Below are 140859 nucleotides of genomic sequence, written 5' to 3'. Positions count from 1 at the left end.
CATCCTCTTAAAAACAAAGCTCTTACTAATTTAACAGCATTGTGCTCTAACAACTTCCAGCACCCTCCGAATGAGAACAAAATCAGCCAGTATTTTTTTTGACAGAATGCGGGGGTTCCCTTCTGACACCTCTAACAGGGTGGGTGGCGGAGAAGCCCTTCCACAGGTTTGGATCCTTTCAGAGGAAACATCTTCATCTTCCTACGCTGCAAAGTGGAGCTCGTCAAACCCCGTTTTCCCTGCCAAAGACTTTCTCTTACGTGCAGTAACATCCCCCTCTGCTGGAACTGGTAGATTTTGCTACAGTGCACCTTGCAAGTACATGGGTGGCTCTGAAACTTTCTGTGTGTGTCACAATCTTCCCAGGTGCTGGGTTTATTTTTTTATGGAGGTTTTCGTACCCCCATTTCCATGCCCTAAGATGAAGAATAAGTCTGGAGTGGAACCCAAATCTACATTTAAACCCCCTCAGCCCCTGTGCCCACCTCTGCCTGTCCCTGTGAGTCACCAGGACATTCCAGGAGAATTCCACTGATTCTAGATGAAGGAGGATAGTGTGGCAGATAAATGCAGGCATCGAAGTTCTCCCTCTCCGAAGATTCAGCAGGAAAAGGGGGAGATTTTCAAGTTCAAGAAATCTCTATAATATGAGAAAAAGAATGTATATATATATATATATATATGACCAGGTCACTTGGCTGTACAGCAGAAATTGACAGAACATTGTAAATCAGCTATAATAGAAAAAAAATTTTTTAAATAAAAAATGCTTATACAACTCAACAGCAAAAAAGCCAATTGAAAAATGGGCAAAAGACCTGAGGTAGACATTTCTCCAAAGACGATATACAGATAGCCAACAAGCACATGAAAAAATGCTCAACATCACTGATTATTAGAGAAATGCAAATCAAAACTGCTAGGAGGTGTCAGAATGGCCATCATTAATAAGTCCACAAATAAATGCTGGAGCGGGTGTGGAGAAAAGGGAACCCTCCTGCACTGTTGGTGGAAATGTAAATTGGTACAACCATTACGGAAATCAGTATGGAGGTACTTTAGAAATCTATACATATAACTACCATATGACCGAGCAATCCCACTCTTGGGCATATATGCGGACAAAACTTTCCTTGAAAAAGACATATGCACCCGCATGTTCATTGCAGCACTATTCACAATAGCCAAGACTTGGAAACAACCTAAATGTCCATCGACAGATGATTGGATTAAGAAGATGTGTTATATGTACACAATGGAATACTACTCAGCCATAAAAAGAACAAAATAATGCCATTTGCAGCAACATGGATGGAACTAGAGACCCTCATACTAAGTGAAGTCTGTCAGAAAGAGAAAGACAAGGAGTTCCCGTCGTGGCGCAGTGGTTAACGAATCCGACTAGGAACCATGAGGTTGCGGGTTCGGTCCCTGCCCTTGCTCAGTGGGTTAACGATCCGGCGTTGCCATGAGCTGTGGTGTAGGTTGCAGACGTGGCTCGGATCCCGCGTTGCTGTGGCTCCGGCGTAGGCTGGTGGCTACAGCTCCGATTGGACCCCTAGCCTGGGAACCTCCATATGCCGCGGGAGCGGCCCAAGAAATAACAACAAAAGACAAAAAGACAAAAAAAAAAAAAGAAAGAAAGAAAGAGAAAGACAAATACTATATGATATCACTTACATCTGGAATCTAATATACGGCACAAATGAACCTTTCCACAGAAAAGAAACTCATGACATGGAGACTTGTGGTTGCCAAGGGGAGGGAGTGGGATGGCTTGGAAATTTGGGGTTAATAGATGCAAACTATTGCTTTGGAATGGATAAGCAATGAGATCCCGCTGTATAGCAGTAGGAACTATAGTCACTTATGATGGAGCGTGATAATGTGAGAAAAAGGAATGTGTGTGTGTGACTGGGTCACCTTGCTGTACCGTAGAAAACTGATAGCATATTGAAACCAGCTCTAATGGGAAAAACGTAAAAATCATTAAATAGAAAAGAATTTAAAAAATAAAATCTACTTATTTAAGTATCAAAAATCTCTAAGTTCAGCTTTGCTGGGGTGTGATTGATATAAAAACTGCACCTATGTAGTGTGTACACTTCTGTGAATTTGCATGGACACATACACCCATGAAACCGTCTCCGCAGTCAAGGTCGTGGACATAGCCATCACCTCCAGCTGCTTCCTTGGGTTCCGTTTGCTTTGTTTCCCATTGTTTTTTGCAGTAACAGCACCTAACATGAGATGGACCCCCTGCACATTTTTAAGTGCACAATGAAGTATTGTTAGCCACAGGCACAGTGTCCTACTGCAGAGTGCTAAACCTTAATCGTCTGACATAACCGAGAATCATATCATACCTTGCCTTTTCCTTCACCCCTCAGCCCCGGGGCCACCATCAGTGTCCTTCTCTGCTTCTGTGAGTTTGATTCTTTTAGATGCCTCCTGTAAATGGAGTTGTGAACTACTTGCCTTTCGCTGTCTGACTTGATGTCATGTACCATTCTCCAGGTCCACTCGTGTCGGGGCAAGTGGCAGAATCTCCTTCCTCTTTCATGTTGAGTGATACGCCACTGTATGTGTACAGCTCATTTTCTTTATCCATTCATCTGTCAGTGGATTTCTGGGATGTTCCCAGACCTTGGCTGTTGTGACTCGTGCTGCAGTGCTCATAGGATTGCAGATGTCAAGATTCTGCTTTCAGATCTTCTGGAAGGATACCCAGAGGTGAGACTGCTGGATCATATGGTAATTCTCTTTTTAACTTTTTTAGGATCTTGCACACTATTTTCCAAAGCAGCTGCATGGCTACCAACAGTCAGAAGAGCTTCAGTTTCTCCACATCCTCACCAGCACTGGTTACCTCTTACCTTTTTAATGAAGGCCATCCTTAGCCTTAGTGGCATGAGATGGTTTCATTGTGGCTTTGCTTTGCATTTCCCTGAGATTAGTGAGGTTAAGGACCTTTTCCTGAATCTGCTGGCCACGTTACTTTGGAGAAATGTCTCTTCGTGTCCTTTGACCAATTTTTACATCAAGGTATTTGGGGTTTTGCCGTCGAATTGTAGGAATTTCTTATGTTTTTGATACTGACTCCTTTTTGGATATTTGGTTGGCACGTATTTTCTTCTGTTCCATAGGTTGGCTTTTCAGTCTGTGGGTTGTTTGCTGTGCAGAAGTTTTTTATTTTTGTTTTAATTTTTTAAAGTTTTTTTTGATCTTTCTGGCTTTTTAGGGCCTCACCCGCAGCACGTGGAGTTTCCCAGGCTAGGGGTCTAATCAGAGCTGTAGCCACCATCCTACACCACAGCCACAGCTACACCAGACCTAAGCTGCGTCTGCAACCTACGCCACAGTTCATGGCAGCGCCTGATCCTTAACCCACTGAACGAGGCCAGGGATTGAACCCAGAACCTCATGGTTCCTAGTCAGATTTATTTCTGCTGCACCACGACAGGAACTCCAGAAGTTTTTTAGTTTGGTGTTGTCCTACTTGGCTGTTTTTGCTTTCGTTGCCTGTCCTTTTGGTATCATATCTAAGAAATCATTGCCAACACCAATGTCAAGAAGGTTTTCCCTGTTTTCTTAACAGTTTCAGGTCTTATATTCAGGTCTTTAATCCACTTTGTGTTGATTTTTGTGTATGGACATCTTCCTGAAAGAAAACCAAAAAAAAAAGAGTGTGGTGGGGGAGAGACGAGATACAGAAAATAATAATATCAGCAATAATCATAATAACTACATCAGTTTCCTGTGGCTGCTGTAACAACCTACCACAAATTTCACGGTGTAAAGCAGCAGAAATGTGTCCCCCTGTAGTTCTGGAAGTCGCAAACCACAGGGAGTGCTCAGGAAGCTGAGAGTGACAGAGCCATGGGGTAAGAAGGGACCAGATCCCAAAGGGCTTTATGAAGAGCCATGATTTTCTCTAGGTCCACGGGTTCCACGTGTTCTACAGAGGGGTGGATATTATTCCCAGAGGCGTGCAGCCTGGGTGGGCACTCTGCATTCATGCAGTTCCAGGTGCACTGACTCTGGCTTCATCCTTTCTCCTCTTCCCCCAGGAAGCTTCTCAGAATGCAAGTGAGGGTGATGCAATGATTAACATGTGAATAACTTTAAGCCCCTTGTTTCTGTGGGCTACAGTGCATAAATCTTAGGGATGTATTTCTATAGTTTTTACATGCATGTCTGTGGAATCCACTCAAATACAAATACAGAACTTTTCCCACACCTCGGAAGACTTCCTTTGCAGGGGACACAAGACACCCCTCACTGATCGAACCCCTGTTCTGACTTGTGTTGCTTAGTTTCTCTTGGTCTTTCATTTGCTGTAAATGGAGCATTCAACACATGGTCACTGTATCTGGTTTGTTCTGCTCATTATTACATTTAGACAAGTCATCCATGCTCTTATTAGACGTGTAATGTGTTCTTTTTCAGTGCTGAGTAGTATTCCATTGTTTGAATAGACTACAGTCTTTTTCTCATTCCCTTATTGATGGACACCTGAGCCATTTACAGTTTGTGATGTTATAAACACTCTTATATATACCTTTCAGAAATTTATAATTTTAAAAAATGTTTTAAGGCATCTGAAAACAGCCATATTTTAACTTTTAGCAGTTACAAGTTATTTAGAACATAACTTGCAACTGCTCCAAACCCAAGTGTTAGAACTTTGAACCAGTGCCAAAAAATCTATTTTGAGTGACAGGCTTTGAACAAGAGAGCGATGAAGCTGTTTAGAATTTCGGAATGATCCCTCTGGCAGCTGAATACTGGCTTTTCTGGGACTGAACTGATGCCCTCGTTTAGGGCAGCCCTGTGCTTGGCAGTTGAACACATAGACGGTGTAATCAAGAAAAGAGAATGCCCACTCTTGTTCGTTGGCTTGTTGTGCCTTTTCACTCCTGCCATTTCTCATGCTATTTTAGAAAAGCCTACAGCTGGAATTAAACTTTCAGCTCAAGGAGCAGATCTGTTTCTCTTTACCCTGCCTCTGTCAGAAATGATATGAATGCAGCAGACTCGTGTCCCGTCCCCTGGTGACAGCCTTTCTTCTGCACAGCCAGGCACTAGGGAATGCAAGAAGCACAGTTCTTGTCCCCTGCAGCCTGTGCCAATGCGTGGGGGCCTGGCCCCCTGTCACTGCCCCCTGGGGAGAAGAGACATAGAGGCTAATCTTGGTTTGGCCAAAGAAATCCAACCTGAAAAGATAGGGATGGAGTCAGCGTGGGCTCCAGGGATGAAGAAGTGTGTGATGGCAGCTTGGGGGGGATGTTGTCCGAGCTTTCAGGGAGTTTACATCCTCTGCCTTCAGAGAACCACCTCGTAGCCCAGCTCCTCTGGCCACCACTGGTGTGTTCAGGGCCGTCCACCAGCTTCAGAATCTGGCAGTGGTTCAGAGATGCTTCTCAGCCTCTCCTGGTCTGTCTCAGGGGCCACATGAACTGGGAGACGGGAGAGGACTGTGTGTGGCTATTGCCCCAGCAGATGCCATGGGCCAGGCGCTGCTGTAGACCCTGGGACCCAGCAGAGAGCAAGACGCGTGTGGTCCCTGCTTTCAAGGAGCTTACATCCTGATGGAAAGGAGAGAGATACAAATGAAATTAAAAATCAATCCATTAAATAGCCCCATATGTGTGAGAGGTGCGTTGTGGTGGAAACAGAAGGCTCCCCCCACAGCAGAGCAGTAAGGGTGAAGGTGAGGGTTCTGACAAGGATGGGCCTTGGGGAGAGCCGATGCTGTGAAAGCACCTGCCAGCTGACAAGGGAGCAGACATGGTCCAGGCAGAGGAGTGAACCCAGCACGATGAGTTTTCAGGAGGTGGGCACATCCCTGGAACCAGCGTGCAGGTCGGGAAGCAACATTGCCACCCCTCAAAGTCCGCGTCACGGCTCTCCCCACCTCTCACCCCCAAGTAGCCACCATCCTGGCTTCTGACAGCAGAGGTTGGTTTTGACAGGGATTGAACTCGATATAATGGACTCATTCTGGTGTCTGGCTCCTTTCGCTCTGTACTGTGTTTGGAGCATTGTCCATATTGTCGTATGAGGTAGAATTTGCTGTTGAGGATTTTGTGGTGGGACGTTCCATGCCTTATGTCTCCATTCTACTGCTGATGGCTGTGGTGGACAGATGCTAAGGTGGCCCTCCCTTTGATAGTGGGTACGGTGTGTGACTCAGTTATAGCCACTAGAATATGGCAAGGGTGATGGAGTTCACTTCTGTGATTGGGTTATATAGGATGGCAACCTCCATCTCGCACAAGACTCTCTCCCTTGCTGGCTTTGTGGAGACCCGGGTGGCAAGGAACTGAGGACAGCCTCCAGCTGAGAGCCAGCAAGAAACTGAAGCCTCAGGGTACAAAGATCTAAATCCTGCCAACAATCACCTGAGCTTGAAAGTGGACCCTTCCCCAGTCAAGCCTTGGAATGAGACCACTGCCCAGCAGATACCCGATGGCAGCTTTGCGAGATTCTGAAGCAAAGCCCATGTGCTGAAATTTCTGACTTACTGAAGCTGTGGGATAAATCCTGTGTGTTGTTTTAAGCCACTCATTTTGTGGCAATAAAAAATGAATACAGCGGACATTTGGCTAGCATCCAGGTCTGAGCTTTTAAACTGCCGGGCTGCTATGCACATTCTAGGACATGCCTTTTGGTGAAAACCGAGGTATGTTTGGTGCATACCTAGGGGAAACTTCTGGGTCATGTAGAATGCATCGGTTCACCTGTAGTAGATTTTGCCAACAGTTTTATCAACCAAGTTACGTGTACACTGGTGAAGATGGGATTCAACCCAGGTACACCCAGCCCAAAAATCTTCATGTTTTCAGCTGCAGTATTTGCTTCCTACACTCTATGATGAGTGGTGTTTACCACAAGAAAACACATACTTCTTCCTAGTAGTTTTATTTTTTATTATTTTTATAATGTTTTTATTGAAGTAGTTGATTTACAGTGTTGCGCCCATTTCTGGCAACAGCCATACACACACACACACACACACACACACACACACACACACACATTCTTTTTTTATATTCTTTTCATCGCAGTCTATCCCAGGAGATTGGATATAGTTCCTTGTGTCATACAGTAGGATCTTGTTATTTATCCACTCTAAATGTAGTAGTTTGCATCTACTAACCAGTCCATCCAATCACACCCTCCTTAGTAACCACAAGTCTGTTCTCTATGTCTCAGAGTCTGTTTCTGTTTTGTAGATTGGTTCATTTGCACCATATTTTTAGATTCCATATATAAGTGATAACATACGGTGTTTGTCCTCTTTCTGATTTAATTCACATAGTGTGATAATTTCTTGTTGCATCTATGTTGCTGCAAATGGTATTATTTCATTCTTTTTTATGGCTGAGTAGTATTCCATTGTATCTATGTACTACATCTCCACAATCCATTCATCTGTTGATGGACATTTAGGTCATTTCCATGTCTTGGCTATGGTGAATAGTGCTGCTATGAACATGGGCCGGGGGGGGGGCGGTGCGTATATCTTTTGGAATTCTGGTTTTGTCCAGATATATGCCCAGGAGTGGGAATGCTGGATCATATGGTAGGTCTATTTTTATTTTTCTGAGGTACCTCCATACTGATTTCCATAGTGGTTGTACCAATTTACATTCCCACCAACAGTGCAGGAGGGTTCCCTTTTCTCCACACCCTCTCCAGCATTTGTTATTGGTAGACTTATTAATGATGGCCATTCTGACCTTTTGAGGAGGTACCTGATTATAGTTTTGATCTGTATTTCTCTAATAATTAGCTATGTTGAGCATCTTTTCATGTGCCTACTAGATACTGTCTTTCTTCTTTGTTTTTTTTTGGGGGGGGGGAGTTGTCTTTTTTTTTTTTTCCATCTTTTCTAGGGCTGCACCCATGGCACATGGAGGTTCCCAGGCTACGGGTTCAATCAGAGCTGTAGCCACTGGCCTATGCCAGAGCCATAGCACCACAGGATCCAAGCTGAGTCTGTGGCCTACACCACAGCTCATGGCCACGCCGGATCCTTAATCCACTGAGAGAGGCCAGGGATCGAACCCAAAACCTCATGGTTCCTAGTCGGATCCATTAACCACTGAGCCACAACGGGAACTCCTACTGTCTTTCTTCTTTGGAGAAAAGTCAATTTAGGTCTTCTGCCCATTTTTCAGTTGGGTAGTTTGGTTTTTTTCATTGAGTTGCATGAGTTGTTTCTATATTTTGGAGATTAAACCCTGGTTGGTTGCATCATTTGCAAATATTTTCTCCCATTCCATAGGTTATTATGTCTTATTGGTTTTTGTTTATGGTTCCCTTTGCTGTGCAAAAGCTTGTTAAGTTTGATTAGGTCATATTTGTTTCCCAGACTTCAGACAATACTACAAATCTACAGTAATCAAAATAGTGTGGTATTGGCACAGAAACAGGCCTATGGATCCATGACACAGAACAGAGAGCCCAGAAATAAGCCTATACAACTGTGGTCAATTAATCTTCAACAGGAGAGGCAAGAATATAAAATGAGAAAAAGTCTCTTCAGCAAGTGGTGCTGGGAAAGCCGGACAGCTGCACATAAATCAATGAAACTAGAACACACCCTTACACCATGCCCAGAAATAAACTCAAAATAGCTTAAAGACTTAACCATGATACCGTAAAACTCCTAGAAGAGAACATGGGCAAAATATTCTCTGACATAAACTGTACAAATGTTTTCTTAGGTCAGCCCCCCAAGGCAATAGAAATAAAAACAAAAATAAGCAAACGGGACCTAATCGAACGTATTACTTTTTAGTAGTTTTAAATGAGCAAAGATTTCACATGCTAAGTACTTGAAAGCCATAAAACTCTTCCCATGAATATTTCATTGAATTCCCACAGCACTCCATTAAGGGAGGTGCTACTATGAATCTTCCCTATTTGCAGATGAGAAAACTGAGCCCAGCAAAGGTTAAGGATTTCCGCAAGATCAGATAACCCACAAGTGTCTGAAACCACACACTCCTGGGCCCAGAATTTTCCACTATATCATGCCTCTTCCTTTCTTTTTCCCTCTTTTTGTCTCTGCTTTTTTCAAGGCATCACAGCCTGTGTCAGGATTTGGGTTGGGCCAGGGGGACTCAAGAACCGTTTGTCTTTGCTTGGTATCCGTTGCATTTGTCTTTATGTCGATATTGGTCAGGAGGCATACCTCCTCTCACTTGTTGCTCCTTGTTTGACTTGAGGGATTTCCTAATTTTGAGTCTCATTGTCTCATAAATTCCACCCCGCTTCTCAGAAGCACCTTCTGTTTCTCTAATTAACACGTGTGTGGAGGGTGTCTGAGAATAGATCCTCCTCACAGTTTAATTAGAAAGGAAATTTTCTCAGCTGCTACGCATGTATTTCCAGGCAGCTGAGATCCAGTCCATACTTACAATCGTACGGAACATGCAAAGCAATACTAAATGTATATTGAACACCTGTGAAGTGGCGAGCTCTCAGACAGCAGCAAAGATGCTTAATATTATGGAAAAGGACAAGCCTCAACCTCCCACCCCTCTGTCCCCAGGGGGCTGGTTCCAGTCATCTCTTGCTGCCTAACAGATGAGTCAAAACTTTGTGACTTGAAACAACCAATAATGCTTTGTCTCTCACAGTCTCCACGTGTCAGGAATTTGGAAGGGCTCAGCTGGGCCATTGTGGCTCAGGGTCTCCCATGTGGTTTCAGTCCAGTGATGTCTGGAACTAGAATAGGAGGGGATTGGAGTAAGTGGTGACTGACCAGGCACACCCATCCATCCATCCATCTCTCCCTCCATCTGTCCCCTCCCCCATCCTCTCTGCCCCTCTCACTTTCTTCCCCCCCACCCTCCCCCCACCCCTTTGGTGTCATCTCAGGGCTTCTCCATGAGTCTCTCTGCATGGGTTGGTTTGGGCTTCCTCACAGCATGGCGGCCTCATGGCAGCTGAAGGCGTCAAGAGCAAGTGAAAAGTGAACGGTGTGGAGGCCTTCCAGCCTTGGAAGTCACCTGGCCCCACTTCCACAGCATTCTCTTGGTTACAAGATAGCAGTAGGCTGTGTCAGAGGAGGCTTCTGGGATACAGACACTGATGGAGTTGGGGATACAAGAGGTTTGTTGGGGGAAGAGGCAGGATGGGGCAGGGAAAGCCATCCAGCCACAGTGTGACTCTGATTCCCGAGGAGGGGAAGGAGTGGGACGTGCAGGACAGCAGGGGGCACCCCAGAGGGCGGGATAGATTGGACAGTTGTGGCCAACCCAACCTCACTCTCTGGACCAAGTTGGCTGCTAGAAGACACCTTCATTGGACAGAAACGGCCAGGCCTGGGCCCCCCACCCTGCTGAGCTGTTGTCAGGACTGCCCAGGAAGAGCGTGGCCTTGGCCTGAAAGCTGAGGGGCGAACTGCCTTCCTTGGCCCTGGACACTGAGTTCCTTCCTGAAGGCGGATCTGGGCAGCTACCTGTGTGGCTGCCACATATGCCCACTCAGATTCGGGAGGAGAATAGGAATTACTACCTCTGTCTTTGGAACAGAAGGTCTGCTGCAGCCCGTAAAAATTCTCTGCCTGTAGGAAAGTGGTAGAGCCCAGAGACGAACATTTTAGGCCTTAGAATCAGCCTGACCTGCGTTCAGATCTTGGCACTTGCCTAACCGTGTGACTTTGGGCACACTACTTAACCTGTCTCAGCCTCAGTTTTCTCCTTGGTAAAGAGGGGGAATAACAAAGCCCCTCTTTCAGGAGGTATCTGAGAGTTAAATGAGGTGAAACGTGAGTGGCTTTGCACTTTTCTTCGCATGCAGTCAGTGCCCCGAAGATAGGACTATTCCTCACCCTTGGAACTGAAGAGCAAGAAATCAAGAGAGTCTGGGACCACTCCCTCAAAAGACGTGAGTCCGTGTGTTGCAGAAGCTGCTCGGCGTGGGCTGAAGTCCATGTCCCAACACAGGAATGGAAGCCCAACAGAATATCTCCCCCTCACCTTGGGCCTCGGGGCGAACACTGAGTTACTAAGAAGAGACTGAATTGTGTTTAAGCCAGTTATTAAAGCAGAACGTGAGAGACGTTACAAACACAGGCAGTGATGACCGGGGTCCCCCAAGCTGTTTGGACGCAGCAGATGCCCTGCAAGTGTCCGTGAAGTCAAATTGCAGCTAAGAGAGCATCAAACTAGCTTCCTGGAAGATGCACAGATTATGACGCTAGATAGATGTGAGTTCTTTTGCCTCCATCCAAAATGCAAATGAAGAAAATAGGGCTTTTTCTTTTTTTCTTTCTTCCTTTTTTTTTTTTTTTTTTTGTCTTTTCTAGGGCTACACCTGTGGCATATGGAGGTTCCCAGGCTAGGGGTCGAATCGGAGCTGTAGCTACCGGCGTACACCACAGCCACAGCAACACCAGATCCAAGCCGCGTCTGTGACCTACACCACAGCTCACAGCAACGCCAGATCCTTAACCCACTGAGCGAGGCCAGGGCTCAAACCCTCAACCTCATGGTTCCTAGTCGGATTTGTTAACCACTGAGCCATGATAGGAACTCCAGGGCTTTTTCTTATTATTAAAAGTCATGCATACCCATGGTAATTTCAAAAAGAAGAAATCAGGCAACAGAAAGATATATTTTTTAAAATATTGTAGGAGTTCCCTGGTGGCTTAATGGGTTAAGGTTCTGTTAAGCATTGTCACTGCTGTGGTGATCCCCAGCCTGGGAACTTCTGCATCCAGCAAGTGCAGCCAATATATATTTTATATATATGTGTGTGTGTGTATTATATATATATATATATATATATTATATATATATATATAAAGTTCTTTTTTAAAAGAAAAGCTATCACCCAGAAATAACTACAATTACCATTTTGGAGAACTTTTTTCAGAATGTCTTTTTTTCCTTTTTTTTTTTTTTCTCATAATGTGAGTGCCTTTTTTTTTTTTTTCTTTTTTAGTAAAAATAGAATCATGCTAGACTAGAGTTTTGTAACTGGATCTTTTTCACGTGGCAACATGTGATGCCTGTGATTAGGCTGCCAGTGTGCCGGCGGGGCAGGGAAGCAGAGGGGAACCCTGAGCAGCCCCTCTTCTTTCACCCTCTGCGCAACCACTGCTTGTACACCCTGGAAGGTTCCTGCAGGCTTGGCCGAAGCTCCAGCCACCACACTCTGTCCTTGGAAACGCCTGGTCCTCCAGCCCCCTCGCCGCCCCTGACCTGCTCAGCGTCCCCCTCTGAGTGCCCATCAGCCATGGCTTCTCACAGGGCCCTTCTTGCTCCTCCACACCCACCCACATCCAGACTCTCGTCCCCCTCCTCAGCGGAAGGATGCGATCGGCTATGCTCCTCCCAACCCAGGCGGGCAGAAGGATCACTGCCCACCGAGCCCCTGAGTCCACAGAACTGTGCCAAGTACCCTGCCTGTAATATCCTGATCAGTTTCCACAGTTGCTCTGGAAAGGGATACTAGCTCCACTGCACCCATTTTACAGATGAGGAGGTTGAGGCTAGAGGGGTGAGTAACTTGCCTCTGCTTATGGTAAGCAAGTGGCGACTCGAGGATTTGAGCGCAGGAACTAAGACGCAGTATCGCACTCTCAACCACTTACCTACCCGCTATGTTACACAACCAGGTCGGGCAAGAAATGGAAATCCACTTTATGTCTGCTAATACCGTGCTTATGTCACTGATAGGGCAGCCCTTTAAGACAGAGTTATGTTGTCTTTGTTGCTGGCGAGGAAGCGAAAGCTCAGAGAGGTTAACTAACTTGCCTGGAGTCTCACAGCTAAGAAGCCACAGAACCATCATTTCAGCCTCATCTGCAAGTGCAGAAGCTTGCTTGCTCCACAGGGACACAGGCTTGCTCCTCTCACACGCCCCCCACGGTCGTGCCCACCATGTATGTAGAAAGGCAGAGATCGTAGCAGAGAGACTCTGATCTTTTGTGTAACCAGCCGCAAGCTTGGCAACATCTTGTGTGGACTCAGAGCCAGACTGCCTGGACCTCTGTTTACACGATCAGGACAAACGCACATTAAAAACAGAACCTGGAGTTCCCGTCGTGGCGCAGTGGTTAACTAATCCGACTAGGGACCATGAGGTTATGGGTTCGGTCCCTGCCCTTGCTCAGTGGGTTGATGATCCGGCGTTGCCGTGAGCTGTGGTGTAGGTTGCAGACGTGGCTTGGATCCCGAGTTGCTGTGGCTCTGGTGTAGGCCGGTGGCTACAGCTCCGATTCGACCCCTAGCCTGGGAACCTCCATATGCTGCGGGAGCAGCCCAAGAAATAGCAAAAAGACAAAAAAAAAAAAAAAAAAAAAAAACAGAACCTACCTCTCAGGGTTGTGGTGAGGTTCAGTGAACGAGTTTATGTGGAGCATAGGACAGTGGCGGGCTCCTTGTTCATTCACTACCAAACAGTAGCTGTTCTTACTATTAACATAGGCCAGAGTTTGATACAAAACATACTTTTCTGGTCAAATTTCCTTTTGAAACAAAGCAAACCATAGATCGTGTTGAAATGTCCTGTTGTTGCTGTAACAAATAACTGCAAGCTTAGTGGCTTAAAACAACACGGATCCAAGTTCCCGTCGTGGTGCAGTGGTTAACGAATCCAACTAGGAACCATGAGGTTTCGGGTTCGATCCCTGCCCTTGCTCAGTGGGTTAATGGTCCTGCGTTGCCGTGAGCTGTGGTGTAGGTCACAGACGCAGCTCGGATCCCGCGTTGCTGTGGCTCTGGCGTAGGCTGGTGGCTACAGCTCCGATTAGACCCTTAGCCTGGGAACCTCCATAGGCTGAGGGAGCAGCCCAAGAAATGACAAAAAGACAAAAAAAAAAAAAAAAGACAAAAAACAAAAACAAAAAAACACAGATCCTGGAGTCAAAACTCCAGCACGAGGCTCACTGGGGCTAAAACCAAGGTGCTGCAAGGCTGGGTTCCTCCTGGAGGCTGCTGGAGGAGTTCCCCATTGTGGCTCAGTGATAATGAACCCGACGAGCATCCATGAGGATGTGGGTTCGATCCCTGGCCTCGCTCAGTGGGTTAAAGGATCCAGCGGCACTTTGAGCTGTGGTGTAGGTCGAAGATGCTATGTGGCTGCGGCTGTGGTGTAGGCCAGCAGCTACAGCTCCAATTGGACCCCTAGCCTGGGAATCTCCATATGCCGCAGGTGCAGCCCTAACAAGAAAACAAGACAAAACAAAGGGTTGCTGGAGTTCCTTGGTCTCTGGCCCTTCCTCTTTTCTCCCTCGGCAGCACAGCAGCTTCGGATCTGTCTCCAATTCTGACTCCCTCCCTCTTGCACCCAGATCATCTTCCATCTTGGGGGCAGCTGATCAGCAGCCTCCGGCCACTGGCATTCCCCTGAACTTGCAATTTAATGTCACACAGTCCCAGGTTCCCTCGCTGAGGACGAGGTCATAGTTGGGGGACATCATTCCCCGGCCACACAGTGGCACCTGGGAGTCCCTCTGCTCAGCCTCCTCACAGCCCCAACTCCTCCCTTGCAGCAGGGAGGGTCTGGTGGCCATTTACAGTGACGCATCCACCACCCTCACTCTGGCTGATCCCATCCACCTTCCGTAGCCTGACTCAGGGCGTGTCAAGGACTCTGTGGGGCTGCTGACGCCCACCTCCCATCACTACAGTTCTGCTGCTTTCTCTGCTAGCTCTAACATTGAGGTGTTTATTAAAAATTTTATAATAACTTCATTTTTTTATTGAAGTAGAGTTAACGCACATTATTGTGTTAGGGGAATTCCCATCATGGTGCAGTGAAAATGAACCCGACCAGTTTCCACGAGGATGCAGGTTCGATCCCTGGCCTTGCACAGTGGGTCAGGGATCCGGCATTGCTGTGAGCGGTGGTGTAGGTCGCAGGCGTGGCTTGGATCCCACATTGCTGTGACTGCGGCGTAGGCCGGCAGGTGTAACGCTGATTCAACCCCTAGCCTGGGAACTTCCATATGACTCAGGTGTGGCCCTAAAAAAACCAAACAAACAAAATATATATAAATAATATATATATATATATATATGTTAGTTTCAAGTGTACAGCAAAGCCCTTCAGTTTTATATATGTATTTTTTTTCAGATTCTTTTCCCTTAAAGGTTATTACAAGATGTTGAATATAGTTCCCTGTGCTCTACTGTAGGTATATCTTGTTGTATATCTTATATAGTGTGTATATGTTAGCCCCAAGCTCCTAATTTCTCTCTCCCCTCTCCTGCCCACCCCTACGCTATCTCCTTTGGTAACCTTGAGTTTGTTTTCTATGTCTGTGAATCTCTTTCTGTTTTTTTAAAACAGTTCTTTTGTATCATTTTTTAGATTCCACATATAAGCGATAGCATATGATGTTTGTCTTTGTCTTACCTCGCTTAATATGGTCATCTCAGACCTCACTGTGCTCACCTCTAGGTCCATCCATGGTTGCTTCAAGTGGCATCACTTGACTCTTTTTTATGGCTGAGTAATAATCCATTTGTGTACATGAAACACATCTTTTTTATCCACTCCTCTGTCGATGGACTGTTAGGCTGCTTCCATGTCTTGGCTCTTGTGAATAGCGCTGCTGCGAACACTGGGGACATGTATCTTTTCAAATTCGAGTTTTTCCAGGTAGATACCCAGCAGTGGCATTGCAGGATCCTGTGGCGACTCCGTTTTTCATTTTTTAAGGAAACTCCATATGGTTCTCCATAGTGGTTGCACCAGTTGACATTCCCACCAACAGTGTAGGAGGGTTCCCTTTTCTCCACACCCTCTCTAGCATTTAAAGGACAGCAAAATGATACCCCACTTCCAGTCATTCAATGACAAGTATACGTAAGGCAGCTACTGTGTGCTGGATTGGGCAACAGAAATTGAACGTTAAATGAGACACAGACCCTACCTGCCCTGAGCTCAGTGATGGAGCCCTGGACGGGGGGAAGGAAGGCAGACTCGTATAGAGAAGTTATGGGAAAGCAGTTTTCCCTGACTTCGTTAAATGGAGCCCTGCCGCTGCCCAGCAATTCTGCTCAAAGGCCTTTGCCCCAGTGGATTCAAATGTTACTGTGTATCATCTAAGGCTTTACTTTTAAAAATCCCAGTGCCCAGGCCCCACTCCAGATCAATTAAATCAGAACCTCTGGATGTGCAGCTGGAACATCAGCATTTTTTAAAGCACCTAGATGATTCCACTGTACATTCAATGTGAGAACCGGTGTCCCACAGTGTTCCCCAGAGGTTCAGGGATACAGTCTGGGCATGGGATATTTCCAAAGCTCCCCTCTCTGATTCTAAAGTGCAGCGAAGTTTGAGGACCACTAGTCTAGAGCAGTGGTCCCCAATGGTGGGAGCACAGCTGTGTCCTCTGGGGGATATTTGACCACATCCAGAGACATTTTTGGTTGTTGCAACTGGAAGCTGCTCTCAGTATCTGGTGGGTAGACGCCAGGAATGCTGCTCAGCATCCTGCAGCGCACAGAACAGCCCCTCGACCCACCCTATCACTTCACAAAGAATGATCCATCCCAACATGTCTGTCATGTCAAGGGTGAGAAACCCAACAAAGACCCTTATGTGTGCTCCAGGACCGGGAGACGTGTCCAAGGATGCGCACGGTCGCACTGTAACAGCAAAAACAAAGCAACCTAGATGCAGCACAGATGATGAGATAAATCTGCATTCATGTGTTCACAGCACAGACAACTGACTGAACTACTGGCGGTGGGGAGAGACATATAAAACACACCAGAGATGATGGAACAGAGCTGCCCTGTGGGGTTGGGGGGTCCCCAGGAGCTGTAGCCACCTTGGCAGCCAGCCCTGGTGAGTTTGCAAGTCTATCTCCATGCTAGGTTTCTTGGTTAGTTAGACATATCATGGGAAATTTTATCCTGTTCGGTCTTCTTAAGGCAATTTGGGCAACTCCAGCAAAAAAAAAAAAAAAAAAAAAAAAAAATCAGTATGCATGAAAGTATTTCCTGCAGCATGATATATATATTAGCAGGGAAAAAAATTAGAAGCCATGTAAATATCCAGAAATGGCAGTGATTAAGAGATTATGGTACATCAACCCAATTGAATGTTATGCAGCCATTAAAAAGGATGATTATGAAGGTGATTTAGAAACATGGGAAATGTTGGTAATATGATGGGGAGTGAAAAGAACAGGAAATAAACAGCACAAACACAGTGATTACATCTCAGAAAAATATGTTGGCCTGTGGACAAATACTGGAAGGATTTGAAGAAATAAAAACTGCCGTAATTAAGATGCTGGAATTACGGTGGTTTTATTTTTTTCCAAGATTTTCTTTAACTCCTTTTTTTTTTTTTTAATACTTAGTAGACATCTTTTGAGACAACTGCCCAGCCCATACTCCTGTCTTCTGAACACTGTGTCCTCACACAAAAAGGTGCATCCTCCCCAGTCCCATTTGGTCCATGTGACCCTGTCTGCCAGCCTGGTGACCTAACCCAAGCTGGACCAATCAGATTCTCTCAGCTGAAATTGGCTAGAGAGATGCACATCCTTCCGAGATAGCCTTTTTTTTTTAATTTTGAGATTAAATTTACATGGTGTAAAATTCACTTCTATTTTAATCATTTTGGTTTTTTTCTTCCAGTTTGAGTTATAATTGACAGAAGTTTAAGGCGTACCAAGGTGTACAGCATAATGATTTAGCTACATCACGAGTGATTGTCACAGTATGTTTAGCGAACATCCGTCCTCTCATAGATACAAAGTAAAAGAAATAGAAACAATTTCCATTATGATGAGAACTCTTAAGATTTACTCTCCTAACAGCTTTCATACATAACATCCAGCAGAGTCAATTATATTAATCGTATTGTACATTACATCTCTAGTATGTATCGATCTCAAAGGTGGAATTTTGTTCCTTTTGACTCCCTTCATCCAGTGCCCCCTCCCCCCACCCCACCTCTGGTAGCCACAAATCTGATTTCGTTCTGTGACTTGGTTTGTTTTTTAAGTGTAATTGACCTACAACACATGTTAGTTCCTATCCCACAACATAGCAATTCAGTATTTCTCTGTATTTCAAAATGATCACCATGGTAAGTCAAGTTACCATCTGTCCCTATACAAAGATTCTACATAATTATCGTCTATATTCCCTGCTGTGTACATTTCTTACTGTTACCACAATTTGGCCTCTGTCTGCTGGTGCCAAATACAAACGCGGAGACAGAGTTTGGGGTGAAGGAGAAAAAGATCACTTTATTGCTTTGCCAGGCAAAGAGGGACCACAGCAGACGAATGTCTTAAAGATTGTGGCCCACACTGGAAAAAAGTGCAAGGAGTGTTAGAGTAAAAATGACTCGTTTAGTCATCAGAGCTGGAGTGAGAAGATCTCGGCATGACCATGGTGGTGGCCTTCTGGCTCATTGCCTGGGACAACAGCCCTTGGAAACAGGCATATAGATCAGAGATTAGAACAGACTAGCAAAGTTCCTGAAAAACATCATGTGCAATAATCTCTAACCCACAGGCAGTTGTGCTCAGGGTGCCTAATCTTTAGCTTGCAGGCAATTGTGTTCAGGCTTCCACTAAGCATAAGGAAGGGCTCCAGGCTGTTCAGTTTTAATGTATTCATTGCTAAAAGAAGCATAAGGAATATGCCTTTTCTCTTAGGTGTATGAGATGCCTCTCTGATTGTGTGTCTCTCTTGAGAGGGCACCAGGGTCCTGCCCTAGGCTGTACTGTTGTTTCTTGCCTCTCATCTTTGCATCCCCTTCCTTCCCTGATCAGCAACTGCCTGACCCTATCCCTGGGAACTCAGGGAAGGTCATGCAGGGAGGCTGGATGAGGCCCGTGTCCTAAGAACAAGCAATGGGGGACACCAAAAGGCTTTTGTGCCCAGGAGCCCCCCAGAGCCCTGGTTACATTTCCCCCTTTCTTTGAGGCTCCTCAGTCTTGGGAGAACAGGGTGATGGGAAAGAAAGGGAATAACCGTTTTTGATAGAGGTGTTAATCATGAACTTGGCCAAGGAACTCGGTTTCAGGGGCACCTAGTTTTAAATCCCCTTCTGTTTTATCTTCCCCAAGTCTTCCGGGGAGCGGAGCGACGACCGCTCTGGCTACTTCCAGCTGAAATGGGCAGAGTCCTGCCTCCATTTGGGGAATGGACACAAATAAGAAATATTCCTGGAGTTCCCATCATGGCGCAGTGGAAATGAATCCGACTAGAACCATGCAGGTTCGGTCCCTGGCCTCGCTCAGGGGTTAAGGATCCAGTGTTGCCGTGAGCTGTGGTGTAGGTTGCAGACGCGGCTCAGATCTGGCGTTGCTGTGGCTGTGGTGTAGGCCGGCAGCAACAGCTCTGATTAGACCCCTAGCCTGGGAACCTCCATATGCTGCTGGTACAGCCCTAAAAGGACAAAAAAGACAAACAAAACAAAACAAAACAAAAAAGACATATTCCTGAGATCCAAGTCCTGGATTGGAGTTTTGTATGATTATGATTCAGTGCCTTGAACATTCTGGCACAACAGGCCCAGTTAGAGTAGGAAGAGTGACAACTGGAACTTTAATAGACAAAATAGATCTCCTTCCCCAAGATTTCAGGAGCATTAGCCCCAAACCAGGTTTGGAATTGTCACTTAGGGGAGACGTCTTGTAGCCAGGTGGTCAGTTGTCTACTTTTGTCTAAGTAGGGTTTTAATTCCCAGTGTAGTATTGACATATATACAGCAAGAGCTATTGGCCATTACGTATTTCCTTTTTCCCTACTAATGACTGATCTAAAGCAGTCTTACTGTCTAAAAATTAAATAGTTAGAAGAAAGTATCTTGAAACCGTGAGGTTGCAGCCACTAGCTGCCAGCAGACATTACTTTTAAGAATGGGCTCGTGGCATCCCAGGTCTGACGGAGCTCAGAAAACTCAAGATCCCAGCAATACAAGGACTCATCTGAAGTCACGATCCTAATGCCACCTGGTATTACTGTGGATGTCTGAACCACAGCTACTCCATTTTGACTCTGACTAGTATTTTCCTTAATGGCCAAGGCAGATATCACTGTTAATGATTTAGTGCTTTTCTAGATATGAGGAGATGCAAGCATTGGGCTCATAAAATATTCTCTGAAAATATCTGTCTAAAGACCTGTTCTACTAGTTTTTCCACAGAGCACAGAGTGCCTCACTCCTTCTCTGAGAAGCCTCAGAGCATCCGATCCAGCTGAGAGCCCTGCAGGGCCGCCTGCCCATAAATTCGGTCTCTGTCTGCCAGTGACAAATACAAACGCAGAGGCAGAGTTTGGGGTGAAGGAGAAGAAGATCGCCTTATTGCTTTGCCAGGCAAAGATCTCCACCCTGCCCTCTTTCTGGGGGTGTTGAAGTGCAGCAGTTATGGTGGTTCATGACTTAATCCATGTCGAGGCAGATGGCAGGTGCTGATCTCCAGTTCTCGGGCTCCCTCACGGTCATACATTCGACCACAGTGTGGGGGAGGGGGCATTGCATGACCTTTCCATCCCGCGGTGCTAGGAATGCTCATTCCCAGGTCTGGCAACGATTTCCCTGAGAGGCCACTCAGTGTGATATTATTGGACTAGGCCAGAAGTCTCCAGACCCCCCCTGTCTTACTAGTCTGTGATGGTCCAGGAATATACTCCCTCTTGTTGCATCTTCTCATATCTAGAGTTACGCTATTACAATCACTGATCTGGTAAAGAACTGTATACTCAATTAGCTGCTTCAAGTCACCTAATCGTTATTCTTCTTGGAGGTTCAGTCATGCATTTGGTAATATAAGGAGCACAATCTCATAAGACAAGCAAAATGCAAGCAGTACAGCTAATAGAGTCTTGAGTTCCTGTTTAAGCCAATAGCTTCCTACACCAAACTAGTTGGAGAAGATGTTGTCAGGACGAGGGAGTTGGGTCACTTCAAGCAGCCTAGGACTTCAGAATTCGGCACTCATCGCACTGGTTACGATCATTTAAAATCCGTCTAGCGAATTTGCGGAAGACTTTGATGTGGCTGATGAGAGGCACCAATCCCATTGACAGGACAAAGATAGCTGCTGAGTGTCATCCCAGTGGAATACAGAACTCTTGACCCATTGGGTTTGTACTAATGGTGGATTGGTTGGGGTCATCTTTAAATTGTCACACATAGGACCTTGCGTCCAAGGGAGTCCTAGAGTATATCTTCCTATCCATCCTGGTGGAAAGCAAGGCCATAAATTAGTGCTGCAGATTCACTGAATTCCATTACATGCAACCCAGTGAATCTCAAGTGATCTGACCCTGTCTGCTTCACACCAGCCACGATCTCTGAGGGTAATAAAATCTAGGCATTGTCCATAAGGCACCCAGCCTAATTTCCTACTATGGCTAGGCTAGGCTGATCACTCTTAGTGTGAATTAATTGTTCCCAACTCAGAGGAGCCTTTAAACCTAAATGGCCATAGCCTGGGGTTAACCCTTTCTAATAAACAGGAGGTGACAGGTTTGATTGAGACTTAGCTCATTGCTCTGAGTTTGAGTGACCCTAAATGAAAATTCATATTTATGGTCAGGGTCAGAGCAGGTAAAATTTTTAATTGGCCAGGTGAGAAAAATCCCACCCAGGAATCAAATACATTTCCTCGAGGAGATTTAGTCAGAGCCAAGGAAACCCAGAAGTACCAGACACAAGTAACTGGCCCCAAGCCCAACAATCAGACTGGTTAAAAGTAGCATAGGCTAGTGCTCCTGATGGAAGAACATTCGATTTTTGCACAAAAGTTCAAGGTGTCAGGAAAACATTATAACCATCGTGGTTGTCAGCAGGTCCAGCATCCTGGGCCAGCTATGTACTCCTTATGTCATTGGCTTCTCGTCCTGGTGTCATTTTCCTCATGTGAGCATGGTTTTCTGTGCAGTCCTCTCTATAGACCCAGACCCCCCAGTCTCTTCTAACTAAGCCAGCCGCGATATCTTAGTCATCCGTTTATAGCTGAAGTTGACTAGTCGCCTGCGATCGCCCCCTGGGAACTACCCGATGGAATTTCAGAGATGTTTCCCAGATTGGCTTTGTTTTCCTTAGTGCAGAAAACTAGGGCCTAGGCTCGACCCTCTGTCAAGATCTTTCCTAGGCTACCGTCAGATGGAATTAAACACTCACACACAACACTGAAAGCAAAATCAGAATCCTCGCCATACAGAAGGCAGCCACAGATCCCAGATGGGCTTCCTAGTCCACACGGTGCCTTATAGACAGGACCTTCCAAAGGAAAATCCCCAACCGGGAACCAGAGTTTCCCCAGACGGACAAGGTCCAAGGGGCCTCAGCATGCATGCCTGGGAACTTACCCAGATGCCGGCGAGGTGTCAGGATGTCCCGGATGCTACTTGGCTCCTTCCCAAAAAGGTTTCTTGCAGTGGGACGTCTGGGTCAGCAGGAGCAGAGGGAAAAAAAGGAGTTTCCCAGAGACCAGCGGACCCCTGACAGGTGCTGGGGTGGTGCTTGCCTTCCGAACACCTCCCCACCCCAGAGTTCCAGCCTCTGAGATGACCAGTTGGGTCTGCTCAGGCCTGGCCCTGTGGCAGGAAACTCTCAGCGATCTGGCCTCTGAAAGAGTCCCTCAACCTTCTGCTCCCCCAAGGGGAGACTGGGCTGGAGAGAAGCCTCAGAGCCTCTGGTCCAGCCGAGAGCCGTGCGGGGCCACCTGCCCACGCTTGTTGCCGAAATTTGGTCTCTGTCTGCCGTGCCAAATACAAACGCAGCGACAGAGTTTGGGGTGAAGGAGAAAAAGATCGCTTGATTGCTCTGCCAGGCAAAGGGGCACCTCAGCAGGCTAGTGCCCTAAAGACTGTGCCCCCCATTGGAAAGCATTTCGAGGAGTGTTAGAGTGAAAAGGAGAAAAAAGAGGTTTTCAGATACGAATCTGGATTGGGACAAACATGCATTCTTCTTTGTTTGGGGGCATTTTAGCCAACAAAGCTGGTGTCCAAAGATCTCGGCATGACAGTGGTGGTGGCTTTTGGGTTATTGCCTGGGATAACAGCCCTTGGAAACAGGGCATATAGATCAGAGATTAGAACAAACTAGCAAAGTTCCTGAAAAACATGATGTGCAATAATCTCTAACCCACAGGCAATTGTGCTCAGGGTGCCTAATCTTTAGTTTGCGGGTGATTGTGTTTAGAGTTCTGTTAAGCCAGGGAGAAGCACAAGGAAGGACTCTAAGCTGTTCAGTATTCATTGCTAAAAAGAAGCATAAGGAATACATGTTCTCTTAGGTGTATGATGAGACCTGCTTGTCAACTCAGGTCCCAAAGTCAGCAGTGCCGCAGATTTAAAAAAAGAAGAGACAAAGAAACAGAGTGGGGATCAGGGGCTACCGCCTTCCAGAGGCAAGAGCCACCCTCTGAGCCAACTCATGATTTTGTTTACTATTTTCTACTCCCTTGTACTTACAGAATCACAAGTGTCATTTACATTGTTACTGATCAAGGCTACAGATATGCAAGGCACAGACCCTTTGTATTCATAGATGCTACAAAGGACTCGCCTTCCAGAGAAAGATTATATTGCTTATGCTTAAGGCTGTTATGCCCTTTCCTCCAACTCCCTTAGGGTTCTGGTCTTGAGAACAAGAATGTCAATGGCTTTCTGCCGACATCTGGAGTATTTGGCAACTTGCTTTCAAGCAGCCACTCGTAAGGATGTACATTTCCTGTCTCACTCCCTTTCCCCCAGGGTCTAGGAAAGTCTTAGATATTTTGCAAGCCTAGATTAGCGTCAAGCGCCATCTAGTTTCTTTGATGCACTGTGGCCTGTAGACATGCATATCTGGCAAGCCTCCAACAGGTATATAAGATGCCTATATGACTATGTGTGTCCCCAAGCGGTACTATTGTTTCTTGACTGTTCCGCCCTTGTCTTTGCATCCTGTTCCTTCCCTGATCAGCAACTGTCTGAACCTGCCCCTAGGAACTCAGGGAAGGTCACCGGAGGCTGAAGGAAGGCCATTTAGAACAAGAAAGGAGGCTCATTCCCTAAGAACAGAAAGGCTTTTGTGCCCAGGAGCCCCACAGGGCCCTGCTCAGTTATAACACCTGTCTGTGACTCATTTATTTTGAAGCTGGAGCTCTGTGCCTCTTTTAGCCATTTTAAAGTGTGCAGTTTGGTGGTTTTTAGTAAATTCACAGTGTTGTGTAGACATCACCACTAATTCCAGAATCATTTCATCCCCTGAAAAGAAAGGCCATGCCCCTTAGCTCTCCCTCCCAACCCCCACCCCCCACCACTAGGCAACCATTAATTTTCTTTCCGTCTCTCTCACTTTGCCTATGTGGGCATTCATACAGCACATCGTCTTTTGTGTCTGGCTTCTTGAAACGTGGCAAACTCTTTTCAAAATTCATCCGTCTCGTAACATGTATCGGTCTTTCATTCTTTGTTATGTCTGTTAATATTCCATTGTGTCGATACATGATGTCTGGTTTATTTCATCCATTTGTGAGTGTGGGTTGCTTCCACTTCTTGACTATTTTTATGAATAATATTGCTGTGGACATTCGTGTACAAGTTTTTCTGTGAACATGTGTTTACAGTTCTCTTGAATACCTAGGAGTTGGGGTTGCTGAGCTGTATGATAATGTTGCATCTAACTCTTTGAGGTGCTACCAAGACAGTTTCCACGATGGCAGCACTATTTTACATTCGCACCAACAGTGGGAGAGTTCCAGTTTGTCAATATCCTTATCAGCATTTATTTCATCTTCATCACGATTATTGCCATAGCCGTGGTTTTGAAGTGGTACCTCTTTGTGGCTTTGATTTGCATTTCCCCAGTGACTATTGATGTGAACAGATCTTTCCATGTGCTTATTGGTCATTTGCATATCCTCCGTTCAAATTCCTTTGCCCATTGTTTAATTGGGTTGTTTTTGTTTGCTTTTTTGGTGTCGACTTGGAGGAATTCATTATATATTCTGGACGCTCGATCCTTATCGGATGTATGATTTGCAAATATTTCTCCCATGCTTTGGGCTGTCTTTTCACTTTCTTGACAGGGTCCTTTGATGTATGAGAGTGTTTATCTGGTTTTCTTTTGTTGCTGATGCTTTTGGTGTCATGTTTAAGAAATCCTTGCCAAGTCCAGCATCTTGAAGTTTTATACCTGCTTTCCAGTCTGAGAGTTTTATAGCATTTGCTTTTACATTGAGCTCAGTGAAACATTTTGAGTTTTTATGTGTGGTGCGAGGTAGACATGCACATTCCTTGTTTTGAATATAGCTAGCTAGTTGTTCTGGCATCATTTGTTGAAAAAACTATTCTTTCCTCCATTCAGTGTGGTCTTATAACCCTTGTGAAAGACCAGTTGACCATAGTTGTGTGGGTTTATTTCTGGACTTTCAGTTTTGTCCCATTGATCTATACATCTGCTTTTTTTCCATGACCACAGTGTTTTGATTAACGTAACTCTGTGGTAAGTTTAGAAATCGGGAAGTGCTCATTTTCCAAGTGTTCCTTCTTTTTGTTGTGGCTTTTCAGGGCCCCTTGCATTTCCATATAAATTTTATTTTATTTTTTGGTCTTTTTTTTTTTTTTTTTTTTGCCTTTTCTAGGGCCACAGCCATGGCATATGGAGGTTCCCAGGCTAGGGGTCGAATCGGAGCTGTAGCCACCAGCCTATGCCAGAGCCACAGCAACGTGGGATCTGAGCCGTGTCTGCATGCTGTTACGGCAGATACCCAGCAGCCCTGTGCTGCAGCGTATCAGCTCTGGCGACAGCCCCATGGCTGTAGTGTACCAGCTTCGGCAGCTTTGCGGCTGCAGTGGATCAGCTCTTTGACCCGGCGAGAAACCAAGCGAGCACTCGGAGAGTTGGGAGAACTCAGTTTTATTACGTCAGCGGGCTCAGAGGAGATTGCTCTCCAGAGTCTGAGCCCAGAAGAAGGGTTTCACAAGGCTTTTATGGGCTACGTCTTCTGGGTCCATGCTTGGCTGGTTGGACTGGAGTGACGTCAGGCAAGGTAGTAGATGCGGAAGCAGATGCATGGGGGAGGACTGGTTGGGGCAGTTGGCTAGACTTTGCTTAGTCATCATGGCTGGGGTCTCTCCTTTCTACATTTTATTGGGACATTTTCTCCTACATTCCCCCCTCTTGATGCTTTTTCACATTTTTGGAGCAAGCATCAACCTTCCTGGTCTTCTTGGCCCAGAGGCTGATATAAGTGTGGCCGGGACATCACCACCGTTTGTAGCTTTATAGATTCTAGGCCTGAGGAGACAAACTTGACAAGACAGTTCAGGATACAGGGGCCAAATGTGAGGGCCATGAAGAGCCTGAGGAGGGGCCCAGCCAAAGGCATGAGCCATGCCACCCAACTCCAGTAGTTGCTCCAATTTAACCAGGAGTTTTCTAAGTCTTCCCTTCTCTTTGCTATGCGTTCTTTTATTGGTTGGGCCATGTTTCTGACTATTCCAGATCTGCTGGCATAAAGACAGCATTCTTCATCAGGCAAAGTTCCCCTTTTTCAGCAGTGAATAAGTCCAGTGCTCTCCTGTTCTGAAGGGCCACTTCTGCCAGAGAGTCTACCTAATCCTATAAGGCTACTAGGGAAGGGGCTACTTGTTCTACGTCATCTGTGAATTCTTTAGATAATTGATGATAATGAGCAGTGGAGGATGCTATTCCTCCCACTCCTGCTCCTATCCCTGCTGAAATTCCCAAACCAACTAAATAAGGGGATAATTTGCATTGCTGTCTTGTTCTGCCATGTGCCTCTATGGGCACCATAAGAGACTGATTCCCAGGGACAATATCTATTTGAGGAGTGACAAAGGCTAGAGGGCAGGTCCCTGTCCAATTAGCAGGGAGGCACTGGTAAGCATCTGTTAATCCCATCCCATCCCATAGATCATCGTCCCAGTCTCTTGCCCCTGGAGTGAGCAGCAGGGTGAGTGTTAACAGAACTATGATTCCCTTAATCCTTTTCACTGACCCGTTATGAACAGGGATTCTAGTACACTGACAGTCAGGAGATACATCACACAGATGAGTAGCTGGGTTCCCTGTCCCCATTGTGAAGGGGATACTGCATATAGCCCCATTCCAAATGTGAGGAGTATGGCAATTTCAATTACCAATATTCCCCACCAGAGCATGAGTTCAGTTTAAGTTTGCATGGAGATCCTCTGGCCTCCACTTGTACAAACCAACCAACTTCCAGTATGTGGCTGGGGCAGGGCTGTAGATTCCTCAAGCTTCTGCCATGCGTAGACTGGCCAGCTTCTGGGTGTGACCAGAGCAGGGCCTGCTGTCCTCCGGTGCCAAATGTCTCTGGAACTTGATCCTGAGGCAGGTTCTCAGGGTGCCGGACAGCTTCCCAGGTGTCTGTGTCAGTGGTGGGAGCAGCCTTCTTTATTCTGGTGTGATGGATCCATGGGGTAATACCTGTAACCTTTATAGCAGTTGGGGTTGCTATGCGACCCTTAATTTACAAATGTTAACCAATAGCCACATCAAAGAATGTATCGAAGCCCATGTTCCTACCCTGACTACCTGAGTTAATATTCTGCCTCAATCCCCCCTGCGAGTTGGAGACTCTAACTGTGGGGAAAAGGGGTGATGACTGCTCTGACTTCTTCCTGCTGAAAAGGGGCGTCGTTAGGGAAAGCAGTTAGGGCTCCACTCATGGGATGGTCAAATGGGCTTTGATACATTGCTTTGGGTACCCCTTCTATCAACATTTGAAGGCTGATGGCTTTTAATCAGGATGTAATGAAGCAAGAAATAAAGTTAATTATACAGAGTCTGAATAAAAAGATATGGTGAAGAAATATTTTCACCAGGAGGGAGGAGGTCAGCTGGTTCCACAGGGCAGCTCCAAAAGCTGGAGCTGGATAGGACCGCTCATGAATCTACTGTTGAAGATCTAGCAGGGAATTAGACACATCCTGTGAGCAATCAGGAATACAACATTTAGATTTTATAATAGCACAGGCAACTTGTATGATTTTTCTGATTTCTCTGGCTGGTTATGAAACACTTGTATGCCTTGGTCAACATGTAATTGAAAGCTACCTTATGTCCTTGTGAGCAGTCTGATTTATGGCGCCACATTACTTTTAAAGTTAACTTACTCAAATATAGACAGTCTCCACCCTGCACAAAATTCTCTTCTCAGTGTCCACGTCCCACACACCTTGTATCACTTTCTGTATCCATATTAGTCTGTCCCTTATTTTCCAACCAGAGCAATCAGCTGAAGACCGACTATCTTTCTTTTGCCTTAATAAAATGCAGTTCCATCCCTCATTCCTTCTATATTGAAAGCACACACATTCTACTTTTCTAAAGCAAACATGGACTGTCCTTTATAATTTCTAAAAACACATGTTTTTCTTATGGAGACCATTCAGGGTGGCACCAATCATATGGATTAATTATTCTAAATACCTTTAGTTTCTCTTTAGTAACTGACGTCTCAGTGTCTCATTTGACTTCTGTTAAACCTAGGTACCATAAAATATTATACCTAATGTTGACAGCTGTAACGACATGTGTGTATTAGATCAGCAAACTTCAATTCGAATTTAAGATATTAATTTAATACTGAATATTTCCCAGTTTACTGGAACCTAAAATTAATTCTGGTCAGTTAGTTACCTTCCATATTTTGAGAATTTATATATGCAAAGCCTTAGTCAAGGAAATGCAGAATAAAGGCATCTTTTAAATCTGATACAGTAACCCATGCTGCTGTTTCTGGAATTTGTGAAAGAAGAGTGTAGAGATTGGGCACCAATGGCTGTAATGAGACCAGTGTCTCACTTATTAGATGAAGGTCTTGTACTAGGAACCAATCCCTGTTAAGTTTTTGCACTCCCAATGTAGGAGTGTTACAAGGGCTGATACATTCAATTAATAATCTGTTCTCTTATGCTTCCTATAATTGAGATAAGTCCCTGTCATGCCTTGGGTCTCAGAGGATACTGCTTTTGGCAAAGAAATAAATTCCGGTCTTTAAGACTTATTTCCACCAGTTGAGTATTCTTTGCTCTTCCTATGTTTCCTCCTATGGCCCAGACTTCTGGGTCAATATATACTTCCCTCCAAGGCAGGCATAAACCTTGATTAGGCTCCATTGCCATGTGAATTGAGGCTTTAACCTCTTACAAAATATCTCTTTCTAAAAGAGGAGTTGGACTCTCTGGAACAATCAGAAAGGCCTGAGAGAAGAAAATGGATTCCCAGTCACAACTCAAAGGTTGTGTAAGAAATTTTGTAACCGGCTTGCCAGAAATATAAATGTGGCAGATTCATGAGGGAGGGGCCCAGGATTGGAGAGGAGGACTGAAAAGTGGCTCCCGTATTCAGGAGGAAGTCAATAGGCTGTCTTCCTACATTTAGAGTCACCCAGGGCTCCTGAGTGGTGAGAAGGACAGGAGCCATTATGGAAATGTCCTGTCAGCCTTGATCCTGGGCCTGAGGGGTCAACCCCAGAGACCTTCGTCTTCAGGGGCAGTGCCTCTTCCAGTGATCTCCCCAACATATGGGGCACGGCCTAGGTGCTGTGGTCTGAGTCTTGGGGCATTCCCATTTAAAGGGTCCCTCTTCTCCACAGAGGAAACAGGCTCCGGGCATAGCGCTCTGCCCTGGTCCTCTCACCTTGGAAACTCCCAGGTTGACTCCCTGTAGTGCCATAACTAGAGCCTCAGCCTTTTCTCTGTCTCTCCTCTTGTTCTCCTTTTATTCTTCCTGGCCCGGATTATAACATACTTGAGCTGCTACTCTGAGGAGGTGCTCCAGGTCCTGATCAGGGCCAAAAGCCAATTTTTGGAGCTTTCTCCATACATCTGGCACCGATTGAGCTGTGAATTTATCCTTAAGAATTATTCGGCCCTCCATTGTTTCTGGGTTCACTGAGTTTTCTCAATGCCTTTCTGAGTCTTTTTAAGAAAGCTGATGGACTCTTGTTCCCCTAGTAAACCTCCGATAGTTTTTAACAGGCTTTACTCATGAGGCTTTTAATCCCTCAACTACACAAGTAATAAAATGATTTCTGTGCCAATTGTTACCTCCCTCATCAGCAGACCAATTGGGATTGCTCATAGGAACTGCCTCACACCCTGTGGGGAATCTTGATCATTCCTCTTCTAATCTGCCTCTGGCATTTATAGCATCATTCCATTCATCTTCCCCAGCTTTGGGCAGTTTTGGAGACTTTATGTAATTTTCCACTTATAGTCAATGTCTGTTTCCGTAATAACATGACGTCCTTGAAGGCTAACTCAAAGGACTGCATGAGACCCTGAAAGACCTCAATATATCTGGGTCATCAGCAAATTTTCCCAAATCTGTTTTTATTTGCCTTAAGTCCTGAAGTGAAATAGGTGTATGGACCTGTATTTGGCCCCCATTCTCTGTTCGCTCCTTCTTGTAAAGGGGGTAGAGAGAGATATAACTTTGGCACTGGCTTGGGGGAAGGAGGAGCCTTGAGCAGTATTGGAGAAGGCTGATTAACTTCTGGCTAATTGGAGAATGGTATTATAAGCTAGTGAGCCTTCAGATGGCTGTCACTCTCCATCTGACATTATATAATGGCCAGGCTTTTGTTCAAAAGAAAATTAAATGTTTCCTTTTCAGAATCTCAGGGTCAAACTTTTTCCAGTTCTTCAAGGCACATGTCAGAGGGGTTGCTATTGAGTCATGCACCAGGCTTGAGGGTGTGGCTCCCATCCGAAAAAGACAAAAAACAGCATCCAGCGCCTATTGTCCTTCTTGGCTACGTGAGGGCGTCCCCTCTCTCAAATGGAGCAGCTAGATACTAGTGGCCAAATGTCCCATCCGACCTCAGGCTGACTGGAATTAACCACTCTTTACCAGCGTAGCCTCTCTTCCCATCATCCCTGCCCATTATCTGTCTCTGGACAGAGGTGAAGAAAACCCAGGCATACAGGCCCTGCCCTGGGTTTTCGAATCCTAAGATGCTCACTCTGACATGCCCTGTATTAACATTAGGAAAGTTTCTAAACCACAGTTAGCAGGTAAATTGGATGAACCAGCCATCAATTACTCCGACCAGGGTGAAAGTAAACAGCAAAAAGCAAAACTGACTATGCTGAGGCTCTGAGGCTAAACACTTGACCTAAGTTGGATGAATAATATTAACTATTAACTCCTTTTCCCCCACAGACCTGGTAACAACTCAGGATGGTCTTATCATCTACAGGTCTGTTTCCTTTGCCCCCACAGCTCTATTTGAGGTAATGGCAAAGGAAACGATGAAAGATCAGGTTCGTTTTATACCATAATCTTCAGAAAATCCCTTTTTGAAATCTTTGATCACACAGTCTACAACCACAGGTTTAGACTTGGGTGAACCCATGGTGTCTTTATGTGGATATTTTCTATGGCCTGATATTATGAGACCTTTTCTGGCCTCGTGGGTGGTATCCCCATTAGCTTTGCCTCCACCGCTCTTGATAGCAAGACAGATCCCACTCAGCTTGCTCTATGACTGGGAAGAGCACCTGCTTTGTTGCAAGTATCTCCTATCCATCTGGGCTCCCAGTCTCAGGAAGGCACTCTCAGACAAGTTCTAATGTTTTGGGCAAAGGACAGGGGACCTTGTACCCAATCCTCCCTATACTCTGAACTGAGCCAGGGGTGATAGGCTTGTCTCCCTGACTCAGATCCTGGGCCTCCGTGAACTGAGAAAATGGGCAGTCCCATGGCTGGTTTAGAATCTGGGCCGGGAGTTCCTGGAGGCCCAGGGGCAAGGTCAAGTTAGATCATCTCCTCAGAGGAATTTATGGCCCAAAATGGCGGAAGCACAGGGGTCTCTGGCTCGTGGGCTTCTGGGTTAGGTCCCACACCACGTGGCCGCCCTGTGCCGGTGTTGCAGACAAAACAAGGGAGGGTGCCCCCTTCTCAGAAGGTGGCCATTCAAATGTCCGCCTGACCGCCCCCCTCTCAGGAGTTTAGGTGCCTCTTAGCAATTGGCTGGTTCGTATAAGCCCCGAACTTGGATTGGACTCGCAGGGAGGGAAGAGAACCCTCAGAGTCCGCTACAGCCATAAGCCGTGTGAGGTCACCGCGGAACTGCAGGTTAGGACCCACTCGGACTCCATAGCCACTAAGACCGTGGAGCCACAAACTCGAACCTGAAGCGCAAGCGAATCAGGCCGCTCATTCACTCACACACACTCTCACACTCTCATTCACTATCACAATGCCTCCCACTCCCTGGGAGTCCCTAACTAGTAGCACAACTTTCAGTCGGCTATACCCAACAGTTGCTCCACCCAAGCAAGAGGTTCCTCTGCTTCCAATCTGGAGCACTAGGACTGCTGCTCCGGTCAGGCACAGCTTCCGACCGACCGGGAGTGTCTCCCTCAGGGGGTGATCAGTCCCCTCTTCTGCCCACTGGGGCAGGACCTGACTGGGGTTGGCCCCGGGGCCTTACCTTGTCCCGATGCCTTTCTGGTGAGTTGGCCCGTCTCTCCACTGAGTCTGGTCAGGGTTCGGTCACCCGGGAGTCAGGAATGCTGCTCACGAAGGAGGACCCGGAATACCGTCGGGTGGCGCGCCGCCTCGTTCGGTTTGAGGCTCCCCGGCTCCCGGGCGGCCTTACCTCTGTTCCGGTGGCTCAAGGGGCCAGAACGGTTGGAATCTCGCTGGGGCCTCCAGAAATGTTACAATGGATACCCAGCAGCCCTGCGCTGCAGCGTATCAGCTCTGGCGACAGCCCCGTGGCTGTAGCGTACCAGCTCCGGCAGCTTTGCGGCTGCAATGGATCAGCTCTTTTACCCGGCGAGAAACCAAGCAAGCACTCGGAGAGTTGGGAGAACTCAGTTTTATTACGCCGGCGGGCTCAGAGGAGATCGCTCTGCAGAGTCTGAGCCCAGAAGAAGGGTTTCACAAGGCTTTTATGGGCTACGTCTTCCAGGTCCAAGCTTGGCTGGTTGGACTGGAGTGACGTCAGGCAAGGTAGTAGATGCGGAAGCAGAGGCATGGGGGAGGACTGGTTGGGGCAGCTGGCTAGACTTTGCTTAGTCTTCATGGCTGGGGTCTCTCTACATTTTATTGGGACATTTTCTCCTACAATGCTACAGCTTACAGCAACGCCAGATCCTTAACCCACTGAGCAAGGCCAGGGATCGAACCTGCAACCTTACGGTTCCTAGTCAGATTCATTAACCACTGCACCACGACGGGAACTCCTCCGTATAAATTTTAGCATCAGCTTTTCCATGTCTACAAACTGGAATTTTGATGGGGAGTACATTGAATCTGCACATTCATTTGGGGAGTTTTACCATCATAACAATATGAACATGGGGTGTCTTTCCATTGATGTAAATCTTTCATTTCAGTGCTCTGTAATTTTCAGGGTCCGTGTCCTAAATGTCCTGGGTTAAATTTGTTCTTAACTGTTTTTTTTTTTCTTTTTGATACTCTTGTAGATGGAATTATTCTCTCAAATTCCGTCTTGGCTTAGGGCAGTGTTTTGTAGCAAAAACAGAGAGAAGCAGAGAATGGCCATTGACACCTAGAGAAAAACAAGCATCAACACAGAGAAAGCAGAATCAAGAAAGGATGTGAGAAGCGGGGGAGCTGAGGGAGACAGAGTGAGATCTGTACTTGAGGCAAATACTTAAAATGGACAAGGCTTTTGCAGAAGGGCTGGAGGGCCTGGGATAAATGAGAACACGTGGGACGAGCAAAGTGCACACACACGCCAGAGGCACCTGTCTGGACCACGCAGGGTCTTTCATCAGCTGGTGATGAGTTCTCACCACTTCCTGAGCGAGGAGCAACTGGCATGGCCCCAGTGCTTCCACAAGCCCACAGGAGACTCTGTGCGTCTCTGTCTCTGCAGGAGCCAGAGTTTCCTGAAGCTCCCTGAGATCAGATGTGCCTTACAAAGCCCGGCCCTGTAAAGTGCCCCCTCTCCGTGTGTTTGTACTGTAACGCTTGGACCAGAGGGATCTACCTATGGAACTTCTGGCACCTAGAGATGATAGTCAGCCAGGTACCTGGCTCCCCTACCCCTGAACCAAAGATGCGCCACAGCCAGGTACCTGGCTCCCCTACCCCTGAACCAAAGATGCGCCATATTTCTGTCTGAGCAGCTGGCAAGTCCCACCTAGTCCTAGAGCCTCCTGCAGCTCTGCTTTGTGGGAGGCCTCATCAGTGGGATATTCTCCTCCATAAATGTGGCGGGGGGAAGGCAAAGAGGAGGAAGTGGAGGGGAGTTCAGAGCCCCACTCCCGAGAGGGCGGAAGAACCTTTCTTGCTGACTGTGACTATTTGAAAGTTGTTTCCAAAGAAACATCTTGTGTTATCCTGGCCGCTGTTCATGGAGATGCCGGCCTCTCTCTCGGTCTTGGTGGCTCTCAGACTCACTCTGTCCCTCTTTTCTCCCACCCAGCTGCCTCTTGCCTCACTTACTCCGGAATTCCAGGAAGAAGCTGCACGGGAGTCAGGGCATCTCCGGGTTAGAGAGAAATACCCTGCCAGGGATCAGCGTGGTGCCGCATGTTGGCCATACGCAAATACCTGCCCCCCCCATACTGCCTTTTTATTACTGATGATAATTTCCCTAGAATGTTATGGAGTGTTTACCATTTCATTTGCCTTGCGCTTAACAGGAATTGTTTCATTCCATCCTCTCACCTCCATTAGTTACTAACTACAAATTACCTAATTACTCTCAGCTACATCTCCCAGTCGTGGAGACTGCCTTTAAAAGCCGATGAAACCTGCTCAAGGTCACTGAACTAGAGAGCGGCGGGGCCGGGATGCACTTTAGAGCCAATGGTCTTTCTTAAGGTGCTGTCCTGCCTCCTTGCACCTGCGCTGGTCTGCGACGATGTGGCGGCTCCAACCGAGCCCCTCTCCCACCTTCATTTTTCTGTTTCTTGTTCATTGAGACAACTGAAGGTTGTTTTTTGAATTTTATTGTTACTATTAGCATCTCATTTAGCATTTCTCTTCATGTTCCTTCATTCTTTTTTCTCTTTATTTATTTAGCTGCACCCACAGCATGACGAAGTTCCCAGGCCAGGGATCAAACCTGAGCCACAGCAGTGACCGGAGCCTCAGCAGTGACAATGCTGGACTCCCCCAACTGGTGGGTCATTAGGGAACTCAGAGTCCTTATTAGCCCCAGAGATGGCTGTTTCAGCCCCTCCTGCATCTCCTTGTAGGGACCCTGTTGTCATCTTGGGCGCCCCACCTGAATCCTGGTCCTGCTGATTGAGAGCCCAGGTCTGTCTGATCAGCCTGGCACTCAGCAGCTTCAGGACGTATCCGTGCCAGTTGCTGGGGCCATTTTCAATGCTGGTAGATATTGCAGAATGCACCCCCCGAAGGGGCGGTACCCACCCACAGGGGCAGAGCGTGATTGCTTCCCCACAAGCTCACAAGCATAGGCTGTCATTACAGTGCAGTAAATCAAAACCGATAGCTCACTGGGGTTTTAATTTGCATTTTCTTATTAGGAGTGACGTTGAGCACTTTTCACAGTTTTAAGATCCATTTGAATTTCCTCTTCAAAGACCTCTCTGCATTTCTTTTCTGCATTTTTCTGTTGGATCGACAGTCTTCACCCAGGGTGCTTTGTAGTTCTTTATATGTTACAGAGATGAGCCATTTTTATGTGATATAACTTGCAAATATTTCTCCAAGGTAGTGTCTGTCTTTTGATTTTAAGCAGAAAGAACTTTCAAAAAATTTATACACTGAAAGTTAACCATCTTTTATGGAGTCTGGGTTTGTGTCAGGCTTCAAACGGTTTGTCTTGCTTTGAGATTATTTTCTTCTCATGCTTTTATTTCACTTTGTAAAAAAAACCCTTTAAAGATCTGCCATTTCTCTTGAACAATGTGAGGCTGGGACCTACCTTTGCTCTTCTTCCTGGGAACCTTCGTTTTTCCCCTCAGTCACTGGCGATGCTCCTGTGATCACACACCTGGTACCTGAGCACCTCAAGGCCCTCTCAGAACCATCTGCTATGTCCATAGATGTTTGTTCATTCTGTTTTCATTACTGGGGCTTCATAAACTTTAGTATCTCTTAAGACTGGCCCCCCTTCGAGCCTTCCCTCATTATAAAATAAGTAGCCTCAGCCTCATCTGTGGTTGGGGACAGTTACCTGCCAGAGTCAATGTCAGGAGTACATGAGTCAACCACTGGCCACGGTGGAGGGATTTGGTATTTAGCAGATTCCTGTCCTTTCTCTGTTTCCCTCCACATTTCAGCCTAGAAAACAAACTCAGTCCTGCATAAGGCAGGAATCTTCATTTTAGCACAGGCAGGATCCTGGGGTGGAAAGAGCACAGGCTTTGGAGTGATCTCAGAGAGACAGCCGTAAGCCATGGCTTGACGCGAGATCCTAAGTCCTTGCTCAGGAGTTGAACCTGGGCAGCCTGGGTGAGGACCAGGAATCCTAGAATTGCCCTGATTCTTGCCCTCTGTTTCAAGGAAGCAAAGACGGTAAAAACAGGTCCTGGCTTATCGTCAGAAACACTGCCCCGCAGAGACGTAGTCTGTTTGTCTAGGGCAGAAGGAAAGCAGTAGCGGCACCCTAAGGGGAAATACGGTGTGAGTGTCCCCCTCGGAGGAGAGCGCCACGGCGCCGAGGTCATCACTTAGGCAGAACAGGTCTTTCGGGTCCTCGTTTATCTTTGGCCCGTTATCCTGTTTCTTTCTCACACCTGACTGCAGCTGCACGCCCATCTTCTTTTGGCGCAGATGATTCCAGAGCAAAGGGGTTTGGAGCAGCATCAGGACTTGCTGTGGTCTGGCACGCCCTCCCTTGCTGACTCCTAGGAGTCTTTCTACCCAGGTGTCACGGGGGAGGTCTCCTTGAGCCCAGGAGCGATTGAACTGGTCGTCTTTTTCTTCCAGCAGAGCTCAGCTCCTGCCATGAACTTTCTCCCGGATGTGTCAAAGAGAAGCCAGGCCGAGTTTCTTCGGCCTAACAAGTCCCAGCTGTTCTCAGCCCAGAGGCACCTGCACCCCCTAGCTCAAGACCAGCCTGGTCCAGATGGTCCTTCCACATGCCACTCGGGAAGAGACTCAGGGACCACTGCTGCATGTGCTCCTGTGAGCCCTTGGGCAGGTCCCTGTATCTCTCTGTGCCTCTGTTTCCACCTCCATCAAATGGGAGTAATAGTTCTGGCCCCAGAGGGTCATGGGGAGGCCTCACTAAGATAACACACTGAAGTGCTAAGAACAGGGATGGCATTTAGTCAGTGCTAAGAGAAGTGGTGGTACTCTTAGTGTACAGAGGACAGTGACGGGCTCAGCCAGCGCCTGTCCACGTGTCTCCCCTCACAGGCACGGGGGGCATCAGTTACTGACGGCTGTGTGACTAAGGAAGGGAAGGGTCCCCTCCCCACCGGTCCCTGGGTGCCCTGTGGGTTCCCAAACAAGAAAGCCCTGCCCCAGAGCCTCCTTGCCCCGCCACGCTGCCCACCATCTCTTCTCAACAGACTCTTTGATGCTGCCCTCATCCTTTGTCCTAGATCGATGCTTTTTCTCTGAAAGCACAGAGACATCCTGGCTGGGTTTTCCTCTTGACTCCCCTGCATTTGGTATCAAGCCCTACAAATTCCCTCTAGCCTCTCCCTAACCATGGCAGAAAGCTCACTCCCAGAAGGTGGGCCTATCTGAAGCGGGGGTGTGTGTAGAGGCTGTAGACAGAGGGTGATGCCAGCCACTGCCAACAATAGTGCCACCAAAGACAACCTCCCCCTACCCTTCCTGTGTGTGTCTTCCCAGAGTTTAAAAATGGGAGTTCCCATCGTGGTTCAGTGGTTAATGAATCCGACTCGAAACCATGAGGTTGCGGGTTTGATCCCCGGCCTCAGTCAGTGGGTTAAGGATCCGGTGTTGCCGTGAGCTGTGGTGTAGGTCACAGATGTGGCTCGAATCTGGCATTGCTGGGGCTGTGGCATAGGCCAGCAGCTACAGCTCTGATTAGGCCCCGAGCCTGGGAACCTCCCTATGCCACAGGTGCGGCCCTAGAAAAGACCAGACAACAACAACAACAAAAAACTAAATAAATAAAAACGGATCCCTGGGAGCTCCATGGTGGCTCAGCAGGTGAAAGACTGAACATTGTCACTGCTGTGGCTCAGGTCACTGCTGCGGCATGGGTTCAATTCCCGCTCTGGAACTTCCACAGGCTGCAGCAGCAAAAAAAAATAAAAACAAAACCAAGCGTATTCCTTACTCTGGGCGCCTCCAGGACACAGAGGAAGTAATATTGTTATCAAACGCAAGTCTATGTGCCTGATACACTTTGAGTCCAAACAATACCTAAGCACTGGAGCTTGGAGCAGAGAAAGGTTATTGCAGGGCCATGCAAGGAGACAGGTGGCTCATGCCTTGAAAAGCCCAAGCTTTCTGAAGGCTTTCAGCAAAGCCTTTTACAGGCAAGGTGAGGTAAGGTGTTCTTTGTGTTCCTCCTTTGTTCTGGTAGCTGTCCATGTAGGTCAGGTCATGTGATCAGGTCGTGGTTTGGCTCTTCTGTATCTTTCAAGCGATGGGCAATATTCTTTTATGAAAGATGCGGAGCATGACTAAGCACAGCCAACAGAGCACAAAGGTGAAAGTAACAGGAAGAGCTCTATTATGGAGTCATGCTGTTCTTCCCTATTCCAATATGAGGTAGGGAGAGAGAGAAGACAGGACTGGTGAGGGGAGCAGGGGCCGTAGGTGCCAGCTTCTGCCAGTTATGCTAAAGCATTTGCTTGTTGAATAAGTGAGGAACACAGAAGACGGATCGTTTAGAAAGATCACCCAGTGGCTGAGGCAGAGAATGGACCGGAGCAGTCAGACCTAGAAGCAGAGAGGATACCTCTGTGGTCCTGGTGAGAAGTGACACAGGCTACAGAATCAGTGGGCCAGAGAGAAAATTAATGCAGTGTTTTGGGGTGGGTTTTTTTTTGTTTGTTTTTGTTTTTTCTTTGTTTGTTTGTTTGTTTTTGACTGCCCCGCAGCCTCTGGAATTCCTGGGCCAGGGATCAGATCCAAGCTGCAGTCAAGACCTAAGCTGAAGCTGCAGCAACACTGGTTCCTTAACCCATTGTGCCGGGCTGGGGATCGAACCTGCATCCCAGCCCTCTCAAGACACTGCTAATAGCACGTTGTGCCACAGCAGGAACACAGGAGTCTTTTTAAAGTAGGATCAATAAAACTTAGATGGCGGGACAAAGAGCAGGCAGAGGTTACAAAAATGGTTCTTTGGGGACTTCCCTGATGGTCTGGTGGTTAGGATTTGCCACTGCTACCACTGTGGCCTGGGTTCAGTCTTAGTTCTGGGAGCTGAGATCCCACATCAAGCTGCCGAAGGCTGTGGGAAAAAAACAAACAAAAAAAACCACCCCACCCCCCAAAAAAAACCCACAACACACACACACACACACACACACACGAACAACGCTCATCATGAACTTGGAAGAATGGATAGGACAGCTTCTCCCCATCTCCCCTGCTTCTCTACACGTAACTAGCCTGTGGTCTCAGTTTACGGTCACGTTCTCAGAGAGGCCTTCCCTAATGCCCCTGTCCACAGTAGGAAGTCCATGCCAGCCCGGCTACCTCACGGCACCCTGTTTTTCCCTTAGAGCATTTGTCACCATTTGTAGTTATGTATCCTCTGTCTCCATTGTAAAACTGTAACTCCGTGGAGCAGCTTCGGGTCTGTCTGGTTCATTTTTATCCCCGTGCCCAGTGTGGGACGTGGCACATACCAGGTGGTTAATAAATACTCTGTCGAATGAATGAATGAGGACCAAGGGAGGAGGGGCAGGTTGGGGAACAAGAGGCTTAGGAGAGCCCTGTACACCGCTTTCTGTAGAAGTGAGAACCCGCCCTTCATTAGGCAGGGGTCAAGACAAAGCCTCCCTCGCCAGGGAAATACACCATGAATACTTGCTAGGCAGATTTCTCGGCTTCCCCCCAGGCAAACTGGATCAGAATCTCCGCAGTGGGGCCAGCAATCTGTGTCCGTTAATACGTTCCCTAGGCGGCTGTGCTGTTCCCTGGGGTTGGAGAGCTTGGCCCTAGAGGAGAGGGAATGAGGCGGTGACTTCCTATGGCCAAGTGACAGGGCGAGGGGCCAACGCCGCCGCCGCTCCGCCCTCGGATTGGTCCCCTCCAGGCTTACCTTTGGCCACACTTGGCCCGGAGCACCGCGCTCCGCCTCATCCCCGCCGCTCGGCCCTCCGATTGGCCGCCGCCCCGCCCGTCCCCCGGGCTCGGCCAATGGGACGGGCGCGTGCCGGAAGCCGGAAGCCCCAAAAAAGTGGTGGTGTATCCCTAGCAGCTGTCGCCCCGTGCCATGCGAGTCCTCGGGACCGGCCTGTCAGCTGGGCGCCTCCTCGGGTTGTGGCTACCCCCAAGGCCGCCGCGGCCACCCGGACCCAGGCTGTCGAACGGGCGGGCAGCGGCAGCCGGCGCCCTGAAGCGGGCCATGGACGAGCTGCTGCACCGCTCTGTGCCAGCGATGCCAGCCTACGAGCTGCGCGAGAAGACGCCGGCGCCGGCTGAAAACCAGTGCGCGGACTTTATGAGCTTCTACGGCAGCCTGGCCGAGGCATCCGAGCGCGCCGAGCTGTTGAGCCGCCTGGCGCGGGGCTTCGGCGTGGACCACAGCCAGGTGGCCGAGCAGAGCGCCGGCGTACTCCAGCTTCGCCAGCAGCCGCGGGAGGCTGCCGTGCTGCTGCAGGCCGAGGACCGGCTGCGCTACGCGCTGGTGCCGCGCTACCGCAGCCTCTTCCATCACATCAGCAAGCTGGACGGCGGCGTGCGCTTCCTGGTGCAGCTGCGGGCCGACCTGCTCGAGGCGCAGGCTCTCAAGCTGGTGGAGGGGCCTCATGTCCGGGTAAGGCCCCGCCCGGACCGCCCCTGGGACCGCCCATCTCGGTGGTCCGTCCCCACCCCACCCCCACCTCCGGGTGTGGTTCAAAGCTGCCCCTCGAGCCTCAAACACTCCATCTTCCCATGCCTGGAGCCTTGCACACCTAGCCCTAAGTCGCAGTCTCTGAACCCTGACCCCTGTCTTCCCAGGCTTTCTGAATCCTTGCCTTCTGCTAGTCTGGCCTCCCTTCAGTCTATAGAAACTCGCTTACTCTTAAGGTGACTGTCACGCCTCTTGGCTGGTGAGCGTGCTCCATAGTCTCTTTTCTACTTTACCTGAGAGGTTTCACCTCTTTGGTACCCTTGATGTGTCAGGCAGCTTTTCTGAAAGCCTGGATAGGGAGTTTCCTTGTGGCTGAATGGGTTAAGGATCCCGCATTGTCACTGCTGTGGTTCCATCCTCTGCCTGAGAACTTCTCATCTGCACACATGGTGCAAAACAAACAAAAACAACCTGGATGTGGTTAGCAAAAGTTCATTGCAGCACCCACTATGTGTAAGCCCTTGTCCTGAGCAGTCCTGTGAAATGCACAGAAGTGCCTAGAAGTTGAGGTCTAGGAGTCCGATGGCCTTCTGTCTTGTCTCTGCCAGTCACTTTGGGCAGGGTGTTTTACCTTCCTGAGTTCAGCCCAGAAATGGGACTCGAACTTGTCTTCTGGAGATAATCAGGCTCTTCGCACAGTGAGGTCTTGTTAGATGTGAATAAATACTTAAAGATTTCAATAATGATGGCTTGAAAGGTGGCTGGTAGTTGAAGATAGTCCTTTTGTGCTATTGATATGAAATACGATGGGACCACTCACCGGCTCGTTTAGTGAACCAGAACTTACATGAAGGGTTGGGGATGTTCTGACATGCAGACCTCTTGTTAGGTGCAATTGGCTGTTTAAAAAAATCAAGCATTTGAACGATTACGTCCTAATTCTTTTAAGCACTCTTAACACTGGCAGAGCGTTTTCATGTTCACCGCTGCACTCTTGGGTCCGTGATGAGCGTGTTGTCTTTTCCAGTAAAGGAACCGGGTCCTGTGAACTCTCATGACTTTGCCCAGAACTCAGGGCAAAGAAGTTATGTCTTTGATCATCCGTCTGAATGCAAATTTCTGGTTCTTTGGGGTACACTTTATATCCTCATCCTGCCCTGTGAGCTGCGTTCATGAGAAACTTTGTCATCTGTCTTGGCTCTGTAGCCTTAGATGCATAAAAATTGGGTGTGATTAGAAGAGGACTGATTGATCTCAGGATGATAATAGTGGCTCTGATTTGATTCTCCTCATAATAGCTGGCTAATCTGCAATGCTTCAGTGTTACCTAGGGCCAGAGAGCCTTGAGCTGTGAGGTTCACTGGATGAGAACCTCGGCTGTTTATTGCAGTGGCACCAGATCAGGGCTGGAGTCTGTGTGTGTCGAATTGACCACATTCCCCGCTGAATCCTCCTGGCTGAGACCTTAGCTTCTGTACACTGCATGCACAGCCACCTGGTGCCTCTCAAGAGAGGCCTACATTTAGCCATCCAAGTAGACTTTTTTGGTTTTCTTGAGCCAGAGACCAGTGCTCCTGAAACCCTTTTGAGACTGGATGCTTATTGCAGAGGAGGCTCGAAGATTAGGTAGGGTGCTTGTCACCTGTCCCAAAATGAAACTCTTCCTCCATCCGTCTATCCATCCAGTCAATCCGCAGCAATTGGGTGTTCCTTTTGTACCAGGCATGCTCCGGGCTCCAAGGTCGCTTGGTCCAGAAGCTTCCCTGCAAGTGTGGGAAGAGCTAGGAGCAGGTACAATAGGTGTCAATGCCTTTCATGCACCCGCTCGTTTCATTCTCAGCAAGACCTACGGCCTGGCATGCAGGTGAGGGCCAGTGCGGTGCCCAGAGCAGGGAGCTGTGAGAGCGCCTCAGGCCAGGCCCGGTTTCCATGACCTGTGTGTTGCTCACAGCACACTGACACAGAATCAACAGCCTCACCGGATCAAAAGTGGGTTTATCCTCCTAGAATTGGCTTTTTTCTCTAAAACTGAGGGAGAGGTCAAACAACCCACTTGATTAATAGCGTTGTTTTATTTGGATTCACGAGCAACCTCAACGCCCACCTTTCTCTGAAGCCAAAGGTCAGTCTCTCTCCTCTTGTTGAAAAATCGTCACACCCACTCTCTTCCCTCTGGCATTTTTGCTGCACTCCAGGCATCCTGGATGTCCCAGCTCACCCAGCATCACCAGCTCCCCTCCACTGAGCTCCTCTTCAGCCAAGCTGGCACCTGGATGGAAAGTTCCTGAACCTGCCTCCCTGTGTGAGTCCTGTGAGAGCAAGAGCCACCTCTACTCCGGCTCATTTGCTGGGCTTTTCCATCCACTCCAGCCCCGGGCAGCTTCCCTCACTTCTTCACAGGTGTTCAGGTGTCTGTGCTTCTCGCTTGGGTTTTAGACATGAACCCCAGAATTTAGCATCTGAAATGTATTGTTTCCCCGCCCCCCCACCACCAGATGAAAACTAAGACCTTGAAAACGGAGACCTTGGCTTGTGTAGCAAAATGGTGAATGAAGCCCGAGGTAGATTTCCAGGTGCCCCGCCACCCAGCGAAGTGGGCCGCTAACCGCTCCCTTATGTCCTGAGGCCACACTGCTCCACTCAGATTTCTGAACCTAGGATGGGGCCCAGAGGCCATGACGGTTTCTGTGCAGCCTCGAGGCATCCTATCAGGCACTGGGGCTGCCCTCGACCTGGGGGGTCCCTGACGTCCATCCAGAGCCGGGTCCTCCGAGTCCGCGCGACGTTACTGAGCTCATTTCCTTGCTTGTCCTGAGAAACGTCTGGGCTATTCTGTGGTCGAGATGGGACGTCGTAGCAGCTGAGAGCTGTGACATCGAGACTTGACTAGGGGGAGAGGGCCTGGCCCCAGGGAAATCCAGGGCTGCCAGCCACCCCAGGTCCTCAGATGGACGCGGTTCCCTTGTTCTTTAACCAAGGCCGTCTACACCCATAAGGGAAAAAATAGTATGTACCCACAGGCCAGAAGTCACGTGGCATAACGATACTTCTTGAGCAGAGAGTGAGCGACAATAGCCTGACCTTGGCCTCTGTACACGGTCTCAAACTGCTGGGTGCAGGAGGCTTTCCAGATGGCTCCATCACAGCCCTCCTGTTTCTCGACCTAGAAACCCTGCCTGGCCTTGTCCTCACTGCCTATAAGCAAGGGTAGCTAAATCTAGTGGGTCCCTTTCCCTTTGCTCTACATGGCTAAGTGAGGTTTGGTTGTTGTTTTGGTGTTTTGTTTTTTTGTTTTTTTTTTTTTTCAATCCCTATCATGCAGAGAATTGGTTTTTTAATCCTTAGAAACTGTTCCTGGGCCCTGGTAGTGTCATTCATCAGCAGCATGGCTGTGTGCAGTCTGTTGCTTCTATTTCATTCTGGATTTTGCATCTCACTTAAAGCAGTGACACAGCTAGAACTTTGTGCCTTTAAGAAATCAGTGTTGGTATAACTGGAATCTAATATCCAGCACAAATGAACATCTCCTCAGAAAAGAAAATCATGGACTTGGAAAAGAGACTTGTGGCTGCCTGATGGGAGGGGGAGGGAGTGGGAGGGATCGGGAGCTTGGGCTTATCAGACACAATTTAGAATAGATTTACAAGGAGATCCTGCTGAATAGCATTGAGAACTTTGTCTAGATACTCATGTTGCAACAGAAGAAAGGGTGGGGAAAAAATGTAATGTATACATGTAAGGATAACCTGACCCCCTTGCTGTACAGTGGGAAAATAAAAAAATAAATAAAAAAATTTAAAAAAAAGAAATCAGTGTTGGAAGCCATCAGAAGGTTGGCCCTTGAAGCTTTAGATCAGGAGCCCCGGATCCCCAGGGGCCCATGTTGCCCCAAGATGCTAGGGGAGCAGGGAGCCCCCGATCTCAGCACCCCTGACTGTGCACACAGCACCCCATCACACAGGTGTGCTCCCCGGCCCCTGCTGACCGTGGAGCTGCCCAGTGACGTCAGGTGAAGGAGGATGCTGTGGACTCGTCGGCCGTGGGCTTCGCTGCGGATGGGATTCAGTCCACTGGGTTCCCTGTATGGGTTCTCGTTTACTGAATCTGTGAGAGCAGAGGCGTTTTTAGGGTGATGGGCAAGGGTGAGGCCCCAAAGGATGCTGATCAGGTGTCTTAGACCAGCTCGCACACAGCGGAAGATGCACCTGCTGGGGAAGGAGGGCCCGTTCGCAGTGCTCTCTCCTTTGTCTGCTGGTCAGAGGCACGACTTGAGGTTCCCTAATGGTCCTGGGCCAGCGGGCCCTGCCGCCAAGGCCAGCGGCTCAACTGGTGGTCAGTCTGCCCAAGGTCAGCCTGCTTCTCTTCTAAGAAATGCCCTGGGGGACGGTGTGGAGCTTTGCTAAAAATACAGATAGGAATGAAGGCGCTTTGTCAGGTACTTGGTCTCTGACCCAGGGCTGTGCTTATTGCAAATAGGGCAATAACGAAGCCCCACATTCCATGTGAGTGTGAAGCCCAAGGCAGGAGGCCAGGCAGGGCAGAATCTCTCTCCTTGGACATTTTTTTTTCTTTTCAGGGCCACACCTGCATCATATGGAGGTTTCCAGGCTAGAGGTCGAATCAGAGCTGCGGCTGCCAGCCTACACCACAGCCACAGCCGCGCAGGATCCGAGCCACATCTGTGACCTACCCCACAGCTCATGGCAATGCCAGATCCTTAACCCACTGAGCGAGGCCAGGGATTGAACTCTCATCATCATGGGTTCCTTACCACTGGCCACAACGGGAACTCCTGTCTTTGGGTATTTTTTGTTTGTTTGTTTGTCTTTTTGCCTTTTCTAGGGCTGCTCTCACGGCATATGGAGGTTCCCAGGCTAGGGGTCTAATCGGAGCTGTAGCTGCCAGCCTACGCCAGTGCCACAGCAACACGAGATCCAAGCTGCATCTGCGACCTATAGCACAGTTCATGGCAACGCCGGATCCTTAACCCACTGAGCAAGGCCAGGGATCAAACCTGCAACCTCATGGTTCCTAGTCGGATTTGTTTCCACTGCACCACGACAGGAACTCCACTCCTCCTGGTTTTCAGCTAACCTAGTGGTCCTTGTGGACCTACTAAATTCTGCGCTTAGCTCAGCTAAAAAATGGACCTCTTCCTAGGTAGGAAAGTTGACCCAGCCATTGCATTTCTGAGTCCTGCATTGCTGACAGGTGATTTCTGAGTGAGCGTGAAGCGTGCACGATCTCTCGACCCCCTGCCACCTGAGATCCAGGAACCTTGCTGCCCTCTGTGCTTGATTCCAGCCTGAAGCCCAGCAGTCCTGCTAGCGTGGAGCCCGGAGATGTGTAACCTTTACCCTGGATTCCAAGTTCTCGTGTCCAGGGTCACACTTCATAGCTGTCAGTAGCCCAAAATAGAACGAAGCGACCTCGAGAGCAGGCACCTGCCTCCGCTAAGCCATCTCGCCCACTGTGAGTGCTGAATTCAGGCGGCAGCGAGGGTTCCCCACCACCTCCTCTAAGGCCTGTCCTGGAGATGCCAGTCGATGCATGGAACTGGGCTCCCCCTCTGCGAACCTTGCAGCACAGAGCTTCCCCAGCCCCGCGGTCCCTGAACCCCAGGAAGCTGTGCACAGCATTTTAGGATCATGTTGGCATGTTTCTGGGGACAGGGTGCCTGGGTTTTGGCAACACTCGAGGGTGGGAGGGGCCAGGAAGATCGGGAGCCACTGAGGTCAAGGCCGGAAATAGAGTTTTCCGAGGAGCTGTTCTGTACCACCCAGCAAGTGCCGTCTCCTCCCTTCCTGCTGCTTCCTGGCCACCGTGGTCCAATATTTCTCCTCTTGTTTATTTGACAGCCGTCTATCAGTCATCTTCCACGTGGAAGACCCCCCTGAGTGCTTTGGGCACGTGAATGGATCAGAAATGATCTCTGCCCTTAGGGAGCAGAGCACCCAGTAAAGGCTGAAGAGTGAAAGGGAACTGGGCGGGAGTTCAGTTCAGCCGCCTGTGAATGCGTAAATCCTTTTAACAAACCTCTCTGCCGTCTTCTTACTCAGCCTGTGCTCCATCCTGCCCCCCGGGGAGGGCCACCATCCCCAGATGACCTCTGGGCGGCCCTGGCTACTCAGAGATCTTCTGTACGTTAGGTCTGACTGTGCCTTCCCCAGTTGGCCATAGATTCACCCCCTCTCCTTGCCCCCAGGAGCCTCACAGCACAGATTCGTGGCCCCTTCCGTGCTCCGGGCCTTGAGTGTTTAAGGATGAACCACGCTTCACACTAAAGCCCTTTCTGAGCCACCAAGCCAGTGCCTGCAGCATATCCTCAAGTGACAAAGTTCTGAGTCCTTTGACCTTTCACCAGCGATTAAATTGCAAAATGGCCCTGTAACAGCTTTATGGCTTTCATACAATTTTACAGGTGTTATCCATTGTGGTCTTTGTGATTCCTATACAGAGATTCATAAGGTCAGTTCTGCACTCACATGTTTACTGTTATTCAATAATAGTATTCAGCGTATCTGTTAGTATGTGGTTCATTTGTGAGTAACAGACTGAAGCCTTAGTAGTTTGAATAAAAAGAGAAGTCTGGAGGTGGCCAGCCCAGGGCTCACCCTGCTCTGCAGTGTCCTCATTTGACCCAGACTCTCCTTTGTTGCTGTTCCCTGAAAAGCCTTCATCCCCCAAAGTTACCTCATGGCCCAAGATGGCTGCTCCAGCTCTAGCCATCATGCCACCTTCCATCCTGCTCTGGGAAAGACAGAGAAAGATGGGCAAAGGGCTGCTCTTGCCGTCTTTCAAGGTTCCCCAAAGCTGCTTCAGGACCCCTCTGCTTACATCCGATGAGCCAGAACTTGGTCCCACAGTTGCCCTGTAGCTACAGTGCAAGCTTTACTCTGAACAGCCATGCACCCAACTAAAAAGTGAGACTTCTGTTCATTTGGAAGAAAGGTAGACAGCTATTGAGAAACAGCAAGCCATGCCTCATGCCCTGGGCATCCCCAGAGCTTAGCACTGTTACCTGGCCAGCAGGCGCTGCAGGTAAACTGGGGTGGTTCTGCCCCTGTCTCCTCTGCTCCCCTCATGCACCTCTTGTTGTGGTCTTGCTTGAGAAGTTTCAGTGCCGCTGTATTTCTGATGGTGAAGCTGACTCAAATTAGCTTAGATTAGATTTCAGTAACTGAAGCGAAATTAGAATAATCTCATCATCTGGAGTTCACGTCGAGGCTCAGTGGTTAAGGAACTCCACTAGCATCCATGAGGACATGGGTTCGATCTCTGGCCTTGCTCAGTGGGTTAAGGATCTGGCGTTGCCGTGAGATGCAGTGTGGGTCGCAGACGCAGCTTGGATCAGGCGTGACTGTGGCTGTGGCATAGTCCGGCGGCTACAGCTCCAATTAGACCCCGAGCCTGGGAACCTCCATATGCCGCAGGTGTGGCCCTAAAAGACAAAAAGACCAAAAATAATAATAATAATAATAATCTCATCAAATCTAAATCCACGGATTTCCAGGGATACTGTTACCTGTGGCCCACTAAGCGAGAAAGAGAGCTGCCCATCAAACCATCAAACCATCAAACCGTGACTCACCATCATTCAAAAGACGCGTCCTGGCTTCCGAGACATTAAAACAGGAGGACGTGTTGTTGAAAGGCAGTGCCTGGACCCAGTACTAGTTTCTCTTGGGAAACAAAGGACATTCTGACGCATCAGAGAATGTTCCTGAGCGGGCCTTGGCGTTTCCTCCCCAAGACCGCATCGAGCATCAGGCCGATGTCATGTGTTGTCATGTCCACTGTGGCCCGTGAGTGGAAGCAAGTTCGTTGGTCAGGTCAACTTCGTGCCGACCCGAACACTTCTGCTCCTCGTCTCACAGGTGGGGGGAGAAAGGCCACGGCTGCATTCGGTCCAGCGGGAGGACAGGAGGGTTCGGGGGCGCTGTCACAGCACAAGCTCTTTGCAGACGCTCTCTCCCCCCCACTTCGGTGTTCCTTCCTGGCGCTGGCGGTGACACAGGGTGGGCTGGAGGGCGGCCCCTCGGACAGCCGGCACTTTCTCCTCCCTTTTGCAGGAAATGAACGGGGTGCTGAAGAGCATGCTCTCGGAGTGGTTTGCCTCCGGCTTCCTCAACCTGGAGCGGGTCACCTGGCATTCGCCATGCGAAGTGCTCCAGAAAATTAGCAAGTAAGTGTGACGTGTCCCCTTTTCTGCCCTTTTCACTGACAGCTGGTGTCCATTCCCGTGGATGCCGCTCGAACGGGGCCAAACACCGTGGTCACAAAGGTTGGCCATCCTGGCAGGGGGCGTCAAGAGGAGGAGGAGGCGGCGGAGGCGCTCCCGTCATGGCCCAGCAGTAACGAACCCAAATAGCATCCATGAGGACTCACTCGGGTTCCGTCCCTGGCCTCGCTCTGTGGGTTAAGGGTCCGGCGTGGCTGTGAGCTGTGGTGTGGGTCGCAGATGGAGCTCGGATCCGACATTGCTGTGGCTGTGATGTAGGCCAGCAGGTGCAGCTCCGATCCGCCCCCTAGTCTGGGAATCTCCATATGCCGCGGGTGCAGCCCTAAAAAGACAGCAAAAGAGGAGGAGAGGGCACAGATGAAAACCAGCCCTTCTGCCAGGGACCCTGCACATGGGATCTCAGTTATGTCCCCGTATTTAAAGCCCACAGGCCCCCCTTTCCCCACAGCCCTGTTATCAGAGCCACCCAGAGTCACCGGACCAAGTGTTGGCACTGGTACCCCAGACAGCCTCTATCATCCAGCTGTTAGTATTTTCCTCTTGGATAAAAATCTCCAGATTCACAAAGGCGTGTATGACTGCAGCCCCTTCCCCAGACAGCGTGAAACGCAGGCTTGCCTGACATGTGCTGCTGCCAGGTCCCCTGCTGAGACGAAACAGCAGTGGCCGCGGTCACTGGACCAATGGACCCAGCCAGGCCAGGGATGTCCACAGGCGCTGCCAGGATTAGAGGCCCCGAAGGATATGGGGTTAACCCTACCCCTAACCCTAAGCCTCTCCATCAGGGCTGTTTCTGGCCAAAGCGATTTTCCTTGAATTTCCCGAAGAGTCCATGGAAGCTGGATTTAAAGGGCTTCTTTGACTTGAGTGACTAATAGGAGCAGGAATCAGGCACGGTTTTGTAACTCAGGATTGTACCTCTGTCTTGACTCCGTATAATGTTCCCGTCAGGTCTGAGGCTGTGCATCCCGTTAAAAACTGGATGGATATGAAACGCCGCGTGGGGTCCTACCGCAGGTGCTACTTCTTCTCTCACTGCTCGACCCCGGGGGAGCCCCTGATCGTCTTGCACGTGGCCCTGACCAGCGAGATCTCCAGCACCATCCAGGTACCTGCCTGCGCGGTCCCTTCAGGACAGGGCGGGCGGCCAGAGTCCCTTAAGTTTTTTATTTTAACTTGGTTGTCTCCCCTTTTTAAAAAAAAGAACAATTGCTTTCGGCTCATATGGGTCTTTGGATGGGCTAGTCAGTCTCCAAACCTGCACGACAGCGTGGAGACGCGCGATGCGAGGACAGTGATGGGACAGGAGACTTTGGGCCCGCGTGTGTGGACCTTGAGTGGCAACGTGGTCCAGGCTGTTACGGAGGAGGCGGGGAGAGACACTCAACTCTTCAGCATCTGTTAAGAGCCTATGAGTAGTTTCAAAAGACGCCTGATTAGAAAATTGAAAATAGGGAGTTGCTGTTGTGGCTCAGTGGGTTAAGGACCCAGCATTGTCTCCCCAAGGATGTGAGTTCAATCACTGGACTCACGCAGTGGGTTAAGGATCTGGCGTTGCCGCGAGCTGCGGCATAGGTCACAGGTGCAGCTCAAGGTCTGGTGCTGCTGTGGCTGTGGAATAGGCCAGCAGCTGCAGCTTCCATTCGATTCCTGGCTTGGGAACTTCCGTATGCCGTAGACATGGCCATTTAAAAAAAAAGAAAAGCAAATTGCAGGTAGGCTCTGCTGAGTGCCTGATCCGGGCCCCGAGCTCTGCCTGGTCTGTGGCACGGGCCCCTCCAGCCCTGGAAGTTATCACAGCCCCTCTGGAGGCAGCTTGGCCATAATGATTAAAATATAAAACATGCAGGATTTGGGGGGGGGGCACGCCCCCAGCATGCAGAATTTCCTGGGCCAGAGTTTAGTTTTGGAGTCATTTGGGATTTCTTCTCCATCTGTTTGTTTCTTGCTTCTTTGATATTGTGCATCTCTCATTTGCATAATCAAAGAAAGATTCGTTTGTTTGGAGGGGCTTTGGGGGAAAAACTTTAAAAAAAAAAGATTTGCTGGAGATTTTCGAATCCGGAACAGAGAACCTACAGACGTCTTGATAAACAAAGGAGATAGTTTCACAAGATGAGGCCCAGGGGCAGGGGGGTGCTCTGATGTTTGACCAGAGGTCCCCCATCTGCTGCGGAGGCAGGAGGGACTGGCGTGGCCTGGGCGTCGTCACCTCTGTGTCACCAGCTGCCCCACTTTTCTTAGAGTGGGGCGGTCTCTGACTTCCCAGGGTCCCACAAAAGACCCTTTGAGCATCCGCAGGGGTGGCAGCTGAGGATGTTTCCCCCAAGGGGGTGCGTGAGACCTGCAGGTCCCACTGGCAATTTCGGAAGGTCTCTGGGCCACAGACTTCAGCCTCCGCCCTGGGCCACCCTCCCACGTCAGCGTCCAGGGCGGCTGGTGGGGTTAGAGCAGCGTCAGCCTGTCCCTCAGAAGCACGGGCAGGCCTGCCTGCAAGCAATCCGAGAGGTCACCACTGCTGTCCCACGATTGTCCAGTGGCCCTCGGAGCACTGAGGCTCAGAACAGCCCACATGCAACTCCCAGTGCTCCCAGTGCTGCTAGATCAGACTTGGCAACGGGGCTTCCAGTTCAAGTCCATCCAATCCTTAGCTCGCTCTCTGCACGCGTCTGCGCAGACGTGGCGTTTCCCTGTGGAAGCACGAGGACGTGGCACCAAACCAAAAAGCTGCATTTCCTGCGAGCAGAAAGTACGCAGGACCGCGAACAGCCTGTTGAGAAGGAGGGTTCAGAGGAGGGGACACCCCTGGAGGGGACGCGCCGGGCGGCCTCTGCCCGGGGTGCTGGGCTGCAGGCAGCGGTTTGCACAAAGGCCGGAAGTGTGGGCAGGAACTCGCAGTGCCAGGGGCTGTAGGACATTGAACTCACAGCGGGGAAGGTGTGGCATCACCAGGACAGGGGACAGGCGTGGGTCGGAGGAGGGTGAAGGAGCACAGAGCCGAGGGCTCAGTCTCCGGAGCCTAGTCCTCAGGCAGAGGGATGCCCTCTCCCAACGCCTGGGGCAGGGGGGATGAGGGCACGACGGGGCAGCCGCGCCGGCGGGCACCTGTCAGCATCCTCTTTGTGTTCCAGACGATCCTCGTGAAGGAGTGTCCCCCAGCCGAGGCCGAGGAGCAGAGCAGGATCACCACGGCCATCTTCTACTCGCTGAGCCTGGCCCAGCAGGGGCTGCAGGGCGTGGAGCTGGGCACCTTCCTGATAAAGCGGGTGGTGAAGGAGCTGCAGGTGGGTGCTGCATAGTCTGTGTCCTGTCCCGGTGTCAGGCCGGCTGTGGGTTCCTGCCCTGGTCCCTGAGGACAGGGTGAAGCTCCGGGCTGGCAAAAGCAGGAGGGTAGAGAAGTGCCCGATGCCCCTGGCACATCCTGGGAGCCCTCAGACTCCTGGGGGTGGGGGGGTGGAGCCATGCCAAGAAAAGGCCCCCAAAAGCGTCTCGTGACCCCCCAAACACAGACGTGTCCCGAGGACAGCGGCTTCTGTGGAAGCGCTGCACCCACCTGGCCGGGGCCACCCCTGATGGGCACGCGACTTCCAGCCTAGTCGCCAGCAGGGCCCCTTTGCTCCCACTGTCCAGTCGTGGCCGGGCCTGGCCACCCCACCCACCGCTGCCCACACTCTCTGGCCTCTGCCCGGCCCTACACTGGCTCAGGCTCTCACCGGCCTGAGGTCACGCCAGCAGCCTGAGGTCGAATGCTCTGGCCCACAACTGCCTTCTCGGTAGCCCTGGCAAACACAGGCTCAGGCCCACCCTGGCTCTGGGCCATTTAAATCTGTCTCATGAGGGGCTGGGGTGAACCATGAGGAGGAGAACCCCATTTTTCAGTAAAATAATTAGATTGTTAATTCCTGGCTCCGAGAGCCCTGTTCTGGGCTTCCGGTGGTTTCAGCACAGACACCTGCCACAGAAGCCCTTCCTCGGGGAATGACAAATAGGGTGGAAGCCACATATTTCCAGGCTTCGTGTTAAATTCATACCTTTCCATCTGAGAACTCGGGGTTCGGCTGGGCATCACTTAGTTAGAACCACTGCCTGCCGCATTTCCCCAGAGGTGATAAAAGCCACATCTGGTTGTGCTGAGTTCCCTCTTCTCTCCTGCTTCTTTGAGGCGGGGGCTTGGAATGACGGTCAGAAAGGCAGCGTCTGGGTCCTGCTGAGCCACCCGCAGGCCCTGTTTCTGCCGCCTCCTGACGGCTGCTCCGCGGCTGGGCTGTGGGCGGGAGGCTCATCAGAGACTCAGCAAGGGAGCTCCCTCTGCTGCACACAAGTGTCCGTGGGGTGGGGCGGAAGCCACCTTCAGCGCCCAGCGAGAGAACAGAGTGAGGAGAGTCAGGGGGTCGTGGTATCTTTCGATAGTTTCCGTTGTGAAAGTTACGGTTTTGAGTTTTGGCTGCAAAGGAGAAAATGCTCATCGTGATACAGATTCCCGGGCTCCTGATGGGAAAATACCTGTCTCATCCTTGTAAAACCTGCCTAAAGACCCGAAGGAGTTACCCTCTACCCCCCTCATCTCTGAGGAGCGAGGTATGGTGGTTTCTTTGCTTCTGTCATACATTTGCAGAAGTTTGTTCTATAGGGGGCATGTCTTACGTCTTACGTCTTTTAACTGGAACATCCTGGATTTTTAAAAATGACCCCTGAGAGCTCTCTGTCATTGGAACAACAATGGTTGAACCGTATTGTCTGGTGTGGAGCATACCTCTGCACCCCCTGTGACAGAGTTGGGCGATCGCTTGTTCAGTCAACAAACAGTCACTGGGTACTTGCGTGCAGAGCCCCCAACCAGGTTCTGTGGCCACATCAAAAGCCGGGGGAGGGGCCTGGCGGGCCAGGAAGACACGACCTGTCGCCAGAAGACAGCACCCCGCCTGGCCGCAGCCCACCCCTCCGATTTCAGGCACGCCTCCCAACTTGTCAGCATGGATAGTGGTGCTCCTGGGACACCATCGTACAGGCTTGTCCTGGGGACTCAAGATGCGTCCAGGATCCAGCACACATCCGCTTCTTAGTTCACGCTCCCTGAGAAAAGGACATCAGTGCAGATCAAATAGTGCTTTGTAAAGCCCACGGGAAGCGCTGAGGGAGGAGGAGTTTCTGTATCCTGACTCAGCCGCTGATGAATTGTGTTTTCTCACCTTCCTTCCCCACCCCATCCACGCCCAGCAGAAGGAGTTCCCTCACCTGGGGGTGTTCTCAAGCCTGTCGCCCATCCCTGGATTCACCAAGTGGCTTCAGGGGCTGCTCAAGTCGAAAGCCAAGGAGCACGGGCGGAGCGAACTGTTCACCGATGCCGAGTGCAGAGAAATCGCCGAGGTCACCGGCGGTCCCGTGAACGAGACCCTCAGGGCGCTTCTCAGCAGCGGCGAGTGGGTCCAGTCGGAGAGGCTGGTCCGGGCGCTCCAGGCCCCGCTGATGCGGCTCTGCGCCTGGTACCTGTACGGGGAGAAGCACCGGGGCTACGCGCTCAACCCTGTGGCCAACTTCCACCTGCAGAACGGGGCCGTGATGTGGCGCATCAACTGGATGGGTGACGTCAGCCTCAAGGGCATCACCGGCTCGTGCGGCCTCATGGTCAACTACCGATACTTCCTGGAGGACACGGCCGCCAACAGGGTCGCCTACCTCGGCTCCCAAAACATCAAGGCCTCCGAGCAGGTCCTCAGCCTGGTGGCCCAGTTTCAGAAGAACAGCAAACTCTGAAGTAACCTTTGTTAAACCAGCGGGCCCCTCCCCCGGCTTGAAGAAGCAGGATTTTTCTGGATGGGTCGGGGGCGGGGGCGTAGCCAGAGGAGCTTTTAAAGTAAAGCAGAGTTCAGCCGCGGTCTCCAGCCCTATGACAGGTTCACACCGCGAGGCGGGGCCCCGACGTGGTGCAAAGGAAGAGGCGTTGCCTGCCGCCGGGCGGTGGTGGGCACAGGTGGGCACGGGCTGCGTGGAGATGCTGTGCCCTCTCCAGAAGATTCTGCCACGGCCTTCGGCCTGGCTCCCTGCTCTGGGATGGCCTTCCAGACCCGTAGAGCCTCTGCTGGCTCCCAGGGTGGATCCACGCACTGTCTCAGGCAGACGGTGAGAGTGCATCTTCCTGCCGGCTTAGGACGCGATCCAGCCGGGGTTCCTTTAGCCATTTCTCTCCACGGATTGCAGAGGGCTAGGGGGCTGGGCTCCATTTCCCTAGTTTTCTCTCCGAGATCATCAGGGTCTGAAAAGGTTTGTGACTTGGCACAAACCTCACTAAGTTAAGTTATCAGAGGCAGGAGCTGTTGTCACCTGGGGCTTGAGCTGGGTTATGGGCTTGACAGCTACGGCGATTCAGGTTCATGATGACTTAATAGCAAAGAGCAGATCTGTTCTGTGCAGCATTAAACACGTGGTTATTCACGATCATGTGCTGGTCGTCTCTGAGGTCCGAGACCTCAGTAGCTGTGCCCCTGGTCCCCAGCCACGCCGTCGGCAGGTCTGGTGCTCTCTGCAGCCAGCCCAGCGCGTGTGGCCTGAGACAGAGGTGAAGGCACAGGCGCTGCTGGTTGTGCGGAAGGAGCAGGTGTCATGTTCCATTAGGCTCCCTGCCTTTTACCTTCCAGACACGTCCCTGGACCTTCTCTGTCGTCCTCTGCATGTCACTTGTTGCTTGGTGACAAACGGCGTGACCACGGTCATGGCTAGAAATTGTGCCTTTCCTCTGTCCCGGTGGAAGCAGTCCGGTGCTTCTCGGCTTTGCTTTGAGCTGATGCTGAAAGCCCCGGGCTCTGCAGGCCTGAAGCCGCCCCCTTCCAGGAGCTGCAAAGAGGTGAGGCATCGGCTGCTTCCGTGCGGCGGGCAGGCCCTGAGCCGGCAGCTCCTGATGCCCACACTCCACACCTTCTCTCTGTTTAATCTCTCCTCGTGGGGGGTCTTCGGAGCAGATCCTGTGCACTTAGCACCCCGCCTCCCCAGTCACCGGGGATTGTCCACTTTGTCAAACCTTATCTCACTCTGTTTTCGATGCCTAATGTGTAGGTGCTTGGTGAAGGCTGGAGGATGGATGGATATGGACGGCGCCACGCCCCGCCAAAATCCGTTGAAATCCTCGCCCCCAAAGGTGGTGGCGTGAGGAGGTGGGGCCCCTGGGAGGTGGCCGGATTGTGAGGGTGGAGGCCTCCCATGTGGGATTAGTGACCTCACACACGAGCCCTCGCGAAGCCCCCAGAAGAGGTCTGTGACCGGGGGAGGTGGTGCTCCCTCCACATCTCGGGCTTGCAGCCTCTAGACCTGTGAACAGGGAGGTTCTGCTGTCTCTCAGCCCCCCAGCCTGGTAATTCTGCTGCAGCAGCCCGGCAGATCTGAAGTGGCGGCTGTCGGTGGACGGGTGCGGATGCGCGGGTCTCCCTGGTGGGTGCCTCGGTCCGCGTCACTGAAGGGATACCTTACAGCACAGTAACACGGGCTAGACGGTGCCTCCCGAACGTGTCTTCCGCCCCGCGTGCTCTCAAGCAACCACTCCGACCACCGGGTGGGTCTTCCTCCGTAAAGTGCCTGCCATGCAGTGGCCTCCCAGCAGGTGTTCAGCACATTGTCACCAGCAGTGAGTTTCCATAGTGCCCCGGGTTCAAAGCTGAAGCCACACTCCACCCCTCCCTGCAACAGAGCCCGCTCCCCCTGTGTTCCCCCGACACACAGACCCCCCACCTGGTGAGCGGCTGCTCTCCCCTCCTTCGCCGTGGATGGCTCACCTCTACGCGTGGCTTTGGGGTGTGAGGTTCAGACAGACCCCAGATCTCTCCAGCCCACCCCAAGGGGTTTCACTTGGGGCTCTGCTGGAATGCAGATTAATTCCGATCCGAGGGACACCGGTGGACTTGGGGCTGACCCACTCGGACTTGTTCGTGCGCCCTCTTTGTTCTGAAAGCCAGCGTGTGGCACAATGGCTGAAGCCACCAGCTTTGGCTCCAGCCCATGCCCAAATCCTGACCCCACCACTTCCCAGCTGGGTGACCTGGATCAAGCCACCCACCCTTGTTCCGCCTGTTTTCCCATCTTTAAATGGAGGCACCCACAGCATCGACCTGAAGGGCTGCCAGGGGGCTTAAAGGAGAAAGTGCGTATAAAGCTGGGCTTGGGAGCTTCACACCCACCTGGATGAGGTTCTGGAATCTGTCGTCTCCTTATTTGGAAATTAGAGTTTTGATGGTTTTCTGGCTTCTATTCTACAAGGTGCCTGAGTGGACTAACTCATTCACAGGAACTTCTGCTCTGTGCCTGAGGCGTCCTCACCACTCAGTACCCAGGCGAGGAGCCCCAGGCCAAGGGGCTTGGCCCAGGCTCCCCCAGCTGGTCCCTTGTCCAACAAGGCCTGAGCTAGCTCTGTGGTGCTGGCTGGAGTCACTCTGAAGCTCCCCCGCGTGTCACACTGCCTCCCCCTGCATCTTCCATCTCAGAGGGCTGGACCCTCTCTGCCCTCCAGTTCTAGAGCCGTTTAGGGCTGCACAGCTCTGCCCTCTCCTGGCCATCTTGGGGCATAACACCTCTGCCAGAGGGGGCCACGTTGTCCTTGTTCTGTGTGTGGTTTAAGGTGGGGGACAATCCCCTAGCAATTTCTGAGTTTTGTAGGAAATTAGGCCTAAAGTGCATTTAAGATTTAAATGGTGCAAACATGTCTTTCCGATTTTTAATTGGATTCTCAGGCATCCCTTGGAATATAAAAGTCCATTTTGACCTATTCTTAGAAACAAAAGCTTCTGCTGCTTTCTGTTCACCACGGAAAGCTGCTGCATTATTTTCAATTTAGCAAAATCGGTAGAGTGGCCCCTGGTCTTTTTTTTTTTTTTTTCCCGAATTGCATGTGCATTTCTCAGCTAGCTAATTGCGAATCACGGGGAAAGGAGGCAGAAGGACTGTTTCCCTCTGCTCTGGGCCAGATCTTCTTCCAACCTCCCCACCAGCCCTGAAGCCTGAGGGAGGGATTTTCATTTACAGATGAGCAAACTGAGGCTCAGGGAGGGCCGAGCCCGCGGTCGAGGCTGGAGCTGGGGCCCGAGCCCGTGTCTAACCAGGGCTGTCCTCATTGCCCTGCCTCCCGGCCAGACTGCCTGCCAAGCCACAGGCAGGCGGCCAGCGCCCTGGCAGGAGGAGCGGGGATGGGGTGAGAAAGGCAGCCAGGCGGGCAGGGTGACCGGAGATGGGGCTGCCGTGACCCCGAAGTTCCAGAGAGGAGGCAGGCTCTGGGGAAGGCTTCGATCATGTACCTGCTCTAAGATCCAAGCACGCAGCATTTCCCCATGGGTCAGGGGCGGACGCCCAGCTCCACAGTCCACTGAGAGGCCGGGCAGTGGCGCCCATGTGCCAGGTCAGGCCCCAGGGCAGGGTGTGGGGGAGAGTACCAGCTCCCCGCCCAGGACCCCGCCAGCTCCCCGTGCTCTCCGCCCCCCCTCAAGGCCTGGGCCACCTCTGGCACACCCACTGCTGCCCTGGGGTCTGCCCACTGCACCACCACCACGGAGACGGCCTCTCTGGATTGCCCCCACTCTGTACCCTGACTCAGCCCCGGCAGGGGCACAGCAACGAGGGCCCGGTTTGCAGAGGGAGACAGATCCTGTGAGTGGCCCACCTGGAAGCCGACCCCATCTCTGGACCCGCCGAGTGGAGCAGTTGGCGTCCACTGTTTTCATGGTGATGGGAGACGACAGGTGGCTGGGGTGGGGGGGTGCAGGTCCTAGGAGAGCAGCGGTGGGCACAGCCCTCCACGGGAGAAAGGCGGTCCTCATGCGTGTGCGTTAGGTCGCCCTGAGCATAATTTAGTCCCTCCTTGATAACTGGCGTGGAAGGAGGGAGACCAGAGAGCTGCCTTAAATGCTGCGGATGCTGCTGTCCTGGAAAAGAGATGAGGCGCTTCCACTGCTCCAGAGAGGACGGCTGTGGGCACTCACTCTGAGCCTCACCTCCCTCTGGGGTCCACCCAGGGCTCCCAAGATGCCACCATCTCTCACCAACTTTGCCAAGGCCCCCAGCAACTCCCAGGGGGAGAGCCCTGCAGACTTATATTGAAGTGCAGATGCCCCAGCCTGCCCTGTCGCTAGTCCCTTCCTCTGGAAGCCTCCCGGTCAGGCAGGCTCCCCATTATTTGCTCTTCGAGCATCAGGGACCTGTCCTTACTAGTAACCCCTTGGGAGAGGCATTCTTACGTGTGTGTTTACACATGCATGCGTGCCCACTTAGACCGGAAGCTTCCTGAAGGCAGGGGCCCTGCTTGTCTCTTTGCACCAGCTTGCCACACTCCTGGCATGAGCTGGGCTGCAGGTCACCCAGGAGCCCTGGGCCCTCCTCTGGTCCAGACAGAGGGAGCCCTGGCTTTGCCAGCACCCCAGCGCTCACAGCCCCTTAGGGGTAGGGTCTTTCTGGCCAGGCTTGGTCCCCTGCCCTGGCTCTCCCCGCAGAGTCCTGCCACCTGAAGCTGCTGTGTGGAAACAGGACACAGCCCACTCCACCCACAGGACCCAAAAAACCTCACTTCCTCCAAATCCACTTCCTGCCCAGGAACCATAGTCCCAGAGGGAGATCTGCCAGGGCAAGTTCCCTTTAAGTTAAAAAACATTTCTCCTCACAGCCCCACTTCCACCTCTCCCAAGCTAGACAGTGTCCCCAAGTCCCCGCCTGGCTGCGAGTGCAGGTCTGCATGGGATGCTGGTGTGAGGGGCCCCTCCTGGGGCTATGAGAGGGGACAGGTAGGGCTGGAGCCTAGCATGCAAGCTCTCTCAGGTGTGGTGGCTCCGTGGATGACCTGCCTTGGCTGGAGAGGCAAGTAGGTCACAAATTCCCCCACTGTGTCTCAGGGTCAGAGACTTATCTGATGCTAAAGTGGTTCTGAGTTCTGATCCTGTTCAGTGGACATGACAGGGGCTAGGCACAGTGTTGGCCACTAGATGGTGCGTCCCTTCCCCTCCTGCACCTAGGTGCTGTGCACACTGTTGGCCGTTGGATGGCGACATAGCCCCTTCCCAACCTGCACTTGGGTGCTGTGCACTCTGTTGACCACTGGGTGACGACATAGCCCCATCCCCTCCTGAACTTGGATGCTGTGCACACTGTTGGCCACTGGATTGCAGTGTAGCCCCTTCCCTCCCTGGCCTTGGGTGCTGTGCCCACTGTTGGCCACTGGAGGACGACGTAGCCCCTTCCCCTCCTGCACTAGGGTGCTGTACACACTGTTGGCCACTGGATGGCGACATAGCCCCTTTCCTGCCTGTGCTTGGGTGCTGTGCACACTTTTGACCACTGGATGGCGTTGTAGTCTTTTCCCCCTCTGCACTCGGGTGCTGTGCATCCCTTTGGCCACTGGATGGCGATGTAGTCCCCTCCCTCCCTGCACTTGTGTGCTGTGCACACTGTTTGCCACTGGATGGCGATGTTAGCCCCTTCCCCTCCTGCACGTGGGGGCTGTTCACACTGTTGGCCACAAGATGGCGATGTAACCCTTTCCCTACCTGAATGTGGGTGCTGTACACACTGTCGGCCACTGAATGGTGATGTAGCCCCTTTCCCCTCCTGCACCAGGGTGCTTGCACACTGTTGGCCACTGAGAAACATAGCCCCTCCTGCATGTGGGTGCTGTGCACACTATAAGCCACTCGATAAGGACTTAGTCCCACCACTCGTGCACTTGGGTGCTGTGCACACTTTTGGCCACTGGATGACATGGTAACCTTTTCTCCTCCTGCACTTGGGGGCTGTGCACATCTTTGGCCACTGGATGGCGACCTAGCCTTTTCCCTCCTTCACGTGGGTGCTGTGCACACTTTTGGACCCTTGATAGCAATGTATCCCCTTCCTTCCTGCGTGCTGGTGCGGTGCACACTGTTGTCCACTCAATGGTGACTTAGCCTCTCCCTTCCTGTGTTTGGGTGCTGTGCTTGCTGTTGGTCACTGGAGGGCGACATAGCCCTTTCCCTCCTGCACTTAGGTGTTTTGCACACTGTTGGCCACTGGATGGCGACCTAGCCCCTTCCCTTCCTCCTCTTGGGTGCTGTGCACCCTTTTGGCCACTGGATGGCGACGTAGCCCCTTCACTACCTGAACGTGGGAGCTGGGCATATGGCTGGCCACAGGACGGTGTCATTACCTTTTTCTCCTCCTGCACTTGGGTGCTGTGCACACTGTTGCACACTGGTGGCCACTGGATGGCGACATAGCCCCTTCACTATCTGAACGTGGGTGCTGTGCACACTGTTGGCACCCCCACCTGGACCCCTCGGAGCGTCTCCATGCAGGCTGACTCAAGACATAGTTTTCTGCTTCAGGCACTGAGCCCAGATCACAAACCCCACTAAACGTAGAAGCCACGGCTTCAAAATTCAGATATTTGGTGACCACCATAGCAATTTTTATATCACTGCCATAAATACTCCATATCTCTTATCAATAAATAGACGTTAAGAGTGAAAATATCCATTAATAAGAAAGCAGGATTACTCAGCTCTCATTAGATGTGGCTGCCTTCTGCGATGCACGTTAAAGACAGACCGTGGCCCAGACAGACTTACACATGAAAGTCCCCAGAACATCTTTGAAAGAATGAGACTCAGAGGATTCAGTGAGATGCTGGCTTTGTCCAGGAGCCAAAAGATCAAGCTTGTGTTTCACACTCTCGGAAACCTCTGACGGAGCCCGTCTGAAGACACACACAGTGAACTTGTCCCCTCAGAATGACCGACAGCAGTTCCTTGAGACGTGCCATGGAGGGCCCAGCGACGAGTACAGGGGCCAGAAGGAAAACGCTGAGAACCCAGGGGCCCAGCTGGAGAGGCTGCCCTCAGGGCCAGGAGCTGGGCAGCCCCCAGTCCCACCTGGCTTAGCACCCTGCACCTACCAAGCCCTGCAAACATTTTAGTAAACTTGAGATTAAAAATCTGCAGCCAGGTCAGCACATCCCCTCCCTGCATGGATGCTGGTGTCCGCGGCCCTGCTGGGACTGTGAGACAGTTGACAGGGCCAGCGTGCTGCCTGTCGCAAGCAAGATGCCCTCAGACGTGGGGGCTTTGTGGCCACAGCAGAAGCAGCCTCCCCACCTAAAACTCTAACCTCATGCAGCTTGTCGTCGGGGTGACTCAGCGCCCTCCCTGGGGGGGTGCGACCACGGAGACAGACTGGCTTGTTGAAACAAGCCCCGGACCTCCCAAAACCCTTGGTGCCAATTTCTGCAGTTCTCAAAACAGTCTTGTCGCTGAAAGGTCCTTTTTTGTGGGGTTTTATTTTCTTTTATTTTATTTTGGCTTTCTCTTTAGGGCCGCACCTGCAGCAAATGGAAGTTCCCAGGCTAGGGGTCAAATTGAAGCTGCAGCTACCATCCTGCACCACAGCCCCAGCAACAAAGGCTCCTAAACCCACCGAGCAAGGCCAGGGATCAAATCCGCTTCCTCATGGATACTAGTCGGATCCGTTACTGCGGAGCCACGACAAGAACTGCCAAAATAAGTTTTTTTAGTTTAGAATTTTTCACATCAACTTTGCAAGGGGGCCTTTTCCATTGACTAATAGCCTCTGTGTCTGCTGGGGGTGGAAAGTTCCAGGCTTTTTCAAAAGGCAGCGGCAGCCTGGAGTCTGGGTGGCCTCCTGCCTCTGCCTGCTCCACTCTCTGCCCTCGGGATGGCAGCTGGCATGAGGGAGATGCCCCCAGGCCTCAGCCACCTCCTTTTGGAAGGAGCCGCCATCTCTTTCCTGAGGCAGCTCATCCAAAAAGCTCCAGTCAGTAGAGGGACACCTGCCCCATGCAGGGGTCCCAGCATGTGCCCACACTGCAGGGGAGGAACCGAGTCTTCCAAGCCACCCTTCAAGCAGGTGCTGGCACTGGGTGCCCTTGGGGGGGTCTGCCCCCAGACCTGAGTTCTGGAGCATCAGCCGCAGGACCTCTTACCCGGCTCCACTGGCCTCAGGCTCCTTTTGGCAAGACGTGCCCATTTTTGAGGTGCCCCCACTGAGGCTGAGAATGGTGTGGGGGTGGCGCTGCAGAGGGAGGGAGCTGAGCACCCAGCCAGGCCTCTGGGCAGAGCCTCTCAGAGGCTTCCCCGCACAGACCCCAGGCCCGCCCAGGACAGGACTTTGTGATGCAACAAACGGGCCAGCCCGGCCTCTTGTCCCCACCTCCCCTGTTGCCACATCCAGGTGGGGGGGGGGTCCCCCGGGCGAGGGCCAGCTCCACTGTGCCCACTCCTGCCTGGCCAGTGCTGCGCCCCGGTCAGCCCTGCAGACCCGCCCGCTCGCCATCAGGTAAGGAGGGCGGCCCGCGGCGCTGGGGGCCCGGCGCAGAGGAGGGGGCTGTGGCAAGGTGGCCGTCTGGCCCTCAGGCCAGGGGCGAGGAGGATAAACACATGGGCTGTGGACTCCAGTGGTCTGGGTGGGCCCCCGGGGGCTGTGCCTGCTGTCGGGCGATCTCAGGAAAGCGCCGCCGTGACCCCTGAGGCTCAGCGTCCCCAGCAGTAAAATGGGCTCATCTGGTCCCTCCCCTGCAAGGCTGCCGGGAGGGTGAAGGGAGCTCCCTGGGGAGGCCCTGGCCCGCTCCCCGCCACCGCCTCTGCAGAAGGTGCCAAAACACGTCCTCGCCCGTTGTCATCAGCCATCGGAAGTGACCACCATCAGCCCTGCCTCGGCCATCCCCGCTCGGAGCTCGCCGGTTCCCGGGGAGCCTCTGCAGGAAGCAGCCCTGGCCCACGTCCCCGCCCCCTGCGACTCTGGGCCAGGGGAGAGGGGGTGGCCAGACCCATCCTCCTGAGCTGTCCCTCCAGACCCGAGGTGCCCACCTTGGCTCTGTGTCAGGCTGGCCCAGACAGGCCCTCCTCCCTGACTGGGAGTCGTTGGCCCCTGAGCCCCCAGGAGAGCTTGCGCTTCACTGCACTGGGCGCCCCCAGAACCGCAGCCCTCAAAGACGCGCAAGGCCCAGCCGGCCCCTCCACCCGCCCCAGGATGGGGGGCACTGTGACCTCACTGGCTTCTTCCTGACCTTGGCCCACGCTGGGTTTCTCTGTCCAGTGAACCCCATTCAGGTAACATGCAGGGCTTGGCCAGGGCACCGCCTGCACCATCCGGGGAGGGCAGGGCCGGGGTTTGAACCCAGATTCCCCTGGAGCCGGGGCTCTCTAAAGAGCAGTGAGACCCTGCTCCCACCCCCACCTGAACCAGGGTCCTGGGCAGAGGCTGCGGCCACCCCCCACTTCCCAGGGCCTCTGCAGAGACCATGCCGCTGGCCTGGAGCCGTGCCACCCCGCAGTCACCCTTGTCCCAGTCTCTTGCTCCCCACAACCTCGCCGCTTCCCAGCTGTGCCACCTTCTGGGGCCGGTCACCTCGGGAAGGTCGTGCTGCCTCAGTTTCCTGTCCTGTAAAAGGCCTGTAACTGCAGCTTCCTGGCTGGAAGCTGAAATAGATGCCCCTGATGTGATACAGGCGAAAGTGCTGAGCCCCGGACGCGGGGCGAGTCGCCCATAAAGGGTGCCCACCGCCCTCCCACCCTCCTGGGGTGCACCCCGCCTCTGTGCACCCCTGTTCTATTCTGTTGTTTTGTTTTGTTTTTGTCTTTTTGCTATTTCTTGGGCCGCTCCCACGGCTTATGGAGGTTCCCAGGCTAGGGGTCCAATTGGAGCTGTAGCCACCGGCCTACGCCAGAGCACAGCAATGCAGGATCCGAGCCGCGTCTGCACCTACACCACAGCTCACGGCAACGCCAGATCGTTAACCCACTGAGCAAGGGCAGGGATCGAACCCGCAACCTCATGGTTCCCAGTCGGATTCGTTAACCACTGCGCCACGACGGGAACTCCCTCTACTCTGTTTTGAACGGCCTCCAAGGTTGCTGCCCTGTGTCCCAGACTCCCTCGGCTCCGCCTTTGGCAAACACAGTGCCCAGGAGTCGGGTGGGGCAGAGGGGCAGGAGGGAGCAGGTGCCGTCCTGTGCCCAGAGCCCCCTCTGCCCGATGTGCCCCGCCCAGGACCCAGCTGGGGCGCCGAGCCGAGCCCCGGGCAGGACCCTGGCTAAAGCCCAGACCGAAACTTGGAAAGGTTCTCCTCAACAAAAGCAACTTCCCGGCAGGTGTAATCCCCGAATCCTTGCGCAGCGTTGCCCGGCAACCGGAACAAAGGCCCACAGGCTGGGCGGCTAAGCCCACAGAAGTGGGTCTGTCCTCTCAGGGCCCCACAGCCTCCCTCAGTGCCGGCCCCTGCGGTCACATGGCCTTCCCTGATGACCTCAGGTCTCCCTCCGCGTTGACAAGGACACTTTAGGGCCAGTCAGAATCCAGCTGGTCTCACGCCGAGATCTCTAACTTGATTAACTTCCGTGGGCAAAGACCTTTTACCCACTGAGGCTGCGTTCACGGGCTTCTGGGGTTAGAGCTCGGATGTGTGTTTTGGGGGCCACGTCCCCAGGATGTGAGGGCGTCCCACCCTGCCTGGAGACACACGGGGTTTGCCGCCTAGCAGTTCATGGGATAAGCTTCCATCTGGAGCAGGGATTCCTGTCACCCCCACCCCACTCCCAAGCCCCTTGAGGGGAGAACCGACACCTGGAACCTCTGAGACCGAGAGTCCTGGGGGGAACCAGGGGTTTGAAGGGGCCCAGTGAGAGCTGACACTTTGATGCTGTGCCTCCAGGGCCAGAAGGGTTGCTCCTGGGCAAGGAACCCAGGGGACTCTGCTCTTAATTGCCTCTTGCTTAACGAATGCTTGTCGGCTCAATCCATGCAGTGGTATTTGGGGAACATCTATGGGCGAGGTCCCGTCCTAGCACTCGAGGTCCGCCAGGGAACGGAGCAGAACTCCCAGTGTGGGGGTTCGAACAAATGAACAAGTCAGTGTGTGGTGTGTGAAGTGGTGGCGAGGGCCGCGTGGGCAGGGTAGCAGGTGCTGTGTCGTACAGAGTGCCCGGGCCACGGGGAAGACGCTGGAGCCCAGACCTGAATGAACTGAAGGAGCAGTCCACGTGGCTGGCTGAGGGAAGGGCCGTCTAGGGAACAGCAGGTGCAAAGGCCCTGTGGTGGGAGCGAGCCTGGGAGAGGCCCAGGAAGGCAGAGAGGTGGGAGAAATGATCACACAGGTGATGCCAGGTCGGAAAGCACTGCCTGTGCCCCAGGTGAGAGGGAAGCCGTCAGAGGCCCGGGCCCCACCTGGCTTCGTCTGGCGTGATTATCCTCGCTGCTGCGCCAAGAACACTCTCCGGTTGGAGCAAGACAGGGTGCCGGCGCCCCATCCAGCTCCAAGGCTTGGCAGCAACACAGGACAGAGTCGTGGCAGCAGCTGAAGCAGTGCCAAGCGGCCAAACTCCAGATCTACCTGCAGGTGCAGTTGGTGGGGTCTGTTGACTGGGTCGGGGGTAAAGGTTGCCTCTGCGCAGCTGCGGGAAGGAAGAGCGTTTCTGGGGAGGGAGTCAGCGGGGAGCGGCTCAGCTCTGGCACCCACGCAGGTGGCCTCCTCTCCAGGGATGGAGGGCCTTCTTTCTAGGGAAGGCGGGTGGCCTTCTTTCGAGGGATGTGGTCACAGCGTTAAGGACACAGAAGCTCCCAATGAGGGGCCTGGACGGAATCCAGGGTCTGGGCCCCTGCCAATGGCAGATGCTTCCAAATCGGGGATGTGTGCTGGGAGCAGTAGGAAGCAACTGGGAAGAGACCCTAGGCTGGTTTTAGGCGTGGCTCCGCCTGCTGGGCATCTCCATTAATGATAATAATAATAGTCATAATAATAATATAATGGCAGCTAGTATTTCTGCAGAGCTTACCATGAGTCAGGAAAACTCTCAGTGTTCCGAGCCATTTCCCAGTCCTGTGCAGTAATTTTAGCCTCATTTTACCTGCAGTGAAACTGAGGGCCAGAGTGGTTAAGTCACTTGGCCCAGAACACACAGCTGGGAGCAGCCCCTGGGGCAAGTTCCTCACCACACTGCCTCTCAGAGCCCGAGCGGTTGGCCTTTAGCCTCCTCCCCAGCACCCTCAATCTTCACCCTGGTATCCAGCACCCGTGGCGCCAACACTGCCCTCACACCCACGGAGCCCTCCCAGCCGAGCCGGGGCTTTGCCCATGCTGCCTTCTCTGCCGGGAGACCCCTCACGCACCCTTCGGGTCTTAGCATGGATCAGTGCCAAATCAAGCAGGACCATCACCCCCCACATTCTGTAGATGATGTCTTTATTAATGTGACCTGAGACTGTGGTACAAAGGACCACAGTCATGCCCCACCCCCACTGATCCTAGCTCTGGAGCCGTGGTTCTCAACCCTGGCTGCAATGGAAATCACCTGGGCAAGTTTGTGAAACCCCAGTTCCTGGGCCACACCCCATACCAGTTAAATCAACATCTCTGGAGATGGCCCGGGTGATGACAGTGGGTGACCAGGGCTGAGAGGTGGAGGTGCTGGTGTCCTGTGGCCTCTGAGACCCGTTCATTGTTCTCAGCTCACCAAGTGCCTGGATTCCAGGCCTTGAAGGGTGGCAGTGGTTGTTTATGTGACTGTCTAGCCTAGGGTTCCCAAAGTGTGTCCTCGGGAACACTGGTTCTGCAAAATGCCCCATGAGGAAGGGGTGTATGGTCAGTGAGTTTGGGAAATGCTGCTGTGAAGCCGTCCCCCTGCGTCCATTCACCAGATGCGTCTGGATGGAAACCATCCTTCCCCTGGAAAGGAAGGCAGAATCACCCGAAGTCAGGCTTCCTATAGAAGTTACTGGAAGGACTGTTTCAACCAAGACCAGCTGGGTCCTTGTCCAGCGGTCCATCAATCCGCAGACGTTGCCAGCCTCCCCGAGCAGGGGCAGAGGCTGCAGGGTGTGCAAGGCCGACGTGCCCCCCCACCCCGGAGCCCAGCTCTCCCCTCCCTCTTTCTCAGGTGGGAGCTGCGCAGGGGGAGGGCAGGGAGAGAGCGGGGACATGAAACCATCAGGTAAAAGTGACCACTCAGGGTCCTTCCTGCCAAGCAGGGGTCCTAGGGGGCCTTGGAAGGATGCCTCCGCCCTGGTCACAAGCATGGGGTGGGGGGCCTGGCCCTAACTCAAGTTCAGGGCTCCAGGGTGATAGGGCTGAGTTGCGAATGAGCAGGAGGAGGCATCTGCTAAGTTCCAGGAATGGGTATTCTTGCACATTTGAATTGTGTCTCTTTATTGACCAGATAGGACATGAAAATGGCACAATATCCAGAAAGTGCCAGTGGGTTTATAGGGAGAAGTCAGTCCCCAGCTGCCTAGGTCCCTCCCTGAGAGACACCTGCTGCCAGGCGCTGGTGTGTCCTCCAGACAGCAGCCCCGTCCTTCCCCTCCCCCCTCCCCCTCCCCCCTACCTCCCCCACAAAGAGAAGCAAGCTCCGCCCCTCGTCCGGCTGTCCTCTTTTCACTTGTGTCTTGGAGCACCTTTCTAGCCGTCACATAAAGAATGGCTGCAGAGGAGTTCCCGTCGTGGCGCAGCGGAAACGAATCCAACGGAAGCATGGGGTTGCAGGTTCGATTCCTGGCCTTGCTCAGTGGGTTAAGGATCCGACATTGCCGTGAGTGGTGGTGCAGGTTGCAGACTCAGCTCAGATCTGGTGTGGCTATGGCTGTGGCGTAGGCCAGTGCCTACAGCTCCAATTAGACCTCTAGCCTGGGAACCTCCACATGCCGCAGGCGCGGCCCCCCAAAAAAGAAAAAAAGACAAAGAATGGCTGCAGAATATTGCACTCTAAGAATGTGCCAGAACCCATTTAATGAGTTTCTGGATGATTGGCACTTGGGTTGTGTCCCAGAGTCTTCTAAATGACGCCATAATGAATAACTTGAGGCAAAGATCATTCCACACAGGTGTGAGTCTGTCTCTAAGACAAATACCTCACCAGGCCCTGCTGGGTCCAAGGCCACGTGCATTGTCATCATGACAGATTGGCCAGAGCGCCTCCTGCGAGGGTTCCCGCCACTGCGCCCTCCCTCGCTCCCTGAGGGACGCGGGTGCTTTTACTGAGTACTTCTGTCCTGTAAAAGCTTGCCATGTTCCCCTACCCCCCGACCCCCTGGCCCCGTGATGTCCCCACCCACAAGAGCCGATTCGTAAACGTCCAGGAATTTTGTGAACCGGTTTCTAAGCACACCCATCATTAACCACTAAGTGATATGAACTTGCAATTAATAATTTACATTCAAAGCAAAGATAATACTCAGAATTCATCGCTCCCTCATGACTTGGCTCCACTCCGCTATAAGCGTGTGGCCCCTGCTCTCGTGAGGCAAAGGACATGTAGTCCACACCCCCTTCCTCGCGGGGCAGGCGTTTGTGCCCTGGGAGCACGGGCCAGTGCTCTGAGCATGTCACAGACCACGGCAGCCCTGAGCACCAGAACCCCTTGGCGACTCTGGTCGAGTAACAGTAACGCACTTCTACTCCAGGAAAGGTGTGTTCCCATTAAGACTAATTCGTGCCCACTGCGCTCACGAGCCAGGAATCAGTGGTTCTCACGCTTGCGCCACATCAGAAGCCTTGGAGGGTGTCTGGGAACAGAGACTGCCAAGCCTCACCCCCCAAGTTTCTGATTCAGCGACCGTGATATTGCGATGTAGTGAGAAATGCCTCCATCCGTCCTCATCCCTGGCTCCCGGCCGGAGCTCCTAAAACCTTTGTTGTTTCCTAAGTGATCACACACGACCAGCACCTCTGAGGCAACGTTGATTTTTGACCGCAGTTCTGGACACAGAGCCCCCAAAACTCTGAGAATTTCCTGAGTGACGGGAGCATCTTTTGTTTCCATGAGGTGACTCTGGGTGGGGGCCGATCACCTGGACCGTGAGTGGGAACTCGCATACATAACAAAGCCTCCGTAAAAATCCCTAAAGTATGGGGTCTGGAGAGCTGCCAGGTTGGTGATGACATCCCCATGCCAGGCGGGTGACGCACAGGGCTCTGCGGGGGACAGGCCACCTGTGCTCTGGACCCTTCCACACCTCACGCTCTCTCATGTGCCTACCCGTCTGTAGTCACTCAAGTATCCGCTCTAAGAAATCCACAGTAGTAAGTTTCCCAGGCTGTGTGAGCTGTTCCAGCAGATTCGTGACCCCATGGAGGGGGTCGTGGGAGCCCCCGATTTGGGGCCAGGGTGGACAGAATGGGGTTACCAGCGCACCCCCTGCCTGGTAAAAGGGAGGCAGCCCTTTTCCTGTGGGGTCTGTGCTGTCTCTGCTTTGTGGCAGGTTTGAACTGGATTGTAGGACACCCAGCGGGTGTCTGAGACTCAGGCTCTGGGGGCCAACACCCGCACCCCCGGGGGTCAGAGGGCTCTGCGATTCAAGGAAAGAAACTGTGTTTTCCCCTGGACAGTGAGCCTGGGGCGGCCCGAGAACTTGCATCTCTTCGTTCCCACGTCGTGCTGATGCTGCTGGTCTGGGAACCCCGCTTGGAGAATTCAGCTCAGGGGTGTGGCCAGGTCGACCACGGCAACGTGCCCGAGCCAGAGCTTACGGTGACTGACCCACCATGGGGCTGCAAAGAGGGGTCCCAGGGAGGCCCAGGAACCAGGGAGGCCTGGACAGTTGCCCAGGGCAGCGAGGGTCCCTAATTTCAAGGGTAACTTGCTGATAATGGGAAACAAGGGCCCCTCCCGCGCAGGAAGCAGGGACTCCCAGGCAAAGCCACACCTGGGCTGAGGACAGAAGCAGGAAATGAAATCTGGGGAGACAGAGGAAAACGATGGGGGCGGGGGGGCAGTGCTGCTGCCAAGGACACCGGCCACCAAGGCAGAGGGATCCGGGCCAACAGCTGCGCCTCTCAGAGCAGACGTCTAGAGTAAGCCAAGGAAGGCAGATGCAGAAAGAACGTTCCTTTTATGTCGAGAACCGACACCACCAATCTCTTGGGGAAAAGTCAGCGACCCGGGCGTGGCCACGCGGGTGGGCACAAATGTGCACGGACCCACAAGGCTGCACGCTTGGATGTGTGGGCCTCACGGACGGAGTCGCGTGCGCCCGTGCACGTGTCCACCTAGACCCGGCTTCACCATGTCATTTATGGCACGTTTGCTGAGGCCTCCCACGTGCCAGGCATCCCGCTGGGTTCTGAGCATGAAGGGGAGGCAGTGTGGTTTAAAGGCCTTCCTTGGACCAAGGCAGCTCAGAGCCGGCAGCCAGATGTGGGCCTCAGGATGCAGGGCGGGACCCGGAGACGTCAGCAGGTCCTAGAAGACGTGCTCTTAGATCTTAGACGACAAAGCAGCCGGCCGCCCCCGGAGGGTGACTCGTGCTCCCGGTGGAAAGGACAGTTCGTGCAGAAGGACAGAGATGACGTGTGTGCAGGGAACTGTGGGCCTTTGATGCAGCTGGAACGTGAGGTTCAGGGTGGGACGGAGCCAGAGACACAGCTGCGGTGAGAGGCAGGGCGGACGGCGGAGGAGGACCCCGCGGAGGAAGTTGGAACATCTCCCCCCGCCCCAAGGCAGGGGCCGCCTGCAAAGCCAGCCAGGCCCTGGCGTGGCCACTTCTCGTGGAGGAAGGCGGCTGGTGCCAGGGCTGGGGAAAGCCAAGGGCAGCGTCTTAATAAAAGCACACACACTCACCTTCCCCAGGACCCAGCAGGTTCACTTCCATGCGTTTACCCCAATAAACGAAGCAGGTGTCCACACGAAAGTGGGCTCGGGAACAGTCACGGCAAGAGCTGGCAACAGCCCTGTGTCCTGGAAGTGCACCCACACGCTGGGGTGGGGGTGTGCACAGATGTGAGGCTCTGTGCAGCGGTAAAAAGAGGGATGCCCCCCGCCCCGCAACCCCAGATCAGTGTGGGCGGCTCCCAGGGCCACCGTGTCCAGCCGGAGATCCAGACATGAGAGAACCTTCTGTGCGATTCCACCAATGGCAAGATGGAAAGCAAGCAACACGAACGCCCGGGGGCCAGCCTCACAAGACAGGTGTCCTGGGGGCTGGGCGTGTCCACGTTGTGACCTGGGTGGAGGTCACACAGGCTTGCACAGCTGCAAACTTGAAAAGCGTGCATTTCAGAGTTCCCTGGTGACTCAGCGAGTTAAGGATCCGGCGTTGTCCCTGCAGTGGCTCAGGTCACTGTTGTGTCACAAGTTCGATCCCTGGCCTGGGAATTTGCATGCTGCGGGTGACCAAAAACAGGAGTTCCCATTGTGGCTCAGTGGGTTAAGGTGCAACATTGTCCCTGTGAGGATGCAAGTTCAATCCCTGGCCTTGCTCAGTGGGTTAAGGATCCTGTGTTGCCATAAGCTGCCAGAATAGATCACAGATGTGGCTCAGATCCAGTGTTGCCGTGGCTGTGGCTTACACCACATATGCAGCTCCAATTCCACCCCTATGGGAACTCCCATATGCTGCAGGTGTGGCCATAAAAAGAAAAAAGAACGAAGTCCCCATTGTGGCTCAGTGGGTTAAGAACCCGACTAGTACCCATGAGGATATGGGTTCGATCCCTGGCCTCGCTCAGTGGGTTAAGGATCTGGCGTTGCCGTGAGCTGTGGTTGTGGGTCACAGATGTGGCTCAGATCTGGCATGACTGTGGCATGTGCTGGTAGCTGCAGCTCTGATGCAGCCCCTCATCTGGGAACTCCTATGTGCCACAGGTGCAGCCCTAAAAAAGCAAAAAAATAAATAAATAAAAGGGGGGAGAAAAAGAATCGTGCCCGACCCTGTAAGTTATAAATTACACCTGGCTGTATGAACAGTGATGATGTAGGTTCGTGCCCTGCAGGACAACGCAGGCGCAAGATGAGGACCCGCAGTGAGGGACAGATGGGGGATGTCTCTGGCAGGGAAGTGACAGGACTTCCTGCCCCCTTGCTCTGGGGGCCCCCTCCTGGGGATCAGCACACTCAGCCATCAAGTCCCACGCCCTGGGACTGTGTCCAAGAGATGCCTGCCAGGACCTCTGGGCTGGCAGGTCTTAGAGGAGGCCTGGGAGGAGGGGCCGTGGAGACCTTGGGTGTGGGGCACTCGTCCAAGGCCAGGGTCAGGACCAGCCACACCTGCAGTCTCTGGGTCTCTGCGGAACTTGCTATCTGGAAGGGGCTCCGAATCCGATCCTGTTGTGAATGAATGAGAGAAAGCCGTCAGGGCCAGATTCTTGGGAAACGCTTTTGCTGGGCAGGACCCCTGACCCTGGAAATGCCTGACCAGGAGATCCCCACTCTTGCCCCTCTAAGTGGGGCCAGGGTCACTTTACAGGCCTCCGGGGCTCAGAACGCCCTCAACGTGTTTAAGCTCTGCTCTTGCTGTCTGGATAGTCTTTTTCAATTGAAGCATAGTCGGCTTACAAAGTGGTGTTAGTTTCAGGTGTACAGCGAAGTGATTCTCCCTTTTTCGGATCCCTTTCCATTGCAGGTTATTCCAGGGCATCGAATCGAGCCAGCTCCCTGTGCTACACAGCAGGGTCTTGTTGTTTATCCATTCGATATACAATGGTTTTCCTCTATTAATCCGAAACTCCCAGTCCCTCCCTCCCCCACCCTGCCTCCCCCTTGGGAAGCACAAGTCTATGCTCTATGTCTGCGAGCTGTTTCTGTTTCATCGAAGTTCATTTGTGTCATATTTGAGCTTCCATGTAGAAGTGATGGTATTTGTCTTTCTCTTTCTGACTCACTCCCCTTAGTATGAGAATCTCTAGGTGCATCCCTGGTGCTGCGAATGGCATTATTTTGTTCTTTTCCTGGCTGAGTAGTATTCCATTGTGTCTATTTACCACATCTTCTTAATCCATTCCTCTGTCCATGGATACTTAGGTTGTCGCCATGTCTTGGCTGTTGTCAGTGACCATTGTGCAGCTGTGAATATTGGGGTGCATATCTCTTCAAATAAGAGGGTCTGTCATTTCCCAATACATGCCAAAGAGTGGAATGGCTGGACCTTATGGCAGCTGTATTTTTAGTTTTTCAAGGAACCTCCATGCTGTTCTCCATAGGCGTTGTACCAGTTTACATTCCCAACAGTGCAGGAGGGTTTCCTGTCTTGAGATTTTTTTTTTTTTTTTTTTTTGTCTTTTTGCCATTTCTTGAGCCGCTCCCACAGCATATGGAGGTACCCAGGCTAGGGATCTAATCAGAGCTGTAGCTGCCAGCCTACACCACAGCCACAGCCATGCCGGATCCGAGCCTCATCTGCAACCTACACCACAGCTCACGGCAACGCCGGATCCTTAACCCACTGAGTGAGGCCAGGATCAAACCCGCAACCTCATGGTTCGTAGTTGAATTCGTTAACCACTGCGCCACAGCAGGAACTCCCTGTCTTGAGATTCTTGATCATCACTGAACAGGAGGACTTGCTACCGTCTTGCTCCCGCCTGGTATTCTGTAGCCTGTGGTGGTTAGGGCCCTGGGAGGGGGGCTGCCTGGGGTAAGGTAGAGGATGCCACGACTGACCAGGACAGCTGTGTGGGGGCTTGGGGTCCCAACCCACGTGCATCCACACGGTTGCTAGGGACGGAAGGAGGTCCGGATGTATTTCTGATGGTTTTGGGGAAGGAAACTCCCAGGGCCCAGATCCTGCGGGGACTTGGGCTCCTCTCTTCTGCTCGAGGTCCCTGGAGGCGGTGCCAGCCCAGAGACAGCTGTGTCAATGGGCACCGTGGACCCAAAGCTTCCTGCAGAGCTATAGATGGGGCTGAGCTTCCGCAGCCCCAGACCCTGGCCAGAGACCAGTCCTCTCTGCTCCCGAGGAAGGAGCAGCCACACACACCAGTCCCAGTGCAGCCACGGGGACTCAGGGAGCAGAGAGCACACTGGGCAGGTCTGGACCCTGGGAAGGAGGACAGACCACGCCCACAAGCCCTGCGACCTTTCAGGCCTCAGCAGGCTCCACCCACTGGAAATTGACCGCTCCTGTCTGCACCTCATACCCGTCAACACGCGCACACACACGCACACATACACGTATATTCACAGACACACACACACACACGCACGCACACACACACAGCCTGTCCCAAGGGGAGCTTTTTCCTGGGGACAGAACGTGGCCGTGACCTTGATGCTTTCTTGGGACAGCTGCCCAAGCCCCTGACGCACACTCACCTTTTCCTCCTCCACAGTCTCTTCAAAAGCGGCTCCAGTTCTGTCATCCTCTGGGTCTCCCCTCCGCTCCCAGGAGAAAGGCCACATGCCTTCCACGGCTGCCAAGTCCTCCGTGGCCTGGCCGCTGTTGGCCTCCCGGCCTCGGCTCGGGCCCTCAGTCCCACGCCTGCCCCGTCTTGAGGATGGTTCCTCCAACCTCAGGGCCTTTGCACCTGCCACGGCCCCACCCGGAAGGCCTCCTCTAGTGCAGAAGGCCTCCTCGCCATCCAGGCTCCAGGCCCAGGTGTCCCCCGAGGGCCTTCCCTGATGTGACCAGACCAGTGGCAGGACGTTTCTTCACGAGCTTGTCTGCCCCTCTCCCCGCTGGGTCGTTGTCTCCTCGGGGGCAGGACCTGCATCTTCCTCCACCGTCCCCTGCCCACCTCCTAGCACGGGGCTGTGCGGAAATTCCTGCTGACTGAGTCTCTGAAGGGCAGAGGGACTTGGACCCGCCTCCCCAGAGGTCATGGCCTTTCCAGGAGGAAGCAGAGAGAAGCTGCTCCCCAGGGCCCAGTCCTGGGTGTGGCCCTAGAGGAACCACCCCCCTCGTGTCCTCAGCTTCTCCAGCTGGGAAAGAGGGCATTGGGCCCGTGGGACGGCTCCCCCGAACGTCAATGTCCTGGTGCCCATGACCCTGCACCTCGGCTCTTGGGGGACCCCCCAGAGGTCCCAGGGGAGGAGGGCCCAAGACCAGAAAGGATGGGTCCTATCGCCTGGCTGGGGAGACAGCATCTGTCCACCCTCATCGCTAGAGGGTGGAGGCTGGGTTCCAGAAGGAGGAAGAAGGCCATGGTGGCCTGGAGTCAGGTCCAGAATCCTTGATGGCCGGAGGCGGACAAGCCCATCCTTGCACGGACTGGTGGAGAGAGCAGAGCCATGCCAGCCTAAGGATGCCCAAGCCCCAGTGCCTGGGATTCCAGTGTTCACGCGTCACCGCCGGGCGTGCATCACTGTCCCGGGTGAGGCTGGCCGGGGCCCCTGCACACACACCTGGGCAAGTCTCCTCTCCAAGCCCAGGCAGCCAGGCTGCTCCTCTCCCTGCAGCCGCGCACCAAACATGCAGAGCCTCCCAGGCCCTGCCCGGACCTGACTGTGCCTGCGGGCCGCACCCCAGCACTGCAGAAGGCGGGCGGCTGTGGGGGTCAGGTGGCAGACTGCCCGGCACCCTAGCTCCCCAGTCGGGCCAAGGAGCCTGTCAGGTCCTGCCGGGTGCAGGCCTGTGAGCCAGGTGGAGCTCTCACCTCTGTGGACAGGCACCCCCCCTGTCCCAGCCATGTCCTTACCCCAGGGCTCATCGCAGTGCCTTGGGGCCACCATCGGATGTCCCCCTTTAAATGGACAAGCGGTGCTTGGCCGTGGCAGGAAACTTGGAACCGTATATAAAGCACCCTCCCGGGGTTGCTCTTCAGGGGTACTGCTGCTAAAGATGCTGCTGCTTCTGCTGCTGCTGAAGGTGACAGCGACAATGAAAATGATGAGGATGACAAAGAGTTCCCAGGGCGGCTCAGCGGGTTAAAAACCTGACTGGTATCCAGGAGGAGGCTGGTTTGATCCCTGGTCTCGCTCAGTGAGTTAAGGATCCGGCACTGCCCTGAGCTGTGGTGTAGGTCACAGATGCGGCTCAGATCCAGTGTTGCCATGGCTGGGGTGTCGGCCGGCGGCTACAGCTCTGACTCGACCCCTAGGCTGGGAACCTCCATATGCCGCAGGTGCAGCCCTGAAAAGCAAAAATAAAAATTAAAAAAAGAAGGTGGTGATGGTGAAGGAGGCGATGACGGATGATGGGGACGATGACAAAGATGACGGCAGCGAGTGACCAGGAGCCAGCTCTTGCTCCGTTTGGTCTCGCCTCAGGATCGTATCAAAGGAGACCAAGCTTGTCTCAGGACTTCAAAGCAAAACCCCGCCCAAGGAAGCCTCTCTGTGTGTTTGGAGAAGGAATCAGATGCAACTGGACAGACAGACAGTTGGAAAGATAGACAAAAGACAGAAAGGTAGGAGGTGTTGCTGCCATTAAGCTGCCTGGCTCGTCCCCTTGCTGTCCTTTGGTTTGCTGCTCTGTAAATGTGGCTGATGGAGTTCCTTTTGTGGCGCGGTGGGTAACGAATCTGACTAGGAACCATGAGGTTGCAGGTTCGATCCCTGGCTCCGTTCAGTGGGTTGAGGATCTGGCGTTGCAGAGAACGGTGGTGTAGGTCGCAGACATGGCTCGGATCCCGCGTTGCTGTGGCTCTGGCGTAGGCCCCTAGCCTGGGAACCTCCACATGCTGCAGGAGCAGCCCTAGAAAAGGCAAAAAAAAAAAAAAAAAAAGTAAACATTGAGCATACACAAAGCCCTGAGCACCAGCCTGGCGTCTGTCTCTCTGTCCATTCGGGCTGCTCTCTGCCACAGCGGTCACTTCTCCCTCCCTCCCTTGGGCTGCCCTGTCACCTCAGGCTGAGCCAGTGGGGCCACTCCGCTGCCTTGCAAGATCCTCCTGGGGTCTGCCTGTGATCCACGGTGGCCCAGAGTCGGTGGCCCTGTGAAGACGCACCCTCCGAGCACTGCTGGGCTCTGAGGAGCAGGGCTTCCCCGCCGCTCCCCGCCGTCGCCCAGGTTAGTGGGGACAGGGGCACCTGAGCAGGTGTTGGGACAATGCAGTTCCTCTTGGCCGCATCCTAGCCTCTTCTCGCTCCCGACCCCGCTTCTCTGTGATCTCCTCCCATCCCCAGACTTTCAACACCATCCATTGCTTAAAGCACCCACACTTCCACTCCAGCCAGACACCTGGGTCCCGACACCCCAACCTCTCCTGCTCCCAGGGGAGAGGTCAAATGGCCTCTCAGCACAGAAGGACAGCTCCTGCTCCCCGCCTCCCCCCAGTGTGTTCCCCTCCCAGTCCTCTCAGCTGGGATGCCCTGGGCACCTGGGGGACCCTGGGGAGGGCAGGGGACCCCTCTAGGTCAGCACCTGCTGGACCTGCCTGCTAGTCATGAGGGCATCCAGGAGCCCCTGGAGGTGGCCCAGGGTCCGCTCTGCGGTTTATAAGTTCACAGGAGACGGTGGGGCCTCCGTGGGAAAAGGACAGAGTCTGGAATCGGTTTCCTGAGGCCCTGAAGCCCCACAGCCCCCAACCCCGGACTGCACAGGTGCTCTCTGCGGAGATACACGTGAAATGCTCCAGGGCTCTTCTTCCAGCCCCCGCATCCGGTCCGGTCCCGGTGAAAGGTCTTGCTTGTGTTACAGTCGGAGGCCTGACCCCTGCACCCAGGAAGGCAAAGCCCGAAGGGTTTGTGAAACCTGATAAGGGCAACAAACAGGGCTTTTTTTCAGTGCATGTGGGGCAAAAGTAACAAAGGAAGTGATGCCCTCGCTCCTCAGCGGCCCCAGGGCTGCTTCTCCTTCCAGGACAATGAACTTGGAACAGAAGGAGCCATGCACCTGCTGGGAGGGCAGGAAGCTTGTGGGAGGGACAGGTCCAACAGTTCCTGGTGCCACCGAGCCCCTTGGACATGCCCTTAAAGGACTCACAGGCCGCCAGCAGGACCCTGGAGGTCAGGAGCAAGCAGATGGGCCCCAAGTTTCTGAGGGAAGAGGGAGGCAGGTGTTCAGATCACAAACTGAAGGGTTCCCAGCCAGAGGGAGAAAGAAGGAGTGGCCTCAGGACTCCGCTCGTGGTCTCCAGGAGCGGTGGAGGGACATGGCTGTCATTCCTTTGTCTCGTGGGGCCAGGAGACAGGTCCGGAGGGTGGCCGTGGCTCAGAGTCCCCCAGAAGCCTTGTGGCAATGCAGATGGCTTGGGCTCACTTCTGATCTAGTGCATCTAGGCTGGGGCCAGAGAAGCTGCCTTTCTAATGATTTCTCAGGTGCTGCTGAGGCTGCTGGTGGTCCAGGAACCTCGCTTTGATCACCACTGGCCCAGAGGATGCTTCAGGCGAGGCGTAGATATGTGTGGCTGGAAAATGACTCTGCCAGAGTGAAAATGCCCAGATGGTGGGAAGCAGAGGCGGGGGCACCCACATTTACTGAGAACCCTCAGTGTGAGAAACCGCGAGCCGCCCTGGAGACAGACGTCCCTGTTTTCTAAACAAGGAGATGGAAGCTCAGAGGAGTGAAGCAACTTGCCCAAGGATGCACAGCTAGGAAGTTCCAGAGACACAAGCCAGAGTCGCTGATGCCACAGACAGGACCCTATCCACTCCCCACTCTGCCAATGACACAGCCGTGGCCACGGGTGGAAGGGTCTCTAATGGTATTCCACAGGGCTCTGGCTTTAACCTTGACCGCTTCAAAGTTGTCATCAAAGATTTAAATATACAGAAGGCATGCCAAATGATATGCACATTTTTACAAAGCATCGAGAGGTCATTTATGCTCAAAATCTTTTAAGAGTCCACCGGGAACGTCTGAAAGCAGCAAGATTCATTCAGTCATTCAGTCAGTGTTTATTGAGCTAGTGCTGTGTCCTACGCCCTGTGTTAGGCGCACATCAATAAACAGAGTGAAACAGATATTTCCTGTCTCAAATTCTCTCATGAATGTTGTTATTGATGACACAAAGATAATGAAAATACGAATTTTAGAAATCCATCTATGATTCCTTGGCTCCGGCAAACATTCCAGCTTCCTCTCTTTCTTCTGATTCTTTTCCAGCTCCTGCCCACAGGCCCACAATTTCATTGTCTGCGTCCCTTGCTTCTATCATAAAGGGTTTCCAGGTTGCTTCCCAGCTCTGTACCTGCCATTTCTAAAGCCTGCACTGTGTTCGTTGTGTGTGCATTGGCCCCGTTGACTGGACTGGACTCAGTGGCCAGAACAGAAGTTGCTTAGTTGTTTGTTTGGTTTGCTTTTTGTTTGGGGCTGTGGCATGCAGTGGCTTGATGTGGGATCTCAGTTTCCCAGAACAGGGATTGCACCTGGGCCTCAGTGATGAAAGCACCGAATCGTAACCACTAGACCACCAGGGAACTCCCAACCCCCTAGACTACCCGGGAACTCCCGAAGGTGCTTAGCTTTTACTGCGACTGTCACTTCTTGGTGGGTGTCTCCTTGTCTTTTGTGGCCATTTGTCACTTAAGGGTTTTCCCGTAGGATTGGCATTCTGGCCCAGAGGATGGCCGTGCATAAGGAGAATAAGATGAAAAGCCGCGGAGGTCAAGGTCAGGGCCTCCCATTTGACCAAGGAGTTCAAGGTCAAAGTCAGGAGAACCACGTTGGGGGACCTGAGTAAATGAGCAAGGTGACGTTTCGGTCCAGCCAGTTGGTGGAGGTCCCACCAGGGTCACCAGCTGGCCCCTGCTGTCCTGGTGACCTGACTCTTTTAAACCTCACAAAGGCTATTCCTGCAAAGCATCACGGTTGTGATTTACCAGAAGATGGGCCGCCAGGGTGGAAGGGAGTCCAGTGTATTGGGCACCTCCATAAGCCAAGCACTCCCTAGGCTGTGCCTCAGCTCATCCCCCAGCAGCTGCAGGAACAGAGGCTCCCAACTCCTCCTGCACTTGGGGACCACGGCGGTACTTCCCCTGTCCGGCCACATCCCAGCCCCGTGACATCAGAATCTCTGGGACGGGAGCCTGGCTTAGTGTCTCTTTAAATCCACCTGCCAGCCTGGAAAGGATTCTGAGGTACAGCTGGGATGAGAAGCACTGCTCTGCCTATAATCCACAGCTCCCAGACGAGGAAACAGAAGTTCAGAGAGGTTAAGTCACTCGCCCAAAGTCACACAGCTGAGAGGGATGGAGCCAGAATCCTGATTGGTCTGACTTGAAAGTGGAGGCCTTTCACACCCTCACTGTTGCGCAGACACATTCATTCTCCTGCCAGAACGTTCCCCCTGGCTCTTAAGGAAAAGAAGAGGAGGGAAGCAGAGACTGTGTCTGGAGACCCCAGGCTCAGCCCCGGGCAGATGCTCCTCCCTGGGGCAGGAGAGCCCCGTTCCCTCCGTGTGGGGGTTGGGGGGGGAGCACAGGCTCCCCCAACTTGGACACGTTCCCCCCCCCCAGGGGGGGTCTATGCTCACTACCTGGGCATGAACCTGCGCTGACCCCTGGCAGCTGGCTCTGGCACCACACAGAGTGAAGTCTGAATGTCCCCCACCCCCGACTTCATTGCCCAGTGGCCTTGGGCAAGTCTCTCTGGGTTTCTTCATCTGTAAACTGAACTTATTGAAAATATTTGCCCACCTCTGTGGGTTGGGGGAGTGAATGGGTGAGATAAGGGGGGGTGACGGGGCTCTGTAAACGGGGAGGGCAAATATTAGTTCTCCTGTCACGCGCTGGACAGGCCCGCTCTTGTCCTGCCAGGGCACCAGGCAGAACCCAGTCCCGGCCTCAGCTCTGCCACCTGCAGGGACTCGGGGCCACTTCTCACATTCTCAGGGCCTCAGTTTCCCTGCCTGTGGAATGGGAGGATAAGAACACCACGCCTTGCTCACCGGATGCTTAACAGGTCCAGTGCATGGATCCCCAAAACGCCATGCAATGCGGGCACCTTTTAAAGGGGGCAGCTGTGGAGCTAGGCGGGGTCTTCAGGAGAACTCCGTGCCTGCACCTTTGGGCCGAGACAGGAAGTAGGCACTCTCCTTTCCTTGGCTGTCAGCCTTTCTCCCAGAGGCACCCAGGCTCTGTGGTCGCAGCCCCAGTTCAAGCCCCAGTCCTGACACCCATGCTGTGTGACCTCAGGCCCAAGATTGGCATCTCAGAGCGCCAGCTTCATGTAAAGAAACTTCTGTCCACAGTGCCCAGCACCTGGAGGTGCCCAGCACATGGCAGAGCCGTGGGGGCCGCCACAGAGGAGAGGGATGAGGAGGGACTTCGAGCTGCCCCTGTGGTCAGTCCTGGGATTTCTGAGGGAGGGAGGGAGGTTTCATATGGGGCAGGGCGATCTGTCTCAATGCCGGGACCCCCAGGGAAGCGCCCTGAGGCTACTCCTGCCTCCCCTCCACTGGTTCCCCAGCTCCTGAGCACCTGGAGAGGTTTGAGACCCCTAGGGGCGGGGGCTGTACACCAAGCATGGGCTGCTGTCAGGACCAGCTGTTACCACCTTGCCAGCCACACATGGGCAGTACAGTGCCCAGGAGGGAAAACTGAGCCTCAGAAGGATGGCTCTTAGGAGCTTGCAGTGCCCCTGGGTGACCAGCCTTCCTGGTTTCCCCAGGAGTAAAGGGTTCCTGGAACCTGGCGGGGCTTTCGATGCTAAACCCAGGAATGTTCCAGTTTGCACAAGCAGCAGGTGCCAGCATCCCACCAAAGCCCAGCGACCACTGCTTGTGTAACTGTGACTTTTCCAATAACCTCATTAAACAAAGCGGTGGGCAAGGTAATTTTAATCATGTGTCTCGCTTAATCCAGGATGTCCAAAATATGTTCATGATTTTCATCTCAATGTGGGATCCATATCAGATTTATTGAGCCATTTTACCTTTTATTTGGGGCGTGTTTTTGGTCTTCATAACCGTTTGAGAGCTGATGTACATTTTGCACTTACAGCTAGATTTGCCAAATAAAATATGGGCTGCCCAGGTGACTTTGAATTTCAGATAAACAATGCAAATAATTTTTTTTTTTTTTGCAGAAGTATATCCCAGATATTGGGTGGGACACACTCAAAGTTTATTCCTTGATTACCTGAAATTCAAAGTTACCGGGTGCCTTTTTTTTTTTTTTTTTTTTTCCTGCACCTGCAACCCTACTTTCAGGCTCACACTTCAGGGGCTGAACAGCTATGTGAAGTCATGGCAGAGAAGGAGACAGGCCAGGTCTAGAGGAGTCAAGGTACCTGGTGGAGCCCACGAGAGCCGGTCCCCCAGAATTACCTGCAAAGACCCATCTCGCTCCTTGTCTCCCTGTGGCGCCTCTAACCTTAACCCCTGGGTCTGCCTGTGACATTATCGGTCTCTGTCTCAGTCGAGCTTTCTGGAAGCCACTCAACACATTTTATTTCTGATAATCAGCTGTCAGGTAAACAAGCGAGGGGGAAGAAAGTCCATATCTCGCCCACGATTCTCCCGTATCAGCAACTTTTCCAAATCGAGAAAAGGGGTCAGGGCCGATGGGGGCGGTGGCGCAGGGTGGGAAGAAGGACCGGCCCGCTTCAGAAATGAGGGTCCCTGAAGCCCATCTCCTTCCAGGCTCTTCCTCCCACTCTGAGCCTCAGCCTCGCCCCGCTCCATGAGCTCCTAGAGTGTCTGTGCCTCAGTTTGCAAACTCCCCCCACCCCACAACCAGGAAGTGGAGACAGTCGGGGTGGGGGGCGCAGCTGGGAAAGCTACACCTGCGCCAGAGAGACATCCCCGGGCAGCCACGCTCCCCAGCTGCTCCGGGTGTGTATGTGCAAACCCCCGGCTAGGTCCTGGTCTGTCGCAGGGTGCACCTCAGAGCGTCAGGAAGCTTTGGTAATAAGGCTGTGACTGGCCCAGAGGCCCAGAGAGGTATGCCAACGGCCCAAGGTCACACAGCACACCTGCAGCACAGCTTGAAGCCAGCCAGGGAGCTGAGCCCCCCCGCCCCCAGCAATAGGCTTCCTGCTGGCACCTGCATGTTGTGAAACAGTCATAGGGCTGCCTAGGACCTCAGGAGGAAAGTGCTATGAGTGCTGTCTCTCCTGGGTTAAGGGAGGCCCTGGGAGGGCAGTGACTCGCCCAAGCCTATCCAGCCCCCAAAGCAGCCCTTGCTCACTATGCCACGCTGGGCGAAGCCCAGTCTGGACCAGTCACCTGATTGGTGGGGCTGGGTGCCCCAGGGTCTCCCTCCTCACCCTAGCTCCTCATACTGCCCCCAAACCCTTGTCACCAGCCTTTCAGCCTCCCCCACCCCCAACTCCAGGTCCCAGCAGCTCTCGCATCTTCAGAGCCACCTTTGGCCAGGGCCCCACCCCCTGTTCCTCAAGGGGCCCTGCAGTCAGGCCAGGTCCCCGCCCTCCCGTGCATATTCTGGGACAGGGCCCTTGTGCCCTGGGGCCACCAGGGCCAGAACTAGGAGACAGACATCACCTCGGGCACAAACTGCAAGGGGCAGCAAAACACTCCCTAATCAAGGCCCTTAGTGTGTTCATATAATGTTTTTAAAAATCAAAATGCCCCAAATCCAGGATGAACAAAATATCAAAGTTTTAAATCAAGACAGCTTCAGTATTCTGATTTTTCTTTTTGCATCAGGCTCTAGTCCAGCTCTGCGTGGCATGGTTATGGATCCCACCTTTGAAATGGTAACATGCTTATATCTTGGATTTTTGCCATTCATTTTTTTTTTCTCATTTGCATCAAAATATTGTTTTCTTGGTCACGGTGTTTTGGGCATCTCCTTAAGTTTTGCACACAAGGTGAATGTCTCGCTGGCCTCACCCTCGTCCTGGCCCTGATGGGACCGCTCCTAGCAACTGCCCCCAGCCCCCGCCTCGCCCTGCCCCGCCCCGCCCCCACCAGCCACAAGGCAGGGCTGGCAGGAAGTAAGTCCCCAGGCAAGAGAGGAGCCTGGGAGGGACAGTCACATCCATATTGAAGTAACAGCTTAAAAGGCACGGAGGTTTAGGGGCGGAGGACCGACCAAGCGCCCTCCTTTCCTTTCCTTCCTGAGGACCTACTATGTGCCCAGCGCTGTCGCAGACACGGACTAAAGCAGACACACCTACACTTCCCGGCCACCCAGAACCCTGGTATAGGGAGAGAGCGACAATAAAATAATAAGAAATGGCACCAGGCGCGGTGCGCATTGCCACACGCTAGAGAGGAAAATTAACGGCGCAAAGACAGGAACCAGGGAGCAGGCTTCATGTTTTAGACTTGGTCACCAAGAACCACATCATCGAAACCACATCCACCCAGGAGAGGAAGCTGTAACGTACGCCCGTAGCCCATTTTTCAGATGAGGAAACTGAGGCAGGCTGCTCCGGAAGTGGCTGAGCTGGGATCAGGGGGCATGTTATGGGGGGGCGGGGGCCGGTAGAGAGGGGAGACACCTGTAGAACCAGATGGAATGAGGGCCGGGACTTCTTTCTCCACTTCAAGGGGCCGCCTTGATTGCGTGCTGGGCAGGACGGTCCCGCCTCCAGAAGGGGAAAGGCTCAGCGGGGCCACCCACGGGCCCCTGCCTGGGGTGGCGGTGGGGGCGGAGGGCGCTTTAAGTCCGTCCCCAGGGCTGGCAACGTGACCTCCTGCCTTCCAGAAGGGCAAGTTCATTCATCCAGGAGCCCCTGCTGACTCACGCTTATGAAAGTGATTTTCTGGCCCCGCCCACCGCCCGCCTCTTCCCAGGCCCTGAAATACCCTGGCTTCCCAGCCTCCTACAGCCTCTTGGATCCCCACGGGGTACTGAGCGTCCTGCTCCCTCGGCCCTCGCCGTGACCCCTGGTTCTCCTAGTGCCTGACTCAGCCAAGCTCCCCGGTGTCCTCGATCCCCCTAATAAGGTGAGTGGCCCGGGCGAGGCATGGGGGCGGGAGAAGGTGGCCCATCACGGCAGGGGCCGGGAGCCAGGCAGGAGGCCCCCAGGCGGTCTTGGGGGCGGCCCACTGGCTCCCCCGGCCGGCACGGTCGCCCTCCCACCCCGGTCCCTCCTCCACCCGTCCTGGCCATGCGCATCTCCAGGTGCCCGGCACCCTCCGCTGCCCTGCTCGAGTACACCCCAGCCCACGTGACGCTGCTCTTGGTAGGAAAGAGAGGTGTGGCCAGCCTGGGCAGGCTGCCCGGCGCCCGAGGCCACTGGGTCCCGCTGGCAGACTGGGTACTGGCCTCGGTCCTCGCCTCTCCTGCTCTCAGGCGGCAGAGCCCCCAGGCACCTGGGACCTGGCGTCTCGCAGGAGGGTTGAGGGTGCCGGGAATGCGGAGTGGGGTCCCAGGGGTCCGGGGAACCAGATGCGGGAGGCTCCGGAGGGAGGTGAGGGCTCATCCTGGTGACTAATGGCAGGTGGCACTGGGGCTGAGGGAGCAGCCTCTCATCCTCCCCTGTCGTACAGTGTTCCTCCGCCAGGTATCTCGGGGCAGGAGTTGGGCTTGGGGGCGTGGCCTCCCGACATTCCTGAGAAAGACACCTGCTCCCTCCTGACCCGGGTCCTTCCCTCTGGGCAAAAGGGATGGGAGGGTTGTCATTAAAGTGAAATGAGCAAAAAAGCCACCAGGCATGCTCAATAAATGTAGCCCCGCAGCTGTCCCGAGTCTTAGAGCAGCTTTAAGCTTTCACAACCCTGGAACCAGCAATGCCACAAATTCCAAAGAAACATCCTTCCAAGGTGCGATCATTCCCATTCCTTTTAAAGCTCATTTGTGTGTGAATTTGAATGAGTTTTTAATGTGAACTGTTTCTCCCTCGCGTTTGCCGTCTTCCACCAGAGGGACTCCAACCTAGAGTTCACATTAAAAACTGACCGTTCCCACTCCACAAAACTAAAAGCGTGAAAGAAATAGGAAGTTAAACTTCCAAATGAAATTTGGCAGCGTGCGTTCTTGTACGAAGATTTGATAGCTTTAAGTCTCAGGTCTCTGCATCACTGCACAGGAAGTGATCTCTCAGGTCAGCCTCCGGGTGGTGACCTCATGTGTGTGGCATCCAGAAGCTTCTGGCAGTGAGCACTGGGCTTGGAGTCCAAAAAAGCCCTGGGGGTCAGTGGGGCCCCTCTGCCTCCTGGAACAGTGAAAAGGGGGCAGTGGTTTCTGATTCCTTGTCCACCAGTGCCCTCCTTACTCCGTGGGAGGATTCAAAGGGACAAGAGAGGTGAAGGACCCTGGCATGGGTACCAGGGGTGGGTTGGCACGCTCAAGGGCGGCGGAGGTTGGGGGGGTGCCTATGGGGAGTCTAGGTAGTCGCAGCCCTCAGGGACCAAACTCTGGTTTCATTATTCACCGGCTCTGTGACCTCGGGGGCATGGTTTCACTTCCCTGATCCTCAGTTTTCCCATCTGTAAAGTGGGTTCCATGAAGATTAAAGGAGCTGAGGCCTGGGGGCGTTTAGCAAACACAGCACAGGCGTCCTGCTGCCGCCTGTCCTGGGGACAGTGAGGGAGAGGCGTGCAGGGCCCTGGGCTGTTTGAAGGGAGCAGCGGAAGTGTTCTGGGAGCCACAAGCCCTCTTCCCCAGAGCTGTGAGAAGCTCGCTGGGCCTCAGTTTCCCCATCTGTAATATGGGAGAGATTGTGAGACTATTGTAACCACCCAGTTAGCACAGATGAAATGATTTAAGGCGCATGAAGTGTTTTGAGCCTGCCTGGCACCTAGCCAGCTTCCAAAGAAGTAGGGACATGTTTGTCATTTCTGGTGTTGTCATCAGTCGCCCCAGAATCCTCTCTCCAGGCAAACGATGTGGCCCCTGCAGGCATCCAGGCATGGAGAAGGCCACACTATCCCTGACCTTCACCCTCGGAGCCTCCCTCTCCTCTCCTGCCAGACGGAGGTGACATCACCCACCTCCCAGGCTGCCTGGGAGGCCACAGTGCTGTCACTTAGACGCAAGCTTCTCTCCTTGCAAAGTGTAAAGGGCAGTGGGAAGACCCGTTGTTGCTGTGGCAGTGACACCCCGTCCTCTCGCTGGCCTCTCTGAGCAGCTGTCCCTTGTCCATCTGCTCGGGACCTGCCCGCCTGGTGTTGCTGTCACTCTGCATACATCAGAGGTCATGTGCTGGCCTTGGCTGTGTCTCATCAGCCTGTTCAAGGTTTTCTAAAAATGTGAGTTAGCTGCCCCCTTTTCCAACTCAGAGAATTCAGATAAAAAGCCAGCTTTCCACCTCTCTGGGAGAATTCTGAGGGCCAGCAGCCCTGGTCCCCTATCCCTGGCTGCCCCTGGGGTTCCATCCCCTGTGCCCCCACACACCCTTTTACTTGCTGTTGGCCCGGGTCTCCCTAGGGACAGGCCGAGGGGTGCATTCAGGCAAAAACGGCTGCATGACATTGAGCAACTTGTGCAACTTCTCCAAGCCCCAGTTTACACACCTGTGAAGTGGGATAACAGCCCCAAGGTGCTTTCTGCATCGTCAGTGTGAGGAGGATGGGAGAAAAAAAAGATGGCAAGTTCCTGGGCCGTAGGAAGTATAAATGCTCACCCATTCCTCACTCTCAGTGCAGATGTTGCTTTGTGGCCCTCGGGAGGGCAAGCTGCAGGACAGTGGGTGAGGTCGGTGCACCTATTAGCTGGGTTTGGGTGTGTGTGTGTATACAGAAGGTGGGTCTGCACCTTCCGTGTGTGTGTGTGTGTGTGTGTGTGTGTGTGTGTTTAGAAGGTGGGTCTGCACCTTCCTCGTGTGTGTGAGCCTGTGGCCAGCAGGTGGCGCTGGTGCTCCAGAGACGAGCTGGTTTAGCGGCATTTCTCTCCCAACCAAGGGGCTTAGGCTTCTGCGGATTCCCCTCGGTGGCCTGTTCTAGCCCAGCCCTGGAGCAGGCAGGGAGCTCTCTGGTCTTTTCCCAGAGGCACATTTGCTCCAGGCAGGGGGCGTCACGTGCAGCCCCTCAGTGTGGCCTCCTTCCAACAACCCTACAGGATAGAGACATTATCTCCACTTTACAGATGGGGAAACTGAGACCCAGAGAGGTCTGGGAATGGGCCCATTGTCACCAGCTCAGAGGCGCCTCTCCAGGGCCAGGTCCACCAAAGACCTGAGGGTTGGACTGTGAGGTGGAGGTGGCAGCCGTCACCCAAGTGCTAGGCAGGGCTTGCCCACAGTGGGTGACCAGGCCAGGGGAGAGAACCCTGCATAACTGGGCCCATTTCGAATGCAGCGGGTGTGAGAGGGGAGTGTCATCCTGGTGACTGAGGGAGGACCTTGGACTTGGTCCCGAAGGCCACCCTGCAGCTGGAAAGCTCCCGTGTGACACCCAGGCTCACCGAGTGGCTCCTCCACCCCTTCCCCAGGTCGGCTGCCAGCCCTAAGGCTCTGCCAGCCACGGCCATGAGCAACTGGAGGAAGGACCACCTCGGTGCCAGCAGCTCGGAGCCCCTCCCGGTCGTCATCATTGGTGAGTGCCGCCTAGGGTGGGGGAGGGGCTGCACTGAGCCCCGAGGGTCAGAGGTCAGGAGTGGGCAAGGCCACGGGTGTTCACCATGCGTCCGGTGCTGCGCATAACGATTTAGCAAACATTCCACATGGTCCTTCCCGGAACCCGTGAGGCAAGAGCAGAGTGACTTGCAGAGGTTGCCCAGCCAGGGCGAGGGGGGCCTGGTGCAAAGCCTGCGCTGTCCCATGCTTTCCCTGTGCCCGGGTTGCCGAGTGACAGGGACACAGCCAAAGCAGGGGGTCCTGCAAAAGATGGGGGACGGGTGGCCCCTCCCTCCAGGCAAGGGGCAGGTTGAACCACATGAAATGGCCATTTTTGTAAGTGAAAAACATTGGAGGAGTTTCCTGGTGGCTCAGTGGGTTAAGGATCTAGCATTGTCACTGCTGTGGCTCTGCTTCCTGCAGTGGCGCAGGTTCGACCCCTGGCCCGGGAGCTTCCACATGCTGCAGGCACAGCCAAAACAACCAACCAACTACAACACTAACAAACAAAACAGCTGAGCCTGTGCATTTCATATGGTTCATCCTGTTGTCCACGTGTAAGAAAGTCTCAGAACAGCACACGATAAGGAGAGAAAAGACAGATAAAAAGAGAGGGAAAAGACAGATAAGAAGTGATGTCATGAGCTTAATTGCCCAAGAAGTGCCACTGATAAGCGAGGCAATCATCCAGACCTTGAGGCAGGCAGCCCGACAGAGGGCTTTGCACCCCTCCGGAGCACCCCGGCCCCCAAGCTAGTCCCCCAGAGCATGTAGCCGCCTGTGGCTCTAACAGTTTTGCACACCTGTTTGACTGAACACACCGTCAGTGCTGGAGGACTGGACTAGTTCTTAGTAATCTCAGGATCTCCATCAAACTGCTGTGTGACCACAGACAAGTCACTCAACCTCTCTGTGCCCCAGCTTCCTCAAGGAGAAAAGGTAGCATGCGCCTGGCTGAAATCATTGGGAAAGCTCCGTGGGTTAATGCCAGCGCTTCAGGGCTTCAGAGGGGCCTGGTACAGGAGCAGGGGCTGTCGGTTTCTCATCATTTTGTTATTATTAAAATGACTTCACACAAAGCTTGACACATAGTAAGCACTCGGGAAAGGTCGGTGGTTGTTTCCAAAGTAGTACTGTTCTAGAGCCCCTGGCCCTGGTGGGCTCTCGGCAACTCTCCCTTAGTTTGTTACCAGTTGTTTTCATGCCTGGCACATGCGAAGGGCTTAATACATGTTTTATTTTTATTTTTGTGAGTGAATGAGACACGGAGACCCAAGCCCTGGCTGGCGGTGGTCTCTCACACCCTAAAACGCTGCCCTCTGACCCCGCCCTCTCCCCAAAATGCGGCCCTCTCCCCCCAGGCAACGGTCCCTCGGGCATCTGCCTGTCCTACCTGCTCTCAGGCTATACCCCCTACGTGAAGCCGGATGCTGTCCACCCTCACCCTCTGCTGCAGAGGAAACTCAGCGAGGCGCCAGGGGTCTCCATCACGGACCAGGTGAGCCAGAGCTCCTGGCAAGGCGGGAGGGAGACCCACCTGCCCAAGGCTAAGCTCAAAGGGATGCATTTGCGAGACACGAGACCAAATGTGTGAGAGGCCACGGAACCAAAGGCAGAAGCTGGACAAAGAGAAATCAGAGCTGTCTTTTAAGACTTACAAATACAGGGAGTTCCTATCGTGGTGCAGCACAAACGAATCCTACTAGCATCCATGAGGATGCGGGTTCGATCCCTGGCCTCGCTCAGTGGGTTAAGGATCCAGTGTTGCTGTGAGCTGTGGTGTGTGTCGAAGATGTGGATTGGATCCCATTTGCTCTGGCTGTGGTGTAGACTGGTGGCTACAGCTCCCATTAGACCCCTGGCCCCCTGGGAACCTCCATATGCTATGGATTTGGCCCTAAAAAGACCAAAAAAAAAAAACACACACTTACAAATACACACCAGCCTGACCTCTGCAAAACTAGTGATTCTAAACCCGAGCGGTGGTAGCACAGGCTCAGAGGGTCGAGGCCAGGGATGCCGTAAAATTTCCTCCAACACAGGACAGCCCCACCACAGAGAATTAACCAGCCCAACTGCCAGTGGTGCCAAAGCCGAGAACCCCTGCCCAAGAGGGCTTACCAACCTGTCCCCATGCCCTTGGCTTCCAGGAGGCCACTCATCGTCCACCTCCCCCTCAGACTGCATCTATCCCCCGGTCCCCTCCCATGGTCAAGCTGGTGAGGAAGTAAGCCCACGTTTGGTCTAGATGGGCATTTTTCAAAATGCCTTCTACAGGACACCAGCTCCTCAGAATAACTGGCAGAGAAAAATGTTCCTACTCCAGTATAGCTGAGAGACACTGGGTTTGGTGAAATTATACATACATGACAGCTGCAGGACTTGTCAGTGCCTTTAGTTTGCTGCCATGTGTTATCTCCTTCTGAAAGGCAGCATTTCCCAAGCTTATCTGGCACTTTGATATTGTGGGAAGGTCACTTTCCTTTGGCGGCCCCTCTGACTTGTGTCCACACCCCACCACCACCCTGTGCCAGGACCTGGATTATCTGTCCGAAGGCCTTGAAGGCCGGAGTCAAAGCCCAGTGGCCCTGCTCTTTGACGCCCTCCTGCGCCCAGACACAGACTTTGGGGGAAACACGGAGTCTGTCCTCACCTGGAAGTACCAGAAGGAGCGAGCCATCCCCCACCTGGTCCTGGGCCGGAACCTGCCTGGGGGTGCCTGGCATGTGAGTGGGGACTTGGGCCGAATCGACAGGTCGACTTAGGTAGATGTAACTGGGGTGAGGACTCCCCCATTCCCTGCCTTTCCCTCCTCTCCTCCCCCCGCCCCCCCCCCCGCCCTGCTCCCTTCCCTGACAGCCCCAGCTAAGGGCCCCCACCCCTGACGCCCTCTAGCCCTGAGTGGGTTGGGGGCCAGCCAAGGCCTTGACATTGGTCTGCTTTCCTCCCAGTCCATTGAAGGCTCCATGGTGACCCTGAGCCAAGGCCAGTGGATGGGGCTCCCAGACCTGCAGGTCAAGGACTGGATGTGCAGGAAGCGAAGGTAAGGCCTCCTTGGGAAGCCCAAGGGGGGCAGGGAAGACCCAGGCCCGCCCCTGACATTGAACCTGGGATCCAGAGGTAAAGGGGCTTTGAGCTCATCTAGCCTCCCCCTTCCTGCTACTCCGGGGGCAGCTGAGGCTGGGCCCAGGGAAGGGACTCACCCGAGACCACGCGGCAAGAGCAGCAGAACTGGCTTCTCCAGAACTCCCTGCCCAGTGCTTCTGCCACACAACCTCCCTGTGGCCTCCCAGGCTCTAAGAGGGGGTGACAGCCGGCCTTGTCCCCCACACCCTGCCCAGGCTCCCGTCCTCGGCCTCCCACTTATTCTGGCTTGGAACAGTCTCTTTTTTCCTAGGTCAGCTAATAGGATCAACTTTTTTTTTTGGTCTTTTTGCCTTTTCTAGGGCTGCACCATGGCACCTGGAGGTTCCCAGGCTAGGGGGCTAATCAGAGCTGTAGCCACCGGCCTACACCACAGCCACAGCAACGTGGGACCTAAGCTGAGTCTGCGACCTACACCACAGCTCACAGCAATGCCGGATCCTTAACCCACTGAGCAAGGCCAGGGATCGAACCCGCCGCCTCATGGTTCCTAGTCGGATTCATTAACCACTGAGCCATGACGGGAACTCCAACTTTTTTCTTTCAATGTTTTTGTGTTAGAAACTAACTATACTGTAGAAAGCTGAAAATTAGAAAAGAAAGACAAGTGACCCCAAGGCCACACTTGTACTCAGTGCTGCCACACCTCTTCCTGCCCGGCTTCCTGCTGCGTGATGACCACACTGCAGCCCCAGAGGCAGTGGCATCACTGGCCGGTGAATGCCAGCCCCGGCTCGGCCGGGGGCGCAGGGTGGAAAGTTGCCCGGGGTCAGGGCAGAGGGCCGCCACCTGGGCAGCGTTCCCTCCACCCTGGGGGCCCTGACGGGGCTTGTCCCCGCACCCCGTAGGCAGTCGGCTTCTACAACTCAGTTTCCGCCTCTCCAGGGCTTACTGTCTGTCCTTTGACACAAAGACTGTCCCTGCAGACTTGGCAGGAAGACACTGAGGTTTGTGTGGCGAGGTATTGACAGGAACGTCTCTTGCAGACGTACCTTTTCTCTCCTGCTCTTAAAATGTAACAGTGCATCGCAGGATCACACAGTGGTCGCACCCGTCCTTTCGCACGGCCATGGAATGTTCCAGAGGGAGGGCAGGCATCTCCACGGAGTGACTCCTACATGCCAGGCCTTGTGCCGAGGAGGTCGAAGCCGGGACAGGCGTGCTCTCTGCCCATGAGTGGTCCCTCTGCCCAGTCACGGCGTTGTCATTCCTTTCAGCGCTCCGTTATTACAAATAACCCCATGCCACAGCTGCTTAGCACAGCCTTTTACAAACAATTTTCAGAGTTCCTGTCGTGGCTCAGAGGAAACGAACCCAACTAGGATCCATGAGGACATGGGTTCGATCCCTGGCCTCGCTCAGGGGGTTAGGGATCCAGCGTGGCTGTGAGCTGTGGTGTAGGCCACAGATACGGCTCAGATCTGGCCTTGCTGTGGCTGTGGCTGTGGCCAGCAGCTGCAGCTCCGATTGGACCCCTAGCCTGGGAACCTCCATATGCCGCAGGTGTGGCCCTAAAAAGCAAAAAAAATAAAAACAATTTTCACTATAACAGAGGAGGGAAGTGACTGAGGCCGCAGCCAACATGAGTCCTCAGCTCCCGTTTCAGCGGCAGACTGCCGAGGCGGGCTGGCTGCAGGGGCCTCAGGGATGCGGTCCAAGCTCACGCTGATGTTGCGGGTCGTGTGCGCTGCGTGTCACAAAGGATTCTCTTTAAGTGAGTTAATCCTTAACAATGTGTCCACAAGTCGGGGAACGTAACTCACCTAAGATCACGTGGTAGATCCAGGGAGGAGCTGAGAGAATGTCACAGTCTGCGCCTCACCCCGACAACGCTGGCCCTAGCGGTGGCCCTGGAAAGAGTGGCGCAATAGCAATAGTAACGACAACAACAGTAACAGTGACATGATAGTAATAATAATAGTCGCTGCTGTTACTCTGTCTGCTACGAGTGTGCTCAGTGCTTTACCAGGAGTATTCTTTAACCAATTTGTTTACTGAAATATAGGCACGTATAGAAAAATACACGATCTTGGAGTTCCCGTCTGGCTCAGTGGTTAACAATCCGACTAGGAACCATGAGGTTGCGGGTTCGATCCCTGGCCTCGATCAGTGGGTTCAGGATCCGGCGTTGCTGTGAGCTGTGGTGTGGGTCGCAGACGCGGCTCAGATCCCGCGTGGCTGTGGCTCTGGTGTAGGCCGGCGGCTACAGCTCCGATTCAACCCCTAGCCTATGCCGCGGGAGCGGCCCAAGAAATAGCAAAAAGACAAAAAAAAAAAAAAAAAAAAAGAATACGACTATACGACTTAGTCCTTAGAGGGGACAGTACTGGCTGACCCTTCGGTCGCTTATGGTCCTGTTCTACTCTAAACCATTCAGCCACACTCTGAACCTCACCCTATTCAGCTCCGTTTTCCCGAAGGGGAGCCTGAGGGTCTGAGGGGACAAACCGCGCGACCAAAGCCCTGTGCCTGCCGGTGGGGCAGCCCCCGTCTAGCTCCGGGCCTGACCCAGCCCCTCTGCCCGATAACCCCGAGTCTACTCCCACCAAGTCCCCTCTCTGACACTCACACCCTGCCCCCGTCCTTCCCCCAGAGGTCTCCGCAACAGCCGGGCCACGGCGGGGGACATCGCTCATTACTACAGGGACTATGTGATCAAGAAGGGCCTGAGCCACAACTTCGTGTCCCGCGCCGTGGTCACGGCCGTGGACTGGGGGATGCCCGAGCCGAGCGGCCCCGGGACCCAGGACCCCAGCCCCCTCTTCCAGGTGCGCGGCTTCGTGACCGCCGAGGACCAGAGCCAACAGCCCTTCTCCCTGTGTGCCCGCAACGTGGTCCTGGCCACAGGCACATCTGACAGCCCAGCCCGGCTGGGCATCCCCGGAGAGGCCTTGCCCTTCGTCCACCATCACCTGTCAGCCCTGGAGGCGGCCACGCGGGCAGGCAAGGTGACCCCATCCTCGGACCCCGTCCTCATCATCGGGGCGGGGCTGTCTGCGGCCGACGCGGTCCTCTACGCCCGCCACTACAACGTCCCCGTGATCCACGCCTTCCGCCGGCCTGTGGACGACCCGGGCCTGGTGTTCAACCAGCTGCCCAAGATGCTGTACCCCGAGTACCACAAGGTGCACCAGATGATGCGGGAGCAGTCCATCCTGTCGCCCAGCCCCTACGAGGGCTACTGCAGCCTCCCCGAGCACCAGCTGCTGCGCTTCAAGGAGGACCGCCAGGCTGTGTTCCGGAACCCCCAGGGCCTCCAGAAGGTCTTTGGCGTTTCCCTGGTGCTGGTCCTCATTGGCTCCCACCCCGATCTGTCCTTCCTCCCGGGGGCCGGGGCTGACCTCGCCATGGACCCCGACCAGCCCCTGAGCGCCAAGAGGAACCCCATTGACGTGGACCCCTTCACCTACCAGAGCACCCACCAGGAGGGCCTGTATGCCATGGGGCCGCTGGCCGGGGACAACTTTGTGCGGTTCGTGCAGGGTGGCGCCCTGGCTGTGGCCAGCTCCCTGCTGAGCAAGGAGGGCAGGAAGCCGCCCTAGCACCTGGCCTGACGTCCTCGCACCCACGCCCTAAAGTGGAGGGAAGATCCCCACGGCTCTCCTAGACAGAGAGCCGGGCCCAGGATGCCCCAGTGATGGAAGGGGGACCTCTCCTGGCAGGGGACAGGAGTGGCCATGAGCCCACGCTACAGGCCTCTCAGATGAAGCGTGGGGAAACCACAGCTGCCCAGCCTGAGGCCAGGGTGGGAACAGTGACCGCAGGCCAGGGTAGGCCTAGACCTGTAACTGGGGGTAAAAGCTGGCAGTGTGAGCTGGGACCACCGAGACCAGCTGAGCGCCGAGCCAGGAGGACTCTGGGCCCCACTCTTTCCAGAATCGGGTCCTGAATAAAACCAGCAACTGCTTCCACGCCTGTGTCTTGAGGATTCTGTGCTTGGGGAGGCCAGGTGCCTGGGATCCTGCTCTGGGAGCCAGGAGCGGGAGTGGCGGGGAGAAGCACGGGGCCATGTGGGAAGAGGTCCTGGGCCAGGGGGTTGGGGGGACAACGGCCGGATGGTGCCCCAAGTGGAAGGCCCGCTGAGTGGGAGCAGAGCACAACAGTCAGGAAAGGGTGTGTTGAAGGAATGGGTGCTGGGGAGGCTCTCCCAGCCCCCTCCCACCCCTCCCACTCTCGCTTCCAGCCGCACAGTCAGTCTCCTTTCGGTGGGTCCATCCTATTCCCCACACGTGTATCTGCCACAGGACCTTTGCATAGGGTGATCTCCAGTCAGACGCACTTTGCTCTCCTCCCTTTAACTCCTCTTCCTTCCACTCTCACAGCTTAAGGACCGCTTCCTTTAGGAAGCCGCTTCTGACACATACCGCTCCAAGGCCTTAAGCAAATCTGCATCTCAAAGCCCAAGGTGCCACCTCTTCCTAGCAGTTCGGCTTTAATTGTTCATTTATTTCTGGAATCATTCCAGATTCTGGTTCCTCGATGTGAGCGCCAGAAGACTAAGAACCTCCTCTGTTTTCCCTATTCTCAGAAGCCAGTGTCCAAACCTAGCTCTTTTAATCCTTTGGGTTAGTGGGCGGCGGATGGAGGGAAGAATGCTAGAAGTGGGAGGGGAAGAGGGTGACGGGGGTGAAGATTGGTTCTGGTCGTTGCATGAAGGGCGAAGGAGGTCTGAGGGGGCGTGCCCGGGCGTGGCGGGAAAGAGTGGGTACCAGCGGAGTGGCGGAGGAGGCCCCCGTGCGTGGGCGCTGATCCCCGGAGCGGGAGCCGGCAGAGGGCGCTCTGGGCTCGCCGGACACCGCGCTCCGGCCCCTGAGGTGGGGGGGGCACCTTCGGGAGGGAGGGCAGCTGCAGACTTTGGGGGGCTGCCCCCCGGGCACACCCCTGCAGCCAGACCCCCACGACCCCGCCCCTGCTGAGCAACCCCTTCGGCGGCCGGACCGGGGTCCAGCCCCCAGACCCCGCGCCCACACGGGCAGCACCTCGCCCGCCGCGCCCGGCCGCCGAGGGTAGGGGCGGTGACCACCGGGCACGTGGCTCGGGGTCCGGGCGGAGCGGCCCCCCCCCGCTCCAGTCCCCCGGCGCCGGCCCGTCCCCGCGTGGCCGCGGCCGCGGGGGCCGAGGGAGGGAGGGCGGGGCGCGCGGGCGGCGCCGGCGGCGCCGGGGAGAGGGTCGCGTGGGGGCGGACCGCGGACCGGGCGGGGGTCGGCGGGCTTCCGGGCGGCGGCGGCGGCGGCGGCGGGCGCGGCGCGATGTGCGAGCGGGCGGCGCGCCTGTGCAGGGCCGGCGCGCACAGGCTGCTTCGGGAGCCGCCGCCGCAGGGCCGGGCGCTGGGCGGGCTGCTGCGCTGGGTGGGAGCCAGGATGGGCGAGCCCCGGGCGCCGCTGGCCCCCGACGTCCCCGCCGCCCCCGCCGCGGACCCCGGCCCCGGCCCGAGCCCCGCCTCGCCACGCGGGGGCACCGCCGTCATCCTGGACGTGAGTACGCAGCGGCCGGGACCCCAGGGACCCCGGGACCCCTCCTCCCACGGCGGCGACCCCGACGCCGCCCTCCTCCGGACCCGCGGGACCCCCTTCTCCCAGAGCAAGACCCCCGGCCCACATCCCTCGGCTCGGCGGCCCGAAGCAGGACCCGCACCGGCCCTTCCGCGTCCCAGAGCTTTGCTCCCAGCCCCTCGGCGTCCCGGCCGGTCTCCAAGCCGGTCCAGTCTCGTCTCTGGACCGGGAGAACCCCCTCTTCTCCCACCCCTCCTTCCACTTCTCGGGATCCCCACCTGTCTGAGCCAGGACCCGGAAACCCCGCGACCACCGCCCCCCTACTTCTGTCCTGGCCAAACCCTCATCTTTTCCGCAGCCCCGCGCGTGACCCTTTGCGCCCATCCCTTCCCGAGACGGGAGCCCCTGACCGCCTCCAGCCCGGATCCCCGCGGCAGTCGCTACTTTTCTGGGACCCTCTCCCCCGCCCACCCAACCCCTAGTAGCTCTGGCCCCACCTTTCCCATCCTGGCTCTAGACTCTAAGCGCTTGCCTTCTCATCCCCAAATACCCTTTTGGCCCGGGCACCGCCTCTTGAAAAGCGAAGCCCCCTCCCATCTATCTTCTCTCCTTTCAGCGGAGCTGGCACCATCCTCCGTCTGCCCTGAGCCTGGACCGCTCTGGGCACCCCCACTCCTCTCTCAGCCCCTTCCATCCTTCCTTCCCTTCCCCACCCTCCCTCTCCTCCCTTCCCATCCCTTCTTGGGACCCAAAGTACCCCACCTCACCCTTCCACCCGCACCCCACTGTGAGCGGGAGATTCTTCAGGGTGGGTGGCTGCTGGGGTGGGAGCCATCCCCCGGGGAGTGCAGGGAGGAGGCGGAGGGGGCCTTGCCCCCCAGGTGACAGCATGGTGCTGGGGTGTGCATGTCCCACTGAGAGCCCTGTGTGGCAGGTGACTTGGGGATGGGGTGCCGGGTGCGGGCATCATGGGTTTCTGGGAGAGGTGTGTCGTGTATGTGCGTGTGGACCACACATCCCTGTGAGCGTGGGGGAGCGTGGCTTTTCCTTCTCCTTCCCTTCCTCCTAGAGCCCATAACGGGCTTGGGACGAGGGGGCTGGGCAGGAAAGGGGCGTCTGTGCTCTGACTGCCTGTAGGTCCAGTTTCCCCAAACACACGCTCACACACAGCCTGAATGCACCTGCACAGCGGTGCCCTCCCTCTCTCAAAGCCCCAGCACCGTTCACAGCTGGAAGCCCTGGGCTGCCCTCCTGGTTCTCGCAGGACAGGAGGTGGGCTCCAGAGTCCTCCAAGCTGGTCATCGGTCGGCTCTGCGTCTCTGTTTCCTCATCTGTGAAATGGGGTGACGAGCGGGTGTGAGGGGGCACATCGCGTGGTGGTGTCACTCACTTGTTTAACACCCCTGCCTGCGCAGGCGGAAAGGGGGACCCAACCTCCAGGAACCTTGCGGTCAGGAGCTGGTGTGTGGGCTGCTCAGGCTGGGGTCCTGATCACTGCTCCCCTTTCTGCCCCAGCCTCGGTGGCTCCACCCAGTGCTCCGGACTCAGGGTTCAGCTAAGGGAAGGGGGATGTTTGAGAAGCCTTCCTGAGCTGCCACTTCAGTTTGTCACAGCCCCAGGTGCCTGATAAGGGATGCTGCCGGTTGCTTGGAGGGACTGGGAGGGGCCGGGAAATGTGTCCCTGAAGGCATGATGGTCACACACTGCGGGCGGGTGGTGGCTCCCCTCCTCCTTCCATCAGCAAGGCTTACCTTGTCCCAAAACACCAGGAGGAGGAGTTACCTGGTCTCAGCTGAGGCTGGAGGGGGATTGCCCCCCCCACCTCCCCTGAGGGAGTAAGAACCTTGCACCTGCACCTGGATCCAGCTCCTGGCTGCCTGCTCCTACCCACTTCCTCACCCCCTCCCCAGATAATTCAGTCCCGCCCTGAGTGGTCCAGGCTTCCAGGCTCCCTTAGCAGACACCTCTGTTCAGACTTAACCCAACCTCCCTGGAGAAAACCTGGCTTCCTAGGGTAGTGGCTGCATCCATGGGGCAGGAATTCTGCGTGTATGTGACCGAGTGTCCCCCAGTGGGTGCAGCGCGTGGACCCTTGGCTCTGGAAGCACTCCCGCAAGCATGTGATGGGTGTGCGCCTGTGTCCGTGCGCATGTGTGCGTGTGTCAGCCCGGCTGTGGGCAGGCTGGCGGCACAGAGGGAGGGTGGGCGGCTGCTTCCGTGTGGGTGTTGGCGGGGAGGGCCTCTGCCTGCAACACCCTCCCCGCCCCTGGATCCCAGCAGGGGTCTCGTCCCCAGGAAGGGAGGAGGGGCCCAGGTTCCCCCAGCCCACCGGGGGGTGGAGCTGTCAGAAGCCAATGGAGGGTGCCCCCCCCGGGGGGGGGGGGCTACGCTGACTTGACCTCTCTTCTCTGCAGATTTTCCGCCGTGCGGACAAAAATGGTGAGTTTCCTCCCCAGGCTGTCCCACATGAAGACCTGGCTCCTTCTGGTTGGGAGAGCGGGCCTCGGAGGGTGCCTCTGCTCCGTGCCTCTTATCTTACGACGGGACTCCCATAGTTCCTCTTAGTAGGGATGCCATGTAGACTCCGTGAGCAGGTGTCTGTGATGCCAGGGGACCTGCTCAGCGTGCTTTAACCTCGTGCAGTGGGGCTGGCCCAGAGCAGCCCAGGCCGGGGCCCAGAAAGCCGCCAGCCTCTCTCCAGGCCCTTCCTAGGCCCTGGCACACTTCCTCCTCACAGCCACCTGATAGAGTTGGTGATGTGGCCCCTGTTCTTTCAACTCTGTTGTGGCCCAGAGAGGTTCAGTGACTTGCCCAGGGTCACCCAGCTGCTTGAAGGCAGGCTTTATGGACCCCCCCCTGGAAGCTTTTCCGCAGGTCATGCAGCCTCCCCAGCAAGGTGAACCACAGTCGTTGTGGCCAGTGAATTCAGGACGTGCCACTCCTGACCTCCTAGAGATGCTCCACCCTTGACCTTCCAGGGAGGCCAAAGGGTGACAGGGCTTCCTGAGACCCACCTGAGCCTGTGGCCACAGAGAGCATTCCAGCTTTTGTATAAATACCATGGTCATTTTTCTCGGGCCTGAAGCAGCTCTCCGTGGACTGTAACCAAGGCACGTTCCTTCTCCAGGCCTCAGTTTCGCCATCTGTAAAGTGGCGCGATAACACTTACCCTGTCTACTTCCCCGGGCTGTGGGGAAAACGCAGCGAGGAGACGTGGGTGGCAGACTTTTCAAAAGAGAGGCAGGCGGTGCTCAGAGTTTATTTGTTCCTTCCTTGAGAAGATACTGCATATCAAGGCCCGTGCTGGTGGGGATGGGAACAGGGGTGTGGGCTGGAGGTCAAGAGGCCAGCGCCCACCCGGCCCCGCACCCCTCCCTCCTGCCCTGGGAGTTGCTTTGACCTGTCCCTGCTTGGTGATGGGGGAAAACAGGAGACCTTGGGGCACAGGTCTGGGCTGCCAGCCAGGACCCAGGGGTCTCCACATCTCACCCCCTCCCCGGATGTGACAATGGCCCCTCTCAGGCCTCTTGGGACACAGGACCTCAGCAGCAGCTCCGTAGCAGCAAGGAGGAAGGAGAGGGATGCGGTGGGGACTTCGGCGGCACTTGAGACGTTGTCATGGCCTCGTGGCTGGACCACACTCGAGATTTGAGAAGGGGTTTGGGGGCTGGATCCCTGCCACCAGCTTCTCATGACCTTCAGTGTGAGGCCGGCTGTGCTGGCCACGGTCCTTGGCAGACTGAGGTTTTACATTTAGGGACTTGGGCTTGTCCCCGTCCTCATGAGCCCCGTTCCGAGCACAGAGTAGGTCCTCAGTAAGTGGTTGCTGGCTTACAGGAGACGGACTCACCCACTGCTGGGAGTGCGGCCGTGTGCGCCTGGCTCTGCGGCTCCACTCGTGCTTTGGGGGGGGTGAGTGTGTGTCTGGGGGTTGGAATGGCCCTCTCTGTAACTACTGCTGTGCATACCGAGGGTGTGTGTGTGTGTCAGTGTGTGTCTGTGTGGGTGGGTATCGCCCTTCAAACAGAGATGGGGTTCATCCTCATTGCTTGTGCCCCCCAAATCAGAGGCCCCCTGAGCACAGCTGGAGGGACCCTTGACGTGACTTCTGCGGCCTCTGCAGCGGCCGAGCCCGCTCCTCCCCCTGGGACCTTAAAGTCAATGCCCATGAGGGGCTGTCACCAGGGTTCGTGGGGACATGAGGCCTGTTCCCAGAAAGCTTCCCGGGGCTGGTGAGAAGGAGGCAGCCCCCCTCGGCCTTTTGCCCCAGGGACTGCCTGGGCACACTACGGCCTCAGCCACCCACCAGCTGTGTGACCTCAGCCCAGTCACCGCGCTCTCAGGGCCCGTGTCCCCAGCTGCAGGTGGGGAAAATCCTCCTGGCACCCCAACTCTGGGCACCGTCGTGGGGACACGGGGACGGGGTGGGGCTCTGGTCTTGGCAGCTGCTGGGGGGAGTCAGCACACCCTCCCAGCAGCTGATGCGTCTGAGAGCCTCGTAAACAGGCCTTGATCTGTTAATAAGTTCGAGTCCCACCCCGCGTTTCACGAGGGTTTCCCAGCTGGGGGGGACCGCCTGCGGCCATGGAGCATCCATTAGGCACCAAGACGTTACTCGACCTCCTCGTTCGTGGATGCTCCATGGGCTCCTGGTGGGAGAAGGAGAGTCACCCCCATTTCAGAGGTGACAGGATCTAGGGTCCCAGAGGACAAGCAGATGATGGCAGACCCTCACTTGAGGGCAGGGCAGGCAGTTCTGATGAGCCCAGCACAGTCTACACGCGCACCTCTGTCCACACCTGCTCCCACTCCCTCGCCCTCACAGCGTGTGCAGACAGAGATGGGCACGGCGGGCGTGCAAGCACAAACGCATGTTTAACACAGGTGGGTGCTGGCTGTGCCCCGGGCGCCCACAACAGAGAGAGGCTCTGGGGTGGAGGAGGGGCGTGCAGGGTCGCCCTGGGCCTCAGGTTGGAGCTTTTGCGATCCCAGAGCAAGGACAGGGGCAGCTCCCAGGACAGAGGTCTCTTCCTGGAGGTGGAGACCGGGCGTGAGCCCCCAGGGAAAGTGGGCAGCCTGCCTGGCAGCCTGGCCTCTGGAGCCCAGAAGGGTGTGTGGCTGCCCGCGGAGGGGTGAGTGCCAGACTGCATTGCTCTCCAGGGGACAGGGACACTGGCAGACTCCTGGCATTTGAAAGGTCACTTCAGCTGAGGCTGAACTCGTGCTAATGAGCAAGGACACCAGCAAACGGCCCACCCCGCCACCCCGGGTCCCGAAGGGGCCAGGCCCGCTTGCTTCTCTTAATTAGACAGAGGCGGGGGCAGGTGCTGCTTCCCTCATTAGCCGATCTGGGTTCGTTAGGGCTGTGGTGGGACCTTCGAGGGAAATGTCACCAAGCAGCCTTTGTGTGCAGGAGGCCTGGCGGGCCGCCCTGCCTGTTCTGAGTGCAGATGGGATGGAGGTTCCAGGACAGGCAGACGTGACCAGTCAGTCCCACCCACTTCCACGGAGTCCAGCCTTGGCCTCCCCTTTTCCATGGAGGCCTGTGGCTAGGGGTCTTGCCACCAGACCCCGCCCCAGCTTGGGTTGGGAGCATGGACTCAGGAGCCAGGGGGCTTGGATTTGAGCTCCCGCTGTGGGACCTGGGCAAGCCCCATAACCACTCTGTGCCACTCTGCTCTGTCGGGGGGGGGCGGGGGGCGGAAGCGGGGGAGATGCTGAGAGGACTGGATGTGCGAACACGCCGAGCCCGTGGCTCTGCCCCCCCTTCTGCACTCTGGGTCACCATCAGTCCTGCCAGAGGCAACCTGGAAAGTCTCTTTCGCAGAAAAGCCACAACTGAGCGTTTATGTGTTTCACAGCTGGTATCCTGCGCTTTTCATGGTTGGCTTCTGTGCCTGCTTTGTGTGTGAATCGGGTGCAGGGCGGGGGGGTGGTGTTTTGAGGGGATTCTGGTTTTTGAAAGTTAGAAATTCATTCTCTGCCTGTGACATTGAAACCTGAGCCAGGGTGTCGGGAGGCACACTGGCTGCTGCCCCCGCCCATCTTGTGCACATGTGGTCGGGGTCGCCAGAGGGGAGCCACCGCGAGGGCGCAAGGTGTCAGGGTCTCTCTCCCCTGTTGCCCTGCTTGAAGCTCCCGAGCCTTTAAAAAGGGACTTCTGCTCTGGCCCAGGTAGGTCGGCCACATCTGTTTGGGCGGGTGGTGCCCTGGCCCGCCCTCCCCTCCCCCCACAGGCCCTGATGCTCAGCAGCACCTCACTAAGGGGCATTTCTTTCTCATCTGCACTGATGCCACGTGGGCTCTCGAGGGTGTGGATTGCAGACTCGCTGGATGTAATAGAAGGGGGTCTGCCGTTCCCCCCACCAGCTGGGAAACCCCCGGGAAACGCGGGGTGGGACTCGAACTTATTAACAGATCAAGGCCTGTTTACGAGGCTCTCAGACGCATCAGCTGCTGGGAGGGTGTGCTGACTTCCCCCAGCAGCTGCCAAGACCAGAGCCCCACCCCGTCCCTGTGTCTCCACGACGGCGCCCAGAGTTGGGGTGCCAGGAGGATTTTCCCCACCTGCAGCTGGGGACACGGGCCCTGAGAGTGCAGTGACTGGGCTGAGGTCACAGAGCTGGTGGGTGGGTGAGCCCGTAGTGTGCCCAGGCAGTCCCTGGGGCAAAAGGCCGAGGGGGGCTGCCTCCTTCTCACCAGCCCCGGGAAGCTTTCTGGGAACAGGCCTCATGTCCCCACGAACCCTGGTGACAGCCCCTCATGGGCATTGACTTTAAGGTCCCAAGGGGAGGAGCGGGCTCACCCTTCGCCTCGACTTCCACGTCCCCCTGACAGACGTGGCTCCTTTAAGGAGGAGCAGGAAGTGGTCTAAGATCCTTGAGGAGGGGGCAAGGCTGCGGGGGTGGGGTTGGGAGGTGGGTGTTGGGCAGCACTGCCCTGGTGGGAGGAGCAGAGGCCGGAAGCTTGAGGGGTCCACACAGCTCTGCTGGGAGCCTCTCCCTCCCTGACCAGGCTGCCCCCACCCATGAGCCGGTCCCCAGCAGACACTGGCGCCCAGGGTGACGACACGTGGAGGGAGGTGAGTCGGGGGGAAGCCCTAGGACAGGCGGCCTGTGTCCGCTGTGGGCCCTCCCATCCCAAAGCCACAGCCCCGGGCTTGGCACCCGTCCGCTTGTGGTTGGGCATCCCAGGGCCGCATCCGTGGCTTGGTGAGAACTCCCGAGAGCCCCTCGCCACTGCGGGCAGCGGGCTCCCATGGGACCCTGCAAAGGCAGAGTGGGGTGCGGTCATTCCCTCCCTAGAGGCAGGGCCTGGGGGCTGGGCTGGCAATGATGTAAGTGCGGAGATGAGCTGGGCTTTAGGAAGCAAGAGTGGTCACCAGACTGCCTCTGGCAGGTGTGTGCTGTAACCCTTGCCTCCAGGCGGGCAGGGGATGAGGAGAGATTGCCTGGCAGGTGCAGGTCCGCTCCGCTTGTTGACTGCAGGTAGAATGAGGCCCAGCATTTGTGGGTTTGGGGACCGTTTGTAAGTGGGTGTTGGTCCGTGGGTTTGGGAATTAGCTGGCTGAGTCGATCTCTGTGACCTGGAGGCTGCTGGTTCATTTGGGTGAGCGCGGCGAGCACGGACGAGCCCAGCTGGAGTTTATCTGCTAGTTGGGGAATTAGCGGGCGGGTGGGGATGACCTGGCTGGAGTTTCTCTGTTGAGCTGGGAACTGTCTGGATTTGGGGGTGTCCCATCTCGTAGACCAGCTGCTCCCCCTCCCCCCCTTCCTCGCAGATGACGGGAAGTTGTCCTTGGAGGAATTCCAGCTCTTCTTTGCAGACGGCGTCCTCAACGAGAAGGAACTGGAGAATCTCTTCCACACCATCGATGCTGACAACACCAAGTGAGCCAGGAGCCCGGGCTGGAGCAGGGCGCCTCTTCCTTCGCCCCTGTGGCCAGTCTCCACTGTTCCACTCCCCTGGAGGGGCAGGAGACCCCCAAGTCCCCAAACTCGCTCACCCGCAAGTCAGATCTCTTTGGTCCCCACTGGCCAGGGCCATCTGGGCAGTGGACAGATCGATATCGCGTTGGCAAGTGTTTGTGCTGGGCACGCGCGGCCTCGCAGAGAGAGGCCCTGGATTTTGCAGAATATACACAAGATGACAAAGTCGGGGATTAGAGAAATCAGCCCAGTTCTGTCCCCAGTGCCTCATGCTTATCTCCCGCCTTCCTATAAATTCTGTGGTCCTGATCCTTACCGGATCCCAGGGTCAGCTGCTCCTCACCCAGACCTTAACTCTCCTCCTCGGTCCGTGCCTAAGTAATTGCCTTTTCTGCATTCCAGTGAGAACCCTAGTCTGCAGCTCAGTTGACCACACACCCTGGCCTTTACCGATCGCTAAGTCAAGTGCACTGTACACATTGTACTGAAAGGCCCCACCCTTCCCAACTTGAACTTCAGCCTCGCCCTCTCTGTGGGACCCCCAGGCAGGATGAGGGTGGAGCCCCCTTCTCCGCCCCACTCACGTGATGAGGACCTGAGTTCCTGGGGGCTGCTGGGGGCAGATTGCTAAGCTGGCAAAGACAGCCTAGAGAGGGTCTGGATAGGGAGCTGCCACCCGGCCCATAGGCGGGGGACCCAGCATGGGGTGGCCTGGACCAGAGGTGGGGCTGAGTGTTCTGGGAGCCAGGGTGGAGCAGGTGGCCTGGAAAGGCCACTTCAAAGAACCAGCTTCCTGCTGGAGACTCCAGGGGAGGGCTTTGTTTCTGGAGCCAGATGGAGGTTCTGAGCGGTTCCTGCAGCCCCCTGGGGAGCTTGAAAGGGCTAGGCAGGTGCTGCTGGTTTATTCATCCTTATTCGGGCAGCTGGGTCAGGAGATGAGGCACTGGCAGGAGGCTGTGTGATTGCAGGTGGGGTGGGTTTCCCATTAGCGAAGGTCAGAGCTCAGATCTTTTAAATGTTTTCTCTCCGACATTCCCTCCTCGGGATTCTAAATAGGTTTTTCCACCCAAAACAGTCCACCTGACTCAGATTGGTGCAAGGCTACTTTAAGCACAAACAGGCTCCTCTCTGCAGGACTTGTCAGAACCTTTACTACGTGATGCAGTTCAGGGGAACATCTAAGACAGGGCTCACGGAGCCCCCGAACTAGGAGCCTGTGCCCAGAAGCATCTTGTGGAAGCTGGGTTCCCCCAGTACGCTCTTTAGGCCAGGCCATCCTCTCTCAGTGAGGGAACTGGGGCCCAGAAAGGGAAGGTTGGCAGAACTGCGGGAAGACTCAGGTCCCTGGGCACCTACCCCCAGGGCGTGGCACCGCTGCCTCTGGTTCTGAGGCTGCTTTGTGCACCTTCACCAGCTGGGGTGGGCTTCTTGTGCTCAGCCTCCTCCGAGGAAGGACAGGAATAGGGATGTGGGACCCCAGGGCTCAAATGAGGACAAAGAGGGCACCCCCCCACCCCCACCCGCAGACAGAGCCCGGGACCTGGGGCGCGTGTCACATAAGAGTTGTCAACAGTCTAACAGTCACAGGCTGTTGCCCGCCCTTTTCCCAGCCCCTGCCTTGGCCCATCAGCTCACGATGGGAGAGGATCCGGGTGGGTGGCTTGGTGATGGGGTCAGACAGGCGCACAGATGTGGATCCTGCAGCTCCCTCATCTATAAAGCGGGGCTCCGGTGCCTGCTCCAGGATGGAGAGAGGAGGCATGGCAGGTGTTGTGCCAGCTACGCTGGTCTGTCCCTGCTGCGGAGGGTGGGCAGGACGGGGCAGGGTACAGGACAGCCCTGCCTGCCCCTGAGTCCCCCTCTTTCTCTCTCTCTGCAGCCATGTGGACACCAAGGAGCTGTGTGGTAGGTGCCAGGCCCTGTGGGGACCAAGACTTGGGCGTGGTGTGTTGTAGGGGTCGGGGCTGGGGAGGGGCTGTGAACGAGGAGCACAGATGGGATTAGTGGGAGGGTGGGGGGGTGTGATCCTCCTAAGACCCTTGATCTCTGCTTTCCCTTCCCCCAGATTACTTTGTGGACCACATGGGGGACTACGAGGACGTCTTGGCCTCCCTGGAGACCTTGAATCACTCTGTCCTGAAGGCCATGGGCTACACCAAGGAGGTCAGCGGGTGCGGGGGCTGGTTTGGGTCTCCGTTTCCCCAGAGCATCCTTGTCCGAGCGTGCCTGGGTTTGTGACGACTCTGGCTCTGAGGTGGCTTTTCTTGGGGCTCTGAGAGGGAGTGAGGTAAACTGTGAAGTGAGTGGAGCAGCTTGGCGAATGGCCCTGTCCCACCGTGTCTGTTTGGGAGCTTGATCCCAGGGTGGGGGTCCTAGGAAGGGAGCAGCAGCCATCGCATTGAGCTCCCCAGGGTCCTTGGACAGGGGTCAGATCTGACCATCCTGTGCCTTGTCCAGCGGGGTTACAGGTGGGGCGGGAGAGGGGTGGATTCGAGCATCTCAGCTTGACTGGGAACCTGAGGATGACTGGGTTGAGAGGTGGCTTCAGAGTCTGTTCCCACGGGCCTGTCACCTCCTTGTTGGCCTGTATGCCCTGAGGAGGGCAGAAGGCAGGGAGAGGGGCAGGTGTGGGCTGGACATCATTGAGCCTTTGCCATTGTAGCTCAGAGGGGCTTAAACAGCACCCCGCCCCAGCTCATTTCCCACCTCTGGGTCTGGACCCGCACTGGGCTGGCACTGCTGGAGGGCGTGGTTGGGGGGCATTCCTCCTCTGTATCCACAGAGAAGAGGTACAGTGGATTTCCAGGGGCTGTGCCGCCCAGGATTAAAGGCTCATTTTAATCCCCATGGCAACCCCTTGGGTAGTGACCATCACTCTCCCACCCCCCGTAGCTATGGAAACGGACGCTCCGAAAGGTGACTGCTGCTGAGTCATAGCCAGACAGCATAGCTTGCTGCTGACATAGGAGGGGAAACTGAGTCAGGGGCCTTGCAGAAGGTGTGGAGCTGGGGGCCTGGAGTGGGGGCAGCCGCTTGGGTGCGCTGACCAGGGCATGTAGGGAGGGAGCGGGGTGCTGGCCACGTGGTAGGGACACATGATGCCCAAGGGCATGCAGCCTACCCGGGCTGTGGGAGCTCAGAAAAGGCCAGATCCACCTGCTGGTTGAGGCCAGCAAGCTCAGTCAGACCTGGCTGAAGGACCCCCACTCAGTCAGTTCTCTTTCTGAGCCTCAGTTTCTCCATCTGTGGAATGGGAACATTCACCTTAAGAGTCCTTACCAGGACTAAGCCAAGTAAGAGGTCTCTAAGCTGCTTAGCACAGGGCCCAGTGCAGAGCAGGGGTGAGTGTTCATTTTGATCATTAGGCTCCTATTGTATGCTCAGACAAAGCAAAGATCAATTCTGTATTTTTTTTTTTTTTCAAATGCTCCTCGGTTCCTGCTTTGCCAGGTTTTAAAGAATCCCTTTCTTCCCAGGGATCCAAAAGCAGCCGGACCTAAACCTGAGCCTCCACTAACTCCTGTTTCTATAAAGTATGTTTTAACATCGTGGGAGACCAGTTCCCTTTCAGTGTTTCTCCTTGGACACTCTTTGATATCCTGCAGGATCAAGCTGGGCGATGGTTTAGAGGGGAGCATGGAAAGACCCCGAACTGCGGAACCCCTGCACAGACAGGCTGTCAGCCCCACCTCTCTTCCTCACGGGCTGTGTGTTGCATCAGTCCACGTGGGACAGCTTGCCGTTGCAACCACTGCCTCAGTTTTCTCACCTGCGAATAGGGCCACTGCCCAGCACTGTGGTCAGGGCATTAATAACAGGTGTACCTGTTTCTTGGGCTTTGGTCGTAACTGTTCAGAGACACAACACAGGTCTCCATCAGGGAGAGGATTTTAACACCTACCGGTACACCTTAGAGCCCTTTGGGGGATTTTTTGCTGCGGAAATCGTGCAGTCTTTGACCCATGCTTGGTGGCAGGGGCAGCAATGGTCGATTGTCACAGCAGTGACTGGCATTTCTCTTCCTGGCGTGTTTCCTAACCAGTTTTTTTTTGGAGAAGTGCAGCTGGTTGATGAGTTCACGTACTTCTCTTGCATCCATTGACTTTGAGCTTGACCCGTTCGCTCTTACTGGGAGGCGGTCCTAGGGGACCTGTTAACTAGCGTAGTTAGCATCTTTTTTCCAACATGGGCTCCTCCTTTTTCTGCGTGTCCTGTGTGTCCCCTGCCCCACGCCAATTCTCAAACATTGTAACTGCGCTACGTCAGGCCTCTTGTTTTGCTCCTGATTTGTTCAAATGCATCTCTCGTAATTTCTCCACTAATTATAATACTAATACCAGCTCTTATTTTAGAATCCTCTTCAGCCAGCTAAAAAATATTTTTGCATTCTCGTCATTGCATTTGGCCTTAGAGGGTGGTAGTGAATTTTTTCCAAATGCCTTTTTGCTGTTTTTCAGGGATCATATGATTTTTTTTTCCCCTAAGCTATTGATGGGGTGGATTCTATTATTAGATTCCCTCCTATTGAACAGTCCTTAGCTCCCTGTGATAAATCCTAATTGGCGCATCATTCTCTTACCACGCTGCCGCATCCCTGTCACTAGCTGAGTGTTTTGTTTTCTCTCTGTCTCTATCAGGAACTGAGATTGGATGTTACTTTGGGAGTGAATTGTAGGTGGCTTTGAATATTTTCTGTGTGTGAATCAGCTGTTCAACCTTAGACTCATTTTTCTGTTCAAAAATAGAATGAATCCATAGGCTTGCGTTGAGGTCCTAAACTGGGGAGGGGGTTATTTTAATAGTGATTTTTAAAGTCCATCCTAATTTTCATTAAGTTCAGTTTAGTACATTTTTAAACAAAACTGCCATGAACATGTTCAATTTTATGATCAATTATAATATATTCTTATTTAAAAAAATTCTGAAACATTGAAACAAAACAGACACATAATGCAGATTAATTCAATAAAAACCTGCTGGTCTAGCTCAGGTCTTGATTTAATTTTTGTGCTATTTGGCTACATTTAAACTTCGATTTGACAGTTTTTTGGCCTGTTTTAATTACTTGTTCCTCATAACAAGCCCCTGACACATGTATTTAAATTTCGTTGATACAGTACGTTTTCTCCAGTATTTAGAGTTTTTATTATTATTTCCTACCTCCTATTTCCTTAGGTTTATTGGTGTTGCTATACTTTGTGTGTGTAATGGGATGCTTAAATTTTGGGAGCTAATACAGTTTGAAATTTTAGAAACTCATCTTTGAATGATACTTTCACTCGATAGGTTTTTTTTCTTTTTTTGAAGTATGGTTAGTTATGCCCATTCGTTCTGGACATCACATGGACTCAGGCATATATATGTGTGTGTGTGTGTGTGTATACACATTCTTTATTGATACTCTTTTCCATCATGGTCTATCCAGGAGACTGGATGTAGTTCCCTGTGCTGTACAGTCGGACCTCTTTGCTTCTTCATTCTAAATGGAATAGTTTGCATCTACTAACCCCAAACTCCCCGTCCATCCACTCCCTCCACCTTCCCCCTTGGTAGCCACAAGTCTGTTCTCTGTGTCTGAGCCTGTCTCTGTTTTGTAGGTTCATTTGTGCCGCATATTAGATTCCACATAGAAGTGATAGCATATGGTATCTGTCTTTCTCTTCCTGACTTACTTCCCTTAGTATGAGAGTCTCTGATTGCATCTGTGTTGCTGCCAGTAGCATTGTTTTGTTGTCTTATTGCTGAGTAGTATTCCATTGTATATATGTAGCACATCTTCTTAATCCAGTTCTCTGTCGATGGACATTTAGGTTGTTTCCGTGTCTTGGCTATTGTGAATAGGGCTGCAATGAACACCGGGGTGCATGTATCTCTTTGAATTATGATTTTGTCTGGATATATGCCCGGGAGTGGGTCTGCTGGATTATATGGTGGTTCTGTATTCGGTTTCTTGAGGCATTTCCACAATGTTTTCCATCGTAGCTGCACCAATTTACTTTCACACCAGCAGTGTTCGGAGGGTTGCCTTTTCTCCACACCCTCTCCAGGATTTGGTTTTTGTAGACTTGTTAATGATGGCCATTCTAACCAGTGTGAGCTGATACCTCATTGCAGTTTTGATTTGCATTTCTTGAATAATTAGTGATGTTGAGCCTTGTTTCATGTGCCTGCTTGCCACCGTATGTTTTCTTTAGAGAAATATCTATTTAGGTCTTCGGCCCATTTTTTGATTAGGTTTTTTTATTATTATTGTTGTTGAGTTGTATGAGTTGTTTGCACATTTTAGAGATGAAGCCCTTGTCAGTTGCATTGTTTGCAGCTGTTTTCTCCCAGTCTGTAGGTTGTCTTTGCCTTTTGTCTATGGTTTCCTATGCTGTGCAAAAGCATGTCAGTTTGATTAGGTCCCATTGGCTTATTTTTGGTTTTATTTCTGTTGCCTTGGGAGACTGACCTAAGAAAACATCTGTACAGTGAATGCCAGAGAATGTTTTGCCATTGTTCTCTTCTAGAAGTTTGATGGTGTCTTGTCTTCTGTTTAAGTCTTTAAGCCATTTTGCGTTTATTTTTGTGCACGGTATGAGGGTGTGTTCTCCTTTCGTTGATGGACATGGAGCTGTCCAATTTTCCCAGAACCACTTGCTGGAGAGACTGTCTTTCCCATTTCATATTCTTGCCTCCTTTGTCGAAGATTAATTGACCATACATATCTGGGTTTATTTCTGGTCGGTCTCTTCTGTTTCATTGTTCTGGATATATGTTTTTATACCAATACCACACAATCTTTTGATTGCTGTCGCTTTGTAAAATTGCCTGAAGTCTGGGAGAATTATGCCTCCTGCTTTGTTTTTTTTTTTTTTTTTTCTTTTTTTTTTTTTCCTTCAGGATTGCTTTGACAGTTCTGGGTCTTTTATGGTTCCATATAAATTTTTGGATTGTTTGTTCTAGTTCTGTGAAAAATATCATGGGTAGTTTGATAGGGATTGCATTAGAGCTGTAGATTGCTCTGGGTAGGATGGCCATTTTAATAATATTAATTCTTCCAATCCGAGAGCATGGAATATCTTTCCATGTCAATCCAAATTCAATCCCCTTGAGTTTCCTTGATTAATGTTTTACAGTTCTCAGTATGTAAGTCTTTCACCTCCTTGGTCAGGTTTATTCCTAGGTATTTTATTTTTTGGTGCAATTTTAAAAAGTATTGTTTTTCTATTTTCTATTATTTCATTATTAGTAGACAGAAATACAACCAACTTCTGAATGTTAATCTTGTATCCTGCTGCTTTGCTACAATTGTTGATCAGATCAAGTAGTTTATATATGGAGTCCTTAGGGTTTTCTATATATGGTGTCATGTCATGTGCATACAGTGAAAATTTTACCTCTTCCCTTCCAATTTGGATCCCTTTGATTGATTGATTGATCGATTGATTGATTTTTGTCTTTTTGCCATTTCTTGGGCCGCTCCCGCGGCATATGGAGGTTCCCAGGCTAGGGGTCGAATTGGAGCTGTAGCCGCCAGCCTACGCCAGAACCACAGCAATGCGGGATCCGAGCCGCGTCTGCGACCTACACCACAGCTCATGACAACACCTGATCATTAACCCACTGAGCAAGGCCAGGGATTGACCCCGCAACCTCATGGTTCCTAGTCGGATTCGTTAACCACTGCGCCACAACGGGAACTCCGCCCTTTTATTTTTTTAAATTTATTATTATTATTATTTTTTGTCTGATCACTCTGGCTAGGACTTCCAATACTATGCTAAATAAAAGTGGTAAGAGTGAGCCTTCTTGTTTCGGATTTTAGTGGGAAGGCTTCCAGCCTTAATGTTGATTCTTCCATTGAGTATTTAATTGGCTGTGGGTTTGGCATAAATGGCGATAAAGGCATCATTTTAAGTATTCTTACCTAAATTTGTATATTGTTCCTCTTTTGAGGCATGTTAGGTTTTTCAGGGTTTTTGTTATTATTGGATAACACTAGCCTTGGAACATAAACACTTGTCTACATCTTGCATTGTTTCTTAGGGATAGATTATCAAAAGTGGAGAATTACTAGGTCAAGGAATACAGCAGTGTGAGGCTTTTGGAGTAAAGCAGAATTGCTTTAAAAAGTGCTTATATCCATCCGGTCCCTCTGTAGCCATACTTAGAGCAATATCCTCTCGCATTGCACAAAGATTTAATAATGCCAAGGATTTAATGTCATGTCCTTGTAATGCATTATGTCTTTTGTCACTTTTTCTTACCCCTCTTATGTAATACTTTCCCATTTCACTTCTGCCTTGATCGTGATATTGCAACTTGTCCTAGGCATTCAGTCAAATTTGGTAGCAGAAGCTTTGCACCGGCTTTTCTTTGCAAATCCTTTGGTGCTGCTTTGCTTATGCCTCCAGATGGATCTCGTTTAATCAAATCTGGGACTGTGTCTTTACATGGGGCAATTATTTCGTAATTATGATCTCTCTGGCCTGGCTGCTGTCAGAATCTTTGATGCTTCCTGTTTTTTTCATGATCCTTTGTCTTTTTTGACATTTTGCCTTTTGATGGTCTGCTTTGTTTATAGCCTTATGATTTCACAGGTGAATCATCTAGCTGTCACTTCAGTAGGCATTTTGGAAAGATGCATCGGTAACACTCTGAATCCTGTTTTTATACCGGCTCATAAAAAAACAGTTTCTGTTCCCTATTGTGAAATTACAGCATGTTTTGAGATGATTGGCTACTTTTCTGTACTTTGACAGTCTTTATGGACCTAATCCAAAGTCAGTCAAATTTAACTCTCTGCGGTTCTTATTTCCTGACCTCTGTAACCTCGATCTTATGTTTGTATACATTTACTTATTCATTTCCTGCCCCGCAGCACATGGAAGTTCCCAGGCTAGGGCCTGAATCCAAGACGCAGCTGCGACCTCCGTCACAGCGGCAACAACACCAATCCTTAACCCACTGCGCTGGGCCGGGCATTGAACCTGCGTCCTAGTGCTCCAGAGATGCTGCCGATCCTGTTGTGTCACAGCGGGACCTCCCTGAATTTTAATTTTCATGATCACCGCCCATTTTTTTTCACAACATCTGTATTCTAGAATTTTGTTCTCTGCTTCAGACCTAGACGATTTGGGAGAAGTTCCTAGGCCTTAAAGGTGCTTCTTTTCTGGGAAACCTGGAGGGATGTGCAGATTTCTGAAGATCTGTCTCTTACCTGCCTATGAATGACTTGTCCACGTAACGCAGAATCCCTCCGTCTGGAATCTGTGGAGCTGGCCTCTTGGCGGAGGCATTGGTGGTAGTGGAGGACCAAACTGCAAAAGGTGCATTTTTACTCTTTGGAAAATCACTCGTTTTGTTTTGTTTTTTAATTCAGCTAACCAGTTACGCGTATCGATCCCTGACCACTGCATCTTGAGTCCCTTATATCAGGAGGCTTCTAACACACTTAACGCCAGCTCATTTTTCTGCTCCATGGCTTCTGGCAGCCTTTATCTTATTCTTTTTTTTTTTTTTTTTTTAAACTCTGTTCTCTCTTGTTCTTTCTGAGCCATTTGTCCAGAGCCCGCTCATCACCAGACTGAGTTCAGCTGTCTGCTAGGAAGGAGAATCCATCACCGCAGTGCCTTAGGCTTCCAGAGCCTGGTGGGCTTGGTCCTTTCATCTCCTGGTCTGCCCACTGGCATGGGAGGTGCACACTGCCCGTCTGTGCACCCATCCTCTCGGCGTCTCTCCACCCCCGACCCGGATTTCCCTGCTTCCCACCCTTGCCTCCATTTCTCAGACTCTCTGTCTCTAGCTGAGGTTCCCTTGTGCAATTATCTCTAATTAATTCCCAGTCAGAGTGATGGATGGTTTAATTTTCTTTGCTTGAGAGCCCTGTTCCCCATCGCCCTGCCAGGGACTAGGCAGAATTCCAGGTGCCAGGGAAGATGGCTGGGCAGGGGGCAGAGGGGTGGTCCTGGCAGAGGAGGTGCTGAGAGCAGCCAGGCCGGAGGGACCAGGTCCCCAGCACGGCATCATTTGATCATTATCATCTGGGAGTGACCTGGCCAAGCCACAGTCTTCTCCCTTCCACTGTAAAGTCCTCCGAATCCAGAGGAACCTCATCTGGCTCCAGAAATGTCTTTGCTGCTGACTCTTGACAAAAGGGGACATTGTCTTGCACCACAGAGCGAAATTCATGGAACACCCTCTTCATCTAATCCCCCGAGGTCCTCCTCTCGTGACTGCTCAGCCTCCCTCTCTTTCCACTCGGGCTCCCCTTCCATCCCTGCCGCTGGGAACTGAGTCTCGGGAACTTTCTTTGGGAAGACAGTCACATCTCTTCTAGTGCTTTCAATTCTCTTCTGCCGTTTCTCTGAGTAGCAGCACGAGGCCCAGACCCCAAAGAATCCACTGGGTTTTTTTGAAGGCAAAAAATGTGTATTGATATAGGGGACATACAGAACATTCAGGAGGGGCAGGCTTCCCTTAACAAGAGAGACCGGGTCTCGCCATGTGGCCCAAGCTGGAGCGCAGTGGGTATTCACGGGTGTGCTCCCTCTGCTCATCCACTCAGAGGCTTGACCGACTGTTTCTGACCTGGGGCGGATCACCCCTCCTTGGGCAACCATGGTCCCCCACTCCCAGGAGGTCACCATGTTGATGCCGAAATGAAGGCCCAGGGCACTGCAGCCCAGAACTCCTGGGCTTGAGTGGTCCTCCTGCTTCCGTGTAGTCCAAGGAGCTGGGCCTGCAGGCGTGCACCACCACACCCAGCCCAGAGAACCCACCTTGGAGGAGGAAGGACGGAGAGGAGGTTGCGAATGCTTCTTCCCTAATACTTGGTCTCTGTCCCCAACTGCATGGAGACCACCCCCATCACGCTCCTCTTCATAGCTGTCGCCACCATCATCAGCGTCATAACCATCCCCACCATCTTCATCACATCCCCACCATCACCTTCATCACCACCACCTTCATCACCGTCCCCACCGTCACCTTCATCTTCATAATCATCACCACCATCATCAGCGTCCTCATAACCATCACCCTCATCTTCATCACCATCCCCACCTTCATCATCCTCATCACCTTCATGACTATCCCCACCACCATCATCTTCATCACCACCATCATCATCTTCATCCCCACCATCATCACTGTCCCCGCCGTCACCTTCATCTTCATCACCATCAGCACCTTCATCACCACCATCATCATAGCCATTGCCACTGTCATCATTGTCTTCATAACCATCCCCACCATCTTCATCACCATCCCCACCATCACCTTCATCACCACCACCTTCATCACCGTCCCGTCACCTTCATCTTCATAATCATCACCACCATCATCAGCGTCCTCATCACCATCCCCACCATCATCATCCTCATCACCATGACTATCCCCACCATCATCTTATCCCCACCTTCATCACTGTCCCTGCTGTCACATTCATCTTCATCACCATCAGCACCTTCATCACCACCATCTTCATCACCATCGCTACCACCACCATCAGCACCACCATCACCATCAGCACCACCATCCTCATAGCCATTGCCACTGTCATCATTGTCTTCATAACCATCCCCTTCATCACCACCACCTTCATCACCGTCCCCACCATCACCTTCATCTTCATATCATCACCACCATCATCATCGTCCTCATCACCATCCCCACCATCTTCATCACCATCCCACTTCATCACGTCCCACCATCATCATCCTCATCACCTTCATGACTATCCCCACCACCATTATCTTCATCCCCACCTTCATCTTCATCACCACCAGCACCTTCATCACCACCATCATCATCACCATCGCTACCACTATCATCTTCATCACCATCAGCATCCCCATCCCCACCTTCATCTTCATAATCATCACCACCATCATCATCGTCCTCATAACCATCCCCACCATCTTCATCACCATCTCCACCTTCATCACCGTCCCCACCATCATCTTCATCACCACCGTCATCACTGTCCCCACCGTCACCTTCATCACCATCAGCACCTTCATCACCACCATCATCATCACCATCGCTATCACCATCAGCACCATCATCTTTATCACCATCAGCACCACCATCCTCATAGCCATTGCCACTGTCATCATTGTCTTCACAACCATCACCACTACCAGCTACATCATCACCACCATGACCACCGTCTTCTTCACCACCATCTTCATCATCACAGCTACTGCACCTGGAGTATTTGCTGTGTGACAGACACAACTGTAGGTAACATTGTGCCGTTCAGTCCTCACTACAGCCTTGAGAGATAGTTACGACTGTGGTCATAGAAGTCACAGAGCCAGTAAGTGAGGAAGCCAGGGCTCACACCTTGGTGTCCGAGTCCATAGCCCCTACCTTCACGCAGGAGCCCTTAGGGGTCCCCAGTCCACGGCAAAGCAGAGACACTGATCCCCAGTGTCCCCCCAACTCTGTACCAGGTCTCCACCCTCATTCCCTCCCAACCCCTTTCCTCTCTGTGCTGCTTCTCTTTCCTCCCAGGTGTATGAGGGGGGAAGCAACGTGGACCAGTTTGTGACTCGCTTCCTCTAAAGGAGACGGCCAATCAGATCCAGTCCCTGCTGAGCTCGGTGGAAAGCGCGGTGGAGGCCATCGAAGAGCAGACCAGCCAGATCCGGTGCGTTGATGGGACCTCGAGGGGTCCTGTGGGAGTGGGCCGTGTATGTGCTCACCTGCTGCTTGGTGGGGGCCCTGGGAGCTGGGTGACCTTGGGCAAGCTGCTGCGCGTCTCTGTGCCTCCACTTCTCCAGCTGTGGAATGGGGACATTGTATACCTACCTCCGCATAAAGTCATGACAAGTTCCTAGACTCTCATCACTTTTGCCACATCCCTGTATTGCTCACATTATTGTTTACCTAAAACCATCCTATTGTTTGACTCATTTTTTAAAAACTGGGAATAAATAAAGGAAGCCGTACTGGTGATTACCGTACCTGGAAAACAGAGCGTTCCTGATGTGGGGCAGCGGGTTAAGGATCCAGTGTTGTCTCTGAGGCAGCGCAGGTTCAATCCCCAGCCCAGCCCAGTGGGTTAAGGATTTGGCGTTGCCGTAGTCGGAGGTTCAATCCCTGGCTTGGGTGGATTCAGATTCAATCCCTCGTTTGGGAACTTCCATATGCCGTGGGTGCAGCCATTTAAGGAAAAGGGGAAAAAAAAAAAAAAAACTGGTGTCACATGCTGTGAGTGATGCATGGTGCTTGCAGTCACCTTGGATCCTGAAGCCTGCTCCTTTTTGTCAAAATAGAGAGGCTGTGAGATTGTAGCTGGTGTGGAAAAGAGTAACATGGAGTCGTGGCGCAAAAAGGTGAAGCAGCAGTGAGAGGATGGGTTTTCTCATAATGTTGCTTAGTGTTATTTATAGTCTTGTTTCCAGGTCCTTAAAGCTGGGGAAAAGCACCCAGGATCCCTCCTCTTTAGGGGTGGGGGCCCTGTTGAGGCGGTGAGCCTGGGGTCCAGAGGGGAGCAGTCTTCTTCCAGCTCAGCAGGGCCAGCCCTTGGGGACTGCAGGCAGGCCCTCCTAGTTGTCCCGAGTTGAGGCCAGCTCCGCTGTGCCTTTTGTTCCCAGAACAGCTGATGTGCCCAGAGGGAGGGAGAAATAAAGGAAGAGAAGCAGGAGAGAGCAACCTGAGCGAGGACAGGTGCCCTGGTGTTCCGAGCCGAGCCTCGAACTGCTGCCGCAGCCGTGGGTTTCCCAGGCAAAAGCCCGGTGCGGCGGGATGTTGGTTGCTGGGGGTGGGGGTCTGGGCCTCTGTTTTGGGTTGGCGGGGCCCTGGGTCCCAGTCAGATGTGATTCGCAAGGCTGCTCGATGACACTGTTCCAACAGTGCACCTGCTCTGAGCATCTGCAGCCTCATTGCCTTGGAAATGGGCAGTGCAGATTCCCGGGCTGTGCCGGCTGGATTCGGGTCCCTGGGAGCTGAGCCCAGGACTCTGCATCCGCGATCCGTCATGTGATTCTGAGGGTCGCTAGGGTTAACAGCCACAGCTCTGGAAGCTGTCACTTCGATTTCCTTCATTTTCTTGTCACTCTCGTGATTAAAAGACTTGCCGGTTCTATCCTGCCGCAGAGCAGATAAGACCGCTGTGTGATTTTCATGGCTGATTTCCTGCACTGTGCCAGTTCTGTTACTTGCCAGTGGTTACGCCTCCCCACCCCCCCTTGGGGGACCTTACTTGGGGACGTTGGTGGCAGCAGTGGCACGCCGCAATGGGGTGACACATCTGCTTCACACGCACCTCCACCTCCAGCCGCCCAAATCTCAGCTATTTTGGCTCCCAGCTGCAGGCCCCCTGGGCCTCCTGTATTCTAGCCCTGGGGAGGTTGGGATCCAGGCAGAGCCACTGGTTCAGACCCTGCCACCCTGGGGGCCCCCCACGGCACCTGCTCATGGTCTGAAGGTCACATTTGATTTGCTGCTGGCTTGTGGAGTGACCAGGATTGACGCATCAAAGACCCTGCCAGCCTTTCTCCTCCCACGGGGAAGTGGGGTTGGCCCTCTACAGTGCAGGGGGCTGCTGGCCCCCTGCAGAGGTGGCAGGGGGTGCTTCTGGTTCATGGGAGACAAGTTCCAGAACATACCCAGGCAGCTGCCCAAAGACAAGAGGGCTGGGGCCAGGCCTGCTGGCCGTACACAGAAGAGTGTGTATGTGTCCTGTGGATACGTGGGTCTTTGTGTATTTGTGTGTCTCTGGTGAGTTTTTCAGCATCCCTTTGCACATGGGGGTCCGAGCTTTCTCTTAAGCATGTGTCAAGTCCCTGCTATGTGCCAGGCATGGTGGTGGGCCGTGTGTGTGCCAGGGCATGCCAGGGCCATGCCGTGTGTGCTCGTCAGTGTCCAGGCGGGGCTGTAGTGCAGGAGATGGGGCCACGTTGAGGTCAGGATCACGTTTTTCCGCCCTGTTAGCTGCCTGCTCTCGACTGTGTCTTAGGGCTTCATTCTGTGGGGAGGGTCATTAGCAAACCCAGACCCCCGCCCCAGAGGGCACAGGACACCGAATCAGCTCCTGGCAGGGTCACGGAGGGGCAGCCGTGAGTCACGGGGAGGGTGGAGGCTTGGCTCAGCCCCGCGCCAGCCCTGGACCCGAGCTTCCTGGGGGAGACAGCCTGGGTTCCTAGCATGGATTCAAGTTCGAATCCAACCCTGCCCCGCTAGCAGTGTGGCCTTGGCCTCTGGGCCTCGTGTCCTCCTCTGAAACAAAGGCTGTGATGCCCGCTTCACAGGGATGGGGCTTCACAGAGCGAGTTCTGTGCATATTGGTGCTTAATGTCTGTCAAGGCTGCTACAAGGGGTCAGGGCCCTGCAGCCCCCTCACTGTGTGTGTCTCCCACTCGCACTGCAGGCAGAACCACAGCAAGCCCAGCCACAGCATGGTGGAGGCCTGGTCTGGGAGCCGGCTCCCCCCTACACCCCCAACCACAAGTTCGTGGCCACGGATCAGGGGAAGAACTTCCCGCCTGGTAAGAGAGCATCGGCCTGGGGTAGGGGGCACTGGATGGGGGCCCTGGGGGAATTCTGAGACTGGTCCGTGGGGGCCTGGGCCTCCCCCAGGAAGCGGATTGGGCGAGCTGGGGCAGGACTCAGTGCCAGGGGAGGCCGGGGGCTCCCCTCCCCTCCCCTCCCCTCCATCAGCATCTCTCTTCCTCTGTCCAGTCACTTCGGACCCCAAAGAGGAGGGCCTGGAAGCCCAGGTCAGCAGGTTGGCAGAGCTGATAGGACGGCTGGAGAACAGGGTAAGCCCCCGGAGCTCCCGCCTCTGTCCTCCTGCCCGGCCCCCAGGGAGTGCAGAGTTGGGATGGGGGACATCCCCCAGGTAGAGGGGGGACTAAGGGGGGGCCTTGGGAACACAGGCCTGAGAGGAGGAGCTGTGAGGGGTGGGCGAGCAGCCAGGAGCAGAATGCAGTTGGCATGGTCCTGGGCAGCAAGGGAACAGAGCTTCAAGGGGACTTCAAGGCAGGACAGTCCTGACAGGTGGTTGAGGAGGGTTGTTGATGTCCCCGGAGAGGTCAGAACCACCGGCCATGTGAAGACTTTTAGAGGTGACATGGCACGTCCACACAGGACAGAAAATGGCACAGCCTTTGAGGAATCTTGTTTTTGGAGACCATTTCATGGCTCAGCAGGTACTTGGGACCGTGTGAGTTTCCCAGGCTGCCAGAACCATGTTTGGAGGGCTGGGGGTTCAACGCCAGCATCTGTTCTCTCACAGAGCGAGGCTAGAAATCTGAAATCAAGTGGTTGGCAGGGCTGGTTTCCTCTGAGGCCCTCTCTCATTGGCATGCAGCAGCTGTCTTCTCCCGGTGCCGTGTGTGTCTGTGTCTTGATCTCTTCATAGAAGGCCACCAGTCATAATGGATTAGGGCCCGCCCGTGGGACCTGATTCTAACTTAATCACCCCTTCAATGGTCCTTTCTCTGTCTATAGTCTCGTTTGTGGTACTGGGGATTGGGACTTCAATAGATGGATTTGGGGGAACCCAGCCCATCATCGTAACCATTTGTTGGAAGAAAGAAAACAGCTGCCTTAAGGTTTACCTATGGGCTCAGGTATCCGACTGCCTGTGTTTGAATCCTGGTTATACCACCTAATAGCTGTGTGACTTTAGGCCAGTGACTTACCCTCTCTGAGCCTCAGAGGCCTCCTCTAATCATAGAGAAAATGATAAGAATAGTACCTCTCACAGGGTGAGGATTAAATGATGTCTTCATGGCTTAGCACAGAGCCTACAGCATAGTTAGTAGTTAATGTTATTTAGCAGTTATATTAAACATTCTGATACCCAAACCTGTACACGTGCACATGCCATGCTTATAAGTCTTCATAAACCAAGACAGCAGGATCTCAGGGCTGTAGGGTTATGGTGGCATTTTTACATTTCTCCTACTTTTCTGAATTTTTTACACCTTTTGCAAAAGGGCAAAAAAAAAAAAAAAGTGCTTTGATGGGTTTGTGGGTTCGTTTTGAGGGATTTGTGAGGGCAGCGGGTGGGCTCCCCAGAAGGAGGCTGAGGCCCAGACTTGGAGGGATATAGGGGTAAGAGGCCACGACCCCTCCCTCCTGCAGGGCTCACACCGAGGTGGGATCTTCCCCCAACCCCCCCACCCCCTTAAAGCTGGCTGCGGGTGGGAGCGGTGGGAAGGTCTTCAAGACCCTGAGGCCCGGTTGTCATAACAACGCTGTGGGTGCCCCCAGAGGGAGGCTCTTTGAAGCTTATTTTTAGCGCGTCAGTCGCCTTAACAACCAGCTGGCTGGAAACCGAGGAGCACCTGGGCGTCCTGGAGACGGGGCGGGGCTCTCCTCTCCGGCCTCCGATTGGCCCGGGCCTCGAGCAGCGACCAATCCGAGGCCGGGTCTGGGCCCCACCCTCCACGGGCCAACCTGAGCGCTCCTGGGATGGAGCCCTGGCTGGGGCAGCGAGCCGCGAGAGGGGGGCGCAGACTCCCCCCCACCCCCCGCCCCTCGTCTTTACCTCATCCTCTCAAACGTGCGTAGCCCTGCTGGCCAAGAGAAACCTAGGGAACCAGTTGCAGCCCCTGCTCTCCAGGAGCCCACGTATTTGTTGTTGTTTGGTTGATTTACAATGTTGTAGTAGCCTCAGGTTTCCAGCAAAATTGAAAAATATATATACATATATCCATTCTTTTTTCCCATTTAGATTATTATAGAATATTTATTAGACCTCCCTGTGCTATACAGTAGGTCCTTGTTAATTATTTTGTATATAGTAGTGTGTATGTATTAATACCACCCTCCCAGTTTCTCTCTCCTCCCCCCAAAAGTTTCCGCTTTGATAACCCTGTTTGATTTTGAGGTCTCTGAGTTTATCTTTAATAAATAAGATTTTGTATCATTTTTATTAGATGCCACATATAAGTGATACCAATGATATTGGTCTTAGTCTGACTCACTTCACTTAGTTTTTTTTTGGGGGGGGCTGTATCTGCAGCATATGGAGGCTCCCAGGCTAGAGGTCTAATTGAAGCTACAGCTGCCTGCTTATGCCACAGCCACAGCAATGCAGATCTGAGCCACGCTGTGACCCATACCACAGCCGACAGTAACGCCGGATCCTCAACCCACTGAGGCCAGGGATTGAACCCACAGCCTCATGGTTCCTAGTTGAATTTGTTTCTGCTACGCCACAATGGGACTCCCTTCACTTAGCATTTTAATCTCTAGGTCCATCCACGTTGCTGCAAGTGGCATTATTTCATTGTTTTTTATGACCGAGTAATATCCATTGTGTATATGTACCACATCTTCTTTATCCATTTCTCTCTTGATGGACATTTAGGTGGTTTCCATGTCTTGACTGTTATAAATAGTGTTGCAGTGAACATACAGGTGCATGTATCTTTTCGAATTTGAATTTTCTCCAGATAAATGCCCAAGAGTGGAATTACTAGGTTGTAGGGTAGTTCTATATACTTAGTTTTTAAAGGAACCTCCATAATGTGCTAATTCAGTGCGGGAGGGTTCCCTTTTCTCCACACCCTCTCCAGCATTTGTTATTTGTGGACTTATTCACGATGCCCATTCTGACCTGTGTGACGAGATACCTCCTTGTAGTTTTGACTTGCATTTCTCTACTATTTAGTGATGTTGAGCGCCTTTTCATGTGCCTACTGGCCATCCATGTGTCTTCTTTAGAGAAAGGTCTATTTAGATCTTCTGTCCATTTCTCACTTGGGTTGTTTCGTTGTTGTTGAGTTGTATGCATTGTTGGCATATTCTTGGAGATGAGGCCCTTGGCAGTTGCATCATTTTCAACTATTTTCTCCCTTTCCATAGGTTGTCTTTTCCTTGTTGTTTTTCTCCTATGGTTTCCTTTGCTGTGAGAAAGCTTGTAAGTCTGATAGGTCCCATTGGCTTATTTTTGGTTTTATTTCTGTTGCCTTGGGAGACTGACCTAAGAAAACATCTGTACAGTGAATGCCAGAGAATGTTTTGCCATTGTTCTCTTCTAGAAGTTTGATGGTGTCTTGTCTTCCGTTTAAGTCTTTAAGCCATTTTGCGTTTATTTTTGTGCACGGTATGAGGGTGTGTTCTCCTTTCGTTGATGGACATGGAGCTGTCCAATTTTCCCAGAACCACTTGCTGGAGAGACTGTCTTTCCCATTTCATATTCTTGCCTCCTTTGTCGAAGATTAATTGACCATACATATCTGGGTTTATTTCTGGTCTCTCTTCTGTTTCATTGTTCTGGATATATGTTTTTATACCAATACCACACAATCTTTTGATTGCTGTCGCTTTGTAAAATTGCCTGAAGTCTGGGAGAATTATGCCTCCTGCTTTTTTTTTTTTTCCTTCAGGATTGCTTTGGCAGTTCTGGGTCTTTTATGGTTCCTTATAAATTTTTGGATTGTTTGTTCTAGTTCTGTGAAAAATGTCATGGGTACTTTGATAGGGATTGCATTAGAGCTCTGGATTGCTCTGGGTGGTATGGCATTTTAGCAATATTAATTCTTCCAGTCTGAGAGCGTCAAATATCTTTCCATTTCTTTGAATCCTCCTAAATTTCTTGATTAACGTTTTATAGTTCTCTGTGTGTAAATCTTTCACCTTTTTGGTCAGTTTTATTCCTATGTGTTTTACTGGGGGGGGGGTATGATTTTAAAAGGTATAGTTAGAGTTCTTGCTGGGGTGCAGCAGGTTGAGGATCCAGCATTGTCTCTCTTGCGCATGGGTTCAGTCCCCGGCCTGGCCCAGTGAGTTAGGGATCCATCGTTGCCACAACTGTGGCATAGGTCACAGCTGTGCCTCAGATTCAATCCCTGGTCTGGTGACTTCCATCTGCCTCAGGTGTGATGAAACAAAAAATAAAAAAAATTTTTTTTTTTTACATTGCATTTCTGGTATTTCATTGTTAGTATACCAAAACGCAAGCAGTTTTTGAATGTTAAATCTTGCATCCTGCTCCTTTGCTAAATTCATTTATTAGGTCGGGAAGTTTTTGTATGAGTCCTTAGGGTTTTCTATATATAGAATCATGTCATCTGCATTTAGTGACAGTTTTACCTCTTCCCTTCCAATTTGGATACCTTTTATTTCTTTATCTTATCCGATTGCTGTGGCTAGGATTTCCGCTACTTTGTTGAATAAAGTGGTGAGAGTGGGAATCCTTCTCTTGTTCCAGATTTTAGCTGGAAGGCTTTCAGCTTTTCTCTGTTGAGTATTATATTGGCTGTGGGGGGAGTTCCCGTACTGGCTCAGTGGAAACAAACCCAGCTTGTATGCATGAGGATATAGGTTTGATCCCTGGCCCCACTCAGTGGGTTAAGGATCCTGCATAGCTACAAGCTGCAGTATAGGTCACAGAGGTGTGGTGTAGGTCACAGACTTGGCTCAGAACTGGCATTGCTGTGACTGTGGCATAGGCCAGCAGCCGCAGCTCTGATTCAACCCCCCTAGCCTGGGAACTTTCATATGCTGCACCTGCAGCCCTAAAGAAAAAAAATTTAAAAATAAAATATTGCTTGTAGGTTTGCATAGATGGCTCTTATTATGTTGAGATTTGTTTCCTTTGTACCCACTTTGGTAAGATTTTCTTTTCTGAATGGATGTTGGATTTTGTGAAATACTATTTCTGTTCTGTTGAGATGATCACTTTTTTTTTTTTACTTTTCTTTTGTTAATGTGGTGTATTACATTGTTTGATTTGTGTATGTTGACCCTCCTTGTGAACCTGGGATGAATTCCACTTGGGCATGGTGTATAATCATTTTTATATGTTGTTGGATTTGATTTGCTAAAATTTTGTTGAGAACTTTTGCATCTATATTCATCAAAGATGGTGCCCTATAATTTTCTTCTTTGGTGATAGCTTTGTCTGGTTTGTTATTGGGATGATGACGGCTTCATAAAATGTCTTTGGGAGTGTTCCCTCTTCTTTTGGAAGAGTTTAAGAAGAATGGGTACAAGTTGTTTTTTGTGTGTTTGGTAGAATTCACCTGTGAAGCCATCTGGTCCTGGACTTTTGTTTGTAGGGAGTTTTTAAATTACATATTCTATTTCATGTCTAGTAATTCATCTGATAAATAGAAATCTATTTCTTCTTGATTCAATTTTGGTGGGCTGTATGTTTCTAGAAAGTTGTCCGTTTCTTCTAGGTTGTCAAATTTGTTGGCATATAATTGTTCATAGCATTCCTTCAAGGTGTTTGGGGAGTTCCCATCGTGGCTCAATGGTTAACAAATCTGACTGGCATCCATAGGACACAGGTTCGATCCCTGGCCTCACTCAGGGTTAAGGATCTGGTGTTGCCATGAGCTGTGGTGTAGATCACCAATGCGGCTCAGATACCATGTTGCTGCGGTTGTGGTGTAGGCCGACGGCTACAGCTCCCATTAGACCCCTAGCCTGAGAATCTCTATGTGCCACTGGTGTGGCCCCAAAAGACAAATGAGAATAGTCATAAGGTGTTTTGTATTTCTGCAGCTATCAGTTGAGATTTTTCCTTTTTCATTTCTTACTTTGCTTATGGGTCCCTCTCTTCTTGGTGAGCCTGGTCAGAGGTTTATCACTGTGTTGACCCTTCCAGAGAACCAGCTCCTGGTTTTATTGATTTCTTCTGTTTTTTTTTTTTTTCTTTTTTTCTTTTTTTTTTTTTTGTCTTTTCTAGGGTCACACCTGCAGCATATGGAGGTTCCCAGGCTAGGAGTCTAACCGGAGCTGTAGCCGCCAGCCTACACCATAGCCAGAGCAACACCAGATCCTTCCCCCACTGAGCAAGGCCAGGGATCAAACCCGCAATGTCATGGTTCCTAGTCGGATTCATTAACCACTGCACCGCGACAGGAACTCCTAGGCGAGGGCTCTCTTGCTGGTTTGTGGGCAGCCACCTTCTCACTGCGCCCTCACATGGCAGAGACTATGTAGTCCAGCTCCTGTAGTTTTGATTTGGATTTCTCTAATAATGAGTGATCTCGAGCATTTTTTCATGTGCTTGTTGCCCATCCGTATGTCTCTTTTGGAGAAATGTCTGTTTAGGTCTTCTGCCCATTTTTCACTTGGGTTGTTCTTTTGTTGTTGTTGTTGTTGAGTTGTATGAGTTGTTTGTATATTTTGGAGATTAAGCCCTTCTTGGTTGCATCAAGGAAACATTTCCCTATTCGTAGGTTCTTTTTTTTTAATGGTTTCCTTTGCTGTGCAAAAGCTTGTAAGTTTGACTAGGTCTCATCGGCTTATTTTTGTTTTTATTTCTATTGCTTTGGGAGACTAACTTAAGAAAACGTTTGTACAGTTGATGTCAGAAAATGTTTTGCCTATGTTCTTTTCTAGGAGTTTGATCGCATCTTATGTTTAAGTCTTTAAGCCATTTTGAGTTTATTTGGGGCATGGTGTGAGGGTATGTTCTAGTTTCATTGATTGACATGGAGCAGTCAAGTTTCCCCAGCACCACTTGCTGAAGACACTTTTCCCATTTCATATTCTTGCCTCCTTTGTCGAAGATTAATTGACCATACACATCTGGGTTTGTTTCTGGTTCTATATTCTGTTCCATTGGTCTGTGTGTCTGTTTTTGCACCAGTACCACACTCTACTGATTACTGGAGCTTTATGGTATCGTCTGAAATCTGGGAGAGTTATGCCTCCTGCTTGTTTTTTCCCTCAGGATTACTTTGGCAATTCTGAGTCTTCTGTGGTTCGATATGGCTCAGATCTGGTATTGCTGTGGCTGTGGTGTAGGCCAGCAGCTGTAGCTCTGATTCGACCCCTAGCCTGGGAACCTCCATATGCCATGGGTGTGGCCCTAAAAAAAAAAAAAAGGAAAGTGTCATGGGTAATTTGATAGGGATTGCATCGAATCTGTAGATTGCTTTGGGTAGGATGGCCATTTTAACAATATTTGTTCTTCCAATCTAGGAGCCTGGAATATCTTTCCATTTCTTTTGAATCCTCTTTAATTTCCTTAATTAATGTTTTATAGTTCTCAGCATTTAAGTCCTTCCACTCCTTGGTCAGGTTTATTCCTAGGTATGTAATTTTGGGGGCTGGATGTTTTTTTTTCTTTCTTCCTTCCTTCCTTATCTTTTTAGGACCGCACCCACAGCACATGGAGATTCCCAGGCTAGGGGTCAAGTCAGAGCTACAGGTGCCAGCCTCTGCCACAGCTACGCAGGATCCAAGCCGCATCTGCAATCTACACCACAGCACACGGCAATGCCAGAGCCTTAAGCCACTGAGCGAGGCCAGGGATTGAACCTGCAACCTCATGGTTCCTAGTCGGATTCTTTTCCACTGCACCACAATGGGAACTCTTGGGGGAGTGCAATTTTAAATGATACTGTATTTTTATATTCCTTTTCTAATATTTCATTGTCAGTATACAGAAATGCAACCAATTTCTGAATGTTAATCTTGTGTCTTACCACTTTGCTGAATTCATTGATCAGTTCAGCTACTTTTTGTGTGGAGTCTTTAGGGTTTTCTATATAAAGAATCATGTCATCTGCATACAGTGACAATTTTACCTCTTCTCTTCCTGTTTGGATACCTTTTATTTCTTTTGTTTGTCCAATCGCTGTGGCTGGGACTTCCAATACTATGCCAAATAAAAGTGGTGAGAATGGGCATACTTGTTTTTTCCAGATTTTAGCGGGAAGGCTTTCAGCTTTTCTTCATTGAGTATTATATTTGCTGTGAATTTGTCATAAATGGCTTTGATTATGTTAAGGTATGTTCCCTCTATACCCACTTTGGTAAAAGGTTTTTTTTGTTTGTTTGTTTATTTTTTTGGTCTTTTTGCTATTTCTTTGGGCCGCTCCCGCGGCATATGGAGGTTCCCAGGCTAGGGGTTGAATCGGAGCCACAGCCACAGCAACGTGGGATCCAAGCCGTGTCTGCAACCTACACCACAGCTCACGGCAACGCCGGATCGTTAACCCACTGAGCAAGGGCAGGGACCAAACCCGCAACCTCATGGTTCCTAGTCGGATTCGTTAACCACTGCGCCACGACGGGAACGCCTGGTAAAAGTTTTTATCATGAATGGATTTTGGATTTTGTAATGCTTTTTCTGCCTCTGTTGAGATGATCATTTGGTTTTTGGCTTTTCTTTTGTTATCTCACAGTATTTTTAAATTTCCTTTTTGATTTCCTCATCGACCTATTGTGTTTTGTTTTGTTTTTTGTTTGTTTGTTTTGTAGAATGTTGTTTAGTTGTTTAGTTGGTTTTTTCTCATTTCTTTTCCCTTGGTTGATTTCTAGTTGCATGCTGTTGTGGTCAGAGCAGATGCTTGAAATAATTTCTGTACCCTTAAACTTGTTGAAGTTAGTTTTGTGACCTAGTATCTGGTCATTTCTAGAGATTGTTGTATGTGCACTTTAAAAGAGTCTAAATATTCTGGGGTTTTTAGATGTAATGTCCTGGAAAAAATCAATTAAGTCTAACTGTTCTATTGTGTCATTTAGGATCTCTGTTGCCTTGTTGGCTTTCTGTCTAGAAGATCTGTCCATTGGTGTGAGTGGGGTGTTAAAGTCTCATACTATAATTGTATTCCCATCAATTTCTGCTTTTATATCTGTTAATATTTGTTTTATGTATTTGGGTGCCTCTATATTAGGGACATATATATTGACGAGTGTAATGTCCTCTTCTTGAATTGATCCTTTTATCATTAAATAGTGTCCTTTATCTTTCCCAATGACTTCTGTTTTACAGTCTGTTTTGTCTGATAAGAGTATTACAACTCCCACTTTCCATTTCCATTTGCATGAAACATTTTTCCATCCCCTCACTTTCAATTTATATGTGTCCTTTGCCCCAAGGTGAGTCTCTTGTAGGCAGTATATTGTAGACTGTTGGTTATTTCTTTTTTTAATCCAATCTGCCACTCTGACTTTTGGTTGGAGCCTTCAGCCCATTGACAGTTAAGGTAATTATTGATATATATGTATTTACTGCTGTTTTAAACCTTATTTTCCAGTTGATTCTGTGTTTCTTCTTTGTTCCTTTCTTTTTGTGGTTTGATCATTTCCTTTTATGCTTGTGTTCTTTTTTGTTTTTGTGAATCTATTGTTTGTTTTTGATTTGTGGTTGCTCTGTAAGTATGTTAACCTTTCCTATATGTGCTTACTTTGTATTGTAGTCCTGTGGGCTCAAACACAATCTAAAGAAAAGAATCTAGGAGTTCCCGTCGTGGCGCAGTGGTTAACGAATCCGACTAGGAACCATGAGGTTGCGGGTTCGGTCCCTGCCCTTGCTCAGTGGGTTAACGATCCGGCGTTGCCGTGAGCTGTGGTGTAGGTTGCAGACGCGGCTTGGATCCTGCGTTGCTGTGGCTCTGGCGTAGGCCGGTGGCTACAGCTCCGATTCAACCCCTAGCCTGGGAACCTCCATATGCTGCGGGAGCGGCCCAAGAAATAGCATCAACAGCAACAACAACAACAACAGACAAAAAGACAAAAGACAAAAAAAAAAAAAAAGAATCTAGATGTTCTTACTCTCCTTCCCCACATTTTATGATTTTGACTGTCCTTTTTTCCATCTTCATGTTTATCCTTTTGTTCTTCCTTTTGTTTATTATTGCTTTCACCAATAGTTTTTTTTCTCTTTGATCTGTATTCACGCTTACTTAAGTGACTGCTTTCCAGTTTTCCAGTATCTGTATCTCCTTGCTTCCAATATCTCCATCCTATATCTTCTTACTTCTTTTCTATTTAGAGAAGACCTTTCAATATTTCTCTTAGGATAGGTTTAGTATTGCTGTATTCTTTTAGTTTTCGTTTGTCTGAGAAATTCTTTATTTCTCCTTATATTTTACATGATAACCTTGCTGAGTAGAGTGTCCTGATTGCTGGGGTTTTTGTTTTGTCTTTTTAGGAGCACATGCACAGCATATGGAAGTTCCCAGGCTAGGGGTCAGATCAGAGCTGTAGGCGCCAGCCTACACCACAGCCATAGCAACACCAGATCCTTTAACTCACTGAGTGAGTCCAGGGATTGAACCTGTGTCCTCATGGATCCTAGTCAGGTTCGTCACCACTGAGCTACTACAGGAACTCCTGCATTGCTGGTGTTTTGATATTGAGCTGCATGAGCTATTTATATATTTTGGAGATTAATCCCTTGTTGGTTGCTTGTTTGCAAGGATTTTCTGCCATTCTGTGGGTTGTCTTTTCATTTTTTAATAAAATGGTTTCCTTTGGAGTTCCCATCATGGCTCAGTGGTTAATGAATCCGACTAGGAACCATGAGGTTGAAGGTTCGATCCCTGGCCTCGCTCAGTGGGTTAGGATCCGGCGTTGCCGTGAGCTGTGGCGTAGGTCGCAGATGTGGCTCAGATCTGGTGTTGCTGTGGCTGTGGTGTAGGGTGGCGGCTACAGCTCCGATTCGACCCCTAGCCTGGGAACCTCCATATGCCGTGGGAGCTGCCCTAGAAAGGGCAAAAAGACAAAAAAAAAAAAAAATTCCTTTGCTGTGTGGAAGCTTTTAATTGTAATTGGGTCCCATTTGTTTATCTTTGTTTTTATTCTCATTACTCTAGGAGTGGATCAAAAAAGATAGTGTTGTGATTTATGTCAGAGTGTTCCACCTGTTTTTTCCTTTAGGAGTTTTATAGTACCTGGACTTAAATTTAATGCACTTTGAGTTTATTTTCATGTATGGTGTTCGAGAATGTTCTAATTTCATTTTTTTGCATGTAGCTGTCCAGTTTTCCCAGCAGTATTTAATGAAGAGACTTTTTTCCGTTGTATATTCTTGCCTCCTTTGTTATAGATTAGTTTCCATAGGTGCCTGGGTTTATTTCTTGCCCTTCTTTCCTGTTCCTTTGAGATATTCCTATTTCTGTGCCAGTACCATAGTGTTTTTATTGCTGTAGCTTTGTAGTGTAGTCTGAGGTCTAGAAGCCTCATTCCTCCAGTTCTGTTTTACTTTTGCAAGATTGCTTTGGCTATTTGAGGTCTTTTGCGTTACCATACAAATTTAAAAAATGTTTCCAGTTCTGTGAAGAATGCTCTTGGTAATTTGATAGGGATTGCATTGAATCTGTGGATTGCCATGAGTGGTACAGTCATTTTGACTGTGTTGATTCTTCCAGTCCAAGAGCATGGTATATCGTTCCATCTGTTCGTGTCATCTTTAATTTCTTTCATCAGCATCATGCAGTTTTTAGAGTACAGATCTTCTGCCTCTTGAGGTAGGCTTATTCCTAAGCATTTTATTCTTTTTCATGCAATGGTAAATGGAATTGTTTCCTTAATTTCTCTCTCTGATCTCTTGTTGTTAGTGTATAGGAATTCAAGAGACGAATTAAAACTGTAGCTGTTTGCAGATGACTTGATACTATACATAGAAAATCCCAAAGACACTACCAGAAAACTCTTAGAGTTCATTAATGAATTTGGTAAAGTTTCAGGATACAAAATGAATAGCTACACAGTTTTTTTGTTTTGTTTTGTTTTTGTTTGTTCGTTTTTTGTCTTTTTGCTATTTCTTGGGCTGCTCCCACGGCATATGGAGGTTCCCAAGCTAGGGGTCGTATCAGAGCTGTAGCCACCGGCCTACGCCAGAGCCACAGCAACGCGGGATCCGAGCCGGTCTGCAACCTACACCACAGCTCACGACAATGCTGGATCGTTAACCCACTGAACAAGGGCAGGGATCGAACCCCAACCTCATGGTTCCTAGTCAGATTTGTTAACCACTGCGCCACGACGGGAACTCCAATAGCTACACAGTTTTAAAATGAGGGAAAGACATGCCCTGCTAGGCAGACCTTGGCCACCAACAAAACCTACATCCACACCCATGTCCCCAAAAAGTCAGTCCCTCCCTGTGACTGGCTGTGTAATTCATGGGCCCAGCACAAAATGAGTGTGTATGACCCTTGGTTCAAATATTAAGAATTTCAAGGACGTTCCCATTGCAGCTCAGCAGGTTACCATCCCAACTAGTATCCTTGAGGACACAGGTTCGATCCCTGGCCTCACTTGGTGGGTTAAGGATCCAGCATTGCCGTGAGCTATGGTGTGGGTCAAAGTCATGGCTTGGATCCCACATTCCTGTGGCTGTGGTGTGGGCCAGCAGCTGCAGCTTCGATTGGACCCTAGCCTGGGAACCTCCATATGCTGCATGAGAAGCCCTAAAAAAAGAAAAAAAAAAGAATTTGCAGGTGGTGACTGCAAGGGTCTGGGGCCTGCGCATCTGCCGCTCTGTTTTCCTCAACAGCCAGCTGACGTGCCTCCCTCACGTGCTTGTGTAGGGAAGACAGACCTGGGTGTGGGATCGTGTCACAGACATGGGCCGTCCTGGTGTTGGATGGACAGAGGTGGGCACAGAGGTGGCACTGAGTGGGGTGCCCGAGTTAAAGGAAGAAGGTTCATGATTCTGTGGATGAGGCGGCGAGGGGCCCAGCCTCAGACTCGGGCTCTGATCTTTGACCTTTTCGTGGCCTTGAGGTTCTCTGTTCTGAAACAGTGACCCCTGCATGTACATGCGGTACCAGGCACCATTACAGATGCCAGCATGTGGTCGGAAGAGAGCCTATAGGGTTCCCGCTTCCATAGAGCTCACAGTGGGGCAGCTTCAGCCTCAGGGAGTCTGGAAAGTTTAGTAAGATTTAGGTATACAGTGTTTAGCCCAGGGTCTGCGGGAGGCCAGCGAGCTCGGACCACGAGGCCCCAGGGGTTACGATTGGCGGTGACTTGGAAGTTGTGGCAGAAGCTCAATGCTGTTGCCCACAATTGGGGCCAAAACCCAGCATCATGGATTCAGAACAGAGCCTCCTGTGTAGTCTCTGAAGCAGCTCTGTTTGGCCTCTGTGGCTCCATTGCCCCCAGATGCCACAGCCATGAGCGATCTGTGCCACTTACTCTGCTTGGTCTGCCAGCCTGGCTTCAGGGATCTCCTCTGAGCCAGCCCTGTGCCCGGAGGCTGGGCTGGCCCTGGCCCCTGGGAGCTCCCACCTGCTCAGGGACTCCAGAGCCCCCTGAAGCTTGGGGAAGAGGGGCTGGCGCTCTGTGATGGCCCTGGGTGCTCGGAGGTCATTGCGATGCTCCTGGAAGCCTCCCTGGCAGAGGTGGCCTCTGTCTCCAGCACCTCTTCCCGCTTTGCTGTTACAGACCCTGTGGTTTGACCTTCAGCAGCATCTCTTGGATGAAGAAGGCACCAATATGGTGAGGACCTCGGGGCCCCACCCCTGCCCGAGCCAGGACGCAAGGTGCAGGTGGCTCGATGTCCCTGACAACTCCCCCCACCCCCGGACCACCACCTGCAGCCCCCACACTTGGCCACCCCACCCCCAGGCATGCTCTTCGAGGCTCCAGGGCTGTGACCAGTTTGGCCTGGCGCAGCGGGGTCAGCAAGACAGTGATGTCAAAACACTGATCGAATCAGAAACAATTTCTGGGTCACTCCTTTTGCGCTGTCTCGGACCCAGTGCCTTGCAGGCAGCTCCCAATCTCTCTAGAACCCCCTGAAACCCCTTGCCTGTTTTCCAGCATTGATGGGACTGCTTCCTGCATTTGGCTTAATCTTTTTACTCATTTTTCGCCAGTTTTCATGTGTAAGAAAAGTGTGTGTGCAGTGGGGGTGGGTTTTACTTTGACCAAATTGCCCTGTCCCGCGGGGGCGGGGGGGGCTGGGTCCCGGCCTGGGGGCTGGGTGGGGGAGGGCCGGCTGACTCGCCCCGTGTCCCCACAGCATCTGCAGCTCGTCCGGCAGGAGATGGCCGTGTGTCCCGAGCAGCTGGGGGAGTTCCTGGGCTCCTGCGTCAATACTTGCGGGGCACCTCCGGAGCCAGGCACTGCTTCCAGTGAGTAAGCCGAGGGTGGGGTACTGGGGGCGAGGGGACCAGCCACACTCCAGACCCCAGAGAAGTGCCTAGCAGGGTGGCTGCAGGAGCTGGGTGGTGACAGGCGCTGGCTTCAAGTCTTAGCTCAGGCTCTTCCTTGCTGTGCAAACGTGGCGAGTGCCGTCCTCTCCCTGACCTCAACTTACTCATCTGTAAAGTGGGACTGTTCACAGGACCCGCTCCCTGGGGTGGCTGGAGGCATCCATGAGGTCAGGACCGTGGAGGCAGGTAGCCAGTGCCGCCCCAGTGCCTGCTCCATATTAGCTGCTACAGCTGCTGTGCGGCTGCCCTCAGGGGCCTCAACCTCTGCTGCCCGTGGCTTCAGAGCCAGAGGCTGGCAGCTCTCCTCCGTGCTGAGGGTGGTCCCAGAGGAGCGAGAGCCCCATCTCCCATCTGTACCCCCCCCAGCCCCCCTTCAGTGCCCAGCAGACAGTAGCTGTAGACTCCGGGCCTCGGGGGCAGAGCCTAGGGAAGAGGGGGCTCAGGGGAGGGACTGCACCTGCACCGAGGCCTGAGTGAGGAGCAGCCCCTCCCCCAGAACCAGAGGCAGGCGACTAGCCAGCAGCCGGTGTGGCATGACAGAGCGAGGGTGGGAGAGGGCCAGGGCGGTGACAGGCCCCGCTCGTGTCCACCCAAAGCCTCTGCCTGGTCCAGGTACCAGGGACCACGTGGGAGAGGATGAGGCAGGAGGGGACCCTTTGGCCCTTGTGTGAAGAAGGGGTGAGGACAAGCGTGCTGCTGGGCAGCCAGGGAGAGAGGCACTGCCAGCCCCCGGAGGGGCACTTGGCCTTGGCCCGCCCTGGGCAGAGCTGGGATCTGTTTTGGAGCGAGGCTGACCAGACTTGGCCGTGGCTGAGATGGGGCCGGTGTAGGAGGAGGAGGCGTGTGGAATCCGAGATTCTTTGGCTTCAGAAACTTGATCGAGGCTCGGGCCGCGTGCTGAGCTGGGAAGTCGGGGAAGGTCAGGGCTGGGGGCGGGGATGTCACACGAGCCCCATTCAACTCCAGATGCCCGTGGAGGTGCTGACTTGCAGGTGGGGAGATCTTGTGCATGGTGGGCGCAAGAGAGGTCACCCAGAGTCCCAGGAGCTGTGTGGTCACCACGGGAGAAAACGTGGAAGGAGAGGGGGCTGAGGGGGGACAAGAGGAGGCAGCAGACCTCGGAGTTTCCCTTCTGTTTGTTGAATGACTGTGTGTCCTCCCTGCACCCCGAGCTTTGCTGTGTCTCCCCACCTGCCCAGAAGCCTCTTCCCCCCCGCCCCCACTGAAAAGCAATCCGTGCCTTGGCCAAGAGCATGCAGTCAGCATAATTGCTGCCCTCGCCCTGCTGCAGTAAGCAGGCTCAGATGAACCACGCTGCTCGGTGACCTCTGTCAACAGGGACAGGCCCGTAAAGGGGGTGTGCCTTTTGGAAGGGCCGTGGGGGTGGGGGGCCCTGCATGCCCAGCCCCCTTCTCTCAGCCTCAGGGGTGATGATAGGCTGGAACGCAATGAGCTACTGACACGATGCGGCCTTGTTTCCATGCTCTGTCCTGCACGGCAGAAGCTGGAACTGCCTGTAGAGACACGGCAGCCACCCCCCCAGGGCAGGACATCCCCTTGGAGGGGAGGCTTGGGGCTCTGAGCTGCTGAGCACAGGAAAGAGGACGGGGACCCAGAACGCGGTGAGAGGCCAGATGGGGCGCCTTTAAAGGATGAGACACTGGAGGCATGGCCTCCACCTCTCCAGGGGGCCACCGCCTTGGAGGCTCCTTCCCCTGGGCAGGGGGGGCCTCCAGCCAGGGTCTATCCATCCTGTTTTCAAAGAGGCGGATGGTCTGCGGTTCATACAGGTAAGCCACTGGTCCCCTGCGATTGGACCACGTCTGATGCTCATACTTTTAAGGATTAAATTAGGGATTAGGTAAATTCCCGTCGTGGCTCAGCAGAAACAAATCTGACCAGAATTCATGAGGATGCAGGTTCAATCGCTGGCCTCGCTCAGTGGGTTAAGGATCCAGCATTGCTGTGAGCTGTGGTGTAGGTCACAGACACAGCTTGGATCTGGCGTGGCTCTGGCATAGGCGGGTGGCTAGACCCCTAGCCTGGGAACCTCCATATGCCCCAGGTGCGGCCTTAAAAAAAAAAAAATTAGGGATGATGAAGGAGAAACGTGGCAGGTGGGAGATACTTTTATTTTTTTGAGTAGACTTTTATTGAAGATTCAGGGAGTAACACCAAAACTAAAACAAAATTGAGCCTATTTCTTTTAAAACCTCTCAACCAACCTCCGCTGGGAAATTTCTCACTTGCAACATCCCCGCCCCCTTCTCTGCTTCTTAACATTTTTTGTCTTTTGTCTTTTTAGGGCCACACCACGGCATGTGGAGGTCCCTAGACCAGGGGTCGAATCGGAGCTGTACCACTGGCCTACACCACAGCACAGCCACGCGGGATCTGAGCCGTGTCTTCGGCCTACACCACAGCTCATGGCAGCACCAATCCTTAACCCACCGAGCGAGGCCAGGGATGGAACCCGCAACCTCATGGTCCCTAGTCGGATTCGTTTTTTGCTGCGCCACGACAGGAACTCCTCTAGCTACGTTTAACTCCCTCCCTCATTCCCCTTCTCAGTAACGCAGGAGTCAAAAGCTTTTGTTTTTAAAGGGAGGGATCTTGAAGAATTGAAAGCTTTTGCAAACGAGGTTACATTGTAACTCATTCAGCCCCCTGAGGCCGGGACCCTGCGGAGGGGCCAGGCCTCCTTCCGGGTGGGGGAGCTGCATTCAGCTGGTCAGACTCCTGGGCCCGTCCCGGAGGCTTTGGGTGTTCTGATCAGGAAGGTCACAAGTTCCGAAGTAGCCTCGGGGTGGGGACAAGTCGCTCTGTCCTGGACCACTCCTGCCACTGTGGCTTCTACCAACCTTATGTTTCCAGGGTCTCAGAGTCCCCCGGGGACTGGCTCTGGGGACGCCCCGTCCGGTGCAGAGGGGAGGGGCCTGAACGAGCAGGCAGGTGGCAGCCCGGTCCCTCCACTGATGCGGGTCTCTCGTCTCCTTGCAGCGTCACGGCCGTGAGGCTGGCAGACGGTCACCTTCGTGGTCTACGAGTTCTGGGAGACAGAGGAGGAGTGGAAGAGGTGAGCCTGGCCGCGCCCGGGGCCGACGAGGCTTCGGGGGCGGGTTCGGTGGGACGCGGGGAAGGGGCATACCTGCACCGGCTTCCAGGTCCTTTCTGAGTCCTAGCGGGTGCTTGGGGGGGGGCTGCTGATCGAGTTGGGGTTCCAGCTGCGCCCACCCTCACGATGCTGGCCCTCAGTGCAGCTGGGGGTGGCCTTTCTTAAGGGGGTGTGACCCCTCATGGCCCTCGGAGGCTGGCTCTGAATCGGGTACCCGACCAGCCGTGGCAGCTGAGGCCCAAGTTGTTCTTATTTTGAAACTGCCCAAGGAGCGAATCCTGCAAGTAAGTTCTTCCATTTAAGGTCGGTCGTGGGGAGGCGAGCACCAGGCTGTCCTCCCCGTGCCCCCAGCAGTCAGCCCTGGGGTCTCCTGCCAGGTGTCTAAGCCCCAGCCCCGGCAGAGCCAGGGTCAGAAGGGGCCCCCGCGGCTCACCAGCGGCTCCCCCTGTTGCAGGCACCTGCAGAGCCCTGTGTGCAAGGCCTTCCGCCACGTCAAGGTGGACACGCTGAGCCAGCCCGAGGTGCTCTCCCGGATCGCGGTGCCAGGTAGGGGACGGGGAAGCCTGGCCTCAGGGAATGGGGATGCCCCAGGCCAGGCAGAAATGGCGGCCGAGGCCCAGGCCTGCCAGACTCCTATTTTGTCCTTTAGCTGCTGGCGCTGGAGCCCCAGCTGAGTTCCCCAGGGGGTGAAAGGGTGGTGGGGCAGGGAGGCCTCTGGCATGACCAAAGGCTGGGGGCGATCCCAGCAGGTGGTGGACTTGTCATAGGCCCAGAAAGTTCCTCAGGTCCCAGGCAGGCCCTGCGGTGGGGTCCCCACCCTCATTCCTTCCACGGGCAGACTTGCCCCTGGGACCACAGGCAAGCATCCTCACGCCCTCCAGGGACCCTGTGCCTTGCTTTGTGCACCACCGTCCCCAGGGCGCTCTCTGCAGAGCTGGCACGGCTAGGGAGGGACAGGACACGGAGAAGGGGCTGCTGTCCCATAGCCTCAGTACCCCCTCTCCTGTCCCCTCCCAGCCGCCTGGTGCACCCTGGGCCGCGACTGAGGCCCCATGGACGAGCCTGCCACCCACCCGGCTCCCTCTGACGAAGGACGACCACTCTTTTCTAGCATCTTTGGTATCCGAGCTCTTTTCCATATACTCCAAATACCAATGTCTCTCCTGCTGTCAGAAGTGAAGGAGGGCCCCCTAGCTCCCCCCCGCCTTGGTGGCAGAGCACCGTCTGAGCTGCTGGGGCCCTGCTGGAGCCAGAGCCCAGTGGGGATGGGGGGCTTCCTGGAGGCAGCCCCTGCCTCCCCCATCGCATGACCAGCCCCCATGTCCCCGGCCGGCCTGGCCTCAGCAGGACACCCCCTCTTTCCCCCTCCTGGTTGCCACTCTACCTGGTAGGAGCCGAGACCCTGTAGTGCCCGCCCTAGGCCCGGGCTGAGCCCGCAGGCGGCCGTAGATCCCGCGTAGCCAGTGCCCTGTGAGGCAAGCAGCCCGGGACAGAACCAAATAAAATCCCGCTGGGGACCGCTGCGTGTTTGTCTCCCGGTTTCTAGTTGATGACAATAAGCTTGGGCAGCGTGCTGTGGCCAGGATGCATGGGGGCCCCGACGAGCCCCGTCACCCCAGATTTCTGAGCTGTAAAGTGGTAACTATGAGGTACGTATTTCAACAAATGCCAGGTTTGGGGGGGTCCTTAAGACCCCCCCTGGTTCAGTAAGACTTCGTTTAGCAAAGCGTCAGTCCTCGTGGTTACAGATCATGTCAGCAACCGGACAGACGGAAATCAGGGGAGGGTCCAGGAGAGGCCAGGCTGAGGGTGGTCCCCTCCCTGTGACGGGTGCAGGCGCCACCTGATTCTCCCAGCACTGGTGTGTGACAGGGAGGTGACTGCCCGCCACCAAGGGCACCAGAGCCGCAGTGATCTGTTCCCACTGGGGTGGGTCCTGACTCACCTTAGCCTACAGCCCTTCTGGAGGCGGAGCTGCTGCCCAGTGGCCCCGGCGTAAACCGAGCCACTCAATCAGGCTGTGCCAAGGTCCTCGAGGTCACCACCCCCTAGGAGCCGAACACAAAGGCTTCAGCACAAAAGGGGACCAAGGCCCAGGCTTCAACAGGACTGCAGTCCAATTCTAGGTCCTCTGTCGCTCTAACTTCCTCGCTCCTATTTCTCTGTCTGGGGGAGCAGGAGAGACAA

At 53.0% G+C, this 140859-nt stretch overlaps 3 protein-coding genes and 1 long non-coding RNA gene across 5 annotated transcripts; 3 read left to right on the top strand and 1 right to left on the bottom strand.

The window, feature by feature from the left end:
• Positions 40251-55563, top strand: MLYCD (malonyl-CoA decarboxylase). 2 transcript variants are annotated; one of them, XM_021093741.1, is made up of 5 exons: positions 40251-40867; positions 48958-49070; positions 50079-50235; positions 52259-52411; positions 54348-55563. In XM_021093741.1, the coding sequence occupies exons 1-5, from the start codon at positions 40325-40327 to the stop codon at positions 54879-54881; spliced, it is 1500 nt and encodes a 499-aa protein (XP_020949400.1). In that variant the 5' UTR covers positions 40251-40324; the 3' UTR covers positions 54882-55563. The 2 variants fall into 2 exon arrangements, with proteins under 2 accessions (XP_020949400.1, XP_020949399.1); XM_021093740.1 differs by having other exon boundaries at positions 40263-40867; positions 54345-55563.
• LOC110260905 lies at positions 70943-82754 on the bottom strand. Its single transcript, XR_002344480.1, has 2 exons — positions 75158-82754; positions 70943-73171 (listed from the first exon to the last, which is right to left on the bottom strand). It is a non-coding gene; the product is annotated as an uncharacterized LOC110260905 (long non-coding RNA).
• On the top strand, positions 82836-96187 carry OSGIN1 (oxidative stress induced growth inhibitor 1). Its single transcript, XM_021093739.1, has 6 exons — positions 82836-85581; positions 89009-89112; positions 90494-90630; positions 91667-91858; positions 92084-92175; positions 94870-96187. The coding sequence occupies exons 2-6, from the start codon at positions 89046-89048 to the stop codon at positions 95816-95818; spliced, it is 1437 nt and encodes a 478-aa protein (XP_020949398.1). The 5' UTR covers positions 82836-85581; positions 89009-89045; the 3' UTR covers positions 95819-96187.
• NECAB2 (N-terminal EF-hand calcium binding protein 2) lies at positions 97499-140197 on the top strand. Its single transcript, XM_021093738.1, is given in 17 exon segments — positions 97499-97750; positions 100183-100207; positions 105549-105657; positions 107576-107601; positions 107762-107859; positions 118198-118240; positions 118243-118333; positions 121058-121104; positions 121107-121175; positions 121369-121448; positions 134785-134838; positions 135365-135425; positions 135428-135476; positions 138558-138584; positions 138586-138633; positions 139127-139218; positions 139690-140197. Coding segments are annotated over 17 exon segments (1173 nt in total). The 5' UTR covers positions 97499-97525; the 3' UTR covers positions 139719-140197.

Source organism: Sus scrofa, chromosome 6 (assembly GCF_000003025.6).
Source record: "Sus scrofa isolate TJ Tabasco breed Duroc chromosome 6, Sscrofa11.1, whole genome shotgun sequence".
Taxonomy (NCBI): domain Eukaryota; kingdom Metazoa; phylum Chordata; class Mammalia; order Artiodactyla; family Suidae; genus Sus; species Sus scrofa.
This window is presented reverse-complemented; position numbering and strand designations above follow the sequence as displayed.

Bases quoted from the DNA above. Each gene is read 5' to 3' on its own strand.
- MLYCD (XM_021093740.1), top strand. From the start codon at position 40,325: ATGCGAGTCCTCGGGACCGGCCTGTCAGCTGGGCGCCTCCTCGGGTTG. The intron at 50,236-52,258 runs GTACCTGCCTGC...TTTGTGTTCCAG, and splicing joins AGATCTCCAGCACCATCCAG to ACGATCCTCGTGAAGGAGTG. The intron at 52,412-54,344 runs GTGGGTGCTGCA...ATCCACGCCCAG, and splicing joins GGGTGGTGAAGGAGCTGCAG to CAGAAGGAGTTCCCTCACCT.
- OSGIN1 (XM_021093739.1), top strand. From the start codon at position 89,046: ATGAGCAACTGGAGGAAGGACCACCTCGGTGCCAGCAGCTCGGAGCCC. The intron at 90,631-91,666 runs GTGAGCCAGAGC...ACCCTGTGCCAG, and splicing joins GGGTCTCCATCACGGACCAG to GACCTGGATTATCTGTCCGA. The intron at 92,176-94,869 runs GTAAGGCCTCCT...TCCTTCCCCCAG, and splicing joins TGGATGTGCAGGAAGCGAAG to AGGTCTCCGCAACAGCCGGG.